This window comes from Engystomops pustulosus, chromosome 2 (assembly GCF_040894005.1).
Source record: "Engystomops pustulosus chromosome 2, aEngPut4.maternal, whole genome shotgun sequence".
NCBI classification, from domain to species: domain Eukaryota; kingdom Metazoa; phylum Chordata; class Amphibia; order Anura; family Leptodactylidae; genus Engystomops; species Engystomops pustulosus.
Genome location: NC_092412.1, coordinates 83149805 through 83293983, shown reverse-complemented (window position 1 = coordinate 83293983; position 144179 = coordinate 83149805). Strand labels below are relative to the sequence as shown.

The following is a 144179-nucleotide window of genomic DNA, read 5'->3' as shown; positions in this document are numbered from 1 at the left end:
CATTAAGACATTACAGATAGTAAAAGTCATGTGAATATCTTTCATTCCGCCAGTATAGGGTTATTACTATATTGCTTGGTGCTCTGCCATAAACAAGGATTGCTTTTTAATTGCAGGTGTCTGATTACCCATTGCTTTTTTCATTATACGTATAAACGTTTTATTACTTGATGCACACAATTCTTTCTTTATTATTGCTTTACAAATGCACAAAGCCTTGCTTGGCTGAAATAAAATCTCTAAACTTTATGACATGGATTTCTATTGTGAAAAAATAGTTCGGATGAACTTCCTTTAGAAAACTGAATATACTTTGGACACTTAACAATTGAGTCATGTTGTAAAGATGATATTTGGCTTAGTAAAAATTGAACTGCTTTAGTTTTGGATGCAATGTCTTGGAGAAAAATGGCCAGAATAACCTTTGTCAATGGACATACTTACACTACTAAGAAAACGTTAGGGATATTTGGCTTGTGGATAAAATTGATTGATAGCTTGTAAGCTCTTGAGAGCAAGGCCCTTATTCCTATTGTTTCATATGACTATGTTATGACTCTTTTATTATATTATTATTATTATAATATTACTAATATATTATTAATTATATCTGCAACATCTGCAATGTGTTCTTCAGTGAACACAGGATCATTTAAGTGAAGAACACATTGCAGATGTTTCCATTCATCTGCTAACTTATCCGAAGACAAGTGTGCCGAACGGTGTTCTTCATAATAGTATGGGAAGAACAATATGTGTGAAGAACACATTGCAGATGTTTCCATACATCTGCTAACTTATCAGAAGACATTATTTCTCAATAAAATGACACATTGAAAAATGCTTGAGTCTCCCATTGACTTCAATGGGGTTCGTTATTTGAAACGAGCATGCAAGCATCGGCAAAAGTTTGTGTCGAATAACGAGCACTCGAGCATTTTAGTGCTCGCTCATCTCTACAACTGATCAATGTTTTTTTCAATTTTGCTGTTCTTTAACTTTACAGGAACTTAACAGCAAATATCACAACAGTTGTTTGAGTCATTAATCACCTAATAGTTCAATTAGAATAGTTACTTAAAGGGAACCTGTCAGGATTTGCCATACGTTCATGTGAATGTAGCCTAACACTCCTCATATATACACACTGTTCTGGATTTCTGCAACATTTGTGGAAAGACAAGGTACAGTCAGAAATATTTGGACAGAGATGACATTTTTTGCTAATTTAGATTCTATATATTACCACAATGAATTTTGTACAAAACAATTCAGATGCAGTTGAAGTTCAGATGTTCTTCTGTAATTCAATGGGTTTAACAAAACCATTACATCAAAATGTGAGAAACCTAAGTATTTTGAAATACAATCTCTTCATATCAGGGGCTCAAAAGATTTTGGACAAATGAAATAATTGTAAATAAAATGTTAATTTCTAACACTTGCTTAAAAACCTATGTTGGCAATGACTGCATGCAGTCTTAAACTCATGGACATCACCTGACACTGGGCCACATTTATCAGAACTAGTATATCTCTATTTACATTTTTACAGTTTGCCTGTGGAGTGTGCAGAGTGCGCCAAATTAATCAAAACTGGTGCACAGCCTTCAATATTCTGGCGCCCCCTCCACTGCTCTGGAAGTGTACACCAACTTTTCTATGGTGCACCTTTAAAGGAAACCTACCACTACGGATCTTCCTACAAATCCAGAGGCAGGTTACTGTAATTAAGTGTAGCCTAATGCTTTCTGTAATAAAACTGTTTTTGTCCAAGAACTTAATAAAACTTTAGTCCGATGTATATGCAAATTTTCTTATGAGGCTACTGGGGAGTGAAGTAGCCGCATTGTGGAGGGGGAGCTATGGCTTCTTCCCGCCCCATAGTCTCTTCGGAGCCGAGACCACACAGAGCCTCATACACAGAACTCCAGTTTCTCAGAGGAGTGCGCTCAGCTTCTGTGAGCTGCTGCTGAAGACTGGGGTAGAAGGGATTAAAAGAAGCTACTGAGTAGCTCCACAGCGCGGCTACGCCACACCCCAGTAGCCTCTTTAGAAACTTTGCATATAAATCAGAGTAAAGTTTTAAGTTCTGGAGCACAAAAAGTTTTATTACAAAAAAATTTGGCTACACTGCATTACAGTAACCTGCCACTAAATCTACCTTAGCAGGTAGATCCATGATGGTAGGTTTCCTTTAACATAGAGTGTGCAACACAATTCTGTCACGTCACAGTAATAAATGTGGCGCACAGTCCAACTCTGCACTGGAACGCAGAATTTTATGTGCAGAATTTTGCGACAAAAAACTGACGCTAACACTTCATAAATACATGTACAAGCAGTGTGCTCGTCCTTTTCAGTGCAAAGTCAGACAGAAAACTATTGCAAACGCTTTAAAAAATGTGCGCCACTGCGTTTCCTTCTTTTTAATGCTCTGCTAGGCCTTTACTGCAGCGGATTTCAGTTGCTTTTTATTTGTGGGTGTTTCAGTCTGAAGTTTTTTCATCAACATGTGAATTGCGGCTCAATGAGGTGACTGACTCATATTATATATTGCACTTCTTTACCTTAATAAACTTCTGGGTTGCTGTGGCTCTATGTTTTGGGTTATTCTATATCTGTAATATGAAACACTGACCAACCAGTTGGATGCATTTTGCTGCAGTCTCTGAATACCTCAGAATTCATGCGGCTGCTTCTGTCCTGTGTCACATCACCAAGAAACACTAGTGACCCAGTAGCACTGGCAGCCATGAATGCCCAGGCCATCACACTACCTCTGCCAGTTTTAGTTCTTGAGGCTTATGAGTGGCCTGCACCGTGCAGTGAGCCCTCTGTACTTACTTTCGTGCAGCCCATTCTTTATAGTAGATTTGGTTGCCTACATACCGGAGAGTGTTGCTCTCTTGGTTGGTTGTTGTGAAGGGGTTTCTCTTCACCAGGGAAATTATTCTGCGGTCATCCACCACACTTTCCTTGAATGGGCATCCAGGTCTTTTTGCATTCATCAGTTCACCAGTGATTTCATTCTTTATCAGGATCTACCAAACAGTACATTATGCCATGCCTATATTGTAGCAATTTCTCGTAAGTATTCTTTTCTGTTTTCGCAGCTTGCAGGATGGCTTCTTTCAGCTGCAGAGCTGGAGAGCTCCTTTGACCACATGTTTTCTTCACAGCAAAATCTTCCAAATTCAAGCACCACACCTTAGGGTGCATTCACACGTAGCGTTAAAGTATGCATTTTACAACTAAGAAGAGTGGATTTGCTGTATTACATTGCTGTTAACATTGTAGTTACAAAATGCATGTGTTAACAAAATGTAAACACATGTATTAACATTGCGCTAACAGATGCGTTTTGTATAGACAGTGCTAAGAGCAATGTAATCAGGTAACTCTCCTCTTCTCAGCTGTTGTGATGCGTTTGAACGCCACACGTGAACGCACCCTCAAATCAACTTCAGGTCTTTTATTTACTTATTTGAGAATGACATGATGAAGGAATTCTCCACACCTGTCCATGAGCCTTTGAGCCAATTGTCCAATTACTTTTGGTACCATTAAAACAATGTGGCTGAACCGCCTAAGCCCTTCATACAATTTTAATGTGGATGCTTTGAAAGTGAAAGTCTGAGTTTTATGTCCATTATATTACTATAACCTGAATATGTTTCAGTAAACAGGTTAAAAGAAAAACCTTTGTGTAAGTGTCCAAATATTTATGGAGCAAACTGTATGCGGCTGAACCCACTAGTCCATAAGTTTTGAGAATGATACAAATGTTAATTTTTACAAAGTCTACTGCATCAGATTTTATAATGGCAATTTGCATTTACTCCAGAAGGTTATAAAGAGTAATCAGCTTAACAGCAATTCATTGCAAAGTCAATATTTGCCTAGAAAATGAACTTTTTCCCCCAAAACACATTTCAACTTCATTGCAGGCCTGCCTTACAAGGAGCAGCTAACATCGTTTCAGTGATTGCTCCAGTAATGCAGGTGTGGGTGTTGATGAGGACAGGGCTGGAGATCAGTCTGTCATGATTAGGTAAGAATCACACCACTAAACACTTTAAAAGGAGGCTGGTGCTTGGCATCATTGTTTTTCTTCTGTTAACCATGGTTATCTTTAAAGAAGCACGTGCAGTCATCATTGCACTGCAAAAAACTGGCCTAACAGGGAAGAGTATCACAGCTAGAAAGATTGCACCTCAATCAACAATCTATCGCATCATCAAGGAATTCAAGGAGAGAGGTCCCATTGTTGCCAAAAGGCTCCAGGGCGCCCAAGAAGGACCGACAAGCACCAGTACCATCTCTTAAAAGTGTTTCAGCTTGGGGATCGAGCTACCGGCACTGCAGTGCTTGCTCAGGAATGGCAGCAGGCAGGTGTGATTGCATCTGCACGCACTGTGAGACGGAGACTCTTGGAGCAAGGTCTGGTGTCAAGGAGGGCAGTAAAGAAGCCACTTCTCTCCAGGAAAAACATTAGGGACAGAGTGATATTCTGCAAAAGGTACAGGGAGTGGATTGCTGAGAACTGGAGAAAAGTAATTTTCTCTGATTAATCCCCTTTCTGATTTTTTGGAACATCTGGAAAACAGCTTGTTCGGAGAAGACAAGGTGAGCGATACCTGATTGGGTCTCACACAGTCTTGCCTAAAAATGCATCCATGAATAAAGAATGGTACCAGAATGTCCTCCAAGAGCAACTTCTCCCAACCGTCCAAGAGCAGTTTGGTGATCAACAATGCCTTTTCCAGCATGATGGAGCACCTTGCCATAAAGCAAAGGTGATAACTAAATGGCTCAGGGAACAAAACATAGAGATTTTGGGTCCATGGCCTGGAGACTCCCCAGATCTTAATCCCCATGTGAAATTGGGGCCAATCATCAAGAGATGGGTGGACAAACAAAAACCAACAAATTGTGACAAAATGCAAGCATTGATTGTGCAAGAATGGAGTGCTATCAGTCAGGATTTGGTCCAGAAGTTGATCGAGAGCTGCCAGGGAGAATTGCAGAGGTCCTGAAGAAGAAGGGTCAACACTCATTCTAACTGTCAATAAAACCTTCTGTTACTCATAATATGATTGCACTTGTATTTCTGTATGTGATAAAAACATCTGACAAAAACACATAAAAACCAGAGGGCAACAGATCATGTGAAAATATAATATTTGTGTCATTCTCAAAACTTATGGCCATGACTGTAGGAGCACCGAGTTTCTATGTAAGTACCAGCCTTCTGTGAATGTTGTGGCGAACAGATTTTAGTTTTCCTTTTAATAAATATTGAATAAAGCAGCATGTGGGATTATTAATAGCCTCACTACACATCTCACACAGGGTGTTCATGTTTGCAATAAGCAAAAAATATTTGTACTGCCGTTACCATAGCAACAACCATTCCACATCTGCCTTCACTATTCAGACAGTTGTTAGTTATTTCCTGTGCCAAATTACACGTCACAAAATCGCTGTTTTTCCAAAGCACAATTCCTTTTCTGGGAATAGTCACTGAAATATAGTATTGTAGTAACAGAAAGGATTGGACAATTCTGTTCTCTGGTCTTCTACTCCTGCATTGCAGCTTCTCTAATCAGCATTTATGGTTTGGAAATTCTAAATTCACAGAGAGCATAAGAGGTAACAACGTGCTTAATCCGTTATCACATAGAGCGAGGATTTCAGCAGTGAATACAGTATTTAGAGGAGAACATAATACAGACAACAGCAGCTGTATTTTTTGGGATCAATCAACATATTTTTTTACTTCTTAATTTGCTAGGGTTACATTTTTGTTATATTCTCATAGTCACATGTAATTGCCATGCTATAGCTACTTCACAATGCGGCAACATAATAAGGTAACAGAAAGGTGCAGTATGTAACGTAAATGGTATATTTAAAGTGGTTATCCAGGATTAGCATATAATTTCCAGGATAACCAGGAGGTGATCTATAACAAAATGAAAAACCCATACCTACCCCTCTCCACCCTGTATGCCGCTCGTATCTGGCTTTACTATGGAGATTGCAGCAGTAACATCCCTCTGATTCTACATAAGCAATGCAACCTAAGGTTACATTCACACTAACGTATGGAGGACGTATATACGGCCGATATACGTCCTCCATAGACGTCAATGGGTGCACGGCGCCCTACGGGAGCGGTACGGTGCAGCACACGTGCGGCATCGTACCCGGAAAAAGATAGGACCTGTCCTACCTTTCTCCGTAGTACGACGCCGTGCGCCATTAATTCCTATGGAGAGGGGCGGGGGTGAGCTACGCTCACCTCCTCCTCCCCATACACTGCCGTTGCCCGCTACGGTACGGAACGGGCGGGCAACGGCAGTGTGAATATAGCCTTAGGCTTCATTCACTTAGATATATGACCGCCCAGCCGTAGCCAGTTGGGCATCAGGCGCACTGGAGAGAAGGAGAGATGAGCACTGCTCACCCAGGGCCAGTACTGAGCATAGCTGGGAAAGTGTCGGACCCAGAGCTACTGGGGGCCCACATAAGGCTGTACATAAGGAATTCATGAGGGTGAAGGGGGCTGTTTCTAATGAATCCATAGAGGGCGAAGGGGGCTGTTTCTAATGAATCCATTAGGGGGCTCTTTGGTATTATCAACTAGGGAATATTTTACGGAACAGGAGACTGTTTAGTTTCTGAATTTTTAATGCCGCCATGTAAGTTCACTGTAAAGAGACCCACTGAGGCTCTGTTGCCCAGTGGCCTTCTGAAACCTGGAGCCGACCCTGTGCTCACTCCTCCCTTCTCCAAGCCCCCCAGGGTAATTTGCATAACTTTTATAACTCTATATTTCTGAAATCGTGGCACATAGAGTTATAATAAAAGAAGTCCTGGGGAAAATTGTTCCTCAGGAACTCCTTATTAGGACACATCTACCATCACTAAACTGATGGTAGATGTCCTTTAAAGATTACACTGTTGCCCCTTGGTTGGAGAAACTGCATTCACCACCGGCTAACCAACATCATTTTAACCTACTGTTCCCCCTTCAGTAGTTTACACTGTGTCAGTAGTTCTTCAGTGGTAGCCAAGACTTTTGGTCTTAATAGGCTATAATGTTTATTTACACATTTTTCCCTGCAATGCACCAAACGTTAATTAGAATTCTTTTATTGCCTACAATCTGATTGCCGTTATTAGAAGTACATTTCCTTTTCTATCATTTGTTGCATTGTTCTATGGCATTTTGCATGTATTTATTCTATAGACCTGGTTTCACTATTATAACAAAATAAATAAAAATAAATTTTAAAAGAAAAGACAACACTACAAATAATCTTATTTGCAAATGGTTCATCTAGAGACTTATTCTAATTCCTGGAATTGTAGTCAAGATGCAATTGTTTACCTAAGGCTACAAGCACATGTCTGCATTAAGACGTGTGCTATGGGCCACAGGCTGAGTGGACAGGGAGGGGTGAGCTCTGAGCTGCTGCACTGCAAACCATGGGAGGAATATGAGCTGCCCTACCTTTTGCAGCATGGCCGCATGACACAATGGGGCAGATTTACGATCCCGTGGCGCGTTGTGCGATGAGGATTCCGGTCCGGCGCGATTCATGAAGATCGTGCACCCGAGTTCCTGCATTCGTCGCTTCCCTGCCGAGGTCCGCCGGAGTTCACCTGCTTCTTCCCGGTGCATGTGGGTGCTTGATCTTGCGACACAATCGTGTTTTTAAATTCCGCGGTTTGTCTGAATCCATCGGGTTGTCCAACGGCCGGCCCCTCAATTTCTGTCACATGCAAGCCGGCGGCAATGCGCCACAATCCGATCATGTGCGCCAAAATCCTGGGGCAATCCCGACGAAAGTGCGTCCGACGGACCCTTAGTAAATGAGCCCCAGTGTGGTAAGACATAATGGGGGAATTTTACAATGTGTCTCAGGTTCTAGCAGTTTCTAATTAGAAAACACAGGTCTTCTCCTCCACCAGAGGAAAAACTTCTGGTGCAGTACAAGACTGTCGGTTCCCACTTTAGACCAAGTTTTAGTTGGTCTGAAATGTACACCAGAAATTTTGGCACATGGACAGATTCCAGCTGACCATTCCACTTTCAGTGAGGTCACCCCCATGGCATTTACAAATGCCATCCCCCTTAGTTGGATAAGTTGTAACGCTGCCAATAAAAGGTCTAAAAGCCTTGATAAATGTGGCGCAAGGCATTTTAAGGCAGTGTTTTTTTGTCAAAACCACCAGAATGGAACTTGCTGAGGTACAGAGAAACTGCTTAATAGATGAAGTATATAACAAGGGTTACTATTATCACCTATACTATTTCTTTCTAAAATAAAATAAACATAGTTTTAAAGGTTTAGTTACCTTTAAAGGGAACCTGTCATCAGCAATTGCCCTAATAAGCCACTACCAGAGTATTGTAAAGCAGCATAACACTTTCTAGTTATTGTTTCTTTCATGCCCCTGTTTGGTTGCATCATCCAGAAAATTAACTTCAAAATCTCTGCTTCCTTGACTTTATACAACCTCACTTTAACTTTTCTGGATGATGCCACCACACTGGGTCATGAAAGAAACATGATCTGGAAGGTGTTCGGCTGCTTGGCAACATACTTCTAATGGTTTATCAGCTCAATTTCTGCTGACAGGTTTCCTTTAAGTCTGTCTTGAGATGTTGCTTCAACTTTATAAAATTGTAAGTCCAAAAAACACAGGTGTTAACAAGTGCTGTTTTTTTTCTTCCTTGGATTCAACTTTTTATACCCCCCTTTGACTTTGCTGCCTTGTACACACAGGGACACAGATCGGAAGGCAGCTGTGCAGAAGCTCTATCTCCATACACATGTTCAATTCACTTCCAATGCAACCTGTGGTTGCAGATAAGGGGACATGCAGCCACCTGATTCTGATTCCATTGTTCCGTTTTTACAGAGCAGCGATCAAAAAATATAGCAGAAAATCCAGATGGACTTTCTGATCAGGAAGGATCCATCTGGAATTTTCTGTTCTATTTTTGCTGTACAAAATGTGGGCTAAATAAGGAAGAAATCATTTTAAAGGATGTACTTTAAGGGTGCTCACCATTTTCTTAGTTTCCTTGGATTTATATTACGGTGGTTGGAGTTGATTGGTCTGTTCAGATCGAGGTGAGCGAGTGTTGACTTTTTCTATAGACTATTATCCTGTCTTTTCTTGCTTTTGTCTTTGAGGAGCGACCAGCTTTCTTGGGGTACTTGAATGAATTAGTGATGCTGTAAAGATACAAACTTCTAGAAATCAAAGACTTGGAATGACAAATTTCTCTTGCTATGGCTGATAGTCACCCCTTTGGGGGAGGAGGAAGAACCTCCGAAACGCGTTTGGCAGCAAGTGCAGGTCTCCATTGAATCCACTTTTATTCATTTTATTCCCCACGCACAGCACCTGTGTTTCATAGAAAAGGAAACCTCTTTGAAAAGAGGAAACACAGCGTGATCTCCAAAGCAAACCGGGAGAGCTGATGAGTTGGAATTACTCTCAACAGAAACCGCATGTTGTAAGAAACGGAGCTCCGTAACCATTCAATTGGCCTCCACGCATGCGCAGTCAAGCAGAGACAACGCCAAAGTAGATACATGTTTACACAAAGTGCTTAGCAGGGGCCGTGAGTAACGTTACCACATCTCATCTTCATTTTTCATTGTTGCAACTAAAAGAAATATGTTGCTGACATAAGATATGAGAATGTATCATTGATCTTTTGGTGTTTGATACACTAACTACATACAACAACACATTGCACCATATCTCAACAACAAAGTATTGTGTGAATATCATTCTGTTCCTACCACAGCGCTTAACTCTACTGGGAAACTACACAGGACATTCTTTACAACACAAGGTTGCAATTTATCTGTTGAAAGTGCAGATTGCACACTACAACAAAAAAGTGTTCCGACTCTGCTTACAGGAACGTTATACTACAAGTGTGAATATATTGTGGAGAATGTTGTTTATTTTATGCTATGTGACTTTTAAAAACGCTTTGAATCTTTAATGGTTGGAATGTGAACAGCGACCTACAACGGAATAAGATCTCATAAGCAATATCTTATACCACATATTCCTTTTTATTGTGGATTGGGTAATTAATTTATCATCTGTATGTAGCTACATATACTGGTCTTGTTTATGTTTTTTATGATTTGTATTAAAGGTAAAGTATTTTAGACATATCTTTCCTCATATTGAATATAGCTCCAATAGGATGTGCTGAATGCTGGTGCTTTGGATACTTTTTGGAATTTTCTATTTTTTTCTTGTTTAGTGATACTCTAAACTACCAAACAGCACAGATTTTAGAAATTATCTGCAGGTGGGAAGTGTTTGCTGAGTAGCCCCAACTATTTCTATTTTTGCTGGTTGCTGGTTCCCATAGCCCATGTGGAAATATAGCCATCTCCACTATTTTTACAGAAAATAGAAGTTATACAATTCTATATATGTTAAGTAGTCATTTTAAAAAAAAATGGTGTCTATCCCTTTAACAGTCTTTTTATTCTTTTTATACATTTTTTGTCAATGTCTGTGATGTATAAATCATTTTTGGCTGGAAAAATTGTAAAACGCTGAAGAAGGGAAGACTTAGGGGAATGTGATCACAGCAAGTAAATGTACTAACAGCTAGGCCTACCCCCTTTGTGATCATTTGTAAGGTTTACGGTACTCACAAAGGATTAAAGAACCCCGTTGAGTTTGGAAGAAAACAGATTTAATCTGTACTATAAAAAGGTTTCCTACTGTTACAATTGTACGGCTGTGGAACATGCTGCCGCAGGAACTAGTGTTGCAAGGAAATGTAGATACAGCTAAGTGTATTTCTAGTTATGTGTAAAACTCATATATTATATCGACGTGCCTCTGGGTGCTCTAAGAAAGATTCTATTACTATGATTTTATAGATGTTTTTTCCTCTTTGACAGTTCTCTCCATTAGACTAACTGGAAACCTTAAAAAAAAGGTTAGTTACCGTTCATTACTCATACGTGGGGGACCTTTGTGGGCAGTTACGTGGCAGTTACTAAGGTGGCAGAGAACACACTGAAGCTTAGAAGAAAACTGCAATGAAATACAGTACTGGGAAGTATCTCCAATTATATTCAGAAAACCTCTAAATATTCTTAATGGTTACTGACTGTGGGATAAAACCTAAATTCTAAACATTCTCAAGTGCACAAACTGCTTATCTATCTTGAGAAATAATCGCAGAGAACAAGAGTATTCTAATCATTACCTGAGCGATGACATCAAGGAGAAAGATTTATACACTTTGAAGTTTTCCTCATTTTAAAAGTTACACCACAAACTTAAATTTTATTTTATATGATGTGAAACACAAAGAATCAAGTAGTATCATTTGTCGGATAAGAAAAATTATACATGGTTTTCCAAATGTTTATAAATTAAAAAAGTGAAAATTGCAGCATTCAACTGCCTGTACATGATATCCCTAAATAAAATCCAATGGGGAGATTTATCAAAAGTGTTTGAGAGCAAGACAGTTCCAGTTGCAAATGGTAACATTCAGAGCTCAGATTTCCCACAGTAATTTATAAAATGAAAGCTGAGCGATGATTAGTTGCCATAAGCAACAAGAAGAGTTCCGCAATTCATGCGCCAGCATGGCGTCGGCGTGGTCAGCATCTGTATGAAGTGGAGCTGGCCGTCTGGTCTCCACGTCCATCATGTCCAGTCGCACATTCAGACAGAGGCTGACCATGCAAGTTCTAAAATTGCCTGCCCGGTCAGTGAGAAGAGGAGGGGGTTGGGCATTGTATGCATGATGTCTGCAGGGGGAAGCGACAGGAGATGTTAGGGGTTTTTTTAATTTGAAAAGGAGGTATGACTGAGGTTTTCTCTGAGGGAGGGGGAAAACCGCTCTTCTCTAGCCACACCCAGGGGACAAAGGACTATTCTTTGCATACAGTACAGGTAAATATGATCTCAGTTATCTTTTTATTGGTAAATACTTTTTTACTACAAAAAACTCGTTGGAAATGTATAAATTATTCTCTGTGGAGACATGGGGGAGTCAAAAATAGCTCTCGTGGTAACAGGTTCCCTTTAAAGAGTTAAAGCCTTCTAGCACCATTTTTGTGTTATCTATACACATACGGTAGGTGTTAACTGTCACTGTATTACTATCCTGTGCTCCAGTGTAAACTCTGAAAAGTGACCTCTACAAAACAGGTTGTTTTCGTTTATGAGTGAATTTAAAAAAATTTATATAAATAGTAAAAGTTGTTTGGGTTATAATTTTGGCCTGGGGTTGTGAAATGTATATTCCGGTTTAACCCCTTGGTTCTGCACATGGTGAAGAATGAAAGACCAGGACTAGAATAGAAGATATTTAGAACAGGATTGGCTTTACTAAGTATAAATTCACTGATAAAGGAACATAGATCATGTGACTGAAGGAGGTCTGACTTTTTATAGCACTAATGGATGGACACAGAAATAAAGAAGTACATTGCCTCACGCTTCAGGAATGTTAGCAATTTTTCTGAAAGGAATATTGTGGTATAGAGGAAATGTCAGCAGAGGATTACATTGGTTGTGAGGACATTGTCTTCTAATACCTGACTCACCTCCCTGTCCCTGTCTTCTCATCATGGATAACATCACCTCTGCCCATTCAGATGCCAGTCAGCCCATAGAGTGTTTGTTGAGAACACAATAGTCTGCCTCCATTTTATTTTTCCCCAGCTAATTAGTCAAGCATTGTGGCGCTCTGATAATAGCACCTACCTCCCTCTACCAGCAGCAACAATAACAGTGACAACCTTTCATGATCATTTGTCTTATTGAGATTTATTATGCATGCAATGTTCCTGTTTTAGCTGGTAAGTGGCATTCTGACAGCAAAGATGAAAGGATTGCTGTTATCCACTTGACCCAGAAGCAGGATCGCAAAGTGCGTTGGGAGGAGACCTTATTTATTTCCCCACATTTATGACACGGAGGAGATGGTAGACTTCCCATTAATCTGCAGCTACATTAAGTGTAGCAATTAATCTAATTATATAACTAGGAGACTGACTTTTAAAATGTGCAGACATTATATAGCGTCTATAAAGATTAATAGCATTTGACCATGTTATGTGACAATCTGGGTTTGCCTACTTCAATTCATATTGTCAACAATTCTAGTAACCAATTTTTTTTTACCTAAAATTTACTGAGAAGCTCTACCTTTTAAGATTGTGAAGGCCATTAGTCTGTCTGTAGAGGTTTGTCTGCCTTGGAATTCAGAATTGATGGTTATGGCTCTATCCGCTCTATGGTTATGGTTCTATCTTATGCAGCAGGCCGCATCTGCTATTGCAGACCCCTGATAGTGGTGGTAAATGAAAAGTGGTACGGCATTGGCAAACGGTGGCAAGTCACCAATGTAATTGACAGGTAGAGTGATGCAACACAGACCTGTCTGTCTGCACAGACATCTTCATAGATAACAACAAAGGAGTTAAAAAAAAGTGTAAATGAATAAATAAAATATCAACTAAAATATAATTATTTTAAATTAATAAGTATAAAAGAGTGAAAAAGACCAACTATGTGGGTATGTTGTCTATGACAACCCGTACAATGAAACTTAATAATAAATATACTAATATGCTTAACAGAATTTAAAAATATGGAAATGCTAATTTGGTCAGCGTGCTTCATAAAGAAATAAAATGATCAAAAGGGAACATATTACAGTTTTCATTTGACATAGGACATGGCCTTGAGAAAGGAGGCGTGACCTAGCCCAGGGGCCGGAAAATTGAATTGGTGTGCCGGAAAAATGCAGCTGTGCGCCACAAAATTCTTGTGTAAACTATACTAACTAATAGCTGGTCTAAAGTCAGACTTCACAGTTTTAATAATCTCCCACAACAAGTTATTAATACTGTAGGTTAAACAGCAAATGGAATGAAAATGTTAAAAATCAAAGAAAGAAAACATTTTTTTTCTAAAAGAAACCCCAAAATCACCATATCCTTTAGAGCAGGAAGGAGAATGAATGAGAAATGGATTATATGGGAGTACACAGCAGCGTCAAAATTTTAATGAGAAAAGACACCAAAACTGACATCTCTCCAATATGACTCCCCCCCTATACTAGGAGCTAACAATGGCTAAAAAATGGCTAAATGTAATTTTAACATTTAATACTTTACAATGAGAAAATGAAAAGAGAGTTTCAAAAATTAAATTAAAGGGAAAAATGAAAATGTTGCATTGACAGAAGTGTCCAGACCTTTTACTAAGCACCTGTGGTGGAGATTACAGCCCCCAGTGTTTTCAGGTTACACATATGAATTTGGGGATTTTATGCCATTTTCTCTGTAGATTCACTTAAGCCCATCAGCACTTTTCAGGTCTACACAGAGATGTTTTTTGTGTTGCACTGGTTGTGTGATTTGGGGTTATTGTTTTTTGGAAGGTAAAGTTTTAGCTTGTGGTCCAAAGCATTCTGAATGAGGTGATATATGAGGTAAAAAATAATGGGTGATATTTGTTAAAGGAAATCATCCATATGGATTTAGTGGTTTAAGCTCAAGCCTACTTACACACTGGCTTCTGTCCCGAAACAGAATCCTTTCTTCTCTTAGCTGTTACTGGCTTATTTTTAGTGAGAAAGGACTTGTAACAATATGCAAATGAGCCTTGTGGGCTCCTGTGTACATCACAGAAGCCCAATAGACTCTGTCAGCTTTCACCAACTCTCTGGCAGGTGAAGGGAAGGAGGAGGCTGGTATAGGGGCTGAAGGAAGGCATGAATAAACAGAGCCAGAAGGGGCTTATGTGCATACACAGGAGCCCAAGGTCCATTTGCATATTAGTAAAAGTAATTTTTCACAAAAAATAAGCCAGAGTAGAACTAGACAGTTTTCTGCTAAACCAGATTAATTATTGTGTCTAATGCTGGATGATTAATCTGGTGCAGTAGAAGCCTGGCGAGATGTGCTTTCTTTGCACCTCCTATTAGTTGTTCTATCTTGCTGTTCCAAAAATTAAAAATTTTCTGGCACACAGGATATTTCATTTTAGACCACACCTTCTGTTACTGAGGTCACTCCCCTTTTCCAAATGAGTCAGACAACTGCCTAAAAATGGTCTATAAAATTCAATACATGTGGCTCATGGCATTCCAGGTGCAAATGACCCCGATATTATGGCATAGGCATATTGATACATCTCCCCCAATGTACTTTGCTCCATGAAGCCTTCTCTAAACCCTAATTAGTCTCAATGGTCCAGCAACTGAAAAACACATAAGCTTGCCAGGTGTTTTTTTGCAAGTCCCAGCTTTTCCCAATTAACTGTAATATATGAGCTGAAACATCCCTGTAACAAAATGATCAGCATAGAACTTTTGTGTCTAAAAGCATTAAAGGGTAAGTGCCACTTCGTATGAAAAAAAATCTAGATAACCCTATTCTGCCCCAAAGGAAAGAGATTTCACTATTTCTTTTTTAAAACTCGTAGATTGGCCCCAGGGCAACCTCCTCTCTGAGCCCCTCAGAAAAGTCTTCCCTTTCAAACTGGAGGGCTGGTGAAAATAACAGTGATGTCTGCCCTTAGTACCCATGATGCCGCCGGGGCACTCAGAAGCATGCCCTCACAGCACCCAAATCATCCGACACTTAGATGTTGCCCACCCCCCTGTCAGGAATCACTCTCATCATATTGCAGGATAGTTTGGAGCACGGCACTGTAGTGCAGAACATGTGCACTGACAAAATGTATACAAAAAGCAGGAAAGTAAACCCAGCAGACCCTAACAGAAATCTAAGAGAAAGAGCAGGCTATATAGAGTGATAGGATTCTAACACATTTACTAAAGAACTATTGCCAGAAGTTAAAATAAAACATTGCAGCATACATACACTATACTCTACCTACAGCATAATCAGAAAAAATATGGCACCTACCCTTTAAGGTGTTGCATAAGGGACAGCTACTTTAGCTTGAACAAGAAACATCTATAAATTTACGATATAAGTAAAATTCGAGCCTTGATTTGATCACTCTGGCTCTTTTTGTCCCCCAATGTCTCTTTAGATGTGCACACTTAGTCAGCACCCTGCTAGAATACAGACATTGTCCATTATTCTAGGACTGTAAAGGGATAGTGTTACAGAAGTCATGCGCTTGCACTAAACATCTCATGCAAAAATCAGTCTTTGTCTCCTTAGATGATAACTTTTTACTCCACTGACAGTGTACATAAGGGTTTCTGTGATAGATATGATGAGGGATGTAAATGGGAATATTTTATTTACTGTTTATATTTCTCTTTGGGTTAGGGTTTTTTTATGTTCTAGATAGCTTTTCATATTGTAAGGATTGGTACAGCAGGAATAACCTATTCAGATGTGATGTATTCGTCTATGAACTGTTTACTGTAATTTCTTTTTAATAGTTTACAATCCAGGTAATAAACTTTTACAATTCTTTTTATCTGGTCTTACAATGAAGACTTGTCTACTTCATCTCACAGCTGGTATCTCTCTTTCCTTTGTGATCCTCAAGTTCATGTAATTACAGAGTGAAATAGGATGTGGAACTAGACCGTACAAGATTCCTCTAAGGTCAGGATCCATTTATAATGGGTTCTGTCCATCTCTCCAGAGCCCATGATAAAGATGTACAGCACTGAGAAAGAAGAAGTCATCCTTCTACCAAGTATATTCACTTCAAGCATTGTTGTATGCAAGGGTAAGGTGTTTTAACTCGGCACAATATATATTTATTATTTTATGCTTTGATTTAAAAGGATTATATATTGACAATAGCATCTGGAAATGCAAATTTTAGTGGGATTGGTCAACCATCTAAAGTATAGATATTGAGGGAGTAAATTAAGTGACAATCAGATTTCTAAATGCCCAATTGAGAACAGAAAAATCCACCACTAGTCAAGACTTATCATTATAGAGGATTTATCTCTGAGGTGTTGGTTTCAACATCATGTGATCCACGGGGGACTGCAGTTCCACTGAACTGCCCTATATATTGCTTGGGACTTACTGTTTTAGCTCGTCTTTTAAACACCATAATAATGGTCACTCCTGGGCAGATGACCTGCAATCCCCTTCCTGTTACCTCAACTGTAAGACCCCATTCAATTTATGTCCCTTCCATCAAAATCAAGCATGATAAATCAGGGACGCTTCATCATAGATCTAGGCACTGTGGTAATCTACATATGTATATTTGCTTTCCACGGCCTCCCTCCTTCTAAACTCAATCTTTAAAATTATGCCCCTGGGTAATGGATGGGGAGCCCGTGATACAGCCTTCTCCAGGGATCAGATGAAGGCAACAAGCAAAATAACTCACAGTTCTTTATTGGAACAACTGCAGGCAACAGGCAAAACAGTCTTGTTACAGATGCTGAATTTTTGGAGATTTTGGATTACTGGAGTGGTCATGGAGAGTGATCCTTAGGAGTTGGTTCACCAGCCTGGTAGTAGATGCAGGCTGGGAGGTAGCCGTGTCCAATACTGGAAGCTGCAGTTTTGTCCTGGGTGTTAGATCTATGTGTAGCACTGAAGGTGTACTACACACTAACTCTCTTTCTCTCAGTGTGTCTTGTGGAAGAGGTGCTCTCTAGGAGAGCTGGGTTCTAAGAGGTGCTCCTGTGTCAGGAGCTAGATACCAAGAACCCTTGTCTCTTCCTGTTTTGTGGCTCACTCTCCAATCAACATCCAGTTCACATGAAGTAATACAATTGGACAATAACTTTAGTAAACTTATTGCCTGCACAGGCAGTATCTACAAGCTGCTAATTACCTTAATTGACTGCATTACCCTAAAGGTGAGTTGATCATTCTCCCCTAGAGGGATCCTACAGGTAGAGGGCCTTATTCGCAAGCACTCCCTTGCCTGTACGTCGGCAGGGGTGTTACACTGTTTTTTGTAGAAGGTGAATAGCATATGTTTATGTTCATGAACACCAGCATCACTGGAATCACATGTGTCTATATTAACTAGCTTTTTATCCTCCAAAGATCAGAAAAATTACAACTATTCTTCCACAATATCCTGATTATTCGCAAACACTATTGGGTATGGGAATAGGCATGTTTGAGTATTAGAGAAGAATTGTCTCTGTCTGCTTTTGATTCCTTGCACATACTTTAGAGTTCATGTTACGGTTATCGGAAGTAATCTATGAAAAATGAAACTGCATACAACTGTGTATCATCAGCATGGCTTAACCTTGTCAAGCACGCTAGAAACAGGAAGTGCTCGGTGACACTCAGTGCTCCAAACACAAGCTGATGGAGAAAACACACCAGGAATCTGCACTAAAGACAGTGTCATGCTGACCATAATGTAAAATTAAGTAAAGTATTTAACCTGCCGGTAAATCCAAGCCATTCATCATGAAGTGACTAGAAGGAATTCTTATGCGGATTGTAGATAATGGGCTGCGTTGCAAAATAGATTAAAATGCCTGATACATTGTGCTTTTCCCACCAACTTAAAACAACTATGTTTCTGTATTATTATTCACATTTATAACCAGATGATATTTTCCCATCATTTAGTTTTTTTATGGCTCGTAGTCACAAAAGTAATATATTTGTACATTCTACAAAAATGTCGCCTCGTCACACATAGAATACCAAACCAGCAGAAAATATATTATGTCACATTATAACCTATTAAGAGCATCAAGTGAGGAAATTATGGCTGGACAGAATGGATGATAAATGAGGCGTCCTACTTCACATTTTTAGTAGCGAGTGAAGGAGGCTTTTGATTTCTCTTTAACTACAGGGACAATTTGAAAGCCATTACTTATATTTAGGAAGCTAAATTACATGGAATTCAGTCATTTTGGGCTAAGTGGCTGTATAATGTCTGGTAATATTACTGGGGCTTTTTAGTGTAGAATAGACAGACAGGAGTCATCAATGATTAACTTCTTGCCATGTTTATGAGCATGTCAGAAGTCATTATGGCAATACTCAAAGCAGTCATTTGCTAATAACAACTAGAGTAACTAGAATTGGCCTTTCCTGTTAATTGACTTCAGAGTGACCTTTGTAAATTCTAAATTAAGACCACATTCCAGTGAAACGTTTTTACATTGCTCCACAGCTTTTATAATGCTCTGGATATGTATACCTATGGCAAATGTAACAAATGTATTGCAGGATGAACATTAAAAATCCAAGCTGATTGCAGGTACTACAGATCTAGTCTATAAGAAAAGAGGGATGCGTACAAGAAATAAATATATACTTTATTGAGCACAATATTGAATTGTATAAAATCTTCTTTTTTTTTAAACCCTCAAAGAAGGTTACAATTGAAAACATCAGTGGACAGACAGACATATGAAATAGGGCATGTGTAAGGGTACAGGGTTATTGCACAAAATGTGGCTAATTAGACAATACAAAATGCAGAGAGGTATTAATGATAATCTATATGGTAAGGACATACTGCTGTTGATTGGTACATACAATAATATATCACAACAATAAAAGACTAAATAACAAACACATGCCCATTATGTTACCAGATGATGGAAGAAAAGCCCGACACATATCGCCTATTACATAGGCTTCATCAGGGGTAATAATAGAGCAGAAAGATGTACCTTATATACACATGTGGCGGCCCCGCCATGCACTTCTGGACAGAAGGAGGTGTGTACAATCCGGCCATGATGCCAGAAGTTCGTCATTACATTATGATGCCCACAAGCAAGTTCGTGCGTGCTTCCACAAGAAGCAGTGAATCCAAGGTGTATTCCAGATACAATGAAATGGATAACGACTGAATACTAATAAAAGAAACACTATAGAAATATATATAGTGTGTGCTGATCATGGTGGTCATAATAAAACTTTTTCATTTGAAACTTTTGCTAAATAAATCAATAAGTAAATGGAATATTATAAAGTGCATACAAATATATTTTTTTTAAAAACATGATCTCTATGTATGTGCAAAAAAATCTCAAAAATATTAAATATAGAAAGTCCCAAAATGTTATTCGGTAAATTCACCAAATTTAGTTCCGATGAGAGCCACATAATACAATGTGCACTACTCACGGGACTAAGGTTTATACATACCAGCACAACATATACCCATATACACCCAAAAATTGATAAACAACGATCTATCGAACATTTACAACCTGTTTATGTGAAAAAAATAATATTTCTAAGACTATGAAATGACGCACCCTTTTCAAATGAAAATAGAATGGTTAGAAACGACGATAGAAAAAGCTATTCCATTTACAACAGCGTCATATCAAAACAATACCAAAACCTCAATAACTAAGAAATCAAAATGTTGCAGTCATATTCTGTGATACAACATATATAATACAACTATTCTATATATGTATATAAAATAATATATTATTTGACGCATTTAATTAAGCCCCTAGGGGCACAACAGGTAAACCAATAGATGGCGAAATGCCACACACCATAAAGGGCATACATGAATAATACAATAATCTTTATTATAGAGGATTGTAGAACATGCTATACAAGTATTGGATAAAGCCAAGAAATATATAATGCAATGAGAAATAGCAGAGTGAATACCACAAAGGGTAGTTAAGAAACCCTAAAATGCCGGAGCAGATTGCCTCCGGGGCCCATACCATGGTTATATTGGTTACACAAGACATAATAAAATAAGAAACTCATTGCTAGTACAACCAAAAAACAAAATGTAATATCATTTATCATATTTCCAATAAAGATCTTTGAACAATACTGTAAATAAAGAACCCTAATGAGGGCCTGAATAAATATTTAGACAAAAGAAGCAAAGGTCGGTTTATAAAATTAAAGTCAAATAATTGATAAGCCTAAATAATGGGCCTGATAGCACTTGTTGTAAAACTGGGTATGTGGGCATGTGAAGTAGCTGGAGGAAAAGACTAGTTATATACTCCAGATCCTTGAAAAGGTGTGCACTCAAAACCGCTTTCGTGAATGTGTCCAATCCCGATTGGGAACAGCCAGATAAGAGGCTAAAGATCTGTAATAATCTTTTTTTATGGAGTTCACCAAAAAAAGGAGTTATTTATTCTCCCAGATTAATTTCTGAAATATTTTTTGCAGTTGACTTTCTATTGCACTCTGCTGCTGGCTTGTAAGTGTTTTGCTATCTAAAATTGGACAATTTTCCAATATACTTTCTGGGCCATATTTATCAGGACCTCTGCGCCCTGCGGGACGTTACTGTCCCTGTGCTGGCGCATTCGCTGCCTGGCGTAGAATAAACGCAACACAGCCTCCTGTGCCGCTGCGACTATGCAGTGGCGGGGCAATCATACCCTGGCATATGATAAATGTCCCCCCCTGTATCAATTCCTCAAGGTTTTCTAGATATTTGCTTGCTTTCTTTATACAGGAAGCTTTAAACAATGAAGTTTCCTATGAAATGACAGCAAGCAGACATCTATAGAACCAAGAGGAATTGATGCAGAAAGTATATTGGAAAATTGCATAACTTTTCATTACATAAACAATTTTATTTATTTGCTGAAATGGGAACACTCCTTTAAGGCTCAGCCCCATATTTGTATTCTGACTTCTGTCGCTCTATATGGTTATAACTTTTGAACACTGTTACATATCAAAGCGATTATGAGATTGTATTTTCATCACATCTTGTACTTCACTTTAGTGGTAAATTTTGGCTGATAAGTTTTGTGTTTATTTATTTAAAAAAATGATGAATTTTTTGAAAAATTAGAAAAATTAGCGATTTTCAGAATTCTAAATCATCTCTTTTCCAGGCAGATATTTTTACCACTTACATTAGTTGCTGTATAACATTTCCCATATGTCTGCTGTGTATTTTTATAATTTTTGAAATGTCTGGATAATTTATTTTGATGTCACGTGGCTTACAAATTGAATATTGGTTTTCTGTATTCTCAAGGAGTTTTTAGAATTGACTTTTTTGGAGATAAATACTGTTTTTAATGAAATTTTAAATATATAACATTAGAAACCCCCTATATATCAACCGATTTTCAAATCTGCACCCCACAAACTATCAGAAACAGCTTTTAGGAAGATTGTTAACCCCTTGAGATCTTCATCGTAATTAAATCAAAATGGAGGTAAAATTTACAATGGTCCAATTCTGTTGGTAATACATTAATTTAGTCCTAAAATGTACACATTTCCAAAAGATAAAAAGAGAAAACCCATCTTACAATTTGTTCAGCAATTTCTCCCGAGTACAGAGACCCCCCACATTCTGGGAGCACAGCGAGGTGCAGAAGGGAAGGAGCACCCTGCAGCTGCCAGGTTTCCTTATTGTATCCTTTTGTAGGCTATAACATTTTATTTTTTTTGTTATTGAGGCCATGTGACGGCATTATTTTTTGCGATATGAGATGCTTTTTCCAGTGTTACCATTTTGCAGTTGGTATCCCCCATTTTTGAAAATGTATTAACTTTTTTTTTTGAGGACAGGAGTAGAAAAGCATCAATTCTGTACTGGATTTTTTACTTTTTTTTTCTTTGTGTTTAGTGTAATAAACATGTTATTTTTATTCTATGGGTCAAAACGATTACAGGGATACCATACTAGATTTTTTTTTTTTCTTACAGTTTACTAAATTGGCAAAATAAAGCCTAATGTAGATAAAAATCTATCATTTTTGCATTGTTGTCTTCTAAGTGACAACATTTTTATTTTTTGGCTATGGAGCTGTTTGATGGCTTGTTTTTTTGTGGGAAATGTTGTACTTTGCGACAGTATCATTCTGGAGTACATATGGTTTTTGGTCACTTTTATAACATTTTTTTGTGGGATGACATAGGTAAATATCATAATTTTTGGTGGGCTTTTAACATTTTTGTTTTACGGCATTTCTCAAGCGGGTTCAATAATCATCTTTTTTAATTTGTATGTAATCGGAACTGGTATACTTTGTAAGTGTAATTCCATGCAAAGTATATTTTTTTATCCCTGGGACAATAGGATTTTTATCATTTTGGGAACGAGGATTAATTAATGATTAAGCTTCTTTGCAGACACCTTTGATAACTCTTACATTGACCATTGCAGCCTTTGGCTACAGTTCAGTAAATGACCAGAATCCAGAGATCTTCACCAGAGGTCACAGGGGCAGACAGGTCTGTTTGTAACTAGGGGTCATATGCAAGTCGGGTGTTCTTATATAGGGGGCTATCTGTATTTTGCGACACCAAAAATAAAATGATCATTCAATGTAGTCCATAATGCTAGGAGAGAAGATTGTACAGAAACTTTTATACTCCTTTCTTCTCTAGGATCTTAGCTGGACACACATTCCCCACACATCCAGCAGAATAATATCACTTCTTTTCTTTTTCACAGCTATGATCAAGTGATCAAAGAGATGCTATGGGCTAGGAGCATGTCTAATGAAGTTGAAAGCCCCATGGAATTCCGCATACTTATCTGAAGGATCCAGATATGCCACCAGACTGATCCTAAGGGCCCCGGCAGCATAGGATCAGGCTTAATTCTTCTTTCTTTACACCACTGCATAACGTATATATCATTGTTCCAGGATATGTAAGCTCATTTCAAACATTAGATTAGAGAGATTTCTTCTATGGGATTGAGGATGTTTTAACTTTATTCATTAGTTTTAATAAAAATTCAAAAAAAAAGCAAGCTCTGGTTTAAGTGCAACATTATGGTGTCATGGAAACGGTGTTGCGTTGTGCAGCTCTACATCAGCAATAGCATCACCAACACATTAACATGTATTACCATAGCTAGTCACACTCAATATGTCATGATAATATATGTGTTAATAATTAATCTCTTCTGCGGGCTGGAATATATTAGCTAACATTATTGTATAATATTAATGTTTCATTTATGATGCTTGAAGAATATTAAATAAGTTGTTTTTTATATTTTTGAGCACCTCCTATATCCTCCATGTAAAATTATTGATGTCATTCCACTCTATGCCTGCATTATCTTTAACATTACTTGATCTCATCCAAGCACATTTGCACACATAAGTAGCAATACTTCGATTTTCTTAAAGCTATTCTTCATTTTAGACATGATGCTTTCTTGTTCCTTCTACCCTGTATTTAGAAATCACAAAAATTACACTCTCCTGTTCCTTAACTTGCTTGTTTTTCTTCTATAAAATGGTGATGGTTTTGCTAAGGCTACATGCACACGATGTATGGCCACCGTACCGTAGTACGGCCGGCATACATCGGGGCTGGGGAGAGGGGAAGGAGCGTGGTCCTATTTTCTATGGTCTACGGAACAGTTCGGTTCCGCAAGTGTGCTTGACCGTACCGCTCCCGTACGGTGCCACGAGGCCATTGAAGTGTATGGGGATCGTATATACACCGTATATACATCAGTCGTATATACATCCCCCATACGTTCGTGCAAATTTAGCCTAAATCTGTATATAGCTACATCATTTGAAAAGGTGGTCAACCAAACATGGAACCAAGTGGTATATATAATATATTATTCTTAGCATAGAGTATCAATATCAGGCAATGCAGTGCCTACAAATGATGGCCAAAATGTGTTCCTAAGTAGTGATACTTTTTTGGTTACAAGTTTGATAAAAATGTATTTTTCCTTCAACTTTTTCCCATTGCCACTACTGATGCCTAAATGAGTGTTCAGGGAATACAAACGTCTGATACAAAAACCCATAATGCTATAAATAAATGAAGATAACAAAACTCAATGTCATCAGTCACAAAATGGAGCTTGTTTGATTTTATGATTCACAAAATGTTATGGGCTTTCTAAAGTAGGCGGAGTTATCACCAAGAAACTACATCTCCCATGATCCTTTAGTTCTCAGTAACTGCTCCTTTCCCTTATGCTCTGCTCCCAGTGATGATGTAACATACTGTCCTGTTCTGTTACCATACAACTCACTGAGATTGGACTCACCACAACACTGACCATAGTGATGATCACATGACCTGTCTTGGCAGGTGTAGGACATGTCATGTGGGCATGTGACAGGCGGCCATCTTTTGTGCTGTGTCTGCTCCACGCAGAAAATCAATGGACTGATTAAAGGGCCAGTAGCATTTTATTTCTCCATTACAGTGTATGTCCAAATGAGCAAAATTTTAAATAACTAATTACATATAAGCTTATATTTTTAGTACCCATTTGAATATGCATTATGCTGATTCCTGGAATACCCCTTTAATTGTATGAGGGCCATCAAAGAGACATCATAAATGGAGGCTAAAGCACAATGGAGGGAATTTATTTTTTAAGTCACTTTTCTGGCATACAAATGTATCTCAAATTGATTTTCTGATTTGAGCAAAAATTTATGACATTTTCTTGTTTTTTCAATTTTGCAACACTCCTTTTCACTTTAGCCTACTGATCCCAGATTTATCAAGTGCAACTTTAGTTGCAAATTTAGGGGCGAATTTACTCCAGTGCTTTCTTGGCATGAGAAATACTTAGTAATTAGTTGCACAAAAATTTGAGAATTTTTTGCGACTTTTCACCAAAAAGTCTCAAATTCAATGCAGACATATGTCACATTTATCAAGCAGTCCAAGGCACTATAATAAATCTGACATACAAAAAGCTCAAAAAACGGCACAAAAAGCCTGGTTAATCATGAATCTCCCCAATATGTCCACTTACTGGCCCCCTACTACCTATGCCAAATTCTTTAGAAATGTTACACTTTTTGCATTCCAGCCAAGAGCAATGACATGTCATATTGCTATGTGACCTCTGCAGCAGTCCCATGTTCCCACTGGAGTCCGATAAACACAAACAAGAAGGGAAAATGAAAATTTGAAGACAGTTGGCACAGGGTTTTAGGGAACCTGCCGACCCCATGCTAATAAATGCTGGGAGTTCCAATCAGGATAACATTAAAAAGGGTTGTCCTCTTTCAAATACTTTATATTATTTGTGTAATGAAAAGTTATACAATTCTCCAATAAACTTTCTGACAGCTTCATTGTTTACTTGGATAAAAACCGGTCCCTAATCATGTGATTTCACACAGGTGCACAGCTCATTATCTCACAGGGAGTAATCTGTGTATTATAATGAGCTGTGCACCTGTGGGACGTCACATGACCATGGACTGCTTTTATCCACAGGAAGAAAATAATGAAGCTTTCGATTTTGTCATTTCTGGGATAATCTCTTCAAACATCATATTCATTTTCAGGTATTGGCATATTTATACCGTAGTCTGTAGAAGAAGTCTTTGCAGAGCTAAATGAATTTATGTGTTTTCCATGAACTTGCAGTTACTGTCTCATACACCACCTGTTTCTTCCTTTGTGGACACATCAAGAACTAAGCTATAAAAATGACTAGTTATTCAGAGTGTGAACCTTTGAAGTTATTAACTATGTATTATAGATTAGCCGCCAAAGCCGTGAGTCCTGCTGTGGTTAAATAAGGGAGTAGACTGTTGGCTTTGGTTTACTGAATTATAGGAGTGGATTGAGGTACATAAAAAGTGATTTCAGCTTCCTGCTTTGAACCGAGCAGCTCAATAAATGATTTTTTTCATAGTTTCTCAAGCGCACCCCTGTAATGATAAAAGAAAGGGCTTCTACTAGGAAACGACATGGCATTGTAAATATAACAAAACCACAAATGCTAGGAGAGGGTTATTTGTTTAACTATACAGATGGCTATGGAGCTATTTGGAAGCTACAGATAAAAAGTCCTAGATCAACATACAGATTATTTCCCAAACAATACAAAACAATGGGAGATGCTCCACAAGCCTGGCAGTTTTCATCACAATTACATTACATAAATCAGGAAAACAGGATTATGGTATTTTGGGAATTATTTAAGTTTAGTATTATAACAATTATTATTAATGTTGTGAGCTGTCTCTTAAAACATTGAGCACAGAATGCACAATCTGCCTTGTTCCTACCATCTTATCCCTTCACATCACCACCAACCTACATTGTATTTGCCTGGTTTTCTCCACACATACGCTTAGAATTAAAACCAAAAAGTTTGTCTCATCAGACCAGAGAAACTTATTTCTCATAGTCTGAGAGTCCTTCATGTGTTTTTTTGGAAACTGTATGTAGCTTTCATTTGTCTTGCAGTGAGGAAAGGCTTCCGTCGGAACACTCTGCAATAAAGCTTTCTCCCATCTCCCTACGTCATCTCTGGAGCTCAGCCACAGTGATCTTGTGGTTCTTCTTTACCTTTCTCACCAAGGCTCGTCTCCCATTATTGCTTAGTTTGACTGGATGGCGAGGTCCATGTCCCAGAGTGTGCTGAATCCAGCTGCAAGAGACAGGAATAGGAAGTTGGCCGCTATAATAGATAAGTAGAGGACTGAGGGGCCTTGAGGGAGGATGGTGTCATGATTCTGCACAAATTCTTCCTACATTCGGACTCCCCCTAGTGGCTAGTATGCTGATTACTTGCTGTCCATTCTGCATTTTGACTCCCTCTAGTGGCAAGTATGTGGATTACTTGCTAAACCCTTCTCTGGTGGCTGGTTCTCCTTCTCTGTGGAAAGAGATATAAATCTGTTTCCTGAACATTAGCCTTTGCTAGAGTATTAAGTCTCAGCCATGTGCTCCAGCCCTCTGTTTGGCATATGCAAGACCTTCGCGTTTGTGACTGCAACCTGTTTGTTATCCGGTTTCCGTCTCCGTACTCTGCCTTGCCATCTGCTAAATCCTGTCTTTGGCTTAGTACCAGTCACTAACCACCCAGCTTTTCACCACCTGTCACTTCCTTTTAGGCTAAGTGTCCTGCAAGTCCCAGGCAGATAAACCATCCTGCCCTGCAGGGGGTTCTGGTGTAGGCCAGATTCTTGTAGGCACCACACACCAGTACTTATTAGTACCAGAGGAAGCTGGCGAAGTGAAGTTACATCCATTCAGCAAGGAATGTGACTTCCACGATGACAGAGGGGCCTGGAGGAGGAGGATGGAGGACAGGGAGGTCTGGAGGAGGATAGAGGACAGGGGAGTCTGGAGTTGGAGAGATGAGTATAAAGGAGTTATGAGAGGAAAGAGGGATCTGGACATTGGAGTGGTGAGGAAGTGGAGTGGTGAGGAAGACAGAAGGGACTGACATCTGGGGAAAAAAGGCTATGTATAAAATAATGAATGAAAATGGTCATTATATAAGTAAATTAGAGGGGCTATATAACAGTTCATCAGTAAGGGCATGGTATACATATGACAGGGGGAATTATAAAGACAAAGTAATTTATTAGAGAGGACTATATATACAATTATTAATAGGTGAATCATGATGAGTCATGAGTCATGATAGGAAGATAAACCGGAAAAGAGACAGCAAGCAAAAAGTTACCAATTATTAGATAAGTTGATGCACATAGCCCAGGGTCCTTGTGTTATCCAAGGTCCAATATAGAAAGGAAAAGGCCACAGCATCCAATGTAATGACAAAGGTGATAAACCTTTATTCACACAGGCATGAAAAAACAGCAATGTTTCGATTCACCATGAATTTTTGTCAAGCATGCTTGACATGATATAAAGAAGTCATCAGCACTTCTTGACCGAAATTATAATACATGTCACCTGTGAGGTAACGTCCCATTGGAGCTTATATTGCCACAACACCAGTACCTTAAAATTCCCTGATTGCGGACTTTTGTAATGTAATTAAAAGGAACCTGTCACCAGGGACCTAATTTTCACTAAAGACAGGTTACAGAACCCCATCACACCTGCAATATGAATCTGCCTTTCTGCCTTCTCTAAGCATTTGCATAAAAATATAACCGTGTTTTATAACTTATCTTGCACCCTGACAGAATCCTCTTTGTAGTCCCAGGGGTTGAGCTTTAGTTTGGATGCATTTCAAAAAACAGACTGCAGGCTGCTCAGTTACCACCTTTGTGCTCCTGTACAGCTCCTGCTTCCTGCTCTTTCACAGAGGTTACAACCTGATAAACTGGCATCAGAAGGAGAGGGAGGGGCTGTACAGGAGCACAAAGGTGGGGGTTGAGAGTTTAGTAGTATGCAGCACAGACAAGCCACATGTTGTTTTTTGAAATGCATCCAAACCAAAGTCCAACCCCTGGGACTAAAAAGAGGATTCTGTGAGGGTGCAAGGTAAGTAACAACACACAATTATATTGTAATGCAAATGCTTAGAGAAGGCAGAAAAGCATATTTGCAATGCAGTAGCAATGGACTTCTGCAACCTGTCTTTGAAAATGAGGTTCCTGGTGACAGGTTCCCTTTGATGTTTCTATGTAGTAGTAGAATAGTCCCCAACAATCAATTTCTCTCGTGGGCACCAGGCACCCAGTCTCAGTATATACTCGTGTATAAGCCGAGTTTTTCAGCACAAAAAATGTGCTTATACTCGAGTCAAGTTAAACACGAGTGTGCAGCGCTGCTCCCCCGATGTCCGCGCGGCTCGTCTTCAGGCTTCCGCGCCTGTCTTCTTTCTTCTGCTGGGCACCGCCATGTTCTTCCCCCGGGCGGCACCTAGTATGACGTCAGCAGCGGCACGTCATACTAGGCGCCGGCCGGGAGAGAGCAATGGGGGCGCCCAGCAGAAGGAAGAAGACGGGCGCGGAAGCCTGAAGACGAGCCGCGCGGACATTGGGGGAGCAGCGCTGCACACCGGGGCCACCGGAGGGTGAGTATATAATTTTTTTTTTTCAATGCTGGGGAAAGCTGTATACTACTGGGGGCAGTGCTGTATACTACTGGGGGCAGTGCTGTATACTACTGGGGGCAGGCTGTATACTACTGGGGGGCAGTGCTGTATACTACTGGGGGTAGTGCTGTATACTACTGGGGACAAATTGTATACTACTGGGGGCCGGCTGTATACTACTGGGGGCAGGCTGTATACTACTGGGGGCAGGCTGTATACTACTGGGGGCAGTGCTGTATACTACTGGGGGCAGTGCTGTATACTACTGGGGGGCAGTGCTGTATACTACTGGGGGCAGTGCTGTATACTACTGGGGACAAATTGTATACTACTGGGGGCCAGCTGTATACTACTGGGGGCAGGCTGTATACTACTGGGGGCAGGATGTATACTACTGGGGGCAAGCTGTATACTACTGGGGGCAGGCTGGGCTGGCTGTATACTACTGGGGGCAAGCTGTATACTACTGGGGGCAGGCTGGGCTGGCTATATACTACTGGGGGCAGGCTGGGCTGGCTGTATACTACTGGGGGCAGGCTGGGCTGGCTGTATACTGCTGGGGGCAAGCTGGACTGGCTGTATACTATAGGGCGCTGGTTGGCTATATACTGGGGGGGGTCTGTGACCAATGCATTTCCCACCCTCGGCTTATACTCGAGTCAATATGTTTTCCCAGTTTTTGGTGGTAAAATTAGGGGTCTCTGCTTATACTCGAGTATATACGGTGTATATATATATATATATATGTTCTGCATTTATATTTATTCATGATGGGGTTCTGTATGTACCTCTACTCATTCAACACAGTCCCCTCTCCATTCCAGCCACTGTGCATTATTTTTTCCTTTCGTGCAACATCAAAAATGACACCCCCTTTAAGTTCATGTATATCGGACCCCCAGAATAGTTTCTTTCTTTTTTTTTCTATATTTAAAGTCCTTGAAGGTAAAGTACATGATGTCCCTATGTGGCTTTTGGATATATATATATATATATAGGGCTCTTTGATCAATTCCGTTAGTCCAAGCTTAGCTCCACGTCTCTTTCAATCCTCTTATAAGTATTAGTCATCCACTTACTCCTTAACAAATCAAGATATTCAGTCTAAAATCATTGGAGCTACAATTCATTCAATATAAGTATCTTTTGTTGGGTTGGCTGGAGGGAATACTTAAGTGCATAACACTATTGTTCATTGTTCATGTTGATTAATTGTTGTTCTAACACAATCAGCAAATGTAAGTGTTCGTAACAACATTTCCATTCACAATGGCTGTTAGCGCATTAGAGCAGTTGCTAGGCAACAATGACGTCCACGCTACAAGCAGGGATCATTATAAATGAAAATTCAGAACATCAATATTAAAAGCTCAGCCATGATTTTCCAATACTTTGTGATGCGATATTGTTACTTGTTATTAGCATACTTTGTAATGGCATATACATCTGACTGCAGGTTCTCGGACTCATTGAGCATTGTTTCTTTGGCGTGCTCTGTCAGACTGGATCAGAAATTAGTACAATTAACACTGTATTACAGAGGGACGGTGGAGTAAGTCCTTGGCAGACACCTTTGGTGGCAGCGTATCTTCTCAGAGAACATAGGGAATGGGTATACCGAATTCAACAGAATGTCAAAAAACTATATTCATATTAATACTGCATACTAAATCTTTCTTACCGGTTTTACCTTTTTTGTACAAATGTGTTTATTCTAAATCTGTACATAACTATGGGGCAGCCATCTTGCTTGAGCAGGATTTCACATCATTTAGTGATACAGCAAGCACTTGAACCGCTGCAACTATAGACTTAAGATGGTAATTAAGGTCTGGGAGCGTGGTCATTAAGTTCATTAATGACCTCAAAGGGAACCTGGCACCAGGGACCTCATTTTCACGAAAGACAAATTGCAGAAGCCCATTACAGCTGGATTGCAAAAATGCCTTTCTGCCTTTTCTGTGCATTTGCATTACAATATAATTGTGTGTTTTAACTTACCTGGCTTCCGGGCAGAATCCTGTGCTTAGTCCTTAGGCTTTGGTTTGGATACATTTTGAAAAAATACACATGAGTCTATCACTCCTCAGCTCTCAACAGCCACCTTTGTGCTACTGTACAGCTCCTCCCTCCCCCACTGATCAGGTCACAGGCTGTGAGCTCTGTCGCTGAGGAAGTGAAGGAGCAGGAGGGAGGAGCTATACAGCCACACATAGGTGGGGGCTTAGTGCTGAGGAGTGATTGAATAGCACAGACGTGTCACCTATTTTACTTTGAATGCATCCAAACCAAAGCCAACCCCTGGGACCTAACAAAGGATTCTGTCAGGGTGCAAGGTAAGTTAAAACACGCAATTATATTGTAAAAAATGCTTTAAAAAGGCGGAAAGGCAGATTTGCACTGCCGTTGTAATGGGGTTCTGCAACCTGTCATTAGAGAAAATGAGTTCTCTTGTGACAGGTTCCCTTTGAGGTCAGTAAAGTCTGCAGGATTGTAGGGACATAAAAATGTGAAAATTATAATCAATCATATAACCTTTGACATATTTTTAACCTTAAAGGGAACCTGTCACCAGGAGACACATTTTTAGCACTCCCCTAGTCCCCACAGAGCATAGAACATGTTTTTGTATAAAAAATTGGTTTTACAGAAAAAAAAGATATGTTACATTGTACCTTTCATTAGCATCTGCTGTGTGACTAGGCAGTTGCCTTTTGGGAGGATCTGGAAAGGAGCAGTTCCCCCTCACCCTTGGGGAACAGCTTCTCCATGTGACCTTTTCAAATATATGAAAACACCCATCACTTGGCTTAGCGACGCCCCCTGCTCCTCTACAGCCAATCCCGAGTGTGGGGAGTTATTCATCTATTTGAAAAGGTCACATGTTTCCCAAGGGTGGGGGGGAACTGCTCCTTTCCAGCCCCTCCCATTTGGCAACTGCCTAGTCACACAGCAGATGCTAATAAAAGGTACAATATAACATATCTTTTTTTCTGTAAAACCTATTTTTAATACAAAAACACTTTGGCAGAGTATGTACTATGCTCTGTGGGGACTGGGGGAGTGCTAAAAATGGGTCTCCTGGTGACAGGTTCCCTTTAAAAATCTGATTCATAAATCAGTGTATTTTTGTATGACATTGTTCCTGCACTTAAAACCTTTTGTGCACAATGTAAATATGATACATAATGAAATTATATGTAGTTAGATCTAATTGCCCGTAAACAGGACTAATACGCTGCATGCTTTGTACTAGTATTGAGATTGTGGTACAGGTAAAATGTTGAGCATCCTAGTTCATTGCTGTGGGTTATTGATTATTTGCTAGTTTTATGATTGTGAGATAACATCAGTGATCAAAGAACTGAAAGCTTCTTTGCAGCTTATAAAAGATTCAGTAATGTTACTAGAGGAGCAGGTCCATATGTTGTATCCACGTGAGACTGGTTGTCTTACTGACAACTATGGTTGGTGAAATATCCCTACAAACCACACATAGATTTATCAAAAGCAGTGCAAACTGCACTATGTGCAGATTGGGGCAGATTTACTTACCTGGTCCTGACGCAATCCCACGGTGCTTTGTCTGACGAGGATTCGGGTCTGCCGCGATTCACTAAGGTTGTGCGTCCAATTTCCTGCATGTGTCGCTTCCGTGCCGTGGTCCGCCAGAGATCCCCTTCTTCTTCCCGGTTGTTGTAAGTGTGTGTCTTGCGACACAATTCTAAATGTTAAATCTTGCACATTTTTCGGGTTATCTGACAGCCACGCCCCCAGATTTCTGTCGCGTGCAAGCCGGCGCCTATGCGGCAAAATCCAATCGCGTGCGCCAAAATCCCATGGCAATCCGGCGCAAAACTGAAATCGTCGGGAAACCCAACAAAAATGTGCTCCGCGGACCCTTAGAAATGAGCCCCAGTGTCTCACTAATGTGCAGAGTGTGCCAGATTATTAAATACTGGTACACAATCTTCATTAATCTGTATTAATACCAACTTTTTTTTGGTGCACCTTTAACATAGAGCGTGCAACACAATTCTGTTGAGTCACAGTAATAAATGTGGTGTACGCTCTGAATTGGGACTTTTAAGTGTAAAATTTTTTGGTGCGGTGAGCATCCGTGCCACAAAACTGGTGCAGACACTTTATAAATACATGTGTAAGCAGTGTGCAGTGCAAAGTCAGACAGAATACTGGCGCAAGCACTTTAAATAATCTGGGCCAGTATCTTTTAGATGTCTTTATACATGTTTCACTGATGGCTCTATCCATGGGATTGGAGCCACCATTCTTCTAAAAAAAAAAACTTTTATTGATGCCCTGTTACTAAAGATCAAGTCAGGGAGGCGGTGGAGCTCCAGGACACAGTCTGCCTCCTAATTGATGCTGACACTGTTAATCGGCCCCCCTCAGGAATGAGGAAGTTGAGAGAGATGCTGGTTGTGTGTGACATGCTGAAGAAAAATCAGCTACCTCAGGAATTCTCTTCTGTGTCACAAACAGCCAACTTCTCTTTTAACCCTCTCACTCAGGAGTAACATGGAGCCAGCATTTATCTCAACTCTCTCATTCCTGAGGGGGTCCGAGTTAGAATTGTCAGCATCAGTTAGGAGACAGGGTAGCTTGAACGTATGCTGGACCCCCCCCCCCCCCTCTCGCCTCCATGACTGGATTTTAAGTAACAGAGGGCATCAATAAAAGTATTTTTCAGAAGGATAGTGTGGGAGAAAGTAACTGTGACAGGTTCTTGATCATTCTTATACCCCTTGGGTACTAAGCAGAAGACTGTCCATACACAACTGGTGCTTACTGTAGAGTATAGTTCTAACCTTATGTCTCCAAACAGACAGTCAGAAAGAAGGAAAGATATGTGAGAATAACTGCTAGTAGCATGTGGCATATGTAGTGGTATTTATTAGAAAGATGGTGTATTTGGTTGGTCAGACAAACATTGGGGCAGATTTACTTACACCGTCCAATCGCGATCCAGCGGCGCGTTCTCTGCGGTGGATTCTGGTCTTCCGGCGATTGACTAAGGTAGTTCCTCTGACATCCACCAGGTGTCGCTGCTGCGCTGAAGTTCATCGGAATGCACTGATCTTCACCAAGCCAGGCCGAGTGCAGATAAGCGCGAGTCCAGCGACACTTTTTTTAAAAAAATACCGCTTTTTTATTCCGAATCTGTCGGGTTTTTGTATGGCCACGCCCCCCGTGCATGCCGGCGCCGATGCGCCACAATCCGATCGCGTGCGCCAAAATCCCGGGGCAATACAGGGAAAATCGCCGCAAAACGGAAATATTCGGTTAACCCGTCGCAAAAACTCAAATCGGGCCCTTAGTAAATGACCCCCATTGTGTTTGGAATAGACACCAACACTAAACTGTATCTTTGACCATTGAAATATGCAATTGAAGATATCCACAGACTATATTTATTCAGGTTTCTGGCACATTTCACTTGTAATGATGCATGAAATAAAGAGCCGCCTTGATCATTCTTGCACAATTTCTTAGTAATTACATCTTGTACCAAAACACACAAGTGGACCCTAAATGAGCATTTTGTTGCACAGAGCCCAATACATCAGCATTATAACAAAGCATACAACACCACATAAAGACCTTAATTGAAGAAGCATTACACAAAGTTTGAACAGAAAAAATACACATAATGTCCCCTAGAATATCAATACTGTACATATATTCTGTATCTTATTATTTCCTGTAAATCCAAAACATAAATAGAAAAAATACCATATATAATCTTCTTTATCATTTTAGATTCTTTGTCTTAAGCTGTTCAGATTTAGTTAGACAATCCTAGAATGCCAGGACTAATTATGTAACCTTGACCACTATGGCCCCCATAGTGGCAGATTTCCTCTTATTCTGCACAATTGCATAGAAGGAAGCACTGTAAGACTTACCATATATACTCGGGTATAAGCCTAGTTTTTCAGCACCAAATTTGTGCACAAAAACCCTAACTCGGCTTATACTTGAGTCAACTAAAAAAATAAAGTAACTTGGTACCACACCGAGAACTTGAAAGGGACCCTAGGCCGTTTACAGATAGACACAACTAATTTCTAGTGTCAGCAAGGGGAAAGGGGTTCCCTACGTGAAAACACCTATCCTGCCCTTAGAAAAACGAGGTTATTTTATGCCACACACTGGATCCCACGGTATAAATAGTTATACTACTTATGTATTTCCTACTTCGTCTGATTTTAATCGTTCAAGGGAAACGCTGTTGTGCAATGAACAAGACAGACGAATAGCCGTAAGGGCGCTAGTTGCGCCTTGTTTATGTTACAAAGTTGAGATCTAACTGTGAATAAGAACAATGGTCAAAAAACATAAGAATTCAATGCTTTGTATTAATACTGACACTACTGTAACCGCGACTATATGTATGCATGTATATTCTTTACGGTAGACCAAATAAAGCTTTAAAAAAAAAAAAATAAAGTAATCTTTCTTAGGCTACATTCACACTACAGTATGGGGGACGTATATACGGCCGACGTATATACGGCCGATATACGTCCCCCATACACTCCTATGGGCTCACGGACCTGGGCACACGTGCGGCACCGTACCGCTCCGTAGCCCGGGGAAAGATAGGACATGTCCTATCTTTCCCCGTATTACGGCGCCGTGCGCCATTAGTTTCTATGGAGAGGGGCGGGGGTGAGCTGCGCTCACCTCCTCCTCCTCTCCCCGCGCTGCCGTGTGCCCGCCGTGCTATGGTGCGGCGGGCTCACGGCAGTGTGAATTTAGCCTTAGGTCTTCTTCTGTCTCCGATGCTCTGGTGCCACCTCGGGTCCTTTGGATCCTCTTCGGGTTCTTCTGCTCCTCTTCGGCTCCCCTCGCGATGCCAGGGGCTCACAATCAGTGACGTCCGCAAGCGGCTGATGTCATTCTGTGTGCCGGCCGAGCACGGAGACCTGAAGAGGAGCCGAAGATGAGCAGAAGAATCTGAAGAGGACCGAAGTACCCGAGGCAGCACCAGAGCATCGGAGACAGAAGAGAACCTACGGGGGACATTGGAAAGGTGAGTACAGTGTTATTATTTTTTCCTATATACAGGGGCTGGGCAAGCTGTATACTACAGGGCTGGGCAGGCTGTATGCTACAGGGGGCTGGCAGACTATATACTGGGAGGCTGTGACAAATGCATTTGCCACCCTCAGCTTATACTCAAGTCGAAAGGTTTTCCCAGTTTTTTTGTGTTGAAATTAGGGGTCTCGGCTTATACTCAAGTATATATGGTATTTATTTTTCATATTGGTGCAGATATACCCATAGAAATAAAGATAATGGCCACTGTTGGGCAGGGGCTCCTCGAGCCCACCAGATAAAAATTTTATGAAGGCCCACTCTTCATGATCCCCAGGGAAAATACCCTACTAACCTCTTCTGACTTATTGTATTTGTATATGTCCCCTATGATTTGTAAAACGATACAAATATGATGGAGCTATATAGATAAAGAATATTATTATTATAGATGAATATATCCGTGGTGTATTATGTTGCAAGACAAGTGGGGAAACAGATCATATGTGATTCTCACATATGTGATTATGCGAGTCTCACCTACAGGACATATAGAGGGTTATTTATGGTTATGCTGGGCATTTTTGGTGTATCTCAATTTTTTTCTGATTTTTTTGATATCAAAAAGTTGCACACGGCAATTCTCTCCATAGACACATAGAAGCCCTAACCAACAGGTTTAGCAAACTGTCGGCTAGTGCAAGACCGTGCAAGGACAGATTTATCTACTACAGCTTTTTAAAAAGTTGCAAAGTCACTATCCCCCCCCCCCCGTTCCCGTTCCCGTGCGCATTTGAAGCACCTTTTCTACATTTTCCTACTTTTTAAATTATGAGGCTTAGGCCTGCACAGCAGCATTTTATTTCTATGCCAGGTTCTACCTGGGGAAAATAATTGCAATCGCTAACTAGCATTTGTGATTATTTACTATGACAGTGTTCTAGGGCAGAAGCCCTCATAATTAGGTCCCGTAAAATCTATCAATGACCCTCCAACCCTAGGCTCACCTTTATGTTACGTCAGATCTTAGCTTGAGAAATGTCCAAAGGGACTGAAATATTATAGTGAGATGTGATTTGTCAAGAAATACACAGGATACATTTGATGGATGGGCAGTGTTTGCATTTCTATGTATTTATCTGCAACATCAGAAAAAAGAAATGAATTTGCAGACAAGCCCTTTGTGTACCATAGTTATACCTATTAGGATTGCAGAGGACCACCCTATAAAGAGTGTACTGTATTCATGAAATCCACAGTACTGTCAAGATGATTGTGACATTGTGGTATATGCTATGGTCTACTTTTCCATCTTCAAAATAAGACAGGAAAGAAAGATTTGATTTCACTTAATTTACATATTGATTTACATTACATATAATACTCAAATAACTTCCATAAAATACATGGATATATTAAAATATCTGTCTGGAGAAGGATCATCCACTATACACGTTCCAGGGTAGAGAAGTAATTTGCACATTATACAGCATTGTAATATCAGAAAATCCTCAGGAGACCTCTGCTGAACATCTCCGCACAGACAATCCCTTTCCTTTACCTCTTGTACCTTGCTGTACAGATTTTGAGAAGGTCACCCATTCATTTCTCCCTGATGGAAAAGCTTATGATACCGACTCTTCTAACCTTAGCCAACAGAATAAGGTTTGTGTAATCGGGTCTTTTCCTTGAAGCAAAGGTCTTAATTATAGAGAGATATCAGATCTCCCCCAGGACATTATTTTTCTATTTAAAAACATGAGAAAGCAATATCATAGAGATCTATTTACCCATTTGTCATCTCGATACCCCTGGCAATTGCAGGACAAACTGGTGGCTTTAGAATTAACTGCATTATAGAGATATGTGGGTTTTTTAAACACATGTCCTGCCATATGAGCTTGAGTTCAAGAGCTTTCTCCTTATAACAACATAGGTAGGGGGATTTGTGATAAAACTGTACTACTTCAGTAAGTCATGAAGAGTATACATATATACATTATTTATACTATGTAGATCTCCACCCACTTCTGACAAGTAGCTTCAAAGAAAAAAGTCACAACTCTAGAAAGAAAAGGGGGAGCAACACAATATGGACCTTGTTCTGATTGTTTTGAAACAATATGATCATTTTGGTAAAAATCATTAAGAGTAACACTTGAAGAAACCTCATATTCATGGTACAGATTTTGACGTCAACATTGTTAATCAAAACCAGTACAAATATTCAGGAGAAACTAAGATCAGCAACAAAATCTGCTTTAAAAGCCATCTGTAATACATGTACAGTCATCGAAGATAATAGTTTTTCCACTGATTTACAAATGGAAAGTCTGTGAAAATCTTTTGTGCCTTTCTGTCCTCTGTAGATCATGCATAAACATGAACAACCATACTTTTCTCCTACGTTGTCCATACACATGTATTTCTGCTTCTGTTCTGGATGAGAAGACTTGGGCTCATTGTAAATAAGTATCTATGATCATTTATTTCCAATAGACCAAATGCAAATGGGGCAAACATTTAATACATGTTACAAGATTGTTTGGTCCAGCTATGCATAGCCCTTTCCATGGTTGAAAGCTACAAAACCTTGATCCTGGAGGCATACTCCTTTCCATCTGCCAGTTTGTCTTCCTAGACTACAAGATTTCACATTGTGTTCCTTAGTACAGTAGTTACTGTATGATGTTACTATATTTCTCTTCCATTTACATACTGTGCTAATGTTTTCATTGAATCATCTATAGTGCTGTGTACTGCAGACAAAGGGACTATTCAATAATTCTAGTTATTATATTCAACAGATAGAAAGAAATAACATGGTGACGTGTAATACAGAGGAGCTCAACTAGGTAAGAGTAGTAATGGTAAAAGCAATATAGATTATATATATACAATGGAGATCAAAAGTGGAGAACAATGTATGATGCATGGATCTTTTTAAGAAATAATATAATTTTAATTTATCAACATTTGATGTTTTTTGTGAGGGGTACACCATGCCACTAGAAAGTTGTTTTACAAAATTACTAAAGTATAACTACATAAGATCTTCATTTAGCAAAAAATGTGATAATGTCATAATTAGAGATTATTCTGAAGATTCTAACAGTCCTTAATCAGCAGAAGTGCACTGGCCTTTGCTTTCATTTCAGTACATCTGTGGCCACAGGACATCACTGGACTCTCACACTGCCCTGGTGGGATTTGGGTCCACTCTCTTCCACATTTTTGTGAATGTTGTGGGTATTTTGGCCATAACTTTGTCACCAAGGATTTTCTATTGGGTTTAGATTAGGACTGTGGACTGGCACATTTTATTGTTTCAATATTTTCTGTTTCAATGAATTACTTTGCCTGGTTTGCTGTGTGACATGGGGCATTGTCCTACATGGAATTTATGGCTGATCGAGTGAGGAATGCAACAAAGGAACCACGTGTTGTTGAAGAAGATTCTGATACACACTCTGCCATGTAGCTGTAGAACAGGTCCAACTCCTGCTACAGAAATCATTCTTCAAACCATGAAACTTCCTCCACCACCTTTCACTGAATACTTTACACACTTTGTTATTACTCTTTCCCCAGTTTGTCGACAAACATGTTTCCCATCAGATACAAATGAATGTAACTTGTTTTCATCACTAAAATGAACTGTGGACCACTTCTCCTTTGTCCACGCAACATGCTCCCCAAAGGTGAGTCTAGCCTTTTAATTTTTTATGCTAATGAGAGGTTTGGTCACTGATAAGTGGGCTTTTAGTCCAAATGCTCTTAAATGTTGTTGACGAGACAGATTCTTACCCTGTTCGGTGCCAAGCAATTCCAGTTGCAGAGTTGAAACGATTACCCATGGAGATTCTCAGCATCATTCTGTCCTTGATTGCATTTCTCTTTTGAGGGCAACCAGACTTCTTGGGGGACTTGAATGAGTTAGTGATACGACTTGGAACGACAAACTTATCTTGCAATGGCTGATAGGGTTTCCCCTTTGGCCTTCATCTGGACAACCTGCTGTCAAATGGTTTCACTCACTTGGGAACGGCAAACAATATTTGCAAAGCCAGTGAAAAGTATAAAGTTAGGCTTACGCTTGAATAGGATTTGTCAAATAATTAGCACTTGGTGTCTGAACATGTTCTTTTACAATTATTTCATGTACATTTTATGCTGTGCTTTAGAATATATACCATTTATGAAATAGTCTGAAAATCCTTCTATTTTACACCTGTTAGGATATATTCACACGACTATACAATGACCTTGACATTTAGGAAATTGTGTGTTGTTCTCTAGTTTTGATATTCAGTCTAGATGTATGGAAAGCTAAAATTCAGGGTGTCTGTTGATTATCAAGTTATGATACCCGAAAATTAATACCAGTTAGGTCCCGAAGTGGGTGGTAAATTGGTAATATTTGAAGCTAGTTGCAAAATTTGCCATTAACCTATAAATTATAGAATTACTATAGAAGTACTAAATAATCAACATGACATGCTACATTCCATGTTCTCTGTATTCTACACACATTTCAAAACTCAGTGATAGGTTAATTGGTTTGCTATGACGTTAACACTGGTGTGCACGCAGAACATGATGAAATTAGATTGTGGGCCCTTGAGACATTGAATGATGTTAGAAAATATATTGTCTTCTATATAAAGCTACAGAAGATAATGTTACAATAAAAAAAATTATGATGGAAAATACACACAAATATTTTTCTTCCAGCACTGTCTGATGTTACTGCTGGACTCAAGTGGATTTATGGGAAATTTTAGATGTTAACAAATCATTCTTATTTTGCCACTTGCCAGATTACTAAATTTCATAAAAATGTAATGCACTACTACTTACTTGGATGATATTTTCTTACCTTGCTCGTTAGTGAATTGATTTTACTTTTTCGAAAGAGTAGATAAAGTATGTCAATTTATTTGACTTAAAAAAAGAAAAGTTGGCTGGCAATCTTACATTGAGACTTATGTAAGCGGGGGTTGCTCGATGTGCCTTGATTGACAAAAGACAAGCAGAAGTAAAGAGACAAAACCGTCCTCAGCAGGCACTGTGATAAAGAATAATAAAAGGAAGGGGGCTTCTCCCTAGAAGAGCAAGGTCATCCAAATGATAGGAATAAAATAAACAGTGTTTGTGAAGGGCGCTTTTCAAAAGCATTCGGGGCCTCCTGCTTCCATGGTGTGCGCAGTGCAAGGAATGTTTGATATCACACTCTTTGAAATGATGATATATTCATCAGTTTCTCCTGTATACTCGTGCAGAAAGTTTCTAAACAGCATCAAAGAGCAAATCAAAGGGCCAGATCGGAGGCTTTTAAAGGTAATAAGGGATGTTCAAACACAGGGCCGAGTTTAGATATTTTCAGGCATCCATAGAATCGAGCTCCGCAGGAAATAGCGTGAGAAAGGATTTCAGTGTTGGATTGCTTGCTGCTTATTATGAATGATGCTGCCTTACTCATTATGTACTTTTTTTTCTACTGGTTTGCAAGGATGCCGAGCCGTACATGAAAGGACTGTAAGCTGAAAAACATGTCTTTCTTCTCATCAGTGAAGCAAAGTACAAAATGAGCTAATTTTCTTTCTTTTCCTTTTGTGGAAGAGGTAGCTCTAAATACCTCTGAATAGCTAAAAAGGCTGGTTGTTTTCTAAAACAGGGTCAAGATGTCCCTGAACCCTAGGTACCAGTCTAGATTCCACAAATACATCTGCATGTGGCACACATCAAGGCTTGAAGGGACTTTATGCAACGTGTTTTGTTGTGTCAATGAAAAACGCAAATCTGGAGAAAAAATCAGCTTGGCAGGAGAATACAGAGGACGTTATAAAACGCTGTATTTATGTTGCACATAAATTTCCGCACATATCGGTTCTCATTAGCTAACACAAGGACTGTGGACATGACACTACCATAAAAAATACCAATTAGGGATTTTATCTTTACAGATAGGGGCATGTAAACAATTCATTATTTATGTCACCGTTACACAACTAAACTGTATATATTGCTTTAGTGGAGACACATTGGTGTGAAAAAGTAACTGACCTTTTTAGAATTCTGAATACTTTGCTGTAAACATAATTTAAGAATAGATTAAAACAACTCAAGACAACAAATATATTTGTCCCTTCTAGAAAAGTAATATAGTGGAGGATTAGCTTCGGCAGAGGTAGGCAAACGTGCTTAAACATATAAAGACAAGAGACAGAAGGGAATCATTCTTTAACAGGACTATATGAGGTACCATACTTCTAGGCCTTGGGTGAAATAAAGAAATAAATGAACTCATGAAAGAGTATCTCTTCTCAAACTTTGGGGTCTCAGCTCTTATGTGGCACATGGCAGTCAGGCCCAGTAGTAAAAAAGAGAGAACAATGGGAAAGACTACAACAAAGAGAAAATGGCCTCTAAAAAGGATCTTTCCATTTTGGTCAAAAGTCAGTGAGCCAAACGTCGGTGAACCAAACTTTGGCACAGTACACTAGTCCAACTAATAGCTGATGCAAATTACACTACCCCATACATAATAATCATAATAGTCTTAAACTATACCAGGCATAGTGATAAATTGGATGCAGCAGAAGTGTAGTCGTACTTTGCACTGGTCTAATGTGCGACACATTGATAAACCTCCCCCACTATGTCTGCACATTTTTACACACCTGCTGCAGCCTTGCAGGTCTTAAATCAGAGATGAACTAGGGATTAGAAAAACCTCTATCACATTCCCCATCACTGTCTCATAGCACTGTTGCAGAGGCCAAAGAGGGACAAAAGATGTGGAACACCAAGGAATTGTTTTTCCCTAAGAAGTGCCTCTAGGCACACCCCTTACTTCACCAGGCAAAATTCATAATGTCCCTCTATCTCTACCTCACATTGCGTCCTCCAAGCACCCACCAATATTGTAGCCCCCTAGCAGCTCCTATCATGCTGTGCCCTGCCCCCCTCATATTATGCCCCCAAGGAGCCCCCCTCATATTATACACCCCCAGCAGGTTCCACTCATAGAATGGCCTCCATCTTGTCCTCATAATATGCGTCCCCCCAGCAGCTCCTACTCACCAGAAGCCCCAACCCCTTATAGTATGCTCCTCTCCATTGCACTTGCATGTGTCTTGCAATGAACTTTCAATGCATTTTTGATGTGTCTCCTTAGACTTCTTTGGAGTGTTTTTCACTTGCGCTACTTGCAAAAAAAATTGTGTGGGTGCATAAAAAAATGTCTGAAAAAAACAGTTTAATATAATGGGTCAGAGTGTAATGTGAGTCCTGCACATCAAAAACATATGCAGAACTTGCACATGAAAAAAGGGCCTCATAGTTGAGAGGATATCTAACTGAGCAGACAGGAGGTTGTCTAGCAGGGTAAAAAGTGTCTCTAACAAGTGGGTTCTTTGAATGGGGTTGTCCAGAGGTTAAAAACAGTAGAGAAGCAGTTTTTGCAATAACCATCATTTTAAGTTTTACAGTCAATCAGCTACATTCAGCTGTTCAGAGAAGAGGTTTTACACTCTTCATTCACTCAGGAGCATCATGGAGAATATTATACTGCATCAAGTAACTGTCTAGATCTGAATAACGCTCTGGCAAAAAAAAAACTTGCTAATAACTGCAGCAGAATTTCTGTGTATGTCTTGCTTTTCTCATATTGGGGCACATTTACTAACAACCGTAAAAATTGATCTAAATGCAGTTTGTCTGTGTATAATACAGGGTGCACCAGATTTAGGATTTCTGGCTCACATTCTTCATGAATCAGGCGTCCCCTGCACAGCTCCAACAAAGTGCACCACTTTGTTTTGTTGTACCCTTATCATGGTGCATGCGACACAATTCTGTTGGACTTTACATGAAAAATCTGGTGCACGGACCGACTGCAGCAGAACACCCCCTAACAAATGTGGCGCAGGCAGTTCTTAAATAACTTTGCAAGCATTTTGCACAATAAAGTGCAAAGTCCAACAGAAAACTGGCACACAGCCCTTAGTAAATGTGCCTGACTCTGATTTTCATGTAAGCACCAAAAAAAAGTGTGTATATATATATATATATATATATATATATATATATATATTATATATATATTTATATATATTTTTTTTTTTTCTTTTTAATCAGAAATTTTCCTAATCCACTATCAGGGTGTTGTCAAGCGCCACGTTTCTATAATGACTCAGTGTAATGACATCATACAGAAAATCAAGTTTGAAGTGAGAAGTAAATTGGTTTTATACAAGGGAGGAGAATTAAGCACTGAAGTCAATTTCTTGCTCTGTGATCGACATAAGGAACTTCAGGAAATTCAGTTACTAGTTTCTGAAAACAAGGGCACTCAACTAAGCAGAGACAGGGAGAGCTTGACTTCATTTCTGAAATCTCCACCTCCATGACTTCATACAACTACCGTAATTTTCATATCACTTCAACATTGATTTTATGGATGTTCAGTCATGAAAGAAACATGATTCTGCTGACAGGTTCCTTTTAAGTGCAAACATATCGATCATAGACATTTGCTTGAATCACACTGTATGATGTTTTGTGGAGAAGACAGGGGCATAAATCCATTACAAACGGATGTGTCAATAATGTCTTAGAATGTTTTTCTCCTTGCAGCACTTTTACATACCAGTTAATTTAAAGCTATAATAACCTTCAATTTTTGTTTATATAAATTAAAAAAAAGATTTGTTCTAAGATATACAAACAATAGTCCCATTGAATAGGGTTATTGGCCGTGTGGCTTCCCTCCACAGTTCCTGTGCAGTGAAAATCAGATTTTTTAAAACATGAATTTCATCACATTATAAATATCAATATTAATTACTAGTTGCTATGTTGTGTTTACCCACCCTTATTCAGATTCTGTTATTATTTTATCTATAAAAATATGAATAATAATTTATGTATACAATTATTACAATTAAAACTTGGGTAATTTTACCTTCATGGAAAGGTTGGACTTCATTTTATAAGTAATACAAAGCTGAATTATTAGATTCACATTTTGCACTCTGAGCCATAATCTTTTGTATATTATCCGTTCTTCTATTTTTTATGTTACTAAAAATATTCAATGGTAATAATACAGCTAGTCAGAATCGTTACTATTTATCAGCCAGTACTGACTTTCATTAATCTGCCGCAGTCTTGAAGGTGTTCCCAGAGATGCTTAGCACTTGTTGACCCTTTTGCCTTCACTGTTTGGGGTCATTGCCCTGTTGAAAAATAAATGAATGAATAAATTGGTCCAACTTAAGGCAAACCGGATGGAATAGCATGCTGCTGCAAGATGCTGCGGTAACCATGCTGGTTCAGTATACCTTCAATTTGGAATAAATCCCCAACAGTGTCACCAGCAAAGGACCCCCACACAATCACACCTCCTCACTGTGGGAACTAGGCATGTAGAGCCCATTGGTTGGAACGAAAGATTTCAAATTTGGACTCAGGCCGAAGCACAGATTTCCACTGGTCTAATGTCCATTCCTTGTGTTCTTTAGCCCAAACAAATCTTCCTTGTTGCCTGTCCTTTAGCACTGGTTTCCTAGCAGCTATTTTACCATAAAGGCTGCTGCACACAGTCTCCTCTTACCAGTTGTTGTAGAGATTTGTCTTCTGCTAGAACTCTGTGTGGCATTGACCTGCTCTCTAATCTGAGCTGCTGGTAACCTGCGATTTCTGAGGCTGGTGACTCAGATGAACTTATCCTCCGCAGCAGTGGTGACTCTTGGTCTTCCTTTCCTGGGGCGGACCTCATGTGAGCCGGGTTCTTAGGACTATTAGCTGTGTATCCATGTCTATAAGGCAAGAAATCCCACTTATTAAACCTGAGAGGGCACACCTTTTATGTAAAAACCATTTCAGGTGACTACCTTTTGAAGCTCACCAAGAGAATGTCAAGAGTGTGCAAAACAGTAATCAAAGCAAAAGGTGGCTACTTTGAAGAACCCAGAATGTAGGTTCAGTTGTTTCACACTTTTTTTGTTAACCCTTTAACTCCTTAAGGACGCAGCCATTTTGTAGCTTAAGGCTCAGTCCCATTTTTTGTATTCTGACCTGCGTCGCATTATATGGTTATAACTTTTGAACACTGTTACTTATCTAAAGGATTCTGATTTAGACTTTTTTTAGTGTTATATGTCTCTTATGGGGCTTATGGGCATTTTTAGTTTATTTATTACTTTATTTTTTTATTGAAAAACATTTTTTTTTACTTTTTGACTATTTCCACCATGGGACATGAACAAGCAATCATCTGATTGCTTGTTCATGATAATATTCTGCAATACTGATGTATTGCAGGGTATTAGCAGTGTCAGTCTATGCACATGCATAGGCTGGCACTCTGCCTGAAAGATGACGCCACAGACGCCATCTTTCAGGCACTGCCTTCAGGCATCTCTGGGGTCAGGATCAGACCCCAGAGATGAAAGATGACATAGCAATGATCGGTGCCCCCCGAAAACGGTTCGGGGGTGGCGATCGTAAGGGAAAGACCCCAGAAGGCAATTTAAATGTCGCACCGACCGCGGCATTTAACAGGTTAAACACCTGTGTTCGGAGCCCACTCCGATCGCTGGTGTTACACTGGGGTGTCGGCTATCTGTTACAGCTGGCACCCCGTGTTTCCCGATGCAGGTTCGGCTCAGATCTTGAGTCACTGATCGTTAAGTCACCGCGCTCAGCGTACGATATATCGGACGCTGAGCATTAACAGGTTAAGGACCTCGCCCTTTTTTGTTTTATTAATTTCAAAAATCTATAACTTTTTTTTTTTTTTTTACACTTAAAGAGCTCTGTGACGGCTTGTTTTCTGCATAACAAATTGCACTTCATAGTGATGGTATTTATACTCCCATGCATTTTAATTTTATATAATTTTATAATAAATTTTTTTTAAACTTTTAAAAAATTTTTACTTTTACTCTTTTACTATTTTTCAGACTCCCTCGGGTATTTTAACCCTAGGTTGTCCGATTGATCCTACCATATACTGGTCTTTGTTAGTATTTGTTGAGTAGAATGGCACTCACAAAATCATGAAAAAACCTTAGGAAATTATATCTGCCCTCACCTGAAGACAGGGCATATCGCTCAATAATAAACAATGGAAGGATCATTACTCGTGACTAGCCCCTTTTTTATATTCAGTGACATGACACATTACACTATTATCATTTGTATACACATCTTAAAAACACAGATACAATTCATAGTAATAGTATGTAAGTGATCTATTCTGTTCTACAGTGCAGTACCCTATGAGAAAGTTAGAGGTGATGTGCCACCCCTATATCTATGCCCTTGCTGACTTACACCCAACATGCCTTTAAGCAAATTTCAGTCAGGCCTTATCCCTGCGCACGATTGTTTGCCTGCCGTACACAATGGCCAGCATGTGAGCACAGCATACACTCCCGATGACCATAGAAAAAGACTACCCAGGTCGCAAAGACGGGAAAGAATAGGACCTGCTCTATAATTTGTACAATGGGCAGTCAGCGCATTCACAGCAAGGTGTATACTACGGCCAAAGGCATGAGCCAATAGGAAAGCATATGGATGTGTGTTAGTCACAAAAGAAATGACTAGCACTTCACAATAAAGGTTTTTACTTATTGTAAGCCAGAACCAGGCTACACAAATATAAGATTTGGTGGAGAGATCTGCACCTGTGTGTTCAGCCACTTCTGGTTTGGGATGACAATAAGGGCTCTTTCACATTGGCGTTGGTGCGCAGCTTCAATTGCGCATCTGTTGCGTTTTGTCTCTGTGTCTGCAAAATAAAACTGAAGGTTTGACATTTCTTTGAAAACATCCCTCCTGGTTTTTCAGCCTCATCAGTAAAAAAAAAAATATTTCAACATTTTTTTTTTTTGTGGACCCATAGACTTCTATTTTCTAGCGTGAAAGAAATAGGACATGTTTTAGAATATTTTCTACGGACAACGGATCAGTGAAAATACAAGCCAATGTGGAAACACCCACAACATATTGTTTGTAAGGCATCTGTGGAAATCACAGAACCACGGAAAACCAACGCCAATGTGGCTACATACATGAAGAGTGAGTCAAAGCACAATCATGTTACTGCACCCTAATTAGTGAAAAAAATGATGAAACAGATGATACCACTAAAGTAAAATAGATTTACACATTTTTAAATAATTTTTGCAGATTTCATGAATTCTATGATCACTTTGGATGTGTACTCTAAGCTAGTTTCTAACATTAAATTACCCCATGTTAACCTCATGTCATTTGTCTGAGCTGTGGAACAAGGATTTATTGTGAGACAACCCCCTGTAAAAGGCAGTACTGGGAAGATCACCAATTACTTGCATAGCAGGAGTGTCTTCAAACGTCCTGCCACAGTCTGCTCACAGCAGTGGATTAATTTCATTAATGATTTCCTGTAGAATGAAGATAAACTAAATGAATGCAAACAAAGCTGAGGCTCATTTACAAGGATGTCACAGTCTGGAGTACAAAGTTTTACACCAAAATATCTTTCATTGCTAATTAGGTTTTATCGTTATTTATGTCGTTTTTCTCGTTAAGCTCAAAGGTATCCAGGCTTTCTAGAAGTGGAAATTGATTAAAACTAATATTCTTGGAGAGATCATTTATGTTTTTTAAGATAATCAGCTCTCAAAATGGTTATAAATATTTAAAAGGAAAACACTGGGTAATGGGATAAAAGAAATTGTTTTTTTTATTAAACAGCACATCAAGTAAACGTCTTATTACTGGGGCTTATTAATAGCCACAATAAAATAGAAATCTCCATTTGGAATATTTTATAGAAAGTCATTCTGCAGGCAGCACTATTTAGAACAACTATTTAGCCTTAATAATGAAAAAAATGGAATGTTCTAAAAAGCTCCATGGAAGTTTCCCCAAGTCCATGTTATTTTTCATATTAACCCAAACACAAAGTTCTCCGAATTGTAGACACCAGGAAATGTTGATAACTTTTACAGAATATTACGTATATTCATTGAAATACATCTAAATCCACTGACTTTTACTTGTGAGATAGGTTTGCTTTGGCATGGGAGGAAGACAAGGGCATGGAAGTGGGAGGAGCGCAAACACAGGGATTACAATCATCAGAAAGAAAGTTTACCATCCTTAAATTCAATGCTTCATCAGGACATAATTTAAAAACAGCACTTAGTAGTTAAAATGTATTATAAAGTAAAAACAGCTTCAGATGAACAAAAGCACATACGGTAACCAATTACACTGTACTCTCCATAAATCAATTGGTTAAAGAACCTTTTGCAGCCACAGTGAAAATGGTCACACTTTCTGTCGATCAATTAATCAAAAGTAAACTGATTTATGCAGTGTCTGACTAGGATACTCCAGGCCCACAAGAGGAATTGATTCCATAGACATTACTTATATATGGGCTCGGTAGCAAGAGATCAGAATGACTACCCCCCTACCCCTGATCATCCACTATACCTTGTGTACTTAAGGTGAACCTGTTACCAGGAATGTGATTTTTAGCTGGTGACAGTAGCCGATGCTGCCGTCACAGCTCCCTCATCCCTCCCCACTTCTTGACATGTGCATTGAGCAGGCAGAGGAGGGGGTTGTGTGGAGGAGAGAAAATATGCATAAGGAGATACAGGCACACACAGGCTGCAGCTGCTCCCCCACATGCTGCTGTTGGGAATGTCGTGGCCACACACATTAGTTTCCCATCTAATTGTTTCCACATCAAATACATACATTTAAGACTATCACAGGTCGAGGACTGTAAAGAGATTGGGGCCTCCAAAATGGTCTAAAGTTTTTAAATGATCTGACATATAGTGCAACATCACTACAGTGCCAAAAACCAAACTTACTAAGTAAAGAAGCAAGCTTAGAACATAGATGTGTTATTCGAACCAATCTATATAGATACTTTGTTAGAATAAAGATTATTACATAATTATTAGAACCATGATTGTTACATAGAAACATTGTTAGAATCAAGCTAATCATGTTATTAGGACCAAGCTTACTACAGTCATGGCCATAAGTTTTGAGAATGACACAAATATTATATTTTCACATGATCTGTTGCCCTCTGGTCTTTATGTGTATTTGTCAGATGTTTTTATCACATACAGAAATACAAGTGCAATCATATTATGAGTAACAAAAGCTTTTTTGTCACAATGTGTTGGTTTTTGTTTGTCCACCCATCTCTTGATGATTGACCACAAGTTCTCATTGGGATTAAGATCCGGGGAGTTTCCAGGCCATGGACCAAAAATCTCTGTTTTGTTCCCTGAGCCATTTAGTTATCACCTTTGCTTTATGGCAAGGTGCTCCATCATGCTAGAAAAGGCATTGTTGATCACCAAACTGCTCTTGGACAGTTGGGAGAAATTGCTCTTGGAGGACATTCTGGTACCATTCTTTATTCATGGATGTGTTTTTAGGCAAGACTGTGAGAGAGCTGATTCCCTTGGCTGAGAAGAAACCCCACACATGAATGGTTGCAGGATGCTTTACATTTGGCATGAGACAAGACTGGTGGTATCGCTCACCTTGTCTTCTCCGAACAAGCTGTTTTCCAGATGTTCCAAACAATCGGAAAGGGGATTCATCAGCGAAAATGACTTTACCCCAGTCCTCAGCAGTCCACTCCCTGTACCTTTTGTCCCTGATGTTTTTTTTTGGAGAGAAGTGGCTTCTTTGCTGCCCTCCTTGACACCAGGCCTTGCTCCAAGAGTCTCTGATAGAGCGTGCAGATGCACACCTGCCTGCTGCTATTCCTGCTCAAGCACTGCACTGCTGGTAGCCCTATCCCAAAGCTGAAACTCTTTTAAGAGATGGTCCTGGTGCTTGCTGGTCCTTCTTGGGCTCCCTGGAGCCTTTTTGGCAACAATGGAACCTCTCTCCCTTCATTCCTTGATGATGCAATAGATTGTTGACTGAGGTGCAATCTTTCTAGCTGCGATGCTCTCCCTTGTTAGGCCAGTTTTGTGCAGTGCAATGATGACTGCACGTGTTTCTTTAGAGATAACCATGGTTAACAAGGAGAAACAATGAAGCCAAGCACCAGCCTTCCTTTTAAAGTCTCCAGTGGTGTGATTCTTACTTATTTATGACAGATTGATCTCCAGCCCTGTCCTCATCAACACCCACACACACCTGTGTTAATGGAGCAATCACTGAAACGATGTTAGCTGCTCCTTTTAAGGCAGGACTGCAATGAATTTGAAATGTGTTTTGCGGGGAAAAGTTCATTTTCTAGGCAAATACTGACATTGCAATTAATTGCTGTTAAGCTGATCACTCTTTATAACATTCTGGAGTATATGCAAATTGCCATTATAAAACCTGATGTAAAAATTAACATTTGTATCATTCTCAAAACTTTTGGCCAAGACTGTACATAGATACATTATTAGAGATAATATTACTACATAGAAATTTTATTCAACCCACACTTACAAAACATATATGTTACAAAAAACTAAATTATAAAGCACTGTAATCAAGGTTACTAAATATATAAAAGAACAGAACCAAGAATACTAGAGTTGTACTATTCCAATATAAATTCCCACAAATATATAATGAGTCAAACGTACAAATAAAACTTGCATATAGAGTAATTTTATTAACAAGTATCATCATCCACGCACACACAATCACTCAAACACTGCTCAAAAAAATAAAGGGAAACTTAACCCTTTTTTGTTTTTTCATTTTTCACTTCCCACAATCAAAAAGCTATAAGTGTGGGCTTTTTCTTGTGGGCTTGGAATTTACAGCCTTCACTGTAGGCCCCAAATGACATGTGTACTTTATTCTTTGGCTCGGTGCGATCACGGGGATACCAAATTTGTATAGGTTTTAGAATGTTTTCATACATAATGTTTTACAAAAATGTAAAACTCGTGTAGAATTTTTTTTTTATTTTGCCATCTTCTGCCGCTAATAACTTTTTTATACTTCGGTGCACGGAGCTGTAGGTGGTGTCATTTTTTGCGACTTTTTAAGAAGTTTTCAATGCTATCATTTTTAGGACTTTATGACCTTTTTATTGATTTTAAATATTTTTCAAACTGGCAAAAAAAGTGCCATTTTCGACTTTGGGTGCTATTTTCATGGTAACGGGGTTAAACACAGTGAAAAAACGTTATTATATTTTGATAGATCGGGCATTTTCGGATGTGGCGATACCTAATGTGTGTGATTTTTACTGTTTATAGTTATATCAGTTCTAGGGAAAGGGGGTGATATGAATTTTTAGTTTTTTTTATTATAGTTTTTTATTTTTATTTTTTTTTACTTAAACCCTAGGTTGTCCGATTGATCCTATCATATACGGCCATACTACAGTAAGGGGATTTTCATCCTCATACATTACGATGTGCAATTAGACTTGAGGCTGTCATGGCGAACGATCGGAACTCCCCTATGAGCTTTGCAGTGTAAGCGCTCCTCCTGCTGGTCCTGGCTACATCATCAAACAGTGTGAGAGTAAGGAGGAGAATAGGGGGGCGTGCAGAAGATCGAATAATACATTTTCAGGAGTGAGAGGCTGTAAAAAAAAAAAAAAAGCCTTTGCAGGGGGTGTCCAGAACAGGACCTGGTACTTAAGATTACAGCAATCTCCTCTATCCTAATTTCTTGGTCACCTCCTGCTGCTAGGAGTATGGATAGGGCTCTAGGACATGTGCATTAGATACATAGCAATCTCCATTCAGGAGAAAAGTGGGCCCCTACTGCATTATGTAATTGCTGGGCCTTAACAGGAGTTTTTTCGAGTTAAAACGTGTTGGTTTTTATTGCCGATGTTACCGTTGTATGTTATGGATGCATTTTGGAAACTAATAAAGATTTTAATAGTAAAATCCTGGTGAGCACTGGATTATTTGTCTTTGTGTACTGTATTGCCACCCTTGGTAAAAACAGTAGCATGCACACAAAAAGGGGACTTTCTACACGCCTTTTATGCCAGTTTTCCGATTCGCCTGGTATGATAAATAATCTTCACCTTCTCCAATAAAAAAAGACTTCAAGCTAGTATGTACTATATGAGAGCTACAGCACAAATACCTAAAATAATCAAACAGATAACAGAACACAAAAATGATCTTTCAACAAAATGGTATTTTATTGAATTGTTACTGACAATACACATACATTGATAATAGAAAAATAAAAAGGCAGATGAACTTTAAGAAAAGTGTGCAAATCAACTGGTAAGCAATTATTCTGCAGTCCAAAAGAGTCTGGTGCTTTCCTGGTTGCATTACAATTTGAAAATAGCATTCAATATATTTCTGAAAATCTTGAATCAGTCCAGAGCGGTTCAAATATTTCTAATCTATGTTCTTGCAAAAAGAAAAAAATATAATATTCATAATGTTAACAAAATATCTAACTGCAAATACAATATGGATGTGACATATTAATATATAATGACTGTCTTCCCTTATCTAGGCTCATATTTGAGCCAACAATGTTTGATATTACCATATACATTTGACCACTGTGTTCCAGTCATAGGACTTACCATTGCTTCAAGAGTTGAATATTTATTGATATAGCAGGGATCTACATCTAAGTTGAGGAAGTCAAGCTTAATAGTGTAGTACTGTTGTGGATATTTAAAGGGTTTTCTTAATCCAGAGACCATGGCTCATTGATAATGGTCCTGCCTTCATTGTTCAGGGTTGGAGGTTAGGGTCACCTACCACAAGGAAATAAACTGAAACTAAATAATTTTAAAAAAAGATGGCGTCAGTAGAACCCGTTTGACTAAAACTCTACAAGGAGAGCTCTTACTCCCTGAGCCTAGTCAAAAGCCTGTCACTCAGCTAAACCAGTTTCCTAGACTGTATGGAAGAAATGCAACCATATAAAGACAGTGCTGTCTACAACTGGGAATCGCTTTCTTCTGGGATAGATCTATTGGTTTAGCTGTAATCCCACATTATGTTATTAGGCTTCCTGAAAGTAATGCTTGATAGTAAGGCCTTTCTACAAGGTAGCAAAATAGTATGGTTTTTCCCTGTCCAGTCCTGGAAAACTTATTTCATATTGACCAAAAATATTGATGTCACATGTCCAATGAATAGGTTATTAATATTAGATTTGGGTAATCAGCTGTTACTTATTTTATATAAGCCTTATGAATTTCTATGAAACTTATTTTTTTCTTTATCTGATTAAAGAAAAAAATCAGATCAGATTATCTGATCTAACCATATCATAGTGAATGGCGGCTCATTTTGGCAGGTTGAACCTATGAACTTGGATGTCTCACAAGTAATCCTTTGTTGTTAGATTGCAAGTTGCCAATCCTTTTTAACCTTCATTAAGTTAACTACTCTAAGGTGTCTGGCAGTGGCCTACACCCTTTCCCTACTCAAGTAAACATGCATTCTCAGCCTCGATTAACAAATCATGGCCTATGGTGATCTCAAGCATTGGTCCCCATTGCAGTATATGGGGAAATATAGCAGCTTGTCTCTACAATTCTTCTATGATAATGCAAACAGGGTTCTTTAGGCTGTAGATATTTTAACAAATGTTTAACATTTTAAATTTGTTCATACACTTTGTAGATGGAGGCACAGTTATTGATAGTTATTGAGTGGTGTCCACAGATATGATAAGTCTTGTTCACAATACTTTGTAGGCTTCTTTATGATGGTTTGAGATCTTCTATCGAAATACAGGTTACGTACAAGATATGTTCTGTAGGATTGTTCTTGAGCTGAATTTGTATGTAGGCTGGGACAGATACATTTAGTAAGTATAACTCCTTGTGACAACTGGATGTCATAGGAACAAGGATAAACACTAAAGCTTAATTGCAAACACCTTTAATCTTTGCTGCCTGGTGTTACAATAAAGTAAGTTACATGTACAAGTAACTTAACTGTAAGTTACAGTGCACAGAGAGGTCCATTTGAAACTAGATTTTGTCCGTAAGTTGGGTTTGCTTAAGTCCCTTATTTGGAGAATCTGTTCACATCTAAAGGACATTTGTCTTTTGATGCAACTGGAGTCTTTTTATTCTGCTACAAGTAGAGAGAGAAAAACGTGGATCCCCTCGATATCAATAATTTGTTTATGGAGTATTTAGCTCCATTGTATTACTCTTGAAGTTAATTATGGCTATTTTAGTGAAACAGTTGAGAATGGAAGACAGGCACAGGATAATAATGGATTCATGTTAAAGAGAAAAAAAAGTTACATGGGTATCAGAGAATAAAGCACCAAGGATTCCTCAGAAGGTAGTGACCCATGCAAAAGCTCTGTGCATTGGGTTTAGTGCATTTCAGAGAACGGTTTATAGGCCATGTATACAGAATGTAGAAATGCATAGAACTGCCATTGTACGATGTACTACTTTATAACAGACTCCAAACTGAAAACCAAGAGTAAAATGTTTCTCCTATCCTCTATAAGAAATCATCTGTTACTAAACTCTTCCACATAAGACACAAGATTGCAGTCAAATGTAAAACGTATAAAGAGCAAAATACAGCATTTTACAGATCAAGGTTTTGCGGAATGACAGGTGTACCTATGTTACCTAGGCAATTGATAAAATCTGCTAAAGATGGTATTAGGTTTAAGTAGCCTTAAAGGGAACCCGTCACCCTTGCTAGTTTTATTAGGGGACAGGCTGTATAGCAGTGTACAATGTACTGTATATGCCAAACATGTTTTTAAAAATGTCTGTGTTATATGGTGTTTGAAATTATGTGAAATCTTACCTGGCTCCCTGCCAGACAAAGCAGCTGAGTCCCAGAAAAGAAAATTTCAAGGGGCAGGAGCCAGGAGTGACCAGGAGAGCAGTGAATATATTACAGAGCTGATGGATGCTTTCATTTGAAATTTTCCTCTCTGCGGCTGCAGCATCTGGTATGGAGCCAGGTAAAGTTTCAAATCGTTTATTTCAAACACTATATAACACATTTTAAAAAAAAATATTTGGCACATACAGTACTTTATTTTTCTGGTTTTATATCTTAGGGCCTCAATGCTTATACTTGTTAAAATTTTCTATAAGTGGCCAGCTCCTTTTAGAGGGTTAGTAAAAGATCCTTATAGGGTCAACCACGTTATATTTACTATATTATAGTTTGTAGTTTTCCATGACTTGGCACATGCCCCTCTGACATATCCACTGCATTCTAATTGGTTGGAGGAACATGACCAAGAAATCCTGGTGATGACTGCAGATTTCGTCAAGACAAGGGATGTTAACAGTAAGTCCAGAATTCTGCTGCCCAAGGGATCACACGACCTACGACTCCGAGAAGAGATGGAACACTTTTACTGGATACATATAATATGGGTGTCCTACTAAGTTTGCCAATCACCGATATATAAATATAAGGCCCTAATAGGGACGGCCATATTATACATATCTTATTAAAGTGCCAATCACTCCCGAGTGTCAAGGCCAAGGTATTAAACAATGAGTTACAGGCAGCAGGATTCGAGACTGATTACTGTATATACATGCACTCACCACCATAACCACTTCCTCATCAGTAAAGGGGCATGCCCAGGACAACCTGGTGATGACTGTACCAGCCCTCTGTCAGAGGTCCAGAGTTCTGCTGCCCAGGGGTCACATGACCTGCGACAATAAGAAGGCTATAAGAAGTTTGAATGTGGCTTGACTGAAAAGTATTTCAGGCATATATTTTATGTGTAAATACATGAGGTTTTACCACGTGATTAAAAAGTGGAGACAACTTGTTTTGACAAGCAACTAGACTGCCACCACAAGCTACATAAATATCATTCGAGGTGATGCAGAACATATAGCTTTTGCATTTGTTTTGATTATATTCGAATTTTGTCTGGTGAAAAGAACCCATTTCTGTTTACACATAATGCAAAGGGAACTATATGTGTTAGCTCTTCTGGGTAAGACTTTGTCCGCAATGGCATTTGGTGATACATAGGTTGGTTATATGCAATGGAATATATAAATGGAGACTTAGAATATCCAGGCTCACATCAGTTAACACGTTTCTAACTTTGGGAAAATTGATACACAATTCATTATTGGTACTATATACCATAATCAGCCTAGTGGTCTATGTCTCCAGCTAAATATCCCTCTAAATGAAAGGTAGTTGAAGGTCTATGAACTGCTGGTTCACGTTTGCACACTGGCTATAAATAAGGTCATTCATTCTCATTACAATAAACTGAACCCAAAGATATACACAATAGACTTCCAATAAATGGATGATGAGCAGAACATTCCATATAACAAAATGCACAAACCAGTTAAACATCGAATTCCAGTTACAATAATTAACTCCATCATACCCTACTCCATCCTTGGCACATAAATAGGAAAAAATTATATGTCATAAATGCCTGATAGATGTGCCTCTAGGACCAGGGACCGTCACCCCACCTGGTGAGGCAGGCGCTGGCCTCCAATCCTCTACTTCTATCATTTCCAAGACATTTATGGCTTAAAGTGTGGATATTGTAATCATCACATCACACTAGCCACAATAGATGGAGAAGTCATTTCCAATCATGTGCAAAATTACCTCTCAGAGATGACGGGATAAAGAGATGAGATTATGTTTTACAGCAATAAATCAATCAAGGTCTTAATTAGCATTACTAAAAATGCTATTATTCCGAGCGTAAAGGCTTCACCAGAAATTAGAGACCAAGTTAAATGATAAATAAATAATAAAGATGTGTCTTTACAGAGGACTGAATACAAACTGCATACGACATTACAGAGTATTGCTAAGTGCTGCCGCTATTATCCCCTACCAGGCTACTAAATAGACGCTCTACAATTTGATCTGTCTGCCCATTAGGATTTCACTTTGATTTGTAATTTTAAAAAAGTTAAAAATTGTAAGCATGTCAGTGGAGTTCACCCTCCTGTTCAGTCTAGCCATGCACCACTCCGATTTTCCCAAACTACTGCACCAAGCAATTTTCATTGACTCTTGTAATCTGGATACAACTAGAGAGACTACACCTACATGCTAAGGATATTAGTTAAATATCTAAGAGTTGGTAAGAAGATACTCCAAAGGATTAAGAAGATTAATACATTGGCAAATACATTGTGTCTACAATATAGTAGCGAGGTATTTGAAAGACACTTGTACAAAGCAAATACTCCGGGATAGTCTAACCCACCAGGTTGACTCTTAAGTCTTTCTGAAGACCATAAAGATGGCCACATACCTTTAATAACATATTTGTCAGTGAGCCATTTCTCCCAACCCACTATGCACATTGATTCTTGGCCCGACCAAGAGTCCAAGCCACCAATGTATGTGGCCACTTTTATTATCATATGTTTGTTCAAACACGGCTCAGACTAGACAATGACAGACCACAAAACAATGATACAAACTGATGAGACCACAAGTGATTGTATGGCACGTGATAAACAGCGAGTATCAAGAACCTTTTTTCTATCCATTCATACAAAAAAAGAGCTAATGTTAGTAAAAATAGACATATATTATTCAGATTTAAATTAACTTCATTAACATAGCGCTTAGATATCATAAACTTGCCAAATGGTCATACAGAGATGATTATTTACAAAGTTAAGTCACTTTTGTTTTGTAAAATAATTGTGCCTTTCTCCTATGAAAAAACCTATGCATGCTGAAGTTGTATGCAGAAAAAAAGAAGGTCTTGCTGCTTAATTCAGAAAAAGCAAATATTAGGCAAAATCAAATAGTACTTCAAATTTTTGCTAATTTTGTGATTAGGAAAACATGGGTAGTAGAAGAACACCCAGTAACGTTTTGGAACAGGTCAGGTTTAACATGCTACACAGAGATTTTTGCATCAAAAAATGATTTGTTATGTACCGGATTTGGAAAACCTTCCATTTGGCAAATGTGCAATCTTAAAGGAGCTATTTACAGAGATATTAGAGAATTCTATCAAACAAGCCGAGCTGCTGGAAACCGAGCAACTCAATTTCTTGCTTAGTAGTCTTCTAGTCTCTAAATCTGGCGTGTTGTACACCTTCTTGATTCACATTGGAGAAAGAAAGGGATGTCTGCTGGCTTTTGCCTAAAAGGAAACAAAAAAACACAGATGTTTGAAACCAAAGCAAAGCGGAGATCGATATTTTGTATAAAACGTACTGTTAGTCCTGCTGTAAGAGACACACAAGAGAGCGTCTGTGATGTTACGGAAATGCTTTGTTTTCCCAACATTTTTCATGCAGTGATATATTTTAGGACGCAGGCACATTTTAATAGCTGGACCTTTCTCAGAACTGAACAGATTCAATTCTACTCTATAATATCATACTGAGTTGCAACATGACCCCATACTACAAATGACAACACTTCGTATCACGGTCACAAAAAATATTTCCAGCAAGTCTTCAAAGAGCTACAAGACAGCTCAAAGATCTGCTGATTTTTATAAAAGTTAAAACTGCAGTAGAAAAAAATAAAAAGAAAAATTAAGCAAATAAAAGTTTTCCGCAAATAAAAGTATGCCACTAAAGAAACAAAAAAAATATAAAACCACACCAATGGTCTACAGTATAGTGCACTTTTCTCTCAGTTAGGCTACATACACACGAACGTATGGGGGACGTATATACATCCCCCATACACTTCTATGAGCCCACGGCCCTGCACAGGAGCGGTACTGTGCAGCACCGTACCGCGTAGAAAGATAAAACATGTCCTATCTTTCCACGTGATACTGTGCCGTGCACTGTATAATCCTATGGAGAGGGGCGGGGGTGAGCGGCGCTCATCCCCTGCTCCTCTCCACAGCGCCGATGTATGCCCGCCATACTATGGTATGGCGGGCATACATTGTGTGAATTTAGCCTTAGGTTGAATAGGGGCTGCCTTAGAAAACAGCTGATCCTCTGTAGAGGTTCTGGAAAAAAAAAAAAAGGAGAACGTAAAACGGGAAAAATATTGGAACGTGTAATATGTGGGGTAAGCAGCTATCCTCTCTCGTCAATAAAAAGGGTTTGAAAAAAATTCAATTTTTCTATTATAAAAAGTTCTGCAGTTTTCCAATATACCTTTCTGCATCACTTTTTAGTAGTTTTCTAGATCTCTGCTTGCTGTTATCCTATGCTGTTATCAATGTTTACATCCAGTATATAGACACATTGGAAGTGAATAATCAAAGTTCCTATAGACGACAAAAAAGCAGAGATCTAGAAAAAATGGATAAAGAATTGTTAGTGGAAAATTGTAAAATGATTTAATATGCAAACAATTATATGTATCTGCCAAGACCCATTTATGCTAGACATAAAAGGAAATTTTGGTCAGAGGTCCACTAGTAGAGATGAGTGGACCCTAACTTTAAGTTCAAGTCCGGGGTTCCTGCGCAACCCAGACACATTGTTGGATTGGTGGCAGGACGCAAACGAACCCCAGTCCAGAACTTAAAATTTGTTTCTGTTAATCTCTAGTCACTAGTATGAAGCTATACAGTATGGCAGCATGCAAATCATCCCCCAATGTCTGGTCACACAGAGTTTACTGCCCTTTTTAGTTTGGAATTGTACGAGGAAAAATCCCAACATGCTGTGAAAAGGCTTGTGGTGTTGGAAAATGGATTTTTTAACTGATTTTACCCAACTAAAACTAAAATCACTTCAGGTAGGGTATGAACCCCCTTGTGTTAAAACTCACACATTTTCCTAAGGCAAAATCAGCTGAAAAGCCAAGTGAACATGATCTTAGTAGAATCACCTTTACTTTGGGACAAGTCCCTTTTATGTAGGCTGAGGATGTCCATATTTGTATAAAGGCAGTACCCGGGTTACATACAAGATAGGGTCCGGAGGATTATTAATAAAGCTTCATTACAGACACTGATTATCAAAGTCTGGGACTATAGTAAAGCATTCAGAGAGCTTCACCAGAGGTCACCGTGGGCAGAGGGGTCCGTCTGTAACTAGGGGTCGTCTGCAAGTCGGGTGTCCTTAAGTAGGGGACCGCCTATAGTTTGAAATGTCATTGTAAAGATAAAAACCTCATCTTTCAAAATTGCATCAGTACTTTGGCTGTGTGAGCTACAGAATCTGAGACACAGTTATCTGCATTTCCATCTCTCTCTTTAACTGTTCATATTTCGGGTTCTTTCTGTAGATAACAAAACCACAGTGATTAGAAAGAAGAGAGTCTCATCATTAATATGACACCAAGAAAGTGGCTCCTCCTCCTCTTACAAACTCAGAAAGTAACTCAGCTCAGCTTATCTGCATATACTATGGAGGTTTTTTTTCTGTAAAAAGAAGAAAAAGTAATTTTAGAAAGTATATCATACCCCTAGGATGTGGGTAGTGTAGTGGTGTAAAAACTGTTGACAGTCTTGAAGACTGCAGCAAGTTAAATTATAGATTCTAGATTTTCCACAAAGCTACTAAGTTAGTGCAAGTTATTTTTTAGAGCAAAGAAATATTGGAGGATCAACACATTCACGTATTTAATGTTGGAGTCCAGGATCCACCATCAATTAGCATTGGGCACCAAGGACCCTGAAAACAACTCACAGGTTCCCCACAAGATCTTTATGCTTGGACATTTTTCCTGCTTGAAATATCAAACCTTCTGACAGATGTCATTGTTAGGAAATAATCAATGATTTTCACTTGCCCGTCAGTATTTTTAGTGCTGTGGCCAATCATTGTATGTGTCTAAAGATCTAGCAATTTCTCACTGGACCATTGAGTGTTATGCAGGACCTGGGTGCTGCCTTGTCACGGGAAAAACAATGTTCTCCTGAGACAGATCTTGTTTGGCAGCTGTACAAGTTACTATTACGTTATACTATCTAGTACAATAACTCTGCTACATAGACACACGACCCTCTTCTTAAAGTCAAGGTTACGTGCAGCATACTCATACACACCGGTTACTGCTCCTCATCCTCAGAATGCTTTTCAATTAAAGAAGCTGATAATATACAGCAAAGCAATTCAGTTCTAAGTAATAAACTGTATCCTGGTAGGAAATTTATGGTGAACGTTTTTATGAAGGTTAAAGGACGTCCTTCATATTGGATCAACATGTCCTTATGTTTCTGGGAGTTTAATATACATCATTAGTGACCATAAATATTCAGGGCTATAAATTAAAAATAAAAATGGTGCACAATTCATTTAGCTGTCCATGTTCCAGTTTCCTCACATACTAATAAGGGAAGGCTTTCCGAGGTAGAACACGCGCTCTACTACAGGGAACTCTCAAATGATTAGGCAGTAGATTAGCATACAAAGTAGCAGGCAGCTGTCACTGCAGGGCAAGAAAGTCCCAAGCTATAAGGTGGCGTGCTTCTGATGTGCACATCTAAAAGCAATTCTGCGGGCTTACTATATTAAACATTTCTGTCACTTAACACATGTCCATTAAATTAATCCTCTAGGATCATTTAAAGGAAAATCAATGGAAGAAAAAACTGGGGAAAAAAGCACTGCAAATATTTCAGTAAAGTGGTAGATCAATTACATTTTACCAAGAGCTGATATTTGCATGAATTTCACCTTTATGGAGACAGAGGATGATGTTAAGCTTTCTTACTCCAGAGATTAAGTACTTACCTCTAATACAAGAAAAAGAATCTTGTTCTGTGAGTGGCCGCCATGCTTTCAGACATATTCCGTACCTTGAGGTAATTGACAAACCCTCTAAAGAATAGCAGCAGACCTAAAAAGAGATCCAGAAAATATTGGATCAACCCGAAATGTTTCCATGAAGAAAACAAAATGAAGAAAACAAAATGTACACAAAACATACATTCATTGATAAATTATAGTGCAAAGTTAACTAATATCATTTGCATTATTGAGTTATGCAATTTGGTTAAACATTTAGTTATGGTAAGATGGATCCTCGATGGTACATTTCTGAAAAATCCCTATCCGGTAAGTTGACACAGAATATTTTACTGGCTGATTTTACAGGCTCACTTTAAAATTACAAAATAAAAGCAAACATACAATATATTTTAGTTCTTGGTTTCATTTCAATGAGTACATTCAGAATCTAAAACGTTTCAAAAAGTCAATGTCACTCACTGATTTATTTATGTACAGCTCCGTTCACCCAACCACATCTTCACCATCACCCATGACACAGTTCTACTACACCATCACATATGGATTTGCCTGCAATATTCTCATGATACCCATTTACCAGAAGAAGCCTGACATATGGTAATCCACTCGTACACAGAATGAAGAGACTATGCCTGGATTTTTTTTTGGATGCATAACCAGGTTATAAAATTAGATGGCAGGAGTTAGGAGACCTACTTAATTCCCAGGGCTTCCTCAAGGCTGTACATCAGGAGAGCAGAATACTGTACCTGGCATATGGAACATCTGTTCAATGCATTATTTAACAAGCCTCATCTTGAGGTCAGGATGATTTTGAGGAAAACTGATCTGGTCTTAACAGGAGAGCATCTTGTAGAAAACACAAACTTGGGAATTTCACAAACTATATTTTGCTAGCGTGCGCTTACTGAAATGATAATCCAGTCACTAGAAGACTCTGGAGTGTGTTAATTAGATTTAATTAAGAGTAAAAGCAAAATGCTTCATCAATATCCATAGCTTTATAGAATACATTCTACCCAATGCTAACCAGAATATGGGGGGTTAAATTTATTTACTACATAATGTAGATTGCAAGCTATTCTATCCTATTACCGTATATACTCGTGTATAAGCAGAGTTTTTCAGCACAAAAAATGTGCTGAAAAACGTCCCCTCGGCTTATACACGAGTCTATTATAAAAAAAATTACCCAGTTAAAAAAATAAACATAAATACTCACCCTCCGACGTCAGCGAGGCTTACCGATGTTCCGGATGTCAGCGTGCGTCCTGTCTTCTTTCTTCTCCGCGGCTCCTCTTCTCTCTTCCGGAATGAAGAAAACATGGCCGCGCGTACTATGACGTCAGCAGTGGCCGCGTCATAGTATGCGCATACTAGAAGAAAACATGGCCGCGTCCATGCCTGAAGAAAGAAGAAGAGCCGCGGAGAAGAAAGAAGACGGGGCGCGCTGACATCGGGGACATTGGTAAGCCGCGCTGACATGGGAGGGTGAGTATATAAGTTTATTTTTTTAAGGTCCGTGGGGGCAGGCTGCTGTATACTACTAGGGGCTTGCTGTATACTACATGGGGGCTGGCAGGCTGTATACTACATGGGGGCTGGCAGGCTGTATACTACGGGGGGCTGGCAGGCTGTATACTACTGGGGGCTGGCAGGCTGTATACTACTGGGGGCTGGCAGGCTGTATACTAATGGGGGCTGACAGGTTGTATACTACTGGGGGCTGGCAGGCTGCTGTATACTACTGGGGGCTGGCAGGCTGTATACTACTGGGGGCAGGCTGCTGTATACTACTAGGGGCTTGCTGTATACTACATGGGGGCTGGCAGGCTGTATACTACATGGGGGCTGGCAGGCTGTATACTACTGGGGGCTGGCAGGCTGCTGTATACTACTGGGGGCTGGCAGGCTGTATACTACTGGGGGCTGGCAGGCTGTATACTACTGGGGGGGGGGTTGACCAAAGCATTTCCCACCCTCGGCTTATACTCGAGTCAGTAGTTTTTCCCCGTTTCTGTTGGTAAAATTAGGGGTCTCGGCTTATACTCGGGTCGGCTTATACATATACTCGAGTATATACGGTAAGTTATTTTTTCCTAAATAAAAGATAATATAAATTGAGCCAGCCTTTCGGTCGGCTGCTGGGACGCTCATACCTACCGTTTTCCTGTGGCTCTCATAAACACATTGACATGACCTACTTTGGTGTAGGGTTAGGCTGGCTTAACACACAGAATAGCAATTTTGTTTTGCACTTTTTATTGCTCAACTAGATATAACTACCATGTGAAATTTGAGGCAGACATACTAAAAGTGTCTGATAGTTAGGATACATTCACACTGCCATTGCCCGCCGTACCGTAGCATGGCAGGCACACGGCAGTGCCTGAGAGAGAGGAAGAGGGAGAGAGCGCCGCTCACTCTGCCCCTCTCCATAGGAAAATATGGTGCACGGCGCCGTATTCGGGAGAAATATAGGACATTTCCTTTCTTTCTATGGGGTACAGAGCAGTACGGTGCCGCATGTGTGATGCACCGTACTACTCCCATTGGACGCTGTGCGCCCATAGCCGTCTATGGGGGACTTATATCGGCCATATATTGTCCCCCATACGGCAGTGTGAATGTAGCCTTAGACAGTGAAGTTTAGTTGCACTATTAGACTGCATAGTCTAACCAGGCCCGGCTCCAGCACCCGGCATACCTGGGCAAGTGCCGGGGCCCAGAGAGCTGCCGGGGGCCCACACACACGCTGTGCACATCTTCACTTCCTGTGATGAGGAGCTGTGTCCTGCACTGTTCCTCCCCCACTCTGACAGACACAGCACAGGTAGAGGCTACAGAGCTGCCTGTGTGGTGCAGCACATTATGGGTTAACCTCCCCCCCTCCCCCCTAACACCTCTTCACACGGAGCTGCAGTACAGCTGAAATCCGGCAGCTCAGAGATCGGGACGAAAAGGAGGAGGAGAAGGAGAAGCCTGGAGACTCCTCTGTGTGATGCCAGGGTTGCTGCAGACACCACAGGTTGTGTGATGGTATGTGTATATAGTGAGTGTATGGTATGTGTGATGGTATGTGACATGTATGGATGTGTAGATACTGAGTCTATGGTATGTGTGATGATGTGTTTGCCTGCATGTGTATCTGTATCTGTCTGTCAGTGTGTGTGTGTTTGCCTCCATGCATGTCTATCTTTATGCATGTATCTATCTGCCTGTATATATGTCTTGCTGCATGTGTGGAGGTGTGAATGATATTAATCATCTCAAATGTACATGAGAAGCAGAGAGGGTTCAGTGTAAGCAGTGATGTGTATTATGAAGTTCCGCAGCAGCTCAGGTGTGTATTATGAGGTTCCGCAGCAGCTCAGGTGTGTATTATGAGGTTCCGCAGCAGCTCAGGTGTGTATTATGAGGTTCCGCAGCAGCTCAGGTGTGTATTATGAGGTTCCGCAGCAGCTCAGGTGTGTATTATGAGGTTCCGCTGCAGGTCAGGTGTGTATTATGAGGTTCCGCTGCAGCTCAGGTGTGTATTATGAGGTTCCGCTGCAGCTCAGGTGTGTATTATGAGGTTCCGCTGCAGCTCAGGTGTGTATTATGAGGTTCCGCTGCAGCTCAGGTGTGTATTATGAGGTTCCGCAGCAGCTCAGGTGTGTATTATGAGGTTCCGCAGCAGCTCAGGTGTGTATTATGAGGTTCCGCAGCAGCTCAGGTGTGTATTATGAGGTTCCGCTGCAGCTCAGGTGTGTATTATGAGGTTCCGCTGCAGCTCAGGTGTGTATTATGAGGTTCCGCTGCAGCTCAGGTGTGTATTATGAGGTTCCGCTGCAGCTCAGGTGTGTATTATGAGGTTCCGCTGCAGCTCAGGTGTGTATTATGAGGTTCCGCAGAAGCTGAGTTGAAGTTTCAGTTTTATTACTTGGCAGAGAGGAGGGGTACACATTTTTAGGTTCGCTTTGTTGATTAAATGACCTCAAAACTGCCCTGACCGTGACACGGCTGTTTGGGATGATAAACTGGGGAATATTTCAGGGAACAGGAGACAGTTTTTTAGTTTTTGAATTTTTAATGCGGGCACGTGAGTTCTCTGCAAAGGGGCCCACTGTGGCACTGTCGCCCAGGGGCCTACTGAAACCTGGAGCCGGCCCTGAGTCTAACTTTGCTTCTACTGTAAGCAGGCCATGCGCCATAATCACATACCAAATTTGGCACTTCAGAAGGCATTGCAACTTAGCCCACAGCCACTTCTTATGAATTTTCTGTCCAATGGTGATTAAAAAAAACCTTTCATACTAGTGGATTAAAAGAGTTGAAACTTTATAGATGTGGTACAAAACATGATATACAGTCTGCGCCTATTTATGCCACAATTCTTGGTCACTGTTCTCACTGCTACTACCACTGAGGCCACTGAATCATGTGATTGCTTGCAGTTGCACCACAGCTATAAAACATTTGGAGCATAAATGGGGCAGCAGCAATGGTTAGCCACAGCAGGGTAGGTATTTTTTATTGTCCTTTTAAGGCTCAGCGTGGGTTGAAGATATGAAAAAAAAAAACTTCTCACAAATCCCCCTCTGAACCCATTCCACGTTCCCTTCTGCTCTCTTATCCCTGATCTCTCTCAACACTCAGGAGTTGACGGCTCAGCCAATCAGTGGTTTAGTAGCCTGCGCTGTGAGTAGTGATTGGCCACTGATCATTTACTTTGATGCAGCGACTGGTGGGTACCTGGAAGATGTGCTAAGTACAATCAGCACTATTACTACTGTATTGGTCTCCAAATCTCCAAAACCTCTGTACCAAAAAAGAAAAAAAAAGAACAGAAAATGGCAAATACAGGGAAATAGTTTCAAAAACTTGTTGGAACAACTCTTCTATTTTATGGGGGGGTTTTTATTTCTTCGGCAGCAGAAGAAAATGTATATACAATATGGTACACGTTCATTATCATGACAAGAGGAGGGCTGGCAACTATTCTTCATTGAGATGCAGATTGTATGTATTCACAATAGAAAAAAAGAGAAAAGAGATAAGCCCTTCCTTATATTGTTATGACTATGGATGAGATCAGAACCAGCTGCGGGTCAGGATTACAGAGGTTAGCACAATATTTTCTTCGTCATCATGACCTGGTGTCGAGAAGTTTGTAAAAAGTAAGGACTGATAACTATTATTAGCCAGTAAATATTCCACAATGGTAGGAATAGTTTTGGAATGAAGCTGATACAACGGATGTGCTGTGATCTGGAAGCATGAAGGCATTTCCTATGCCTGGCTGAGCATAGCATAATGTACTATGCATCTGAAAGAAGTAGCAGACACACCACACCGCCTTAGGGGCTGCTAACGCTCCTGCATTCCCATAAATGCCATTTTTGGATACAGCAATGAAGAAGCTGCAAAAAGGTCTAAACCTAAAATATAGGCATGCTGCAAGCAATCCATGTCATACAGAAATGTAACAACCTAGAGATCTCCTTGGATTAACTTGATATTGCCTAACAAATGTGTTTGGCCCGCGGCACTTTGTATAATGCATAAGCTGCTTTCCCTAACTAAGCAAATATCTTATACAGTCTGTAGTAACAGCTAAACAAACCACACACTCTTTCATACTTGCAATGTGCAGCATATCAGACAACCCCTTTAAGGAGCAGGGTAGTAAAAATCGCGGTCGTAGGAGATGCAACACGCCCATTGAAGGGGATGGGCCTTGACCAAGTCACTTAAACCTCTGCCTGTGACAGCCACGGCCTGGGCCCCCTGTCATTACTATGTCGTTGACGTACTAACTGATACATGGGGGGGGGGGGGATATGGCTGTTGTCTTGGTCCGTCCAGGTTCCATACGGCAGGTTCGAGTTGTATCGGAGCTGTGCTCTGATACGGATGAAAGCCGGGACAGAGCAGAAAGTGATACACCTGGACACTTCCTGCTCTGTCACCGCTTACTGAAGTAGCACACAGGATGGAACGTAAGCGCCCCAGCACTGTCCCTGCAAGCGGTGGACGCCTTACTCCATGCACAGCAGAGTGCATAAGCTGGGAGGAACACGGAGGACTAAGGTGAGGCCAACTGGAGTGAAAGTACTGCACATTTCAGTGAGTCGAGGTTGCTGCTGCGGCACATTTCAGTGAGTCGAGGTTGCTGCTGCGGCACATTTCAGTGAGTCGAGGTTGCTGCTGCGGCACATTTCAGTGAGCCGAGGCCGCTGCGGCACATTTCGGTGAGCCGAGGCCGCTGCGGCACATTTCGGTGAGCCGAGGCCGCTGCGGCACATTTCGGTGAGCCGAGGCCGCTTCTAGCTTATTAGCATCATTTTAAAAGTTGATCTAGCATTATGTATAACAGTCCATTATACATGTCCTCATTAATATTATTTGCAGTAAAATGATTTTGTGCTTTTCTCTTCCAGTGCTGTGGGTTTCACGAGAAATCTTTATGGCCACATAGGAGAAAAGCTTGCCATCATTTCTACTACAGTTTACACATGGACAAAGAAGGAAAAGTGGCATAATACACATAAAAACATTCCATTTTTCATTTTAATATCCTTTCAGAATTCACTGCGTGCTGTACGTTTTCCTGGCAAAAGCAGCTTTTATAACTTGCTTAAAACATATAAAAGTTCTCATAAATATGTTTTATTGTTACTGAACTATGACTGCTGGGGAGATTTTCTTCTTTTTTTGGCTATAAATATCAGATATGCTGTATACATCCATCTTTTTGATTGAGGAGAGAACATTACATTCTCCACACTGACAAAACTAACAATGTCAAGGCAAAGCACGACTGTGCACAGCAAGGAAGGCATCTCACCCGGGCGCTACATGCTGCTCCTGCCCGACATACACATGTAGCCCTTAACTACATCCTGCCAGCTCACATGGCACCACCGGCTCTCTACATGGAAGCGGATTTCTGACGCCAAACTGGATACCAGAAAATAGTTATGCAAAGCTAAATAAAGAAATAGGCACAGAGCACCTGAACATTAGAGCGCATCCATAGCCTATCACCCAAAAATGACACCTGGAGTGATACCCTCCTTGTTAAAGGCATCAGGATTCACGAGCAATTACATACATAAATAATGGAGGATGGTTACCCCTCCACCATTTAGAATGGAGAGCTGCTGCAGAGGACGGCTAAGCTGTAAGAATGGTAATCCAATAGAATTCACTCTGTTATAGTATATAACATTATGAAATTATGGCTTCCCCACCTACAAGAGAAGACAGCAGGACTAGAGAATAAATGGCCTTCCTGTCCTGGTTTGATAGTTTGCTCCAATGTAAAAGTGCAGATAAAATCAATCACTAGGGGATTAAGATAGGCTGGACACTGGACTCTCTTTATGCATTGAATTGTCCACTGCTCTTTGCTAAGATAGCTAAGGAACTAAAACATTGGCACAACCTACCTCTTTCGCCATTAGGGAGAAATCAGTTAGTTAAAATGATGAGTCTCTCTAAACTACTGTATCCCATGCAAACTATCCCCCTGCTAATTAAACTTAAAGATATCACATCCTTACATAAGGCAATTACTCACTTTCTTTGGCAGGAGGAAGCGCCCGCTTATAGGCAAACGCAAACTGATCCCCAAAGACAAACGCAGTATGGGCTTACCAGATATACGCCGCTATAACTTAGCCTGCCCCCTTAGACACATTACAGATTGGATAACAAATACCAACCACCACTCAGATGTAGTTTTAGAGACAGAATATTGCTCCCCATGGGATTTTAAAAAACACTTCTTCACGTCCCAATAGGGAACAACCTGCCCCAATCAAACAATCCGCGACATTCAGAGACACAATTGCAGTCTGGAAGGTCATACGAAAGGGCTTGCATCTCCCGTGGCTAATATCCAAACATCTTCCCTTGTGGACCCACCCCTGCTTCCCCCGAGGCCGCCAGAGTAGGCTATTCGTGGAATGGAGAGACAAAAAATGGATACATACAGTCTTACAGACAAGGAATTCTTACACCAACAGGAACACCGGTGGTTGACCAGGGAGGAAATGATAGGGAACAAATTAAACATTTTTATATGGATACTGTAACGAACATGGAACGAGAGGCAGGCCAAAACCAGTTTGACAACATCCTACTGATGCCGATACCCACAGGAGGGATTTCAATTCTGTATAAGGTGCTGCAGAGAAAGATGGAAAAGGAGGACCTATCATTCTCAGGTTGGGTGGCACAATTGGGGGGTGAGGAAACGGCAGAGAAAATCCTTAAAGGTTGGCAGGTCCTATGTTCAGCAAGGGTGAACCAAGTATGGAGAGATACGCACTTCAGAATTATACACAGGGCAATATTTGCTTTTAATCTTCCACCATCCCCAACCAACCCTCAAAAGGTTGCCGACCTGCCCCAAATGTCAGACGTCAGACACGGATTATGGCTGTGTGAGAAGTCGCAGACTTTCTGGGAGTAAATTAGGGAGATAGGTGAAGACCTATGGAAACAAGCAATACCTATGGACCCGATGACTTATTTGTTTCATTATGACAACCAACAAGATGACGAGAGCCTCCAGAACTTCTCATGGCTGCCAAAACTGTTCCACGTGCTGTGCCTGGTGGCAAAGAGGTTATTGCTCCAACAGTGGCTTGAACCTAATGTCCCAACAAGAAACAAGGTGGTAGAGCAGATGAAAAAACTTTTTTTTATATAAAACGACTGGAAGCAGAGCGCCGTAAGTCCAAGTTGGCGGGTAAGCTTTTTAAAAAATGGAGATTGTTCATTGTAAATAACTTTATCGTACAGGAAATGGTGGATTTAATGAAACCCTTCACACTTACCCAATGGTATCTCACAGAGCAGCTCAAGGGTACTTTGACCATATGGGGTTTAACCTGAATATGTTTCGTTTCATAGGAAGCTGAGAGGCAATGCCACAAACCCGGGCAGGAGTAAGACCTGCTCTATACTTTGTAGTGTGGCCGCCGGCTCCGTCACAGAGTGGTGAGACACTGTGACCACATGCAATAGACCTCTTTGGGGGCCGGGATCTAATTGCAATTTGTGTGGCCAGATCATGGCCCCAATACGGTAGTGTGCAAAGGGCCTCAAGAAGACATATACTGACCATGTACACAGTACAGTAGGTGCTACAGGAATGGTATGAACAGAGCCTTGGCCTCTGATATATCTGGAAGTAACCATATGGCTGACATTCGTTATAGTAACCCTCTTCCCCATTGGAAGTCATTGATAAGCACCCCCCAGGGTGTAATCTTCAACTAGAGATCTTGCATTCATTGTCCTTGCTCATCATGCACCGCTGGAAGCTGGCTGTCATAAGTGATGGCTAGTCCTAGGTGATATAATAGAAAACTGAAATATTCAGTGCCATAAGCATCTACGCGATTAAGTTGCCATGGAAACCAGTGACATCACTATGCTGTCTGCTTTGACTGGACATTCAGGGAGAGTAAAGGGAAGATATTGCATGCGTCACTTTCTCATGGATTGATCGTTAGTTATTCTATGTCTACTTAGATCACAGATGACGGGGGCCGAGGCTGTGACGACGGCCCTGCCCTTACGTAGAAACTAAATAAAGTAGCCATATATGAATTAGCCCCTGTCATGCATCAAACATCTTAAACTAAAGCTGTAAAACTCATGCATTGCCCTTTGTTAAATCTTTGTGAAACCTTTCATCTTAAAATAGCTGTCTGATCTGTAGCCAGTGTGTATAGTAAAGGAGGAATTGAGATGACGGATATATATAGATCTATCTATCTATCTATATATCCATATATATATCTATACAGGCAGTCCCCGGGTTACATACAAGATAGGGTCTGTAAGTTTGTTCTTAAGTTGAGTTTGTATGTAAGTCGGAACTGTATATTTTATCATTGTAATCCCAGCCAGAACTTTTTTGGTCTCTGTGACAATTGGATTTTAAAAATGTTGGGTTGTCATAAGAATCAGGATTAACACTAAAGCTTCATTGCAGAGGCCTGTGATAACTGTTATAGCAGTTTATTGTAGCCTGGGACTAAAGCACAATAAATTACCAATATCCAGAGGTCCGTTTGTAACTAGGGGTCGTATGTAAGTCGAGTGCTCTTAAGTAGGGGACCGCCTGTATAGATCTATCTACGTATAGATCTATATCTATCTATCCATCTATCTATATACAGGCAGTCCCCGGGTTACGTACAAGATAGGGTCTGTAGGTTTGTTCTTAAGTTGAGTTTGTATGCAAGTCAAAACTGTATACTTTATTATTGTAACCCCAGTCAAACTTTTTTTGGTCTCTGTGACAATTGGATTCTAAAAATGTTGGGTTGTCATAAGAACCTAGATTAACAATAAAGATTCATTACAGACACCTCTGATCACTGGCTAATTGCAGAGGCAGGGTGGCCGGGAGGTGACCGACTACTGGGGCCGGGAGGTGACCGACTACTGGGGCCGGGAGGTGACCGACTACTGGGGCCGGGAGGTGACCGACTACTGGGGCCGGGAGGTGACCGACTAGTGGGGCCGGGAGGTGACCGACTACTGGGGCCGGGAGGTGACCGACTACTGGGGCCGGGAGGTGACCGACTACTGGGGCCGGGAGGTGACCGACTACTGGGGCCGGGAGGTGACCGACTACTGGGGCCGGGAGGTGACCGACTACTGGGGCCGGGAGGTGACCGACTACTGGGGCCGGGAGGTGACCGACTACTGGGGCCGGGAGGTGACCGACTACTGGGGCCGGGAGGTGACCGACTACTGGGGCCGGGAGGTGACCGACTACTGGGGCCGGGAGGTGACCGACTACTGGGGCCGGGAGGTGACCGACTACTGGGGCCGGGAGGTGACCGACTACTGGGGCCGGGAGGTGACCGACTACTGGGGCCGGGAGGTGACCGACTACTGGGGCCGGGAGGTGACCGACTACTGGGGCCGGGAGGTGACCGACTACTGGGGCCGAGAGGTGACCGACTACTGGGGCCGGGAGGTGACCGACTACTGGGGCCGGGAGGTGACCAACTACTGGGGCCGGGAGGTGACCAACTACTGGGGCCGGGAGGTGACCAACTACTGGGGCCGGGAGGTGACCAACTACTGGGGCCGGGAGGTGACCAACTACTGGGGCCGGGAGGTGACCAACTACTGGGGCCGGGAGGTGACCAACTACTGGGGCCGGGAGGTGACCAACTACTGGGGCCGGGAGGTGACCAACTACTGGGGCCGGGAGGTGACCAACTACTGGGGCCGGGAGGTGACCAACTACTGGGGCCGGGAGGTGACCAACTACTGGGGCCGGGAGGTGACCAACTACTGGGGCCGGGAGGTGACCAACTACTGGGGCCGGGAGGTGACCAACTACTGGGGCCGGGAGGTGACCAACTACTGGGGCCGGGAGGTGACCAACTACTGGGGCCGGGAGGTGACCAACTACTGGGGCCGGGAGGTGACCAACTACTGGGGCCGGGAGGTGACCAACTACTGGGGCCGGGAGGTGACCAACTACTGGGGCCGGGAGGTGACCAACTACTGGGGCCGGGAGGTGACCAACTACTGGGGCCGGGAGGTGACCAACTACTGGGGCCGGGAGGTGACCAACTACTGGGGCCGGGAGGTGACCAACTACTGGGGCCGGGAGGTGACCAACTACTGGGGCCGGGAGGTGACCAACTACTGGGGCCGGGAGGTGACCAACTACTGGGGCCGGGAGGTGACCAACTACTGGGGCCGGGAGGTGACCAACTACTGGGGCCGGGAGGTGACCAACTACTGGGGCCGGGAGGTGACCAACTACTGGGGCCGGGAGGTGACCAACTACTGGGGCCGGGAGGTGACCAACTACTGGGGCCGGGAGGTGACCAACTACTGGGGCCGGGAGGTGACCAACTACTGGGGCCGGGAGGTGACCAACTACTGGGGCCGGGAGGTGACCAACTACTGGGGCCGGGAGGTGACCAACTACTGGGGCCGGGAGGTGACCAACTACTGGGGCCGGGAGGTGACCAACTACTGGGGCCGGGAGGTGACCAACTACTGGGGCCGGGAGGTGACCAACTACTGGGGCCGGGAGGTGACCGACTACTGGGGCCGGGAGGTGACCGACTACTGGGGCCGGGAGGTGACCGACTACTGGGGCCGGGAGGTGACCGACTACTGGGGCCGGGAGGTGACCGACTACTGGGGCCGGGAGGTGACCAACTACTGGGGCCGGGGGCTTAATATATACTAGAGGAAGGGGACTGACTAGCTGTATAGTGGCTGTGACCAATGCATTTCCTACCCTCTGCTTATACTTGAGTCAATAGATTTTCACAGTTTTTTGTGGCAAGATTAGTTTAGATTATTATTATTAGTTTAGATTGTTCTAATTAGCAAAAAATCAAATGTCAAAAAGTATACCATAAATGTAAAAGTATAAAAATGGGTTATATACTCGAGTATAAGCTTTTTGTGCTGAAAATTCCCCACTCACCTTATACCCAGGTATATTTATAAAAAAAAAAACCCTTGACTACTCACCATTCGGGCGGCCCCGGCAGCTCCTCTTCATCTTCAAGCCGCAGGTCCGCGACGGCGCCGTGGGCAGCGCCTCTTCTTGCTTCACGTGCACCAACTGCTGGTCTGCGACATCTCCGTGCACACGGCTTTGACCACTGCTGACATCACAGTTGTGCGCTGATCGGGCCGTGCGCTGATCGGGCAGTGCGCACAGCGCTGCCGCGACATGGTGCCGCTGCACGTGAAGCAAGAAGAGGCGCTGCCCACAGAGCTGTTGCAGACCTGCGGCATGAAGATGATGAGGAGCTACCCGGGCCGTTGGTAGGGCGAGTAGTTTTTTTTTACCGGCAGGCTATACCCTACAGGGGGCTGGCAGGCTATACCCTACAGGAGGCTGGCAGGCTATACCCTACAGGGGGCTGGCAGGCTATACCCTACAGGGGGCTGGCAGACTATACCCTACAGGGGGCTGGCAAACTATACCCTACAGGGGGCTGGCAGACTATACCCTACAGGGGGCTGGCAGACTATACCCTACAGGGGGCTGGCAGACTATACCCTACAGGGGGCTGGCAGTAATCAGAGGTCTGCTATGGGGCTCTGCCTCTCCTAGTTACCTTCTGTACACCACAATGCTGTTTTGGGTTTAAGGATCCTAGGATGACGCATGCATGAGTTCATGTATTGCTACATAATGTAAATTGTTAATATTTTCATGCATGTATTTTTCTGCTCTGTCATGTTCCAGAAGACATTACCTGCATTCCAGATTGTGACTGACAAATATTCAACAGATGGCGCCCTACCTCCACTATTATATACTGTTAATAAAGGGTACCTTACAGGGGGTTTTCCAGTATGCCCAACTTTGTATAAGAGTGATTACAGGCAGTCCCCAGGTTACATACAAGACAAGGTCTGTAGATTTGTTCTTAAGTTGAATTTGTATGTAAGTCAGAGCTGTATACTTTATCATTGTAACCCCAGCCAATTTTTTTTTGGTCTCTGTGACAATTGGATTTTAAAAATGTTGGGTTGTCATAAGAACCAGGATTAACACTAAAGCTTCATTGCAGGGGCCTGTGATAACTGTTATAGCTGTTTATTGTACTTTAAGACTAAAGTATAGTAAATTACTAACATCCAGAGGTCTGTTTGTAACTAGGGGTCGTATGCAAGTCAGGTGTTCTTAAGTAGGGGACCGCCTGTACTTAGTGTCCAAGGGTTGTGCTCCCTATTGACTGTTAGAGATAGCGATCCTGGAAGTCAACAAATGAATGAGAAGCTAGTAAACCTTGAGCACTTGGAGTTTATTCACATGGAGGACAACAGGGAACCTGTAATCCCCCATTCTTACAATTACTGTGGTCAGACCATCAGCAACCAAACAATTCTCCCCGACCACAAGTCATAGTGGAGAACCCATTAGAATATCATCTTTATCTAAATGCATGAAAAATTCTAAGAGAAAAACTTACCAAGTACTAGGAAGATCCACCATAGCCAATACTGTCCATTGAAATAGCCAGTAAAGTAGTCGGAGAACTGAAAGGGAACAGAGACGTGTTATGGTCTATGGTGCTAGAAAGAAGTTCTTCTTAAAGGGCTATTCTGGAAACATCAAGTCACACCCCCACGTACACACATTATATCCTAAATGATTAGGGCATCTGGAAACAGCTATTAGGTGGCCTTGTGATCTATGGGGATCTCATTGCTGGGACCCCCACAATTAGCAAGTTATAATCGATCCTCAAATACTTGGACATTACAGATAAAATCCATTCAAGAAATTTTTCAATAAAGTATCAACTTTATTTTAGCATAATAGAATCACAAAATATGACAAAAAGTGGTGTGAGGACCACACAGAAGGATTAAAAACTATGTGTGTCCTTAAATAACGCCACTGAAGGCTTGGGGGTAGGTTATACAATCAATGTACATATACAATGATAAATACGTTAAAAATACCAGAGGGAGACAATAGCAGCAGTTGAGTACGGTAATAGTGGATCAAGAAGGTAAATACAACATATAAACAACCCACATTGTACAAAACAAAGGATTGTAAATACCGTACCAAAAAGAGGAGGACTACACACAAGAGAACCCAACACGTGTTTCGCTGTCGCGCTTTATCGAGGGATAAAGTGGATGGTATTTGGGCCTCTACCAATCAGCTTAGTACTTTTTGTGTAACTTATAATCGATCCTGTTAGATTTGTGATGAGTGATTCAAAACTACAAATGCTAAATGGTGGCTATCCGATAATAGAGTAGATAGCGGGGTCTGCACCATAGCTAGAGTTTGATGGGTAGCCGTGCTTTGGTACCACGTTACCTGTAGAATAATGATACTGAAGTCCCGGTCTCCCTACAGGCACAGAACGCAGATGCCTCAGTGATTATGCTATTAGCCAGCGCAGGCTGCAGGAGAGACGGGGGACTTTGATTTCTTTTTACAGCTATTTGGACAGTTGCTATGCCTCACTAGTAAACCACTATGACAGTGTTACTGAAGCAGCAACCTGACATTTTCCTGCAGGCAATACCAGGTCACTTTGTCAATGTCTAATAGCTGTAAGCACCGGCATATGAAACTCTGGGGAGGATGCTGCGAAAAAGTGCCAGACACCACTCTCCCAGATCTAATGTCACCACCGCAGACACCATACAGGCCCAAAAACACGTCAGTATCCGCTTCTACGAGCACCTTGTCAGTACACACCGAAGTGCACTTCCCATTTCGAGTGCTCTGAAGTTTAGACATTATCCTCAAAGCCAAAGCATTTTAATCTTGTCAAAATGGGATGTTCAACGGGCCTCTTAAAAAAGAGTCTTTGACCTTTATAAACCCCCCCATTGCCAAGTGCTGTCAAAAGACACCAACCTCAAAAGCCTCAGTCTCATTAAAGTCTTTTCATTTCCAAACTAGACGCTCCTGTAGTGGGTTCCCAGCAGAGAGCAGAACACGACTAAATGAACCTTGAAGTGGTGTTTCAGGCCTGTTACTGGGCACGCCGGATAGTTCTGTCCTCCGGATGATAAGGGAATATGAATAGGCACGCTTTGATTGATTCAGCGGCAGGGCTGTACGCTTCACTGATAAAACCAACCATCACACGTCCTTAGTATTCATCTATGTCAGCCTTCTTACACAACTTGCTTAAATAGCTTCTCATAACACTCCTATCAGATACAATTTTTGGTTGCCTCTCGTTCTGGCGCTGTACAAATTTGCCTTAAATGAAATGTACACGGTACAGAACACAACAGATTGTATAATCTGCCTCTGAAGATAAGGTTTGATAGGAGTTTTATTAATATGGCAGGAGCTTAAATAACGGTGTATTGATGGTTTTAGTGTCCTTGGTGCTGTACTGTTCCTTTCAGGTTATGTAATGGAAAATATTACAGAACTCCTTTACGTTCTTTGTTATCCCTTCTACAGATATATAAATAACTATTTTTTACGCTCTTACTGCAAGGTTAGTATAAATATATAACCTTCATAACAGCATTTTGAGTTATTTTATGCTTTTTTTACCTTGATAGAGTAGGTATTGTTTATTCTGTCGTATTTTAAAGGAAATCTATCTTAGATTTGGGAACCGTGACTGTGGTAATCTTATATGTGTTACCCATGCCTTCCTTCCTAAAACCAACTTTTAAAATTATGCTAATGAGCCTGAAGGGCTCTGGCAAGTCACCAGAGCCCCTCTGTGCTGCAGCGTCACAGACTATTACATGTCTCACCCTGCTCTCTCCTTCATCCCTCTGCCTGTGGAATCCAGCAGCAGCAGGAAGTGCAAGGAAAGGGAGACTTTCTCTGCTCATTGCCACAGCCTGTGAAGCTACAACACCCCACAGAGCCCTACAGGCTCATTAAAATAATTATAAGTGTTGATTTTAGGAGGAAGGAGGCCATGGATAACAAATATAAGAAGATTACCACACTCTTGCTGCCTGGATCTAAAAGTAATTGTTCCTGTTTATAATGATGGATTTTGATGGTAGATTTCCTTTAACCCCTTAACGCTCTGCGCCGTAGCTCTACGGCGCAGAGGTAAAAGGAGTGTATGAAGAGGGCTCACGGGCTGAGTCCTCTTCATACAAAGGTGGGGGTTTTTGCATTTTGCAGAAAACCCCCACCGCTAATAACCGCGGTCGGTGCTTGCACACCGATCGCAGCTACTAACCATGTCATTGCCGCCGGCATAGTCGGCGGCGGCGTTTAAAAAAACCACCATCTTTGTTGCGATCGCCGGGCCCCCGAACGTCATCGGGGGACGGCGATCGTTTGCCATGGTAGCCTCGGGTCTTCTTTTGACACGAGGCTACATGGCTTCTGCAGATTCGTTACAATGAGCCAGTGGCTCATTGTAATGAATGTGTTGCAAAAATGCCATATATTGCAATACAGTTGTAACATATTAGGTATCGCCGCGTCCCAAAATGCTGATCTATCAAAATATAAAAACGGTTACGGGCGGCGGTGACCTCCGAGGCGGGAAATGGCGCCCAAATGTCCGAAATGCGACCTTTACACCTTTTTACATCACATAAAAAATGAAATAAAAATTATCAAAATGTCGCACAGACCTCAAAATGGTAGCAATGAAAACGTCGCATCATTTCGCATAAAATGACACCTCACACATCTCCGTGCACCAAAGTATGAAAAAAAGATGGCAAAATTTTTTTTTTCTTTTTTGTACACATTCGTTTAATTTTTGAAAATGTATTAAAACACAATAAAACCTATATAAATTTGGTATCACCACCGAACCAAAGAATAAAGCTGAGGTGTTATTTTGAGTGCACAGTCAAAGTCGAAAAAACTGAGCCCACAAGAACGTGACGTTTTTTTTTTCAGTTTTTCCACATTTGGAATTTTTTTTCAGCTTTGCAGTACATGGCATGTTAAAATAAATAACATTACGGGAAAGTAAAATTTGTTATGCACAAAATAAGCCCTCACACAGGTCTGTACACGTAAAAATGAAAAAGTTATGGATTTTTGAAGTTGGAGAGCGAGAAATGAGCTGAAAAACCCTGCGTCCTTAAGGGGTTAAGTCAGTCTGAGTAGAAGCAGGCACTTAAGGATGTGGAATAGCCATCACCTTTTTGCCTATGGAGGCAGGAAGATGACAAGATGTTTTTGGATTTCGGGCAATAAATCATGCTAGATGTTCAGGTAGGAGAATCATCTACTTTTCATCATAAAAACTGGAAGATCAGCTCTGGAGAATGAGGAAAACACTTAATACTACATACTAAATCCACATCAGTGGAAAAATAATCATAGAGGGAACCTGTCAGCAGAAATGTACTTATCAAACCACTGCCAGTATGTTGTCACGCAGAGTAACACCTTCCACAAAATGATTCTTTCATGGCCCAGTGTGGAGGCATCATCCAGAAAATGAAGTGAGATGTAGATTGGTTGTATAAAGTCATGGAGGTGGAGAGGTCAGCACAGAAGTCATGTTCTCCCCACCTCAGAGTGCGGTTATTGACCCGATTTATCAGGTTACAGGACAGCCAGTTATGATGTTCCTGAATAGAAGTCAATTACATCGAAGGAAACATTCTTTTACATTTTTACATTTCACTTCATAGTTAATTTTCTGGATGCTGACACCACACTGGGCCATTAAGGAAACATGAACTGGAAGGTGTTAAACTACTTCACAAGATACTGATAGTGGTTTATTAGTTCCGTTTAAAGGTATTGTCCCTTAGAGACAGAGAGAGCAGCTCACCCATGTATTATATGGTCCTTTCTTTAACCCCTTAACGACCAGGCCCCTTTTTACAATTCCATTTTTTCACTCTCTTCCTTCAAAAATCCATAACTTTTTTTTAATTTTCCATGTAAAGAGCTGTGTGAGGGCTTGTTTTCTGCGTAACAAATTTACTTCATAGTGATGGTATTTAATATTCCATTCCATGTACTGGGAAGCGAGGGTAAAAAAAATTCCAAATGCAGTGAAATTGGTGAAAAAAGGCATTTGTGTCATTTTCTTGTGGACTTGGTTTTTACACCTTCTGTGCACCCAAAATAACAGGTCTCCTTTGTTCTTTGGGTCAGAACAATTGTGGGGATACTAACTTTATACAGGTTTTATTGTGTTTTAATACATTTTTTAAAAAAAATTAAAACCTTCTGTACAAAAAAAAAATCTTCATTTTGCCATCTTCTGGCGCTAATAACTTTTTCATAATTTGGTGTATGGAACTGTGTGGCATGTCTTTTTTTGCAAGATGAGATGATGTTCTCATTGCTACCATTTTGAGGACTGTACGGCCTTTTGATCACTTTTTTGGAATTTTACAAAATGGCAAAAAAGTGGCATTTCAGACATCTGGACACTATTTTCCGTTATAATTTGAAATATCAGACATTTTGAAACGTGGCGATACAGAACATGTTTATGATACTTTCATGATTTTTCCGACCGCCTAGGGTAACCTTAACCCTAGGTTGTCCGATTGATTCTACCATATACTGCCATACCACTGCCAATCATCTATTCCAATTTGCCAGTGGTACATTTTAACAAAAGATCAGAAACTATATAGCCTTGGGTCTTACAAAGCCCATGTTTGACGTACTAATTTGTCGCATGTCAGTAAGGGGTTAAAGAAAATCTACCCCCAAGATCAGGAATTATAAACCAAGCAGCACTTACATGCTAGTGAGTGCCCCCATCTAGAAAGATCCACTCTTATTTTAGCTCCTTATGCCCATTTATGTCACTTTAAAAATGATGTAAATGAGCCTTTAGGGGCTCCCGGCTCCATAGCTGTTAATTGAGCCTGGAGCTATTGGTGTGCAATAATATACATCTGTAGCAATGAAAAGAAAAACTAGTTAGAGATCTCCCACCTATAGTAGCTGAACACAAGGAATTTCATTCCCATGGGTTTACTGGCGAAAGGCAAGAGCTTCCATCATTCTCCAACATCGCTAAAGAGGTCGATGCCACCCCCATGTTTCATTCCAGCTGTTCCATTTACACAGGGTTAAAAAAACAATGGTTTTCAAAATTGGTGGTACTCCCTCGCTGATGGTGGTGTCTTCCGTGGGTAGAAGTTAATTTAAAATGACCAGCATACTTTCCTTTATGACTGTGCCTTCCTATACACTTCCTTTAAAGGGAACCTGTCAGCAGAAAGTGACCTAATAAACCACTACTAGTATGTGGTAAAGCAGCTTAACAGGTCAAGTTTCCAGTGTAGTGGCATCATCCAGAATGAAGTGAGATATACAAATGGTTGTATAAAGTCACAGAGGAGCTGGGCTCTGCACTGAAGTCAAGCTTTCCCCACAACAGAACATTCCCTCTACTATGCACTAGACTTCTAGAGAGCCGGGTAGTGATGGTCCCGGACACAAGGACGTCAGTCAAAGCAAAGAAGGCATTATTCGGCAAGGAGAACTTGACATCAGTGCTAAACTCTCCACCTCCGTGACTCTTTACACTATATTTACATCTCACTTCAAAGTTGATTTTTTGGGTGATGCCTCCACATTGGGCCATGACAGATCCATGATCTTTACGTTGTTGCTCAGCTTCACAGCATACTGGTAGTGGTTTATTAGGTCGTTTTCTGCTGTCAGGTTTCCTTTAATGACTATGCCTTATATTTTGTACATCTAGTAAAACCGGATGACAGATTGTGAATTGTGTCAGCCTCTCCAATCATGGTTACTCCCTTTTCTTTATGCCTCTGCCAGATCACGTCCTTGCCTAGCTGCGGTCCATGGAATCAGACTGATACCACAGTGGATGCATCTGACAACTATTCTCCCTAAACAGACAGGATCATTCGGAGACTTGTCGGAAGACAAGTGCTGACATTCATCCTGCAGCCTGCTCTGGATCGCTTAACAGAGATGGTAATACTCAGGGATTAGAACATCAGCTCAGTTAGTTCTCTGTCAGTCAGTTATATATAACTTTGTAACCATCAAACCCCCTCCAATCTGCAAAATGATTCACCCATCCATGACCCTAGCATGTCAGGCTAGGGATGTGGTAGAATAATAATCATTTGTAAAAGAGGCCACATGTACATAGATCTTAAAATCTGGAAAACAGAAGCATTTTGAATATTTTTCTTGAATCTAAATGCAAACTGCTTCCATTCTGCAAAAACGACAGTGTTCTGCCCTAAGTGTAAGAATACACAGCAATTTGACGGCATACACTCATGTAAGTGATGGAGTATGAACATCTATGCACTGCACTCAAAGCACAATGAGTCACCGTATAGAAATAAGGCGATGTGACCGCAAATTGTCGCTTCCATGTAATCAACAAAAAATACTCTGGCAATTACATTTGTGAATTGTATGTCAGAAGCAAAAATCCAGCAGATCAATACGTTTCAAAATGAAAAATGTAAACCATATTATGGTGTTAAATTCTGTTTGGAGACTTCATGCGAGCTGCTTCCCTGGGTAAACCCCCAGGCACTTTTGTATCCAAGTACAGATGTTTCCAGAACATAAAAAAAAACCCCATTGGGCTTATATTTGAAACAATAGCGCCACACAGTGGCCAGACATATGTACTACAGCAACTCAGTAAAAGGCATTATATTAGTCTTTTTTAATTACGCCAAATCTTTACAATACAATCAAAAATTAGCAGGGTCATTTAGGGTTCTGTATGGGACTTCCTCAATAAAACAATAAAAGATTAATTTCATAGCAACAGCAATTTCAAATTAAATGAGAATTTTTATTGCGCTCCAAGTAGTCAGACACACAGAAAATCACTTACCCGCACAATTAAAATCCACTTGATGAGAGATAATCCAAACCCACAGATTGCACCGTAGCGTCCGGCAATTGTGTTGGTTATACAGAAGGATAGACAGAACCCGATCCAGTTGAAAATGAACGCCACTAGAAAAAAATGAATACTGGGTAAGTGGGTGGGGATATTACACATATTAGCACAATATCAACTAAGCTGGATGGCTTACAGGCATATTAATTGCCATATATTGTGGTCTGAATTACTACATCCAACAACACGATAGGATCTTTCAGTACAAAACTCACTATACCCCACATGGTATATTAGTACTCTGGATTATAGACATTCATCTTAAAGGGAACCTGGCAGCAGAAATTGACCTAATAAACCACTAGCAGTGTGTTACCAAGCAGCTGAGCACCTCCAAGATTGTGTTTCTTTCATGACCCAGTGTGGTGATCGTCCAGAAAAGTGAGATGTAAATTGGTTGTATATAGTCAAGGAGGCAGAGATTTTAAAAATTAAAGAGAATCACGAATCTACCTATAAAAGGTAGATCGGGTGGTAGGTGGATGTAAGTGACGTGAGGGTAGCTCTTTTTAGAGCTTATCCTCACGTCCCCGCTAACTTTTGGGAAACTTTATTGACCTAATATGTAAATTTAGTTACGCGGCTACTGGGGCGTGGAGTAGCCGGCACGAGGCTACACAGCGCGGCTACTCCACGCCCCAGTAGCCACATTACTCCTCCTACCCTGTTGTGTGCCCTCGTCCGTCATGATGGCGTTCTGCGCATGCGCAGAACACCGGCTGAGCAGTCCCAGCTCCGAGGCCGGAGCTACTGCGCATGCGCAGTAGCCGGCTTGTCGGACCAGGGCGCGTAGCTACGAGGAGCTGCGCGCCGCACACAACAGGGTAAGAGGAGTAATGTGGCTACTGGGGCGTGGAGTAGCCGCGCTGTGTAGCCTCGTGCCGGCTACTCCACACCCCAGTAGCCGCATAACGAAATTTACATATTAGGTCAATAAAGTTTCCCAAAAGTTAGCGGGGACGTGAGGATTAGCTCTAAAAAGAGCTCTCCTCACGTCCCTTACATCCACCTACCACCCGATCTACCTTTATAGGTAGATTCGTGGTGGTAGGTTCCCTTTAAGTCAAGCTCTCTCTTCACTGTAATTGATCCTCCTGCATCCTGAGACATGGGTATCCAGATCTCCTGAAGACTGATGCACAATGACAATCACAGAGGAGAAGGCTTTCACAGCTCCCCACCTTGACTTCAGTGTTAAACTCTCCTCCTTAAATCTTTATTGCCCTAATATGTAAATTTTGTAAAGCGACTACTGGGGCGTGGGGTAGCCGGACATGAGGCTACACGTTGCGGCTACTCCACGCCCCAGTAGCCCCCTTGCTCCTCCTACCTTGAGATCTTTGGCGCACAGCTCCTTGCAGCTGCACGCCCTAGTCCGGGAAGCTGGCTGCGCTGCCACAGCTCCGAAGCCAGAGCCACTGCGCATGCACAGAACTACCGCTTTAACTTATTCTAGATATTGGTGGTGTCTTCCGATATTTGTCTTATACAATTCTTATTGACTCATTAATGCTTCCACATCACAGTTCCCCTATGAAATCAGGCTACTGGATAGAATTCCTGTGGATACATACACCATAAGTACATACTGCTGCCTTACATCCCAAATTTAAGTTTAAGACAGAACCATATTTTCACATTTCAAGACAGTCCAGTCATGTATATTGATGATTTCTCTTGTGTAGCTTCAGCTAGCTTCTGACAAGGATGATACAACGATGTTACAACCTTGATGTCTGCTTTTTTATAATGAAGAGGGAGACGTTATAACATTAACACGATCAATGTTCACTTCTTGCTAGTTTCTAGCATTTCTTTTATGAAGGTCAATTCTACAGAAGAGTCGTCTGGCTGTCAGATAATGTCTTCAGGATGGAGTGCCCCTTCCCTCTCTCCATATCTCCATTGTAAGTGATGTATTAATGCATCAGCAGCATAGATCTTTCCATGTGTTACATAAGTGAGCGCTTAGCTCTCCAGCTACATTCTACCATTATCGTTTCTTTTATCCGAGTATCACTTCAGGGCTTCAGACCACTCTTCTTTCCTCTAGATTATAGTTGTGCAGTGGCTTTGATACATAGGCTCTCTGAAAATGGCTTAAGGAAAGGAAGATGCCAATCCCTTTTTACATGAAATTAACTCCGTGGTCTCCATTGGTGAAAGTAAAGGTTCTCTTCCTGCACAGCTAGTTTCATTGTATATGCTTTAAAGTAAAGCTATTACGGTACTTATATGTCCCTATTACTATAAAGAGTTAAAAGCAGTTAGCAGGAGTGTTGGTCTCCAGGGAACCCAGAATATCTACTTTATAGGCACTTTTATTTCAATCACGCCAGGCTGCAGCCTCCTAATATTGTGCTGTTTATCTAATAAAAGCAAGCAAAGAATACACCAGACCTATAGTTCATGAGTCTGGTGTATACAGGAGAAGAGCTCTTCCTCCACTCCCCCCGGTCAGTGATTGGCTGCTAATCATCTACATGTAGCTGTCAATCACTCACAGCAGAGGAAGTTGTTTATGAATCTACCAGATTTATAAAACTATATGTATTTATTACATGATCCTATAGCCAAACAAAGTACCGGCTTGTAGCAACGAAGATCTGCCCCTATATGCTTGCCGTAGGCTATGTGCACATGTAAAAGGGGGTGAACGCTACTTACTCCTCCCCCCCCCCTCCATAGCAAGCTGAACTGCTATGCTGCAATTCATGCCAGGAATAGGATCTGCTCCATCTTTAGCAGTGCAGCTGCACAGCTCGGACACAGTACAGTACGGTGCGGTGCATAATGCATGTCTATGGAGGCTGTGAACAAGCTGCTGTCTTTGTGGCTAGCTCATGGCTACCTTAACATTATCTTAAGAAGAAAGGAAAATCCACTATAAGTTTAACTTGCAGAAAATAGCAGAATAGGAAGTGTCTGAAAACTTGTAAGTAGATTTGTTTTAATTCCCCTCTATTACAAAATTGCCCCAGACCAGGGAATGAGTGCTAAACCACTGGCAGGGTGTAAACCAAGGAGATACGTTAGTAAAGCTAATGAAAGAGCTTTCCATCTTCTCAAATCAATGTTTTTCCATTGATCAACCGGTCATCTTTATACTTTTTGGTTAGTGCTTATTGAATGAAATCTACTACCAACAGTTATCTTCTTCCCTAAGAGGCCAGAGGGTAGCCATGGTCAGACAACATCCAATATATTTCTATGGGACTGAAAGAAAACTTAGTAATCATTTCTTCACATGGAGGAATGAGACAGTGACTTCAGGTACTTATGGTTTGTGTTCTTGAACAGCAGTCATAAAGAGGACCTTCCACCCAAGTTAAAAGTTAATCTGTGTATGTACCAGAAACTGACACATAGACATGCTTGAAAGTAATGTCATCGCATCCTTTGGTTGTCTGATAAGTAGATACAGAAAATGAGACTTTTGTTATAAATACATACATTTACATTTATGGTTTATATGGTTGAACTTTTTAAAGGAAATCTACCACCAGGATGAAGGATTGTAACCAAAGCACGCCGACATACTGGTGTGTGCCCCCTCTGGTAGGATCTGTTCTTCTTTTAGTTTCTTATGCCCTGGGGGGCTACAGGCTACATAGGTGTTAATGGAATCCAGAGCCCCTCAGGCTCATTTGCATAATGTTTTAAATATTTTTATTTTCTTAAAAAGCAAAAGCATTAGAAGCCTAAATAACAGAAGATCCTGTCAAAGGGGGCACACACCAGTATGTCAGTGTTCTTGTTCCTGGTGATAGATTTCCTTTAAGGTCCTGCCGCAGTATTTCAATTGGGTTGAGGTCTGGACTTTGTGAACGCAACACGTTGGGGCTCATTTACTAAGGGCCATGCGCTTAGTGTGTGTGCGCTGGGATTGTGGCACCCGTAATTTTTTGTAGAGCAGCTGCGCTGGCTTTCATGCTACACATTGGGGGGTGTTCCGGCGGACAGTCTGACTGATTCTGACTGAGCGGCGGATTTAACTTTCAAATTGTGTCGCAAGCCCTAGCACTTAGATACACCACTAAAAAGATGGTGAATTCCGTTGGATCAGAGTGGGGAAGTCATTTACTAAGGGCCCGATTCGCGTTTTCCTGATGTGTTACCCGAAAATTTCTGATTTGCGCCGAATTTCCCAGTATTGCCCCGGTTTTTTGGCGCGCGCGATCGGATTGTGGCGCATCGAGGTATAGGCGCCAGGTATAGGATGGTGCATTCCGGCGGACCTCGGGGAACTTCAGCGCAGCAGCGACATCTGGTGGATGTCGGAGGAACTGCCTTAGTGAATCGCAGGAAGACCCGAATCCACCGCACAGAACGCGTCGCTGGATCGCGAATGGACCGGGTAAGTAAATCTGCCCCATTGTTGTCAGACAGTGCACTTTCTGTGAATTCCAGTGGCAATGTAAGTAAATGTGCCCCATTGATTCTTTTCTGTTGTAGCCATTCTGATGTAGCTTTACTGCTGAACTTGAGATCACTGTGTTGTTTTATGACCCAGTTGCAGCCAAGATTTAGTTGTTGGATAGATGGCATTACATTTGGCTCTATAATTACTAGGTATAACACCATAAATGTATAGTGCCAGAAGCAGTGGCTGTAAAATTGCCATCCCTCCACCAGTACGTTGGTATGAGCCTCTGCATTTTTTTTTATTTTTTTTTTGTTAAATACATAAAAAAATGACACATAGGAAACAGTTCTGGACCTTAAACTCTAATAGAAACAGATGTATACCTGAGCTGTAATAAGCAAACACACCACTAGAGGGAGGTTGCACACCATAATATACATAAATTTAACACAAAATGAATGGAAAATATATAAAAAAAAATACAAAACAATCTGCACAAAGATACGAATCACAACGACAGTGAGATTTCAAGTACCCCCATTTCTACATCTTCCACTTTAAGAACATCTATGTGGGTGAGAGCAGGGACAGCCATATCATACAATATTGAATGTATCTCCAAATATAAGAAAACTAATATTGTGCAAGCCTGTGCTATTTGTTACTGTATTCTGCTGCCAATAGCTATAGTCTCCTGTGTCTTCCTTAAAGGGGTTGTCACTTCAGAGTAAAAGTATTCTCGTGTGCTGAGAGGGACTGGAAAGAATAAGCTAGCTGGGAACTAGAAGTAAGCTAGCGCAGTGATAGTCTAGCAATAAGAACAAGACTGCCCTCTACTGGAAAGTTCTAAGAAGCCATCCAAATATTTTGTTTTCTCTCTTTGTGCCTTTATGTATTCTTTAGTAACGCTTCCCAAAAGGTTTCCTGTTAAGTAGACCCGACTGCTCTGTTTCAAGGCACTTATACACTTGCATAAAGAAACTTCATTGTATCTGCCCTATGAGTATGTATGAATGTGCATACAGGTTCCTCATATAACTGGAGGGGCACTAAGTGCATTTGGAAAAAAAAAATAAAAGAACTTACTAAAGAAAGCCAGCATAAAGATCCCATCATTCCCCACTCTCAGCTGGTCGGCATCACTGAAGTCATCTCTTGGCGGATATTCTTCTTCCTAACCAAATACATAGAAGAAAGCAGATGATGGAATTAATTATTACAAGGCTTCATTTTATCCACTTTAAGTAATTAGCCATATATGATATTTAAAGGACAAAATATATGATCAACAACATTATACAAGTAAATGACTTCTGGAACAAAATGGAGTGTGAGAATAGGGAAGCTCCTATTCCTTGATACATAATACCACGATTAACAGGCCCGGCGCCAACACGGGGCAAGTGCCGGGCCCCGGGGAGCTGGAGGAGCCCACTCGAGCCCCGGATCAATTGTACCAGTGTCGCTATAAGACACTGGTACAAATGATCACCATCCGGATCGATTACTTTTCTGCTTCTATGCTGTGCTCATCGGGAGCGCAGCATAGAAGCAGAATCAAAAACTCACCTTTCGTTGCTTCCACGAAGAGGCGCTCCGCATGGTATGCGACAGGTTTGAAGCTGGCGCACATGATGATGTCATGGGATCACGTGTGCCAGCTTCGGGGCCGGCGCGTACGGGAGGCCCAGGCCAAAGAAAGATGGAGGCTGTCCCTGCGCTGTTCCGGGGGAACCAGGAAAAGTGAGATTTTTTTTTTCTTTTCCTGAGGGGTCAGTGTGTTCGCAGGGGGCGGAGGGGGGAGGGGGGGGGTCAGTGGGTCTGCAGGGAGAGGGGGGCAGTGTGGCCACTGGATGGCGGCCCATGAAGTGGCCCACTAAGGACAGTCGCCCAGGGGCCCACTAAAACCTGGAGCCGGCCCTGACGATTAACATCATTCTGTGTAGCCTTCTGCCTAGACACCTGTGTTATGCACTCACTAGTACAGGATTACATCACTAATCGGAGAGTTTGATACAAGAAATGCCTATATACGACTCATGCAACCAGTATAGATGCATTCATTGAAATTTAACATGCTTCTGCTCAGTACAAGAGCCTTCATCAGGCGTCAGACACATGATGACCCTTAAATATTGAGGCCATAATCCAAATAAGCTTAGTGAATATATACACACAATGGCTGCACCATTACAACATGTAAATTCAGGTAGTTTATGTACAACTGATACCAACACAGAGGCGGAGTAAGACTGTCATGGGCCCCGGGTTGGATGGATATTATAGGCGCTGAAATGGCTCTTCTGTACATGTGCATTAAGAGTGGGAACAGATATATGAGAATTTTAATGGCGGAAGGTCCTTCAGAGTATAAAATTTTGCTGAACATAGGCCCCTTATAAGGCTTGGGCCCCCCACTGGCTACCGCCAAAATCTCCTGTACTGTATTATAATCCAATACTGCTCATCCTCAATAGGTTTCCATCATGGTGTTAGCCAGTCTACCAGATAAAATCCAGCAGTGTGCTGTGTTACTTGTCTGTCTTGAAAGAATCTGTGAAGGAGGCTCCCAACACAAATGTTAACTTGGCGGTAGCTACAAACGGCTACAATTAAAAAAAAAAAAAACTACAAAAAAACCCATATGTTTTTACATATTTACATATGTTTTTCAGTGGCTTATTCCTAAAATAAAAGCCACTTGTGGAGACCTGTATTGTGTTAATAACCTGCAGCAGAGAATTGATTCTATTTATGGGAGCTGAAATGAAGAATTCAGAGGGAAATGTCATATATTATAAGAGTCTATAAAGTGATGGAAGACAGTCCTCTCTCCAGTAAGAGCAGGGAGCGGCAGAAGGCCTTATCTAGCAGGACAATATTGTAGAGATAGCAGAAGATGGCTGCTGGAAACAGAAAGGCTCAGTCTATGTGACTAAATAATAGACATTTTATGATGATGTACTATAGTTTACCAAGAGCTGACATCACACAACATAACTTTTGGCTGGAGTGATAACCATGTAACCTTGGAGTGCCTACACTGTACATACCTGAATGACTTGTGTAACTGAATTCTACACTGACTGCCTTCATGTATGAAATGGTTGCAGGAGAGTGTCACTTCAGATGGCCTTATCTTCAGTTCTATAATACCTAGAAACATTCTACAAACCGTAGAAAAAATGAATCCAGTTCTGTAGCTTACTGAATAACAAGTCTGTGATATAAAATGATGAGTTTCTTATCTTTAAAATGACACCAAAAGCATGTTTCTAGGTAATATAGAATGAAAGACTGAGGCAAGTAAAGTGATATTCCCTCTGCAGCCTATAAACCTGACTCATAAGAGGCAAAATATGACTTTTCTCTGCTCCTCTTTACATGACTTTGCAGCAAATTTAAATGTGTGAGGTTTCACATAAAAGAAGGAATTCTAGAAAGGACAGGTTCCCTTTAAGAATAGTAACAGTACTATATAACAGCAACAAACAGACATGTTGTCACCATGGACCTCCAATGTAGGTTCATGCATATCTTTTTAGACACTTTGCTCCTTTAACCCTTGCTGCTGTTAATCATGTATTTTGACATAGATATTCACATTTCTCTTAGGAACAATTAAATACAGTACATGCAAATTATCCTATTATGCAAGCATGTATTGGACATTGTCACATGGATTTTGTAGAGACTTTTGAATGCATTGATCTCTTTTGTTCTTTTTTATTCGATCACAACATAAACTATGTTATCATTTATTATATTTCTAAGCAAGATACAAACCACACAATTTCCAGTGGGTTGTAGCCCAACAGGCTCGTCCCATTGTGTTATTTGCTTTTTTAGATATTTTTTTTAATTGTTTTTAACCCCTGTATCATTTCTTCAATAAAGTATTTATACTCTTTATCTTGTGTTTATTCATGGTGGGCGTCTTTTGCGTCTAGTGTTATAACCTGGTTGCACCATAGATGTAAACTTTTGAATGGTGCCTGCCATTTTGTGGCTTACTATAACAGTATATCTCCACAGACATACATCAAAAAGCAATACTTAAAGTGGTGTACTATGAATTCTAAAGCACTACAAAAAACATTTCTATAGAATGGGCAGTTTGCCAGGTGCTTCTTGAATTAAGTGTAGGTGGTCAAGGAGCAGCACACAAGCCCAAGATCAGAAACACAATGTCAAGTCTTGGTTGAATAGGTTTTAACTACAGGTTAAGAACAGCCAACTTACAGACAACCCCTAGTTACAAACGGACCTCTGGATGTAGGTAATTTACTGTACTTTAGCCTTAGGCTACAATAAACAGCTATAACAGTTATTAAAGTTATGTCTGTAATGAAGCTTTACTGTTAGTACTGGTTCTGATGCTAATCCAACATTTTTAAAATCCATTTGGTAACAGAGTGCAAAAAAAATTTGGCTTGGTTCACAATTACAAAATATACAGTACTGACTTACATACAAATTCAACTATTCAACTTAAGAACAAACTGCCTGTATATCCAAATTATTGTGGAGGAAACATAATGGTATTGGGTCACTCAGGGTTTGGTCTGACATCTTTATTTTAAAGAGGACCCGTCACCTTTAGTAGCTGCTTACTAATGTAAACTTACTTAAAGGGGCTTTCCCACGAAGACAAGTTTCATATCTGTACTCAGGATAAGAGCATTTCACAGATGTAAGTCCAACCTGTGTCTATCAGTCCTGCTGTACACAATTTCAATTGCCCCTAGACCCGACCCTGTAACTTCTCACTTAGAATTCCAAGATGGCACCCGACCTTATGTGAGATTGTGGAGCTAAGATTACGGTGTCTCTATGCTGTTTGCCTGTAACCACGTCCCCTGCACGGAGTTCAGAGACACTCACATCCTGCCAGGAAAACGTGAGCAGAGAGAGAAGATGCAAACTACAAGGAGATAAGTGACCCAGGGGAAGGGGGAGGCAGGCTCATGTCTATGAGATGTAGCAGAGCTCACAGTGTAACAGTGTAAAAGTCTGTCAGCCTCTGTGTAATCTCATGCATCTCTCTCTCCATGTGTCTGTGTGTTAGTACAATGTCAGTAGCCAGATGAAAGTGTATATACACCTTGTACCCTGATAATGTAACCACATTGTCACCCCACAGAACTAGATGGGTCATAATGTAACTGCTTAGAGAGTCCCCTCCCACACCCTGGGATTTTACACTCAGCAGCCGAGGGAGAAATAGGAGCTAAAACAGCAATAACAGTGAGTAAAATTGTAAAGTAAGGGGAAAATGATCTTTATTGTGTTAACATCACTAGGAGATTGAGATGTGAGAATCTTCTTTTGTGGGAAAACCCCTTTAAAGTAAAGTTGCTTTAAGTAACGAGAGATTAGGTTTTGCTCCATCATACAAGGATAGTTGAAGCAATCACATGCCTTCACTTTCTGGTAGCATCTGTTCACAAACTGAGGAAACTAGTGTGGCGAAAAGAGTGGCCTGCACAAAGATATATACCTTGACTCCACCAAACATCTTGGATAAAATGTACTAATGTATTTGTTTTCAACTCACTTTCGCGTAAACTTTATCCAGAGGAAAACCAATAGGACATAATAACATCTCAGTACAAATAACAACTTAGGCTTCACTTCTAATCAGGATATTAACCACGAAAAGATAAAAACAAACAGATAAACACTGAAGAGAGAAGAAGGAAGGAATAAGGAAAGTAAGTAATCTTCCAAGTCACCTGCTTATAGTAGGACATATTAAAAAAAAAAAAAAAAAAAAAAAAGACATTATAAAACTAAAAAATAAAATAAAAAAAAAAAAACAAACAATCTAGTAAGCTCCTTGAAGAAAAGAGCGCCACAGAGCCCAAACACTACCAAATGTTTCTCTCGGCCCTGATAACAAGCTACTCAAGGCGTAATTCAGGTAAGTTTCACCTCGACATATGCTAGACACATAAATGTAGATTTCCACACCCTTGCAATGACTACGCTGTCATATTGGATAAATTTATGTTTGGCCTTAGGGATCTCAGGCATAGAGTTGTTTAAGAGTGCTATCAAGGGTTCCGGAAAATGTATAATAAAATGTTAAGAAAAAAAAAATTTGTTTCTGGAATGTGTAACGAATTGTAAAGGTCACATGTGAGCGCAGCCTTAAAGCATGTCAACATATTCCAATTTGCATGTTAAAACAGGGTTCCGGACCAGGTGCAGATTTGCGCCTAAAAAGTCACAAAAGGAAGCAAAAAAAGTCATATATATGTAAAAAGTCGCACACAACTTATGGGAAATAAAGACACACAAGGTGCAGACAAAGGTGTACTTGAAAAACTGAGGCAAAAGTCGCTGTAAAGAGTCGCAAAAACACAAAGTCTTAAAAAAAGGAAAGAAAAAACAAGCAAAAATAAAGATACACGTCCCCCAATGTATTCTATAAAACAGAATGTAAATGTTTTCTGAAAATCATGATTTATTAAATATGTGCACATAAATTTTAATATCTAGCGGGCTGATCTAATAATGTAATCACAAATGTATGCAGAAAAGGAGAGCTGTAGACTCCAGCAGAAGACAATTTCGGGATCCTTGTAGCCATCAAAGTACTTTCGTCTACTGCTTCAAGTCATTATTCTGCACTGCTCCAGGTCACTGGTAAAAATAGACTCTGCGCTAATGTTACTCTAGTCAGACTGAGTAAGGAACATCGCGCAGAGCTGTGACATTAGGAATGAAGTCGCGGCTGAACTTTAAAATGCTGAATAATAACAATAATAGCGACGGGAAAGGTTCCTGATGACGGATATTTTCACTTTAGCAAATGCTTTGCGGTAAATTAGTGGCTACAGGTGACATAAATGGTACAGCAACAGGCAGAGGGAACAGCCGTGTGTCGAAATATGACAAAACGCCTCTGCCTCGGGAAGCGGCCTGCGAGTATAATCACCGGAAGCTTCAGCGCACTTTTCTACTTGGGTACGAGCAGAGATGATGAATGATTAATGGACTGCAATTTTCACAATATGAAATGATCTGGGCAGAATAGCTGGAGAAGGGTCATGCGATCAAATTCATTACTTTAATAAAATGAACAGTGCGTGTGTGTGGGAAATGAGGGATTTGGGTAGAGCTGGAGGCTTACACATTGTGTGATTAGTGTGAATAATTTCCTTGAAGATCACAGGGGGTTCTACTGATTTCAAAAGGCTTATTGTATTTGTCTTATTCCAAACTGCAGCGCTCGCTGTGTATTTTGGACATGGATTTGGAATACATTGGCTCTGTACATATTGAAGTTTCCAGGCACTGCTGTAAGTGAAAAATGTCAGAGCAGTAATGTTTCCCTTTTCCTAAGTAGATAGAGGTTTGCCAGGTGCTTTAACACATTCATGTCCGGGTCTTTTAAGACTTGACCAAATCAAAACTTGACCTGCAGCCATTTTTTGCCTACACGTTGCTTTTAGTGTACATAACTACATTTCATTATACAAACTCCCGACTTACAGACAACCCCTAGTTACAAACAGACCTCTGGATTTGGGTAATTTACTGTACTTTAGCCTTCGGCTACAATATACAGCTATAACACTTATCAAAGGTGTCTGCAATTAAGCTTTATTGTTAATCCTGGTTATGCTGACAATAAAACACTTTTAAAATCCAATAGTCACAAAAACCAAAATAATTTGGGCTGGTGTTACAATTATAAAGTATACAGTTCCGACTTACATACAAATTCCACTTAAGAACAAACCTACAGAAACTAACTCAGGGACTGCCTGTATTGATTTTAACTGTTAAAATAGGCATTCAACCTTAAATCCCACACTATAACAAGCAGCGGGTTGTGAACCCAATTGGGGGCTATGCCTCGCCTGCATGGCATGTCATTTCTGGTACTTTAGTTTTTCTGACCAACTTTTTCTAAAAAGGCCGCGACTGCTTGAAAGCAGGCACAGGCTAGAGCTGAAATCTCTTTGCTTTCTGTCGTACGTCGCTACTCACTGCCGGAGCCTTTTAGTGAATCCAGCGCAGAGTGCTGGTGGAAGAATATTAAGAATGCCGAACTATGTGCCAGTCTTAATAAAATTCCCTCCACTGTCACCTTGACCAGGTTAGCTTTGGTTTACTCCGGTGATTAATTGGCTTACCCTATGCAGCAATCTGGACTGTAATAAGTTTAAAAGGTTCATAGTACAGGCAGTCCCCAGGTTACGTACAAGATAGGGTCTGGAGGTTTGTTCTTAAGTTGAATTTGTATGTAAGTCGAAACTGTATATTTTATAATTGTAGGTCCAGACAAAAAAATTTTTGGCCCCAGTGACAATTGGAGTTTAAACATTCTTTGCTGTAATGGGAACAAGGATTATCAATAAAGCTTCATTACAGACACCTTACAGCTGATTATTGCAGCCTGGGACTATAGTAAAGCATTCAGAGAGCTTCACCAGAGGTCAGAGGGGTCCGTCTGTAAGTATGGGTTGTCTGTAAGTCGGGTGTCCTTAAGTAGGGGACCGCCTGTAATCCAAATTTAGGTGAGTGAAGAGACACCCCAGGAGATCAGGCAGAGCATGATCAGGAACTATCTTTGGTCTGGCCAAGTGGCTTTCTAATAACGTTGATGAGCGGGGCCAAGGGTCAGCCAGCACTAATTCAAGAGTCAGAAGAACAGGAACGCAAACTTAGAGACTGAGCCCTATACAAGCAGATCAATTACCTTCAAAAGAAACTAGAAGGCCAGGGACCTATAGTGTTTAGACACCTTCCTAAGTCTTCTACCAGCAGACAGAGGGAAATTAAGGGTTGCATGGGCCCCTTACATCTCAGAATTTTATTAAATTGTGTGCTACAATGGAGGTGGCTTATAAAAAGGTGCAAAGCACTGATTAGCAGATTTTTTTTTACTCCATTCGCACAAACAGCTTTGCATGAATTAAGTTTTTTGCCACCCTCCCAACTTTCCAAAAAGTTAATGTGGGGAGGGTGGTGACCGGGTTTACTATTTTCTAGCATGATAGTGCTCTACAACTGCCTCCAGTCTCTTCCTGGAGTCAACTGTATTGAGGCTGTGCTCCAAGACTGGTCTTGATATTTCCCCCCAAGTGAATATTTAACCACTGTACATTCAAACATAGCATGGAAACAAAAGATACCACAATGGAGCCCCGATGCACCCGATTAAAGGACATCTACCATCAGGATAAAAGACTGTATGCAAATGCGCCAGAGGGACTCCAGGTTCCATTAACACCTACGGAGCCTGGAGCCCCTCGGCTCATTTGCATACAGTCTTTCATCCTGGTGGTAGATGCCCTTTAAGCGAAGTGATTAAGTTTATGATTACATGGGCGGCACGGTGGCTGATTGAATAGCACTTCTGCCTTGCAGCACTGGGGTCCTGGGTTCAAATCCCACCCAGGTCAACATCTGCAAAGAGTTTGTATGTTCTCTCCGTGTTTGCGTGGGTTTCCTCCGGGTACTCCGGTTTCCTCCCACACTCCAAAACATACTGTTAGGTTGTTTAGATTGTGAACCCCATGGGGACAGGGACCAATTTGTCATGCTTGTGCAGCGCTGCGTAATCTGTGTGCGCTATATAAATAAAGAATTATTATTATTATTATTACAATACAATCTCATAATCTGTTATAGCCACCTTGCTTTGACACTATTCTAGTTTTATTGTAAGAGGATGATCAGCCATACACAGAAAGTATAGTCCTTATATCAAGGCATATGAATCTTTTTACATCCTAATACCAGTAACATCAACTTATAGGCCATTAATCCGAGAACTATGTGCATTACATTTTCCATGTAGTATTTCTGAAATACAATCAATGTACATGATAGGTTCTGTAGGTTTGTTCTTACATATGATGTGTCTGTAAGGTGATACAGGTATATTTTATATCTTTAAAAAAAAAAATGTTGTCCCTGCGACAATTGGATTTTTTTAAAGTTTGGGTTGTCATGGGAAAAAGTATGAACAATAAAGCTTCAGTGCAAATGCCTTTAATAACTCTTACAGCTGATCATTGCGGCCTGAAACTATAGTTCAGTAAATGACCAGCATCCAGAGAGCTTCACCAGCGGTCACAGGGGGCCAATAGGTCCATCTGTAACTAGTATGTAACTAGTATGTAAGTCAGGTGTCCTTAAGTCGGGGACTGCCGGTATTTGCATTTATGATTTGGTTTGGTTAAACAGAAGCAACAAAATTTATCTGGGTTGCCATGAGATGTACTTGCTGCAGAATTTCCATCCTGAACTTTCTGGAGGTCAATACACTACAATGTACAAATGCTGCAAAAAAACAAATTTAAAAAAAAAAAAAAAAAAAAAAAAGGATTTTAGTATCTGCTGCAGTTTGTTACCACCACTTTCACTCTCTGCAGTGCAAAGGCTAAAAGCAATGGAACATCTGCAGCCATTAGAAATCCCCCACATTCAGCAGCCCACTTAGTGGTTTTAGCTGCACCACAATGGAGACAAACTCATTACTAGTTTTCGGTAACAGAGATATCAGTGACAAAGCTGCCCACAATGAAAAGAATGAAAAGCTATAAATGGAAACTCTTTCCACAAGCTGTCATTCTTTTATTATTTTTTCCAGTTTACAAAGGTATTGTAGGATTGTATTTTGTAGAGGCACCATTAAAATGATTTTAAGGCTTTCAGTCGAAATGACACCTCTCCTTTATTCTTTGGATCAGTATGATCGTAGAGATACCAAATTCATATAGTTTAGTTGTTTTTTAATCTTAAAAAAAAAAAAAAATGGTGTCACCATAACTCAGTGTACGGAGATGTGTTGGGTGTCATTTTTTGCGTAATGGGATGAGGTTTTCATTGATACCATTTTCAAAACAATACAACCCTTTAACCCCTTAAGGACGCAGGTTTTTTTCGCTCATTTCTCGCTCTCCACCTTCAAAAATCCATAACTTTTTCATTTTTATGTGTACAGACCTGTGTGAGGGCTTATTTTGTGCGTAACAAATTTTTCTTTACCGTAATGTTATTTATTTTAACATGCCATGTACTCCGAAGCTGAAAAAAATTTCCAAATGTGGAAAAAAATTTTTAAAAAAAAACGCACGTTCTTGTGGGCTCAGTTTTTACGACTTTGACTGTGCACTCAAAATAACAACTCGGCTTTATTCTTTGGTTCGGTGAGATCGCGGTGATACCAAATTTATATAGGTTTTATTGTGTTTTAATACATTTTCAAAAATTAAACGAATGTGTACATACTTTGGCGCACGGAGCTGTGTGAGGTGTAATTTTTTGCGAAATGAGCGGACCTTTAAATTGCTACCATTTTGAGGTCTGTGCGACATTTTGATCATTTTTTATGTGATGTAAAAAGGTGTAAAAGTCGCATTTCGGACATTTGGGCGCCATTTCCGGTCTCGGAGGTCACCGCCGGCCGTAACCGTTTTTATATTTTGATAGATCGGGCATTTTGGGACGCGGCGATACCTAATGTGTCTGTGATTTTTACTGTTTATTATGTTTTATATCAGTTCTAGCGAAAGGGGGGTGATTTAAATTTTTTATATTTTATTAATTTTTTTTATTTTTTAAACTTTTTTTTTCCACTATTTCTTAGACCATCTAGGGTACATTAACCCTAGATGGTCAGATCGCTCCTACCATATAATGCAATACTTCTGTATTGCAATATATGGCATTTTTGCAGGTCACTCATTACAATGAGCCACTGGCTCATTGTAACGAATCTGCAGATGCAGATGTCTTCGTTTGACCCGAGGCTACCATGGCAACCGATCGCGCCGCCGTCTTTTAAATGCCGCCGGCAACGAAAGGGTTAATAGCCGCGATCGAGCAAAGCACCGACCGCGGTTATTAGCGGTGGGGGTTTGCTGCAATATGCAACAACCCCCACCTCTGTATGAAGAGGACTCAGCCCGTGAGCCCTCTTCATACATACCCTAAACCTTAATGGGTTAATCACTTTTTATGTAAGATAAAATGGCAAAAAAGTGGCGGTTCAGACATTTAGGTGCTATTTTCAGTTACGGGTTTCACCACCAGGAATAATTGTTCTAATATTTTATAGATTGGAACACAGTGATGTCCAACATGTTAATGATTTTGCGCTGCACTCAACAATCTCTGTCAGCTCCATAGGGATGAATGGAGCAGAACGGACATGTGCGACCATTTGCTCCTTTCATCTCCGGGAGCGATGAGGGGTCACTTCATTACAGATAACTTACAGCTGATCATTGCAGCCTGGGACTAAAGTAAAGTATCCAGAGAGCTTCACCATAGGTCACAGTGGGCAGAGAGGTCTGTCTGTATCTAGGGGTCGTCTGTAAGTCGGGTGTCTTAAGTAGGGGTTCACCTGTAATTTAGATTGCATGGTCGTGAAAAAGTTAAGGGGAATCTGTCACCACGATTTACTGACCTGAACTAATTGCTATATATCGTAACAAAACAAAAAGCAAGTTAGTAGAAGGATGACATGGCACTCACCATAGAAGTTTTTTCCTTGTTTAAAAGTCATACTCACATAAAATGTAAAACAACTGTTGAGGGCAAGAGGGGTATGCAGGACCTCATGAATGCAAAAGTGTGGGCCATTTTGCACGCAGGGTACTTCTTCCGGCTTACATGTCACATGAGTATTTGGATCACACTTAAAACCAGATGATACTCTTGTAGTGATTCTAGTTGTATTCTAAACTACAGAACTGGTACAGACCAGGGATACACTTATTAAATATTAATGCTGTGGCTTCTTTTTGGGGGTGGGGGGCACATTTTCTTTCTACCAAGCATAAGTATTCGGTATTCAGACCCCTTTAAATTTTTCACTCTTTATTGCAGACAATGGGGGATATTTATCAGGACCTCTGCGCACCGCCAGTGGCGCACAGGCCCTGAAATAATCGCAAATGCTACCTTATTGCTAGCTTTTGCAATTATTTTCCCCAATCCGCCACCTTCACGCCAGTGGGTTGTGAAGGGGGGGGCGCGGCCGGCCGAGCGGGGGACGTGGCCGGACGGGAGTGGACCGGCGCAGGGCGTTACTGTCCGCGCGCCTGCGCACTCGCTGCTGCCGGCGACTTTTCAGACGTGAAAAGTCGCCGGCTGCGATTTTTCCTACACCAGGCCCTGCCTGGCGTAGGATAAACGCTGCGCAACTGGCAGCCCGATACATCAAGAGGCAGAAGCCTCTTCATGTATCGGGCTGCGAATTTGCAGCGGCGGGGCTATCATATGATATGATAAATATCCCCCAATGTGTAATATTAAAAAGGTTCTAATTCTTGCTCATTAATGTACACTCTGCATACAAAAAACAGAAATGTAGATATTTTTGCTAATCTATTAAACAGGAAGAACTCAAATATCACATGGCCATAAAGGTGAGGTCACAAGTACCGCTAACACTGCGTTTTCAAATGCAGCGCTAGGGTGCAGTGCAGGCCTCGGCCCTATCGTGTATGTGTTTCTACGCACGAGACTCCGGGTTCTGATTACCAATCGCATGTGCTTCCATAGAAATGCATACACCATCGGCCCGAGGCCCACCCCCAGTTTGCTTGTTTTCAAATGCAGCACTAGCGGTAGTGTGATCTGTGACACGCGTATAAAACTAACATGCTGTCCATTTCCTACTGATCCTGCTTGAGATACTTCTACTTCTTCATTGGAGTCCAGCTGTGTTTAATTAAACTGACTGGACTTTTTAAGAAAAGCACACACACCTGTCTATAAAACTTCTCAAAGGGTATGTCAGAGCACATAATCACAATAATTCCTTTTTTTATATAGCACTTACAGATTATGCAGCACTACACAAAGCTTGCCTAATTAGTCCCTGCTAGAGATGAGCGAACATACTCGTCCGAGCTTGATGCTCGATCGAGCATTAGTGTACTCGTAACTGCTCGTTGCTCGGACGTGTATTTCGCCCGCTCGAGAAAATGGCAGCTCCCGCCGTTTTGCTTTTTGGCGGCCAGAAACAGAGCCAATCACAAGCCAGGAGACTCTGCACTCCACCCAGCATGACGTGGTACCCTTACACGTAGATAGCAGTGGTTGGCTGGCCAGATCAGGTGACCCTGGGATAGACTAGCCGCTGCCCGCGCTGCTCGGATCATTCTCTGTCTGGATGCCGCTAGGGAGAGAGCTGCTGCTGGTCAGGGAAAGCGTTAGGGTGTTCTATTAGCTTACTGTTAGGCAGGAGTGATTCTAAAAGAACCCAACAGCCCTTCTTAGGGCTACAATAACGTTATAATTTTTTTTTTTTTTTTTTATTTGCAGCTAGTACCATATTGTGAGGAATTAGCAGGGGGACTTGCTACCGTTGTGTTTAGCTCTTAGTGACACACATATCCACCTCAAACACCAAAGTGGGACAATTTATTAGGGGTTTGATTTCAATTAGGCACAGTCTGCCAGTTTCTTTTTATTTTACGTTTATTGTTTTAATAACTCAGTGTCATCTCATCTGGCATAGTAGTGTGCTGTAATACTTGGCTAGAAAATAGCCATAGGAGAATACAAACGGCTTAATTACGCCTACAGTAGCGTTATATATATTTGATTTCTGGTTGATCTGCTGGTGGCTGTAGTTGTTGCAGTGCATCTACTAGTAAATTGTGAGCAATTTGGAGTCAGACTTGCGACCACTGTGTTTTAGTGACGCACATATCCATCGCAAAGACCGAAGTGGGAAAATTTATTAGGGCCCGGGGTTGTATTTCAATTAGGCACAGTCTGCCATTTCCTTTTTTATTTTACGTTTATTTTTTTCATAACTCAGCGTCATCTCATCTGGCATAGTAGTGTGCTGTAATACTTGGCTAGAAAATAGCCATAGGAGAATACAAACGGCTTAATTACGCCTACAGTACCGTTATATATATTTGATTTCTGGTTGATCTGCTGGTGGCTGTAGTTGTTGCAGTGCATCTACTAGTAAATTGTGAGCAATTTGGAGTCAGACTTGCGACCACTGTGTTTTAGTGACGCACATATCCATCGCAAAGACCGAAGTGGGAAAATTTATTAGGGCCCGGGGTTGTATTTCAATTAGGCACAGTCTGCCATTTCCTTTTTTATTTTACGTTTATTTTTTTCATAACTCAGCGTCATCTCATCTGGCATAGTAGTGTGCTGTAATACTTGGCTAGAAAATAGCCATAGGAGAATACAAACGGCTTAATTACGCCTACAGTACCGTTATATATATTTGATTTCTGGTTGATCTGCTGGTGGCTGTAGTTGTTGCAGTGCATCTACTAGTAAATTGTGAGCAATTTGGAGTCAGACTTGCGACCACTGTGTTTTAGTGACGCACATATCCATCGCAAAGACCGAAGTGGGAAAATTTATTAGGGCCCGGGGTTGTATTTCAATTAGGCACAGTCTGCCATTTCCTTTTTTATTTTACGTTTATTTTTTTCATAACTCAGCGTCATCTCATCTGGCATAGCAGTGTGCTTTCATACTTGGCTATAAAATAGCCATAGCAATAGGATAGCATCGTTTGGTTTTAAAAACTAAAAAACACAAAAAAAAAACAAAAAAAAAAGTTAAAAAAAAAATTCAAGTTATAACTCTCATTTTCAAAATGTTTAACCCGAGGGCTAGGGGTAGAGGACGAGGGCGGGGACGTGGGCGTCCAACTACTGCAGGGGTCAGAGGCCGTGGTCCTGGGCGGGGTGAGACACCACCTGCTTATGAGGGAGCAGGGGAACGCCGCAGAGCTACACTCCCTAGGTTCATGTCTGAAGTTACAGGGACTCGTGGTAGAGCACTGTTGAGGCCAGAACAGTGCGAACAGGTGATGTCGTGGATTGCCGACAATGCTTCGAGCAATTTGTCCACCAGTCAGTCTTCCATGCAGTCCACCCATGTCACCGAAATCGGCACTCCTCCAGCTCCTGCACCTCAGCCTCCTCCCCCCCAGTCTGCCCCCTCCCAGCAAAATTTGCCATTTGAACCGGCATACTCTGAGGAACTGTTTTCTGGACCATTCCCACAGTCACAAACCACTTGTCCGGTTGCTGATGAGCAATTTTCCGATGCCCAGGTTTTCCACCAGTCGCAGTCTGTGGGTGATGATGACCTTGTTGACGTACTGGAAGAAGTGTGTAAAGAGGTGTCCGACGATGAGGAGACACGGTTGTCAGACAGTGGGGAAGTTGTTGTCAGGGCAGGAAGTCCGAGGGGGGAGCAGACTGAGGGATCGGAGGATGATGAGGTGACAGACCCAAGCTGGGTTGAGAGGCCGGGTGAACACAGTGCTTCTGAGACGGAGGAGAGTCCTCGACCAGAACAGGTTGGAAGAGGCAGTGGTGGGGCTAGACGGAGAGGCAGGGCCAGAGCTGGTGCATCAGCGCCAAATGTGTCAACTAGTGAAGCTCCCGTGGCGAGGGCTCCTGCGGCGAGGGCTAGATTTTCAGAAGTCTGGAGGTTCTTTAAGGAAACACCGGATGACCGACGGACTGTGGTGTGCCACATTTGCCAAACCAGGATCAGCAGGGGTTCCACCACTACTAGCTTAACTACCACCAGTATGCGCAGGCATATGAATGCTAAACACCCCACTCAGTGGCAACAAGCGCGTTCACCTCCTGCCGTGCACACCACTGCTCCTTCCCCTGTGTCAGCTGATAGTCAGCCCCCTGCCCAGGACCCGTGGACGAGTGCTGCCGGGCAGGGCCACTATATATCGCTGACGGCACATTGGGTTAACTTGGTGGAGGCTGGGACCGAGTCTGACCCTGCGGCTGGTCATATACTGCCGACGCCGAGGATTGCGGGGCCTACCTCGGTCCAGGTGTTTCAGGCCTACTATGCCTCCTCCTCCTCCCACCCCTCCTCCACCTCCTCCTCCGAACGACCATCCGTGGGCATGGCGCCATCAGTCGGTAGCTCTAGGCACAGCAGCAGTGCCGTCGCTAAGCGACAGCAGGCGGTGCTCAAACTGCTGAGCCTAGGCGATAAAAGGCACACCGCCCAAGAACTATTACAGGGCATCACGGCGCAGACTGATCTGTGGCTGGCACCGCTGAACCTGAAGCCAGGCATGGTTGTGTGTGACAACGGCCGTAACCTGGTGGCGGCTCTGCAACTCGGCAGACTGACACATGTGCCATGCCTGGCCCATGTGTTAAATCTGATAGTTCAGCGTTTCCTCAAGACATACCCCAATCTGTCTGATTTGCTCACGAAGGTGCGCCGCATCTGTGCGCATTTCAGGAAGTCCAGCACAGATGCTGCCACTCTCAGGGCAGCGCAGCGCCGCCTCCAACTGCCCGCTCACCGACTGTTGTGTGACGTGCCCACGAGGTGGAATTCAACACTGACCATGTTATCCAGAGTTTACCAGCAGCGCCGAGCGATTGTAGACTGCCAGATGTCAACTTCCACCAGAACTGGTAGTCAGGTCAGTCAGCTTCCTCAAGTCTACAATGAGGAGTGGACGTGGATGTCTGATATCTGTCAGGTGCTGAGTAACTTTGAGGAGTCAACACAGATGGTCAGTGGCGATGCCGCCATCATCAGCCTCACCATCCCGCTGCTTGGCCTGTTGAAAAACTCTCTGGTCAGCATGAAGTCGGAAGCTTTGCGCTCCTCACAAGAGACGGGGGAAGAAGATTCCCTTGTTGATAGCCAAAGCACCCTTAGGTCTGTTTCTCAGCGCATATCGGAGGAGGTGGAGGTGGAGGAGGATGAGGAGGAAGAGGAGGAGAATGTTGGCGAGACACAAGAGGGGACCATTGTTGAGTCCTTCACTGTTGAGCGTGTATGGGCAGAAGAAGAGGAATTGGAGGAGTTGGAGGAGGAGGAAATGGACAGTCAGGCCAGTGAAAGGAGTGAATTCTTACGCGTTGGTACTCTGGCGCATATGGCAGATTTCATGCTAGGCTGCCTATCCCGTGACCCTCGCGTTCAAAGAATTTATTCCAGCACCGATTACTGGGTGTTCACTCTCCTGGACCCACGGTACAAGCAAAATCTTTCCACTCTCATCCCTGGAGAGGAAAGGAGTGTGAGAATGCATGAATAACAGCAGGCCCTGGTGCACAAGCTGAAACAGTATTTCCCTTCTGACAGCGCTAGCGGCAGAGTGCGTAGTTCTGCGGGACAAGTAGCGAGGGAGAGTAGGCGAGCAGGCAGCTTGTCCAGCACTGGCAAGGGTACGCTTTACAAGGCTTTTGCCAGCTTTATGTCACCCCAGCAAGACACTGTCACCTGTCCCCAGTCTCGGCAGAGTAGGGCTGATCTTTACAGAAAGATGGTGAGGGAGTACGTAGCTGACCATACCATCGTCCTAAATGATCACACAGCTCCCTACAACTACTGGGTTTCAAAGCTGGACATGTGGCACGAACTGGCGCTGTACGCCTTGGAGGTTCTTGCCTGCCCTGCCGCTAGCGTCTTGTCCGAGCGGGTTTTCAGTGCAGCTGGTGGCATCATCACCGATAAGCGTACACGCCTGTCGACTGACAGCGCTGACAGGCTGACGCTTATCAAGATGAATAAAGCATGGATTTCTCCTAATTTCCAATCTCCAGCAGGTGAAGGAAGCTCAACCTGAATAATTTATCCACTCCTCCTCCTCCTCATTTTCCTCCTTCTCCTGCTCTTTGTACAGTAAAGCAGAGGAAACTGGCTATTTTTTGACAGGGCCCACTGGCTCTACCTATAGTACTTTATGCATTTAATTTTTCTGGAGCTCCACCTACCTGCTCCTCTGGTTTGAAAAATTTTTTGGACTGCCACATACAGGCACTCAATCTATTCCATTTTTCTGGAGGGCCACCTACCTGCTCCTCTGGTTTAAAAACTTTTTTGGACTGCCACATACAGGCACTATCCAAATTGAATTGTCTCCATAGCAGCCTCCACACGTTGTCTCCATTGCTACCTCCAAAAGTCGTCCATATAGCTGCCTCCATACATCGTCCCTTTATCAAACGAGGTTTGTCAGGCCGAAATTTGGGATGTTTTCATGGATTCCACATCAAAGTTGTTAACTTTGTCGCCACCCTGCTGTGTTATCCACAAAATACACTGGCAAACTTTTACCATTTACGGATATTATTTCAGCGCTTCTTGCGCATCTGTTTACATTCCCCTCACCCGCCATATCCCAAACTTATAAGAACGTTACTACACTTGATCTTATACAAAAGGTTCTTAGAAGTGCTGTTTGGGGAGTAGCCTAGAGACAGGGGCTTGGATTGGCGAAAGCTCGCCTGGCAGCGGAGCGCCAGCTCCATGCCAAGAACCAACTAACATAGTTTTAACTGCAGCACCTTTAATCTACTACTAGTTCACTGCCTCCATACATGCCCGCCTTATCAAACGTGCTGTGTCAGGCAGAATTTTGGGTTGTTTTCATGGCTTCCACAACAAACTTGTTAACTTTGTCGCCACCCTGCTGTGTAATCCAAAAAATATACTGGCAAACTTTTACCATTTACGGATATTATTTCAGCGCTTCTTGCGCATCTGTTTACATCCCCCTCACCCGCCATATCCCAAACTTATAAGAACGCTACTACACTTAACTTGGTGCAGGCTGGGACCGAGTCTGACCCTGGGGCTGGTCATATACTGCCGACGCAGAGGATTGCGGGGCCTACCTCGGTCCAGGTCTCAAAGGCCTACTATACCTCCAAATCCTCCCACCCCTCCTCCACCTCCTCCTCCTCCGAATTACCATCCGTGGGCATGGCGCCATCAGTCGGTAGCTCTAGGCACAGCAGCAGTGCCGTCGCTAAGCGACAGCAGGCGGTGCTCAAACTGCTGAGCCTAGGTGATAAAAGGCACACCGCCCAAGAGCTATTGCAGGGCATTCCACATCAAACTTGTTAACTTTGTCGCCACCCTGCTGTGTAAGCCACAAAATATACTGGAAAACTTTTTTCATTTACGGATATTATTTCAGCGCTTCTTGCGCAGATGTTTACATTCCCCTCACCCGCCATATCCCAAACTTATAAGAACGCTACTACACTTGATCTTATCCGAAAGGTTCTTAGAAGTGCTGTTTGGGGAGTAGCCTAGAGACAGGGGCTTGGATTGGCGAAAGCTCGCCTGGCAGCGGAGCGCCAGCTCCATGCCAAGAAACAACTAACATAGTTTTAACTGCAGCACCTTTAATCTACTACTAGTTCACTGCCTCCATACATGGTCCCCTTATCAAACGAGCTGTGTCAGGCTGAATTTTGGATTGTTTTCATGGCTTCCATGTTAACTTTGTCGCCACCCTGCTGTGTAATCCACAAAATATACTGGCAAACTTTTATCATGTACCGATATTATTTGAGCGCTTCTTGCTCACCTCCTTTGGTTCCTCTCTGCTACCCATTGGTTTGAAGCCTGAGTCCATTTAGGGTATGTCGCCATGCCACTCTCTAGCCTTCCGCTGCTGCCGCTGCCTCTGCATGCCGTCCCCTATAGTGTCAGGGTCAATTATTGGATGTTTTAGATGCTATCTAGCTTCATTCTGTCACTCTGTCATGGCCATGCTGTTGCCCATAATTTTGGCATAATGGTGCATTTAAGCAGCCTCAGAGGCATCCATGCATGCTGCCCCTGCTGTTTCCTGTCCATTTCCGTGGTGTTTCCATCCTTTTCTGAGGTTCCCAGGTGTTTGGCCAAGCTTCCCTGTGCAGAGCCTTGGTCCCCTTGAAAAATGCTCGAGTCTCCCATTGACTTCAATGGGGCTCGTTACTCGAAACGAGCACTCGAGCATCGGGAAAAGTTCGTCTCGAATAACGAGTACCCGAGCATTTTAGTGCTCGCTCATCTCTAGTCCCTGCACATGAGAATCATTAGGTCTAAGGAACTTCCCAAGGAGCCTAGAGACAGAATTCTGGCAAGGCACAGACTTGATCAAGTTTACAAACAAATTTCTGTAGCACTCAAGGTTCCCAAGAGCATAGTGACCTTCATAATCCGTAAAGGAAATCTACCACCAGGATCACTGATTATCAAACGAGCATAGAGGCAGGATCCAATGTTCATTAACGTTCTCATGCCCTTGGTTTTAAGACAAAAAGGCTTTAAAAATATGCAAATAAGTCTGGGCGCTCCAGGTTCAATGAACACCTCAACAGGCTGAAATAATTTTAAAAATATCTTTAAACAAAAAATAAAACAGGGAATAAGAAGCTAAAAGAGGTGAAGATCCTGTCAGATGGGGCACACAACAGTATGTCAGTGTGTTTGGTTTACAATCCATCATCCTGGTGGTAGATGTCCTTTCAAATGGAACAATTTTGGGACAACCACAGCTGTTCCTCGACCTGGCCATCCAGCCAAACTAAGTAATTGTGGGAGACAAGCTTTAGTCAGAGCGGTAAAGAAGAACCTCAAGATCATTGTGGCTTAGCTAAAGAGATACAGTTGGGAAATTGGAGAAAGTTTCACAAAGTCAACGATCACTGCAGCCATTCACCAGTCAGGGCTTTATGGCTGAGTATGCAGACAGTAGACTTTCCTCAGTGCAAGACACATGAAAGCCCACATACAGTTTGCAAAAATACAAATGAAGGACTCCCAGACTATAAGACCAAATAAGATTCTCTGGTCTGATGAGACAAATATTGATTTTTTTGGTGTTAATTCTAAGCGGTATGTGTGGAGAAACCCAGGCACTACTCATCATCTGCCAAATACAACACCAAGAGTGACACATGGTGGTGGCAGTATCATGCTATGGGGTCAGGGACAGGACCACTGGTTGTAACTGAAGAAAAGATGAAGTACAGAGAAACCTTTTCCAGAGGGCTCTGGACCTCAGCTGTGGACAATAACTGTAAGAACACGGCTAAAATAACAAAGCAGTGGCTTCAGAACAACTCTGAGACCTTTCTTGACTGGCCCAGCCAGAGCCGTGACCTAAACCCAATTAAAGCATCTCTGGAGAGACTTGAAAACGGCTTCCACCAATGTTGCCAAACTGAGGGAACTAGAGCATCTGCAGGGAAGAATGGCTGATGATCCCCAAATCCAGGTGTGAAAAACTTGTTGCATCATTCCCAAGACTCATGACTGTACTAGCTCAAGAGGTGCTTCTACTCAATACTGAGCAAATGGTCTGAATTACTTATGACCATGTGATAACTCAGTTTTTCTCATCTCATAAATTAGCAAAACTATCTACATTGGCTTTTTTTTCTGTCAAGATGGGCTGCAGAGTGCACATTAAAGAGCAAAAAAAAGAAGAACTTTTTTGATCTTGCCAATTGGCTGCAAAAAAACAAAGAGTGAAAAATTTTAAGGGGTGTGAATACTTTCCGGACCCACTGTAGTTACACTTAACATTAGTCGTCTCTCTATTTAGCAGTTTCTCCATTGCAGGGTGTGGAAAGCAGGAGGCCATATGAGGACCAAGAGAAAATCAGCCAATTCTGGAGAGATCCTAAACAGGTCAAATGGGTCGCCTGATGCAAACAAAGCTGCTTTGATGCAGTTACGTGCCATGTGTGTAGTGGTCAACAATAACAGGAGAATGGCAGCAGGACACCATTGCTGGTATGGTAGGACATGCAAGTTTAATTTACAACCGCTTCAAAAGACAATTTTCCATCAACTGGATTATATACAGCCGCAGCCTCAGATATCATGATACCAGGTTTAATGTTATAGTTTTTACTAGAGTGACACATTAGTAATAGAGGAACCCAGATGCATGTTGCTACTTCATATTTTCCAGTCAAGGTTTTTTTTATCCAGAATGGTAAAGTATTACATTACTATTAAGAAACAATCAAGAATGAATGCTGCTGTCTTTACCCAGTTCACTGTTAGTGGAAGGTTTTTTGTTGTCATACCAATGATAAAACGGAGGAATCCAGTTGTTGCAAAATTTTCCAACATGTGAGAAATAGTTTTTTTTATTAAATTGAGCACTTTTCATTGTCAATAGATCCACTCATGTACAGTCTGGCTCATGACACAAGGCCCATTTAGGATATCGTTCAGGACAATACGGAACATGTGCTCTTCATAGATAAGGATGCGTTCTTCACGCCATCTTCACCTTTGTTTCCCACCTCTTAATCAAACATGGAGGTAAGACAATGAACACAGCTGGCCACACACTCTAGATGGTTGTTCTAGCCAATAGCTGTTGCCAGCTTCAACAAGACTCAAAATTAGTGTATTTGACCAATGCCCATCTGATGTGTATAACCAGCTATAGAGAACAGAGCAGTAAGACATAAGAAATCATGATCATGCAACAATCTATGGCGGACAATTCATGATCCAAGCGTTTAATAAAACAGATGGAAACAGGCAGAAAGTTCACATCTCAGCATGAAAGACATTGATATCAAAGTCTGAAATTGTTCCATACCTCTGAAGGACTGAGGAATATTTCATCAAAGAGACTTCTAGACTCTCTAATTTGGCCGTGCTTAGCATGTAAAACAAAGATACAAGACAAAAGAACTGAAGCAGTGAGGTCAATGACCTAGAGGGAGGCAAACAGTTTACCAGCCATCACATTGTCATCATTATTGCACTACTTATATGCTCCATAGAAAATGTGAGAAGTAGTCAGAAGTTATACTGAAGGAGACGCAGAAATTAAGGCAGTGCACAAAGCAACGGTTCAATTCCCAAGACAGTCCTTAACATTTCAGAAGCAAATGTTACATGAAATAATCTCAGAAACCACTAAAGACATGGAATGTTAAACTTCACTGCTACAGAATATGATGGCGCTATATAAATAAAGTTAGCCACATAGAAAAGGACTTAATTTGTGTAACGTGTAGAAAACCACACATCGAAAATATATGAAATAACAAAAAAGAAAAAAAGATGTGCATATGGTTCAAGTAACATTGCATTGTAAGTGCAATCATTTAAAACATCTAAAAAGCTATATAAAAGCTGGACAAAATACAAGAAACTTCACTCTCTGGGTGCGGTCACACGTCGCGTTTACTGCATGCGTTTAAAAACGCATTGCTACAGCTGAAGGGATATTTCCCTAATTAAACAGCTGTTAACGCTTGCGTTTACAAAACGCATGTGTTAACATCGCGGTTAACGCATGTGTTAACAATGTGTTAACAACCGCATGCATTAACCGCTATGTTAACGCATGCGTTAACGTTTGCGTTTTGTAAATGCAAGCGTTAACAGCTGTTTAATTAGGGAAATACCCCTTCAGCTGTAGCAATGCGTTTTTAAACGCGACGTGTGACAGCACCCTCAGGGTATAATATACATACATATATATATATAGATATAGACGGTGGTATGCTAAATGAGCTCTGTTAGCAATGAGACAATATAAATGAATGATATCAAAAATAATGGTGGAGCGAAAGTAGCATAAGTAGCAATAAGTTACATAATAGTTACATAGTCTGTGTGTTATGTAACTTATTGCTAGTTATGCAACTTTTACTCCACCACTATTTTTGATGATATTCATTTATATTGTCTCATTGCTAACAGAGCTGATTTAGCATCTATATTTAGCGTCTATATTTATGTATGGATATTATGACCTAAGAGTGAGGTTTCTTGTATTTTGTCCAGCTTTAATATAGCTTTTTAGATGTTTTTAATGATTGTATTACTCAATAAACTTGCTATATAAATACAAATTATTATTCACAAATCTAGTACAAAATGTAGGAAATATGAAAGTTAATATAATTACATAATGGGGTAAGAGAGTACAATTTACTCCAAGGGGTCCTTACACAGGGTTGGGTCAGACTTCTTGTGAACTGGCCACATATATTAAGAGTCACACTGACCCTGTGCCTTTTCTTGTAGAAAGATGGCCTGGTAAGAGAACAAGCTAAGTGGTCACAACATGAATAGGTTTATGAAAAAGGGATTACAGACACTTTGGTATATATGTAAGTGGCTAATGTCATTAGCAAGGTCCTCTCCATTAACTGATATGACTTGAGAGAACAGCCAAGCTTATCGTTATAGAAATCCCCAAGGTGAATAGAGAGAGTCCAGACTCGCACCAACCTTCCCATTCTCTGTGGTCATGAGAATGATTGTGATTTTATTGTAGTATAAATAATGTTAGCTTTTTGTTTCCTCATTGCCCCTTGTAAGGCTAGGTTCACATCTAGTTTATGTGATACCCTCTGTTTATGCCAGGAAACCACCCGACATATACGCTAAGCGTATCCATACACATATACTGGCAGACCATCAATTTGTCTGCACTTTATATGTTGTATACTTTGGGGAAAAATTATCTGGAATGTGCTTTCCTGGGAATATCCATTCCCATTTACTCTTAGCACACATTACATTTTCATCCAATGTATATGTGGACTTTAACGTTAGTCAGTCCAATCTGCAGGCAGCATGTCATAAAGCAGAAGGAGTTGAGCTGATAAAAGGGGTTGGTCACTCTTACTTGTGTACTGTGCACAGACTCTCTCCATGCTTCTTTCTTTACATTTTGGGGCTCTGCTGAATAGGAGGAGCTGTAGCAGGAAAGTTATGACTCATCATGCTCCCTCTCCCTCCCCTCTTCCTGGCTTTATCAGTGTAAAGGCTCAGTGAAAAGCTTGCACACAGCAGGTGACGCCATGAGGACATCCCATTGAGAGAGAAGGCAGTTGTGTGTGTAAGCAGAGGGAAGCATGGTGAATGCAGGGGAAGGCTGCAGCTTTTAAAGGAGCTAAAGGTACATATACATGCAGAGACATGTATATTGGAAGTTATTGAAAAGTGGCCAACCCCTTTAATATTCCGCTTTGTAACTTGTAATTTACCCATGATATCCCTGCACTCTCTATGCCGAGAAGTCAGGAAGTAAATCCTTAGCAACTGGCAGCTATCTCTGTATCACATGGACTATTGGAGGGCTGTACCGATATGACTACCCCATGACTTGACAGCATAGAAAGTGCAGAGATTTCAGTGTATAAAATACTATATAAAACCATATAACTCCAGTCCTCTTATCTTATAACATGCTGCCAACATATGGGATACCATTTACAAACTGCCCAGCTCCTTTGCTCTGTTATATACTGCCGGAAGACATTAAATACAATCTGCTCAGCTTCTTCTGTTCTATAACATTGTTCCTGTCGATGATACAAAGTGTCCTAAATGCTCAGATTCCCCTGCTCTGGTACATGCTGCCTCTATGGACAATGTGCTCAGCTTCTCCTGCTCTACAGCATACTGCCTCTATGTACAATGTGCTCAGCTTCTCCTGCTCTGGTACATGCTGCCTCTATGGACAATGTGCTCAGCTTCTCCTGCTCTACAGCATACTGCCTCTATGGACAATATGCTCAGCTTCTCCTGCTCTACAGCATGCTGCCTCTATGGACAATGTGCTCAGCTTCTCCTGCTCTACAGCATACTGCCTCTATGGACAATGTGCTCAGCTTCTCCTGCTCTACAGCATGCTGCCTCTATGGACAATATGCTCAGCTTCTCCTGCTCTACAGCATTCTGCCTCTATGGACAATGTGCTCAGCTTCTCCTGCTCTACAGCATGCTGCCTCTATGGACAATGTGCTCAGCTTCTCCTGCTCTACAGCATGCTGCCTCTATGGACAATGTGCTCAGCTTCTCCTGCTCTACAGCATTCTGCCTCTATGGACAATGTGCTCAGCTTCTCCTGCTCTACAGCATGCTGCCTCTATGGACAATGTGCTCAGCTTCTCCTGCTCTACAGCATCCTGCCTCTATGGACAATGTGCTCAGCTTCTCCTGCTCTACAGCATGCTGCCTCTATGGACAATGTGCTCAGCTTCTCCTGCTCTACAGCATGCTGCCTCTATGGACAATGTGCTCAGCTTCTCCTGCTCTACAGCATGCTGCCTCTATGGACAATGTGCTCAGCTTCTCCTGCTCTACAGCATGCTGCCTTCATATCGAGGTGTAATTTGATGGTAACAGCTTTGTTTGTTAAAGAATGGCAGCCATCACTAAAAAATTAAATGTTAGATCTGGTATCATAGATAACACAGAGATTATACACAACAGGGACACTTGCGTGTATACTCTAACACAGAACTTCTTAGGGAATGAAATAAACAGGACCGTAGAATAGTAAAACCTCAGGTTTTTAGCAGAACATAATAAAAGTACATGTGCATTTCTTTTTTGTGCCCTTGTAACAATCCTGTCCAGAGAGCGCATAACCAGAGAAAAGTGTTAAATAGAGACACTAAGACAAAAGAAGATCTACCTTGCGGCTTTCATTTTGCATGGTAAGAGCGCTTACGTACAGCAACTCATCAGACAGCTTTGCCTTTATCTCACACAAGAGAAAACTATTTCATACTGTGTAATTGAGCCGGGCTGACAGACCAAAACTGTCGAGAACAACTCCCTGTGTGCCGAAATGGGCTCATAGAATAAGATAGCTCTAAGTACTGCTCTCTCACATGGCATAAAACAACATTACCAGATAACAAACTGGAGTAATGTGCTCTACAACCACAATTGAGTCAAGAGCGGCTGGAAGAGAACACGCACATAAAAGTGGATAACGCTTCCAAGCTCCGCTATCTATTTGGGTACTTAAAGATCTGTTACTTTCATTGCAGCGGGTTTTTTTTTTGTTGCCAAGATACAAGGACGATAACAAGGAAGACATTGTAACAAAAATTGGTATTTGTGCATTAAAGATCTTCCATAAACTGCACTAAAGGGTAACATCAGTTTTGTACTGCCCTTGATGTGAAGACCCAGAGAACAGAATTGTAGAATAGAATTTACAGTGTAAATATCAATCCTCTATATATTATAGGGGATTCCCAGGATATTGTTTTTTACTACTAGAACCAAGTGATCTGAAAATTCAACACATGATATACTCCCCTCTCTCCAGCACTCTGATGCAGTGTGGTGCCGCCCGTCACCCACCAATGGCTTCTGTATACAGAGTCTCCTCAGTAACGTGTTGGGCCACGCTGCACCAGAGCATTAAAAAGGGGTCAGTATACCCTGTTGGTCATTTTCATAACACCTGGGACCAATGGAATGAAACAGACAACCCCTTTAAATGCCACTGTTGAGTGTGTTTTGCTGCTCTATACAGGCTTTCTGGTTACTTTGACACTGTCCATAGGAACTTTGCCAATATTTTGGTCTTTAAAACTTTAGAGAAAACTTCTGCTCATGACATCATTGGGAAGACCTTAATGCTCCCCTGCTATCAAAAGCAAGATTCAGAAGGACTGGATAAAATATCTAGACTGTTTTTGCAGGTTAGTGGATTTAATGATAAATTCCCTGTAGGTTTCTTAATTTCTGTAAAATTCATGCCCCTACAGGATTGTAGCTCCTGCAGTCAATCAATGACCTCAGTGATGATCCCAGCTCGTACATCATGTGACAGATGTGGCCAGTGATTGGCTAAAGTGGTCATATGATCACCACTTGAAAGTAAGGAGGCATGCTAAAGTAGTGGGTGACTGAAAAGGTAACCAATTGAATTATGTTTTGTTCTTCCATTTTTTTCCAACTCATTCCCCGTATTACATTTTTGGGAAATCTGGTAAAAATTTCTTAAAGGAAATCTTCCATCAAAATTAAGTATGAGCCACTTGCTCATAGATCCAGGGACTGTGAAAATCTTCTTATATTTGATATATATGGCCTCCTTCCTTCCAAAATCAACTTTTATAATTATGCTAATGAGCCAGAAGGGCTCTGTGGGTGCGTCACCACAACCCCTCTGTACAGGTTATTACACACCCCATACTTTTCCAGCACTTCCCCTCTATCTGCCTGACGTAAGTTTCAGCTCACAGTTGGGGGGACGGGGAAGTGCTCTTTCTACACTGCAACAGCCTGTGAAGCTACAACATGGAGGGGGTTTGATAACTACCCCCTTCTGGCTCATTTGCATAATTTGATTTGATCATGGATAACAAATTTATGAAGATTACCACAATTACAGTGCCTGAACCTACAAGCAAGTGTCCCTGGTTGATCATGATGGATTTTGATGGTAGATCTCCTCTAAGTTTTGCATTTGATGGTCTCTGTTCATGAATGGGTGTTATGTTAATATTGGTTTGTGACACTACTGGGCAACTCTTTATGTAACCTGTATCGGAGTCAACCCTGCGCCAATGGCTCCATGCATAATAGAATCCTAATTAAGGATTGTTTTTCTCAGAAAATACCTTGCTAGGGTGTGCCGGCTATACAGACGATACATTACATAAATACTTCCCAAACAGTTTACACTCAGCACTGACTGAGAGCATTCGTCATCCATAATTGATGGTTGCGGTATATAACATCTTAATGCTCCAATAGAGAAGCCTGAACACGTCAATGGAGTTGGAAAAAAGGTTATGTTGTAATGGATGGGAATTGTATGTAAAGAAGTGTTGTTTATTAGGTCCTAGAGTCCTTTGTAGTTGTTTTTGGTTATGGTGACTCACTGCTCATATTTCCAGAACTGACATCTGAAGATGGTGGCCATTACAGGTCCCAATGTTGTGAACTTTCTTTAACAAGCAAGAGGGAAACTACTACTACCCCTGCCCTATGTATCAGCTGCCGTAGGATCTGATGACTGTATGCTTTATTCACACTACAATCACAACTTCTGTCTAATATGGAAGCCATGATGCTGTCCACCATTGGTCATACACTGGACCGGTCATGTAATGGCCACAGATGGACCCTATTCATGTTTACAGGGGCTAGCAAGGCTTTTTTTATGGAAAGAATAGTATGACATGTTATAATGCAAGGAGTACATAAGAATACAAGTCTGTTCTTAACTCCACTCCAAGAACTGACTATTGTTTCACAGTTTAGATGAAAATAACAATTTTCTGTTATTCTATTTTATGAGACAAAATATAAAAAACAAAAGTAAAACTTACCCTCTGTGCAGCCTCGGCCGCAGCAGCAGCCATCGCTGCAGCCTTAGCCTTCTCTGCTTCGTCATATGTTGGTAGAGTGGTTGCAACGCTATAGGGAGGTGGTACAGGGTAGAATTCATTTTGTGCTTCTATCAAAACAAAACAAAAAAACTAAAGGTCATTTTATTACAACAAAAGATAAAGGAGATTCATAAAAACAGAAATCCATTCCTGAAAATCATGTAAAGATGACCTACGGCATCAATAAAAGTCTTATGAGAGATCTTATGAAGTTCTGATGGTGAAAGGGAAGATGTAGCTGGACGACCAGTTCTTAAACACTATTAAAGGCTATAATAAAATGAAATGCTGAATGGTGCCAAGATAAGAAACAATGTAGGCACTCTTCTATTATTATTGTGCCCACTAAACAAACAGTGCCATGTACATCTAGTGAATACACCCATTATCTGGTCTTCTTGGAAGAGACCAGCCAGAACTAAAGAGCCCTCTGTTCATGAATTAATGGGGAGGCCATCTAGACGGGCCATGCTACAATTATTTCTGTGTCATTAGGCCATTTCTGACAATCCACTGCTCACTAATAATGGGCCATACAGACATCCATGGGAGATACCAGCATCAGTACAGACATGGTTTATAACTCAAATTAACCAGCCATAAGCTATTGCATACTTACAGGATACATTGTCAGTACATTTAATATATATCAAATATAATAATGTCGTCAATGTAGTAAAACTCAGCAGAAACATAACTTCACCTGATCTAAAGCAATCATCAGAAAATCTGACTCTACCTACCGGCGTCCACCCCACTGTCCACGACGATGCTGCTGTAGGGTGGAGGAGATGTATCTGCAGACGCGGCGGTAGTCTGGCACGCTTGAGATGCTTGTGTCGACGTTGACGGCTGTTCTACAGCTGGAGTTTCCGAGGAGTCTTCCTCATTCTCAAGCTGTGGACAAGAAAAAAGGAGTGGAATTACTCTTCCACTCAAAGAGCAGACTTTGACGATTATGTGGAATAATATTACACTTACTTACTGCTGAATACATACTACCACCATATCTCTGCTTTGTTTTGTATCTAATGTATGAAACTGATCCTCATTTCCAAAATGCAAACAATGATACATGAAGTGAAGAGATGTATTGGCTGAATGGGTAACTGACCTGATTAAAAACGCTCTTGAAAACGCGTTCGGTGCGTGTTCACCTATGTCCCGCAGTGCCATCCGTAACTTAGAGTGACGTCACTATTCACTTCCGACTCATCGTGTGGCCGAGCCACCGGCCGGGGCTCCCACGCTGAATCGCTCTGCTCTTGGACTGACTTCAAACTTGGCTCACAGAAAAAGGCATCTACTACATTGGATACCTACTATCCTTGTGGGACTATTCACACTGCGGAGAAACTTCCTGATCATCACCTCCACAATTGAAGACTGTTTTTAATCATGTCAGTTACCCACTCAGCCAATACATCTCTTCACTGAATATATCATTGTTTGCATCAGTAGTCACAGTCAGCGCAGGTATATTGTTATTTTGTCTTCTATTGTGTTGTACACTTTTATGAGCTGAGGCGGCTCATGTTATACCAGCAGCGACACCTATGCCATACTATTTATTCATATAGACCCCCGACTTTTGCGCCAACATCTCCCCTCTGTTCAATTTGATCCTCATTTCCTCTGCCACCATAGTATCGTATTTTTCGGACTATAAGGCGCACAAAAAATCCTTTGACTTTGTACTTACAGACAACAGCTGCCTTGAGCTGTGCACAGGTCTGCCACCTGCTGGTCATTCATCCTTATAATCAGGTGCGCCTTATATATGAACCTAGACGTTTTAGCAGGCATTTATAGATTGTGCTCCTTATAATCCGGTGCGCCTTATAGTCCAAAAAATACGGTACATAAACATGCCTGCATTTTTTTTTGGGGGGGGGGGGGGGGGAGGAGGGTAGGAGGGTTAAGCCATCCATTGCCAGCTAAGGGTAGGTGTCAGACTCAAACATTTTTGTGTTATTAAATATTATTAAATTATTAATATATTATTAAAATATAAAAATATTATTAAATTATATTAAATTATATTAAATATGGATATTATTATATCCATCTCTTGAAGTGTGCATCACCACAGGGTCAGAAATGCTCTATTATAAAGTTTCATTTGCACAAAAAATTTGCATCCCTGAAAGAAGACTAGTGATTGAAGGAAGGTCACCATACAATACAGCATTGTTTTCTTTAAGGCTTTTGTTCTCTACCCCGCACAAACATACAGAAGGGTCATAAATAATAGTGATTTGTACATTGAAGGAAATGGAAAAAGAAGATTGACCTTCCTTTGACAACTTATAAGAGCAGGGATCGCAGAGAGTGTGATGTGCCAGGCCAGACTCACTAAAGTCACTGGCAGGAAGAATCATTTAGACCAATGTAGAAAAATTCCAGATCGTATCTAAAGCATTGTATACCGGCTATTTTTTCAGCCCTGTTCATTTGAATGAGATTGCACTATAAAAAGTTCATGCGATCATGGCAATATAATCCTGTGAAGTGAAGCAGTCCTTATTGTGGGGTGCCAAGTGTCAGACCACCCACCATTCTTATGCCTATATGAATAATGGAAAAATTACTAGAATTCCCCCTTAAAGGGAACCTGTCACCACATTTGCACATATACAGCCAGTGACAGGCCAGTGACAGATCAGGCAACTGATCAGGCAACTGATCGCCGCTCCGTGATGACATTTGGGGGAGTGACGATCCCAACAAAGATGGTGGCACCCATGTGGTGGGTAGCACCAGTGGCAATCTGAGTGTTTGCGATGGGGGTTAAAGAAGAGTAGATCCTGCTAGAGGAGGATTACATCAGTATGTCAGTGCACTTTGTTTACAATCCTTGATCCTGGTGGTAGATATCCTCTAATGAGGTATTCTTGGCTGAGATTAAAAAAGTCATGTCTTCTCCATGCTGAGGTTTTTGCGGTTTCCATACTTTCAATAAGTGTATAGTTGTCACAGAATCTATGTAGTACAATGATCTATGCACTTTCTGCAACTTCTACCCCCCACCCACCCAAAAAAAACTGTGGGATATCTCGCAATATCCATAGTGACAATCCTGAACATACTGGAATCCTCTAGACAATAAAAGCATACTACAAAACATGTGCACAGGAACAATGTTTTCTGACAAACACAAATATTATACATTTCATGTTAAAGTGACATTTTTACTTGAAAAATCCAGACAGAACTAAAGCTACAGGGTATTTCCATCTGATCAAGCAAAGTTCAACCACAAACATCATAAAGCATCATTACACACACAAACATACAAAGCCATTAGAGTGAACATTGGCTTGTGCCTTTGGGCTAATCCCAAGGATGTAACCCTAAGTTTTCACCCCATAACCCCTGTACAGGAACTTTGCTGCTAGAAGAGACTCCAGAGGTCAGACAGTCGTAGACAAGCTGCGTTCAGGGCAGACAGGTCAGGCCAGGGCTGACACCAAGGGACAGTATAAAGAAAATAAATAAATAAATTTGGGGGGGAATATGAGCGAAAGGTGGCCTTCATCATTAAGGGTGTACTGGAAACAAAACCTTACTAACCAGGCTATGTACACAAAGGAATAAATCTGATGCAGATTATTACTGCAGACCAAATCTACATCTGTTATATGCAGATATGCCACCGATTTTTTTCCTTAAATCTAGGGAATCATCCATTGGTCTAAAGAGGAAGCAAGACAGATCTCTTAAAGGGAACTTGTCACCAGGAGACCCATTTTTAGCACTCCCCCAGTTCCCACAGAGCATAGTACATACACTGCCAAAGTGTTTTTGTATTAAAAATTGGTTTTACAGAAAAAAGATAAATTATATTGTACCTTTCATTAGGATCTGCTGTGTGACTAGGCAGATGCCTTTTGGGAGGAGCTGGAAAGGAGCAGTCCCCCCCCCCCCACCCTTGGGGAACAGCTTCTCCATGTGTCCTTTTCAAATATATGAAAACACCCATCACTTGGCTTAGCGACGCCCCCTGCTCCTCTACAGCCAATCCCGAGTGAGGGGAGTTATTCATATATTTGAAATGGTCACATGTTTCCCAAGGGTGGGGGGGAACTGCTCCTTTCCAGACCCTCCCTTTTGGTAACTGCCTAGTCACACAGCAGATGCTAATGAAAGGTACAATATAACATATCTTTTTTTCTGTAAAACCTATTTTTTATACAAAAACACTTTGGCAGTGTATGTACTATGCTCTGTGGGGACTGGGGGAGTGCTAACAATGGGTCTCCTGGTGACAGGTTTCCTTTAAGATCTGATATCTTTAGAAATTGTCTTGGAAATAGTTTTGAAAAAAGTAAAGTTCCTTCTAGAAGTACCAACAGGGCATGTTTAACGTTTAGAAGATACAAGACTCCTTATCCAAAGAAAAAGTGCACTTTACATCATCCTTTATGGCAAAATGCTTCCTGTATTGCTCCCATGTACATTCACTTTTTCAGGGTTATTCGACTTTAAGAAATGGTTCAAAGCTGCCAATGTGAATTAAGCCTTCCAGAAAAACAAATAAAAAAATGGTGTTATGTATGAGAATTAAAAGATTACTCTAAAGCCACAACTCAAATTACTTGTGGATAGAAAACACCCCATGTGAGCCGCTTGTACTGGAGACCGCACATACTGCCGGTGTGTACAGCCCAAACATCACTTACATGGACTGATGTTATCAGTACTCTTACACAAAAAAATACTTATAGGTGCTTGTTTTGGGGACAACAAAGATTATGCTACTTGTGTTGTATTTGTATACACTCTCTCTGGATGGGAGACTGAAATAAGACAAAGCATAAAAGGGTTGTCCAGTTTAAATACAGAGCTACTATAATACAAATATGTGTATCATGATATACTAACATGACCCTTCTGTTCGAACATTACTCTAGGCCTGAAATCAGCTGTTAAATATGGCCAATCACTGGCCTCTATACAAATGACTGGCCTCAGTGGACAGTTTGTGTATAGATCTCCTATGAGTCCAGTGTTTTTTTTTTTGCAGCTATGATCTACCTATTCAGGGTGCAAATCAGATTGCATCATTGCACCACAATTCAATTGTCAAATATTTCAGGAATAGGGTTTTCATAGTTCCATTCACATGCTGTAGAACAGTGATGGCGAACCTTTTGGAGACAGAGTGCCCAAGCTACAACCAAAACCCACTTATATATCGCGAAGTGCCCACATGACAATTTAAGTAGCAACTTATTAATCCCTGCTGTATCACAGGTTTTAATCGTATTGGCGTTCTCATTTCATCAATACAATAGAAAGATGACAGAGAAATTTGGATTGTAGCTTCCCTCCAGGATATCTTGAAGAGGAAGAGTCAGGGGACCCAGAGCAGAAGTTTCAACGATAATCCATCTCTATCCACACCTTCTTGCTCCTCCTGTAGTCCTGGCAGCCAAGGGAGTCGCTTTAAAATAGCGCTGAGCATGGAACGTCCAGGGTTGTCTTGGATCACAGGAGAAAGCCTTTAGTCCTATCTGGCAAACTCTGTGTTGGGGTGAAGGCCTGGGTGCTCACAGAAAGGCCTCTGAGTGCCACCTCTGGCACCCGTGCGGTTCGCCATCACTGCTGTAGAACATAAACAGTGATCGCTTCCCTATTGACCGCTGCAAGCCTTAAAAGAGTATTCCCACGAAGCCAAGTTTCTTATATGTACTCAGGATAACAAAATAACAGATTCTCTAATTCACTGTTATTAACAAAAATGCTGCATTTCACAGATAGAGACAGGTTGGACTTATATCAGTCCTGCTGTACACAATTTCAGTTGCCCCTAGACACAACCCTGTAACTTCTGACTTTAGGGCCAGGCCACCATCTTGGATTTGTAAGTGACAGCTGTGCAGATGAGAGTTGTAAGTCTCTCTGCTGTGTGTCTATAGCCACACAGAGCACAGAGATCAGACACTGTCACTGATCACTTCCTTCCAGGAGATCATTAGCAGAGAGAGAGAGGCTGCAAACTACAAAGAGATAAGTGATCTGGGGGAAAGGAAAGGCAGGCACATATCTGTGAGATGTAGCAGAGCTGAACGTAACAGTGTAAAAGTCTGTCAGCCTCTGTGTAATCTCATCTCTCATCGGTCTCATCTCTTTCAATGTGTCAGTACAATGTCAGTAGCCAGATGAAAGTGTATATACACCTTGTACCCCGATAATGTAACCACATTGTCACCCCACAGAACTAGATGGGTCATAATGTGTCTTTTTAGAGAGGCCCTGCCCACACCATGGAATCTCACACTCAGCAGAGAGTGATACGGTAGGAGCTAAAACAGCAATAAAACTGAGTAAAATTGTAAAGTAAGGGGTTAAAATGATCTTTATTGTGTTGACATCACTGGGGAATTGAAATGTGAGAATTTTCTTTTGTGGGAAAGCCCCTTTGAGAACCATGGTCATCAGAGGGAGGATCTGTAAATGTCACCCATTTACCATATGGTAATACAGCTCTTCATTACATTTACATTATATGATGGATCCCTCTCTAATGTATACCTTAAGCTGAAGTTTTCTCAGTGACAATGTGTAGCGCTCATGCATTATTCACCTCACAAGCTACTCCAAGATACATAATGGTTTGTGGCAAACAGTTTAGAATATGATCACAACTACTCCATATTTACAGCTCCATTTATACTGCCAAGTCCAACCCTAGACTACACCATACTCTTTATATAGGAAATCTATATAACGTTTTTGTATAGATTGTACAGTATGTTGTGTAGATCACATATGGCTGACATTCAACCACTCATTTACACACAGTGGACGGATCCAGTTGTGCAAATCTGAAATATAATATGGTTCCTAAATCGATGGGAAGATATTATGTTATGGTATGCTCTCCATACACAGCGGGTGTCATCAGTATAATATAGCCAACACACCCAACTGTAACTGCACCGGTTTGTACTGGCAGTGATCGCGGCAATTAACATTTTAAGTGCTGCAGCACCTAACATCGGATGGCCAATAACATTTTGTAATTTTTTCATACATCAACATTTGAGCAATTATATAGTTCCAAAATTTATAAAAATTAACATGTCAGTGTATCCCGCAAAAAATGACACCTTACATAGGTCCATACACCAGAAAAGTTACTGGCCTCCGAATTTGGCAAAATGGCAAATATTTTTGTGGACAAAAAATCTTTTGTTTTTAAATCTACTAAAACTTTAAATGTCCCAAATGTGGTTTTTTGTCAATTTTACTTGGAATTATTTCCAACATTCCAGTACATTGCATGAAATATTTGATGGCGCCACTAAAAAGTACAATTTGTCCCTCAGATAACATATACATCTCAGTTAACGGAAAAATAAAAATGTTATTGCTTTTGGAATGAGGGGAGTAAAATACAGAAAATGTAACAATATCAATGTTTATATCCTTGACAATTTTTCCAGTGGAAAGCTATAACACATTAGAGGCTGACCAGCGGCTGGAGGACTTGCACCATACTACATTGTTGTTATGGTTGGTTCTTCACCACAGAGCAAGAAATTGTCCCAATCCCGTACAATATGCAGGGAGCTGCTCGACTTGGCCTGGGTTTCCTGGAGAGGACTGATCATTTGTGATAGATGTGCAGCTTTTTATTATCATTTCCTTCTGTCCAATATCCGAGTCTTGCTTACACAGCAGATGGATTTTATAGGGAATTATTTAGTTGGGAAAGCTCTTTTTGCTTCCTATAGTGTCTTCTGCTTCTAACCCGCCTTCCTTATCTAAAAGGGACACTGGATACACTTTTGGTGCTCTGGGATATTAGACCCCCATCTGGTGTAAGAGAACAATATCATAGATACCACAACTGATGCTAGAGAGATAGGAAAAAAAATAAATGAAAATGAACTATAAGTGCAAAGACATAACTTTTTGGTTGCCCACGGCTCCATACAACTTTGTTTTAGTGTACTAGTTCTCAGCGGCATGCACCCCTTACATCTAATAGTAATTACCATTTCGTTTTTTAGTATAACTTCTTAATGTGTATTGCTTCTTGTTCTGTTCACATTTCCTTTTTCATTTCAAGTAAGTAAGCTCTCGCGAGCAGGGCCCTCACTCTTATTGTTCCATATGAATGTTTGTTCTCTGTAATGTAATATTATATTTGTATGTATGTGTCCCCTATGATTTGTAAAGTGCTACGGGATTTGATGGCGCTATATAAATAAAGATTATTATTATCCAATAGTGGATCAGTGATAAATGTTTAAGGAGTTGTCCACTTTCTACAAATAATCAATACGGCTTGTGTAAGGCAAAGTTATACTATTTTCCAATATACTTTCTGTATCCATTCCTCACAATTTTCTAGATCCCTGCTTGCTGTCCTGCTATAGAAAGCTTCTATTTCTACTTTCAGTGGATAGAAATGTGTCCCCGGTCATGTGACGGACACGCATGAGCTCCTGCCGTTGTAATCGGAGACATGTGATAGGTTACATGCACACGATGTATGCCCGCCGTACCGTGGCCCAGCGGCATACAATGGTGCTGCGGAGAGGAGCAGGGGATGAGCGCAGCTCACCTATGCCCCTCTCCATAGGAATATACAGCGCAAGGTACCGTATTACGTAGAAAGATAGGACATGATGTGGTACAGCGGGCATACATCATGTGTAATATACATAGTAATATATGGCGCACGGCCCGGTATTACGGGGAAAGATAGGACATATCGCGCGTTCACCCATTGCCGTGTATGGGGGACGCACATACGCAGTATATACGTCGGCTGTATATACGCCCCTCATACGTTTGTGTGAATGTAGCCTTACATGGGTCTTACTGCTTAGAAACACACAAGCAATCTCCAACTCAGTGTGAATGAGGAGCGGATGTTCAGGAGTCAGCTATAGACCCGTCTGCAGTCAGGGGCGTAACTACAGCGGTAGCAGCCATTGCAGCCGCTATGGGGCCCGCAGTGTCAGGGGGCCCCGCCATCCAACCGGACACAATAAAGAATGGAGGATGTGCACCATTATATCTATATTGTACTGCACATTGTCCAGCATAATATGTAAATAACATATACTGTGATATATATGCAGTATCTGTGATGTGTATATGGTGTCTGTATACACTGTGAGTATGTTGCATATGGCACTGTATGTGTGTATATGCGGTGTGTGCACATAAGTGTATTTATATGTGATTGTAACTAACGTGTGAGTATACTAATATGTATATTTTTAATTGGGAAGGGGGGGCCCATGCAGTAGCCTGCTAGGGGGCCCTGTCTCTCCTAGTTCCGCCACTGTCTGCAGTAATAGATTTGCTATAATGACTCAAAAATTTGATAGAAAAGTAGAACACTGTCCTTTCCGACAAATAGCTAAGAAGCATCTCCAAGATGAGATCTATGACACACTGTCACGGTGACAATGTCACTGACACAATCAGGCAGGTTCTGCTAGAGAAGGTACGTGATGCTGTCTGCCCACAGCTTGCCAACCAAGTGCTCAGCTTGATGCCGACAGCTTGGATTTATGTCAGAGACAAAATTGTACAGAAAACTCAGGGGACCTTTACCACAATCTGATGGTATAGATATCATATACTCAAAGAAGGCGGCAATGCTTTAGGTAAACCGGCTTCTTCTGATCCGATTTTACTACTTTTTAGAGCATCAAAATCTTTATCCATAATATTAGTTAACACAGATTTGGGCACATTTACTAAAAACAGTGGAGATGCATGAGTAGTGTGCAGAGGGCACCTGATTCATGAACTGTGTCGCATGTTCTTCATGTTTCTGGCGCTCCCTGCACTGCCCTGTCACTGCACCTTTACCACAGGTCATGTGACACATTTGTCGTATTTTGCATGTTTACTGTGATGCGCAGTCCGACTATGCCCTGGATTGTGTGCGACACATAAAAGAATGTGCAAAGTCCTTAGTAAATGTGCCCCATTATCCATCAATCTAAAGGAAAAAAATGCTTCTACCAACGCATCCGGGGCTACTTTTGGGAAGTACCTCTTGGTGAGCAATGAATGGCTGCCAGCCTGAAGATATTTTTTGCCAGTTCGCAGCCATTGAGAGAAGGGGAAAATCGCTGGACTGAGAGACATACAAAGCAAAGAGGCTCCAAATGGCCCAGGGAGATCACCAGAAAGAGGATTGTCTCATCTGCCAACAAGCAGTTCCCCAATTGTTCACCATCCAGACACAAGTGACGCCTTCATTACACACCCCTGTCCCAGGCTGGACCATTTACAGGCACTGGCCAGAGGAAAATTAAGGTGTCATTATGTGTCCCGCCATTGACAGCCAGCCATCATTGCTTTGTATTGCAGTGGTGCCATGAACTTGAAATCAGGACTGCTATAGGCTTGTATTGTTTTTGTCAAATCCATTTTCAGTTTTGGATCTGATGCTTCCAATAAAAACACCTCTTCACGAATCAATCCTGCCCATGCTGCTGGTGTGATGATCTGGGGAACCATAGCATACAGGAGCGGGTCACCTGTAGTGGTGATAGGAGGGACAGCGCAGTGATTTGTGCAGGACACATGTGGTGCCATTCATGACAGGGCATTGATCTGGTATTTATAATGGTCAGCCACACACAGCATGGGAGTCCTAGGAATGTGTCCCTTCCATGACCTACCTGCGTATGTTGAGAAAATTGTTGACGTACCATGTTAGCCAGGAAAAATCAAAAATCTGATGTAAATACTTTTGTGTAAAAACTACAAAAGTGCTTAAGGAATGATACCTTTATTGGCTAGCCTTAAAAATTATATTTGGGGCAAGCTTTCAGGGCACACAGGCCCCTTCTTCAGGCACGGATACAAATGAAGCATTTTTTACACAAAAGTATTTACATCAGATTTATGACCTACCTGCTACATGTATTGCCAAATGAAGATTTATGAGACAGGCAGACCAACAGGGTACTAGCATCTCCCAATAGTACAAACCTCTCCAATAAATACACACTTTATCACCCTTGTGTTCACCTATATAAGATTTTATTCTATTCCAACAACTCCCTCCATATGATACTAATATATGTAGAGGTTTATAGATCCATAACCTAAATTTTGTTGATGGTTTCCAGATATCAATGTTTTATTTTTTATTTTTTTTCGATGCTCACAAGAGACTTCATCTGTAGTAAGAGAAATTTTGGTAACCCAACGATACAGGCAGCGGGGGCCAGGTCACTAAAATAAGAAAACTACAGACCCATGTAATGTAAGGAATACTATTATGCTCACATTCACTAGTTGCCTTCTGGATAGTTTAATGTCAAAACCAGCTCCACTAGAAGATTTAGGATCTATTCCATAAGAAGTATTTCTATCAAAGCCAGAAAAAGTTGATCTCCAGCCCTGACCCTGCCTGAACCCAATCAGGTTAACCAAGATGAACTTTCCAGAATACTTTTATTACAGTGTGACTGTACATTGAGGCAGCTGTGACAATTGATGAGCCCGGGCATTGTACTATTGTACTGGGAAGAGGTGACTCAGACTGAATGGCTCCTTATTTCTATATTACATTTCTATTCTGCATTGGAAAAAGAGCTAAACATGTGCACAAGTGGCCACCCCAAGTGCACCGAGAAGCTCAACTGCATAAAGATACAAATTATGGATCACTGGTAAACAGGAAAAGTATTTTCTGGAAAGTTTATAACTTTCCCGCTATACAATGCTGGCGTCACTGGTTATTGTTGTATAACAGAGCAGAACAACCGAAGCCCCAGATGGAAATGCGCACATAATCTTAGTTTTCAAAGAAAAACAAAATTGAAGGTTCAATATTCAGGGGGGCTTCTGTAGGCCAAAATTGTAGGGGGAAAAATAAAAACATTTACTGATACTGTGTTGTACAAGAAGGGATGTGAGGGTCTACATCTACTCTTAAGGGAAATCCACCGTAAAATTCAAGCATGATAAACCAGGGACCAGGCTACATTGAAACAACCGCATGGGGGACGTATGTATGGTCGCAAGCTTGAGGCCATTCATACGTCGCCCAAAAATGGCAATGGCCGCACGGAGGAATATGGTGCTAAACACGTGCAGCTCCGTACACAGGGAAAAGATAGGACATGTCCTATCTTTCCCCGTGTAATGACCCGTACGCTGTGCATTTCTATGGAGAGCGGAGTCACCCCTCCTCCTCTCCATGGTGCCAGACATATGCCAGCCGTTCGTGTGAATATAGCCTTACTCATAGATCCAGGCACCATGACTATGGAAATCTTTCTATATTTGTTATCCATGGCCTCCTTCTAAAATCAGAAAGGCTCGGGGGGGGGGGGGGGGGGTTGTTACCTGAACCCCTGGATACCTCAGCTTTACAGGCTGTTACACAGTCTCCCCTGTTCCCACAGAACTTCTACCATGATCTACCATATGCACAATATGGCTAGGGTGTACTACGCTGGCTTCATTAAAGCACCAGAGAAAAGGGATGTTTACAGAATACCTGTTTGTGAGATTTTTCTTTCATATAGCTAAAATTCTTACTTTCCATGCAGATAAACGATTGCACAGTAGCACGTGCAGATATGTAAACTATCATTAACATGTATTGCGTTTCACATCGCATCAAAACCTCAATACTGTTATATTTAAAATCTTACAATGGTTCCAGGGTCTTGTAACTTTCTTTACTGAGTGACTATGAGAACTCTGCTGATCTCGGGAATCCCCAGCTTAGCTCCTGTCAAACTGCTGGGTTTCCCTAACGATCTTCATAGGAGTTGGTTCCTGGACTGCTCAAGGGAATCCTCTGAGTAGATGTAATACTAAGCTCAGGTCATCAGGGACCACATCACCACATAAAGTCTCTAAAGCTGTCTGTCCACTGTTATTGTGTCCATGCTGTTGGACAGGAACTCCTTGCATCATTCATCACTAATATACAAAGACTCCCGACCACTGTACTGTGCTTGGTGCATGGATTCTAACAGCACACAATCCATTTCCAGAGGCCATGCACATTTGTGTGCAGTCAGGCTATGAGCTACATTACATTTATGGCTCATTAGAAGCCTAGATCTGCTTAGAGATCTTTATATAGAGCTTTACTCATTTATAGGGCCTCTCTGTATTCTGGATAAATCAGTAACCTTCTAGATTACAGAAGTTATGTTATTTAATGACGTACTACTCCTATGTATCATTATTTCGGCCAGGACTCTCCTTACAGGTAATTTGAATACATAGTTCATAGCGCTTTTCCAGAATATAGACAGGGATCGTTTTGATCCTGTCACAGTCCTGTGTAACAGGTTGGTGACAGGTTGTTGGTCTATATCCTCAAGACAGGTTCCCTTTAATAATAATAACAACAACAATTCTCCAGATATTTATCATACATTCCTATATACTAATTGTGTCAAAAGTAATCTATTTCAGGGAGCAACTTGGCAGGAACAGCAGCAATGATTGCCTATGTGACAGAACCAGAAGAAACATGTACTTTATCTGCCATGTTTATTAAACTGCAAGTCACCATGAATCATCATCAACTGACCCAATGTATGTAAAGGAGAAGGTAAGTGCATCCATGTACAGATGTTTAAAAAGTTCTCAAATAAAGAATATGTACTGGACATAACAAGGTAAACTAAAATACCAAATCTGATAAGCGATAAATTATGGTAGTCTCTTTTGCCGCTTCCAGCACTTTTCAGACCCATTTCCTCAATGACAATCTGACAATCCACTGCTCCATTCACAGTCTATGCACCAGGGGTAAGAAGATTTCCAATCAATAGTCAGACAATCAACAGTCAGCCAGCGAGAAAACCAGCAAGAACATGAAATGAGAGAAAAAGGCCAACGTAGAAGAGCTCTTGTTTATAGGAACGACCCATATCCTAAACCAATGACATCTCTGGACACACATAATACATGGTGTCAAGGAGATATTAATCGTGAATGTAGAAGATTGGTTTAACTACAGGGCAATTGCATACTTTGTGGAAATATATGGCATCCATTGAAGCGTCCAGGCCTCCTTTACAACATCCTGGAGATCCTTACAACCTGATAAACTCTGCCCCGCAGAATGTTCTGTGGTGACCTCACAAGCCATTTGGTCACCTCTCCTCTGCACCTACCCCCATCCCTGAATCTAGGGATTTGGAAACAAAGAACAGTTTAAATATTCCTGGACTCTCCCCCCTCATTAACACTTTGCCCAATCGTGAATGACCCTGTGGACTAATTAATGAATGGGAGGTCCTGAAACCTGAACCAAACTGAGAAGTTATAAAACAATATGAAATCCAGGAATTGGTGTTCACATTTTGGGGGCTGCTTGACAAGCTGAGTGTGTTCCTTATTTCTGTGTCATTTTATTTTGTAATTCTTTCGTTTTTAATATCTTTTTTATGCACTGATCAACTTTTTGTAATTAAAGCTTTTCACTTTAATTTTGGTCTCTGTATGCTCTGCGAACTCACAGCCTTGTGAAGTGTGGTTAGCTTTGTGACTGCTGGAGTGCTGAGTGTGCATGTCTAGTGGTGTGACAAAGTGACTGCCTGAGAGCAAGAGTGGATGTAGTGTGGGATACTTATTGGTCCCAGTATAAATGCAATAAGTGGTGGCAGCGGATTAATAATTGGGTGCTGGAGCTGTATGAGGTGTGATTTAGACTCAATTTGTTTCTTGAGTGAAAGTTGAGCGCAAATTTGAATCGACTGAATTAACCCATACAGTTGCACCCCACGTCACGTGGCGGCGGCGGCCACGCCGTGACACATGGTAGTATACATCCGAGAGGGTGAAGGTGGGGGGTGTGCACCTCCAAAAAAAATTTAACTTTCGCAATAGGGCTGTGAGCACACCATTACATTAGAGCCCGTTCACATCTGCATTCAAGGTTCTGCAGTTTCCATTTTTTAAAGAGGACCCGTCATGCAAAATAACCCCCCTAAACTAAATATATTTTCATAAACTGCCATTAGAGAGCATTGCCTCTATCTCTTCATTGTCCCTCTATATGCCTGTAAACCCAAGCAATGAGGTCCTAAAGCTGTATGCAAATGACCTGTGAAATGTCCAATGAGTCCTTAGCACACTCAAGCTGTCCAGCTTATTCATGAGTGGGAGGTACAGCCACACCCCCAGTGCATGACTGACAGCCTGTGTAATGATGTGAGGCTGTATAATGATGTGCTTCCTGGTGCTGGTGGCCACGCCCCCTGCAGCCTGTGTGTGTTTAGAAGAGATACAACTGCTCCAGGCAGCCATGTTATAGCAGAACATGTCAGGCACTTGTGTAGCTGATGTCTGTGTCTCACACATGTTATAGCAGAACATGTCAGGTACTTGTGTAGCTAATGTCTGTGTCTCACACATGTTATAGCATAACATGTCAGGCACTTGTGTAGCTGATGTCTGTGTCTCACACATGTTATAGCAGAACATGTCAGGCACTTGGTAGCTGATGTCTGTGTCTCACATATGTTATAGCAGAACATGTCAGGTACTTGTGTAGCTAATGTCTGTGTCTCTGTCTATTAGGAGAATGCAGCATGTCAGCAGATACACTAACTATGCTTTACTATACATTACACACAGACATGAGCAGGGGGAGGAGAGGGGAGGGGTAACAACGGTGACATCACTGCCGCTGATCATGTGACCAGGCTCATTTACATAATAAAGAATAGATAATTTTATAATGATTAATGTATGAATTCACTAGATAAAGGCTGAGATGGGATCCTTGTGAGCTGCTCCAATAGGTAGTAGTGACAGGACTAGTGACAGAAACCTGATGACAGGTGTCCTTTAAATAATGGATTGTAATATAAAGGTTTGTCTGGACATATCAATTATTTGCAAAGCATCAGTTTCTTTTAACAAATGCCTTTACCCTATCAGTTACAGGGAACGTGTCATCAGAAATTGACCTAATTAACCACTACCAGTACATTGTGAAGCAGATTTACACCTTCCAGATCATGTTTCTTTCATGACCCAGTGCAGTGGCATCATTCAGAAAATCGACTTTGAAGTGAGATTGGTTGTATAAAGTCATGGAGACGAAGAGCTTAACACTGAAGTCAAGCTCTCCTCACCTCAGAATGAAGGAGATCTGGTTAGTGACGTGTCTGGATGCAGGACCATCATTCACAGTGAAGAGGGCATTCTGAGGTGAAGAAAGCTTGACTTCAGGGTTAAACTCTCCGCCTCCTTGACTATATACAACTAAATTGTGTATCACTTCAGAGTTGATTTTCTGGACAATACCACCACACATGGGCCATGAAATACACAGATCTAGATCTAGAAGGTGTTCAGCTGCTTGATGACATAATGGTAAGTGGTTTATTAGGTCAATTTCTGATTTACATGGATTTTGCATTCCTTTGTTAATTACTTTATAGCCATCTGTTTTTTAAATTCTGCTTTGGCCACTAGAGGTCAATTGACTGGAAACTGGAATGTAAAGTCAGATCATCCTCAGTAGAAAAAAAAATTAAAAAGTGTGAACCTTGCGCAATAGAAAACAATATTAAAAATAGGACAGAAAGAGTCTTCTGTTAGCCTTCCAGAACTTCAGATGAAAATAAAAATACAGCGGTTTGTGTCCAACTATCCAATCAAATAATGGAAGGCCTAAGGGTGATGCCACACGTGCCGCTTAGTGTGTGTTTGCGAACGCAAACACAGACAAAGCCGCACCCACCGGGCGGGCCGCGGCCCGATCGCATCAGCGTTTCTATGGAACCGCCTGCGATCGGGATCGAGCCGCCGGTGGTTTGCCTTAAATTAACGCAAAACACTGCAGGAGTTTCCATAGAAATGCTGATATATGATCAGGCCGCCCCGGTGGGTGAGGCTATGCCTGCGTTTGCCTGTAAATGCAGACAAAGCAGCACGTGTGGCATCACCCTAACAGAAAAGGTAAAAGTAGATTCTAATGGTCACCATGACCATTGAATGTAAAGGGGGAAAATGGATCCATAAGTCATCCAGTATTAAAGGAAACTGCAGAACAAAAGCCTGAACGCAGATGTCAGCTGTCCCTTAGAAAGGCTGGCCGAGGATACCTTCAAAGTCACCCCCACCAAACATCAAGTGATCAGCTTTAATCAGTAGCACAATACACATGAAAGCAGTTTATTCCTAACAGAACCAAATAAAAATTATACTGGTCCAATTAAAACTTGTGTGCTTTTAGTTTACAACAACATGCTGGGTTCTTCGGAGAACATATGCTCTTTGCACTTCTCTCCACTCCACTGAATGCTATGATACAGGCTTTTAACAATTTTGTGCAAATTGTAAAACTGGAATGTGTTATATGTATTATATCAAGGAGCTCAGGACCAGACCCAATCATATTGGTCTAATGTGAAAATAAATCTTTTTGCAAAATACATAGAGCGTTCCGCCATGTACTATATAATACACACATCCCGCGTGCCGCCATACGCCATACAATACATCCCGCGTGCCGCCATACAATACATCCAGCGTGCCGCCATATGCCATACAATACATCCAGCGTGCCGCCATACGCCATACAATACATCCAGCGTGCCGCCATACGCCATACAATACATCCAGCGTGCCGCCATACGCCATACAATACATCCAGCGTGCCGCCATATGCCATACAATACATCCAGCGTGCCGCCATATGCCATACAATACATCCAGCGTGCCGCCATACACCATACAATACATACAGTGCGCTGCCGGGAGAGGAGGGACGGGAGGAGGCCAGAGACAGGAGAGGCGATCCAGGTGGCTCGGGACGGAGCCGACGGGGCAGTTACAGCTGAGCCGTGGTGAGTGCTGGTCACCAGGAGATGCTGCCGCCTGAGGAGAGTTTCTCACCTTGCCTCATGGTAGGTGCGCCCCTGCCTCCCCTTCACAAATACTTGATACTTTTTCACTCGGTCACTGTGATTTTTAACATTTAAAAAATTGAACAAGTTCAAGGGGAATGAAAACACGACTTAATAAAGTGTTGCAGAGCTTGATCTGAGTTCTGTCATAATGTATTCAATGCATTCTTGATCAGTTTTACAGTGTTTTTGCAACACGTGTTATAAAAAAAAAAAAAAAAAAAAAAAAGACTGATGACTGTGGTCTATGACAACGGATCCATGAAAAAGCATTGCATTTTTCTCGGAGTATGATGCATTTTTAAGCAGGGTGTTTTTCACATGTGTATATTAAAGTGAACCTGTAATCAAAAATTGACCTAATAAACCAAACACCAGTAGGAGGAGAGTTTAACAGTGAAGTAAAGCTCTTTGTACCTCTGAACACCTCGTAGAATGTGATTGACATCATGCCCCAGACTTCAGGAAACCAGGACCATCAATTACAGTGAAGGGGGAATTTTAAGGCAGGGAAAGCTTGACTTCAGTCTTAAGCTCTCCGCCTCCTTGACTTCATAAAATCAAAGTTGATTTTCTGGATGATGCCACCATACCAGGCCATGAAAGAAACATCATCTAGAAGCTGCTCAGCTGATTGACAACATACTGGTAGTGTTTTATGAGGCCAATTTTTGATGACCGGTTCACTTTAAAAGAAAATGCATGTTCCACAAGTCAGAAACAAGTGTGTTAAAGACAATTGTAAAAAGGGCCGTGAAACGCATGCGAACGGTAAACAATCAGATGTATTTCGCTGGAACCGCTATTGAGATTGGACCAAGGTACACCCCCATGCACTTGGAAAAGCAGTGTTGCGCCATTGCAGCATGTGACCGCACCCTAAGTATTTCTACCAATTAGTTTCACAAATAAAAAGAATAAAGGACCTTCACTTCTTTTTCTTTACCAGTCCCATGGCAGTGAACAACACAATGTCACTTTACACTGTTCCATTTTTAATACTTTGCGTGTCAGAACCTTTAAACATGGCAATATCAACTGAAATGTATAAATCACAGTAAATATCCTAGCCCAGTGGTGGCAAACCTATGGCACGGGTGCCAGTGGTGGCACTCTGAGCCCTTTCTGTGGGCACCCAGGCCTTCACTCCAACAGTTTGCCATAAAGGACCAAGTTTCCTCCTGTGGTCCAAGTCCACATGCCAAGCTCAGCGCCATTTTAAAGCAACATCCTTGGGTGCCAGGACTACAGGAGGAGCGAGAAAATGTGGATAGAGATGGATTATTGTTGGAGCACCTTCTTTGGGTCCTCTGATTCTTTCTCTTCAGGGGACCCTGGAGGGAAGTTACAATCCAAATTTCTCCATCATCTTTCTATTGTATTGGTGAACTCAGGCCGCCAATACAATTAAAACCTGTGATGCAAAAAGTTTGGCACTTTGCAACATATAAATGGGTATTGGTTGTAGTTTGGGCACTCTGTCTCTAAAAGGTTCGCCATCACTGTCCTAGCCCATCCAAGTATGAGAAGTCCTAATTCATACTCGAGTATAAGCACAGTTTATCAGTACAACTTTTGTGCTGAAAAAGCCAAAAAGCAGATAGCAGGTCCATGACATTGGGGGAGGGCCTCCTCCTCCTCTTCTGACAATGACCATGGTGCCATTGAACAACAAGTACCTGACTGTCCGCAACTCCTCTGCTCTACATGCTTAACATGGTGAGAGTACCCAGGCCGAGGACTGGAGGACTAAACAGACCAGGGCCGAGGACTGGAGGTCATGGACACGGGCCCAGGGTGGAAGCTGCAAGAGTTAAAGGACACCTGTCATCAGGTCTGTGTCACTAGTCCTGTCACTACTACCTGTTGGAGCAGCTAACAAGGATCCCATCCCAGCCTTTATCTGGTCAATTCATACAGTAATCATTGTAAAATCATCTATTCTTTATTATGTAAATGAGGCTGGTCACATGGTCAGAGACAGTGATATCACCCCTGTTCCCCCTCCCCCCCCTGCTCATGTCTGTGTGTAATATATAGTAAAGCATGGCTAGTGTGTGTGCTGCATCTGCTGACATGCTGCATCCTCCTAATATACAGGTGAGAGACACAGACATCAGCTACACATGAATCTGACATGTTCTGCTGTAACATGGCTGCCTGGAGCTGTTGTATCTCTCCTACACACACACATGCACACACAGGCTGCAGGGGGTGTGGCCACCAGCACCAGGAAGCACATCATTATACAGCCTCACATCATTATACAGGCTGTCAGTCATGCACTGGGGGTGTGGCTGTGCCTCCCACTCATGAATAGAGTGGACAGCTTGAATATGCTAATGCTTCATTGGACATTTCAAAGGTCATTTGCATACAGCTTTAGGACCTCATTGCTTAGGTTTACATGCATGTAGAGGGACAATAAAGGGATAGAGGCAATGCTCTCTAATGGCAGTTTATTTAGTTTAGGGGGGTTATTTTGCATGACGGGTTCTCTTGAAGCTTCAGTGCCCCTGTAAACAAACAGGATCACGTGTACACCAATGGCCAGTTTCTCTACAAGTATAACCACTTGGCAAAGAATCCACTGTGCACTTTTGCTATCAAGGCTCCAATGGGCCCAAACATGTGACAATGATTTTAGTTCTGTAATCCATGTAAGAAAAATCTGCATTAACAAACCAGCACATTGAGCATCAAGCGGATGTCAGGGTTTATGGAAACAACTGAACATTATTTAATAAATAAAAATAGAAAATAATAAACCATTTTTTTCCCCCAAAGACCCACCTCACTCCAATAGGAACACTGCATAAAGGACAATTCCATACATCATAGTGATCTCTGTTTTTAGCAATAATAACAACAGTCATTTCTACCATCGCTCAACACTAAACTGCTATAAATCAATCCCAGCCATAATAACTCCCAGCAGACATGGACTACACCCTGCCGTTAAGTTCCAGATAAATGATGGGTCAAAGTATGACAGATACAGCCTATTCCGCAACTCCCAAAACAACGATTAACCGGGTTACGTTCACTTCTTACCATGACGGCAATGATAACAACTGAAACCACAGGATGTCATTCAACCCTATAGAGAGATACCACCATATGGCTTCTATATTGAAACGGGTTCAGGAATTATTTGGTCAGGAATTGTGATGAAAAATCCAGACAATTACAGCCACCTCTACCCATCCTCGCTGCTATGCTGCTGCTCTGGTCCTCCCTGTCCGGCTTTGTTTACATGATTGTGTCACTAAATGTATCATGTACCTTATGTGACCACTCTACACTCATATACAAAGCCAAGCGGGGAGGACCAGAGCTGTGGTGCTGGACAACACATGGAAGGACAAGTTCTTATGTTATGATATCAACCTTAGTGGTTCTGGCAATATTCTGAGGATCTCTTGGGTACTACAGCATAATTCATGCCTTCAATTAGAGGTGCTGCACCCCCCAGTAACCATAGTAGGGCTCCCCAGTCTCTATACCCCAATATCTACCTGCCTTCCAATAAACTCCAAAGTTCAACATTTTCAGTGCTCTAACCATACAAGTGACAACTTAATAGATTCAGCCAAATGCCCACACTAGCCTGTGGCGAGGTGAATCTTGAGGGTCCTATGCGCCAGTGCAAACAATAACAGGTATCTCCTTCACCTTGCACTACAGGGAATTACTATGTTTCACATGGGTGGCTGCGGGACACCGACTGCCGCCGGTCTGTCAGCCTACGGGACACCGACTGCCGCCGGTCTGTGACACCGTGGGCCAGTGACTGCCGCCGGTCTGTGACACCGTGGGCCAGTGACTGCCGCCGGTCTGTGACACCGTGGGCCAGTGACTGCCGCCGGTCTGTGACACCGTGGGCCAGTGACTGCCGCCGGTCTGTGACACCGTGGGCCAGTGACTGCCGCCGGTCTGTGACACCGTGGGCCAGTGACTGCCGCCGGTCTGTGACACCGTGGGCCAGTGACTGCCGCCGGTCTGTGACACCGTGGGCCAGTGACTGCCGCCGGTCTGTGACACTGTGGGCCAGCGACTGCCGCCGGTCTGTGACACTGTGGGCCAGTGACTGCCGCCGGTCTGTGACACCGTGGGCCAGTGACTGCCGCCGGTCTGTGACACCGTGGGCCAGTGACTGCCACCGGTCTGTGACACCGTGGGCCAGTGACTGCCGGTCTGTGACACTGTGGCTCTGTCGGACTGTGGGCCATTAACTGCCGGTCTATAAGGCCATGGTCCAAGGCCCTTCATCTTTTCTTCTCACACATGTATAGGTGCAGTATGTGCTCCCTCCTCCGCTCAGAGGACACAGCACAGCTGCCATACTAGGTGTGCAGCATTAGATGACAAGGCCTGCTGCCATCCCAGCACAGGGTGACATGAGGCAAGCAGGTAATGGGAAACAATGGTAGGAGCGCAGCGGCCCATGGCTCTGCATCCTGTCCACACACATGTGACATCACGCCTGCCATGACGTCACGGGCCGTCCAGGTGACTTACCACTTGGTAGCGGCTGGCCGGCTGCAGGTACTGGTGATCCATGACCACTCGTCTGATGTCGCTGTGCCGCTTCCTGTGTGACGGGCGGCGCTTCCTCCCTGTATGTGTCACCTGTAATCACAATGTAGTCTCTAGCGCGCTGCACTGGAAACCTCCGCTAAGGTCTGCACCACCTCCCGCCCCCGTGCTTCCTCAGCACCGCCCCTGAGGCGTGGCCATCACGATGGGCGTGGCTTTCGGTTACTATGGTTTTGTGTAAACGCTGGAAATTCCGGCAGCTACGTCATGACGCAGATGCGCGCAGATGCCGGAGACCTGGTGACAGTACGGACGTGAGATTACACAGTCATAAGTCCCAGCTGTGAATGTCTCCGTCTTCTTTGTTACAGACAGGGGCCGCTCTAATAGTTACAGTCACGTGCATTGGATGTTTTTTACTCCCGATCTTCCAAAACCCAGACCCTTTTTTATTTTTGTGTTTACAGGAGCTTCTGGGGCTTGTTATCCGCAGAATAGATGTTACTTGCTATTGGCATCACTAATATTCCATAAAAAATACTTGGAAGCTGAAAATCCACATAATGTGAAATTATGGAAAACCACAATTGTGCCATTTTCTCATCCTCCTTGTTTTTGCGACTTTTGCTATGTGGTTCAATGACACCTCCCTTTTCCACCAACCCATAACTTTCTTATTTGTTGAAATATGCAAGAAATATGGAGGGTAGATATAGGTCCCTGGGTAATGGATGGGGAGCCCGTGATAGTGACAGCCGTATCCAGGGATCAGACAGAGGCAACGTTGTGCAAAATAACTCGCAGTTCTTTATTGAACAGCAGGTAGCAGGCGCTGGAGTGGCCATGTAGCGTGGTCAGTAGGAATAGTGCAGCAGTCTGATAGTATATGTAGCCTGGGATAATTGAGATGGAGCTGTGTCTAAACTGTGGAAGCTGCAGCTCTTGAGTCTCCTGGGATTGGTTTCTGTGACAGCACTGAAGGTGTGCTCCACACTCACTCTCTTCACTCTGTCCATGTGTTCAAAGACCATGTGCTCCCCCTGCACAGGGGTTTTATACTCCCCGGGGCCATCTTAGCCCCTCTCTAATCACAGTGTGATTGGCTGCTTTCAACCTGTTTATCTATTAAGATAATTGGGAAAAAACGGATGCATTCTAAAAACGCATGTGTTTTTAAACAGACCGAATAAGCAAGCTTAAAAACGGACCAAAAACACCATGTGTGGCATCACCCTTACAATACAGCCACATAATTGGATAACATCTTACACCCATTTAACTATTGCCTCTTTAGGCAGAATCTACAGCTGCATTTACACAATGCCCAGATACTAGAACCTTCATAGAGGGTTCGCAACTCCCCCTAATAGCTCCTGACCTGGAGAGGGCGCTATTCACAACTACCAGCCTGCCTATGTATTGGCAGAGGTGTTGCATTTTCATTGAAACCATTTTACTATTTTGGCAACTATACAGTTTGATCACCTTTTATCAAATTTTTATGGGTTGCAAACTGGTGAAAAACAAGCGATTTGGACATTTTTTTTTGTTAAGGCATTCACACCAGTCACAACCATAGGGCATTTTGGGATGAGGGAAAAGCTGATCTTTTAATCTCTCTTCATTTTGCCATCTGTGTAGGAGGCTCTCCACCACCTTGCGTCTCAAAGCTGAAGCTGCAATTGATGGTATTTAGATACAGTAATATTTCCTTAGCGATCTGTTCTGGCGGCATTGAGTGCTACTACTATCACTGGCAGGGGCCCCGGCCACAGAGCTAGGTGTATGGCACAAGTGTCACTTTTTTTCTAGTACTTGTGTTTAGGTTTTGGCCTCCAGATGTTTGCTATAGATTCAACCTCAGGTTTGCATGAACTTTAGAATCAGCAAGCCAGAAATATATATTCATTATTATTATTTTTTTAATGAAAAGAACACCTGAGGACTGTTCATTTACTGTGTTATCATGTATTGTTTTATTATCTTGTATTATGATAAGTATCATTATTTAATATAATCACTTTCTACTATACACAGTCTTTGATCAATGTAATAAAGGTTCTTCACCTCTGACATTTGCTTTCCACTCATTGAAGCAATGCTGAAATCAAATCATAGAGCCTGGTTTCAGGTAACATCAACAACTTCCTGGTGACATTTTAAACTGATTCCCATCTCTTCGTGTTGGATCCATCACATTCAGATTATATATCACTTTTGCAAGAGAGCACACGACCCTCAGTGTGCTTCTAAATTTATAGACCGTTTCATCAACATCATCCTGGGCCATTTCTATATTTAGATGAACTCAATGCTTCTGTGTTGAGGCTCAGACATAGGGGTCGACCATATGCGGGTGATTTATGGGTCTTTACAGTGGACGCCTCTGGAAAATGTCTACAGTGTCTGGAGAGTGCAAAAAAATCATGAAAATGATGCAGGGCATGGCAAGAAATTATTGTCCTGATGGTGCAGTGGAAATGAGCTGAATCTACAATCTCCCAAAAACCTTGTAAGCCCCATGTGTTCAATGTACTGGACATTTGTGACTTACGGTAGATTTCATAGAATGCGAGTAGTCCCTTTCAGCCTGTGGTTCATATTGCACCACATTGGTGTCGCTATTCATATTGCATGAAGGGATTCCTAGCATTATATTTTGCAATGATTTTGCAGTGAAAAACATCTGCAGTCATA

At 41.5% G+C, this 144179-nt stretch overlaps 1 protein-coding gene across 2 annotated transcripts; it reads right to left on the bottom strand.

Annotated features, from left to right (window-relative positions):
* Window positions 1-53905: 53905 nt before the first annotated feature.
* Window positions 53906-141700, bottom strand: NDFIP2 (Nedd4 family interacting protein 2). 2 transcript variants are annotated; one of them, XM_072135410.1, is made up of 9 exons: window positions 141465-141700; window positions 119802-119955; window positions 118999-119126; window positions 112491-112550; window positions 90215-90302; window positions 84694-84818; window positions 77374-77440; window positions 63380-63485; window positions 53906-59865 (listed from the first exon to the last, which is right to left on the bottom strand). In XM_072135410.1, exons 1-8 carry the CDS (start codon window positions 141504-141506, stop codon window positions 63382-63384), a joined length of 768 nt encoding a protein of 255 aa, XP_071991511.1. In that variant the 5' UTR covers window positions 141507-141700; the 3' UTR covers window positions 53906-59865; window positions 63380-63381. The 2 variants fall into 2 exon arrangements, with proteins under 2 accessions (XP_071991511.1, XP_071991512.1); XM_072135411.1 differs by lacking the exon at window positions 112491-112550 and having other exon boundaries at window positions 141465-141694.
* Between the last annotated feature and the right edge of the window lie 2479 nt (window positions 141701-144179).

Bases quoted from the DNA above. Each gene is read 5' to 3' on its own strand.
- NDFIP2 (XM_072135410.1), bottom strand. From the start codon at position 141,506: ATGGATCACCAGTACCTGCAGCCGGCCAGCCGCTACCAAGTG. The intron at 119,956-141,464 runs GTAAGTCACCTG...TCTTGTCCACAG, and splicing joins CGGCCAGCCGCTACCAAGTG to CTTGAGAATGAGGAAGACTC. The intron at 90,303-112,490 runs GTATGGAACAAT...GTATTTGGTTAG, and splicing joins TATTCCTCAGTCCTTCAGAG to GAAGAAGAATATCCGCCAAG.